The sequence below is a fragment of the Setaria viridis genome, chromosome 2 (genome assembly GCF_005286985.2).
Source record: "Setaria viridis chromosome 2, Setaria_viridis_v4.0, whole genome shotgun sequence".
Lineage (NCBI taxonomy): Eukaryota > Viridiplantae > Streptophyta > Magnoliopsida > Poales > Poaceae > Setaria > Setaria viridis.
In genome coordinates, this window is record NC_048264.2 from 37,543,816 (window position 1) to 37,683,401 (window position 139,586).

At 48.4% G+C, this 139,586-nt stretch overlaps 14 protein-coding genes across 20 annotated transcripts; 7 read left to right on the top strand and 7 right to left on the bottom strand.

Annotated features, from left to right (window-relative positions):
- Nucleotides 1–9,186: 9,186 nt before the first annotated feature.
- Nucleotides 9,187–12,783, bottom strand: LOC117845129 (uncharacterized). Its single transcript, XM_034726053.2, has 4 exons — nt 12,421–12,783; nt 10,345–10,447; nt 9,747–9,905; nt 9,187–9,627 (listed from the first exon to the last, which is right to left on the bottom strand). Exons 1-4 carry the CDS (start codon nt 12,711–12,713, stop codon nt 9,466–9,468), a joined length of 717 nt encoding a protein of 238 aa, XP_034581944.1. The 5' UTR covers nt 12,714–12,783; the 3' UTR covers nt 9,187–9,465.
- Nucleotides 12,784–17,871: 5,088 nt separating this feature from the next.
- On the top strand, nt 17,872–22,890 carry LOC117846139 (protein ALTERED PHOSPHATE STARVATION RESPONSE 1). The gene is made up of 4 exons (XM_034727256.2): nt 17,872–18,993; nt 19,679–19,908; nt 21,530–21,753; nt 21,839–22,890. Exons 1-4 carry the CDS (start codon nt 18,132–18,134, stop codon nt 22,692–22,694), a joined length of 2,172 nt encoding a protein of 723 aa, XP_034583147.1. The 5' UTR covers nt 17,872–18,131; the 3' UTR covers nt 22,695–22,890.
- Nucleotides 22,891–22,955: 65 nt separating this feature from the next.
- LOC117846140 (NEP1-interacting protein-like 1) lies at nt 22,956–24,572 on the bottom strand. Its single transcript, XM_034727257.2, has 5 exons — nt 24,198–24,572; nt 23,927–24,105; nt 23,694–23,777; nt 23,446–23,619; nt 22,956–23,350 (listed from the first exon to the last, which is right to left on the bottom strand). The coding sequence occupies exons 1-5, from the start codon at nt 24,361–24,363 to the stop codon at nt 23,228–23,230; spliced, it is 726 nt and encodes a 241-aa protein (XP_034583148.1). The 5' UTR covers nt 24,364–24,572; the 3' UTR covers nt 22,956–23,227.
- Nucleotides 24,573–27,888: 3,316 nt separating this feature from the next.
- Nucleotides 27,889–32,859, bottom strand: LOC117842524 (serine/threonine protein phosphatase 2A 57 kDa regulatory subunit B' alpha isoform). Its single transcript, XM_034722998.2, has 2 exons — nt 31,390–32,859; nt 27,889–30,530 (listed from the first exon to the last, which is right to left on the bottom strand). The coding sequence occupies exons 1-2, from the start codon at nt 32,473–32,475 to the stop codon at nt 30,219–30,221; spliced, it is 1,398 nt and encodes a 465-aa protein (XP_034578889.1). The 5' UTR covers nt 32,476–32,859; the 3' UTR covers nt 27,889–30,218.
- A 2,548-nt stretch (nt 32,860–35,407) lies between these two features.
- Nucleotides 35,408–37,278, bottom strand: LOC117842364 (uncharacterized). Its single transcript, XM_034722783.2, has one exon. It carries the CDS (start codon nt 37,165–37,167, stop codon nt 35,566–35,568), a length of 1,602 nt encoding a protein of 533 aa, XP_034578674.1. The 5' UTR covers nt 37,168–37,278; the 3' UTR covers nt 35,408–35,565.
- A 1,904-nt stretch (nt 37,279–39,182) lies between these two features.
- Nucleotides 39,183–40,395, top strand: LOC117842672 (uncharacterized protein At1g76070). Its single transcript, XM_034723172.2, has one exon. The coding sequence runs from the start codon at nt 39,427–39,429 to the stop codon at nt 40,198–40,200; it is 774 nt and encodes a 257-aa protein (XP_034579063.1). The 5' UTR covers nt 39,183–39,426; the 3' UTR covers nt 40,201–40,395.
- A 6,869-nt stretch (nt 40,396–47,264) lies between these two features.
- Nucleotides 47,265–54,491, top strand: LOC117843879 (phospholipase D delta). The gene is made up of 10 exons (XM_034724629.2): nt 47,265–48,653; nt 49,043–49,159; nt 50,077–50,271; nt 50,566–50,838; nt 50,922–50,990; nt 51,168–51,315; nt 51,579–51,727; nt 52,465–52,635; nt 53,532–53,729; nt 53,915–54,491. The coding sequence occupies exons 1-10, from the start codon at nt 47,682–47,684 to the stop codon at nt 54,206–54,208; spliced, it is 2,586 nt and encodes an 861-aa protein (XP_034580520.1). The 5' UTR covers nt 47,265–47,681; the 3' UTR covers nt 54,209–54,491.
- A 76-nt stretch (nt 54,492–54,567) lies between these two features.
- On the bottom strand, nt 54,568–56,039 carry LOC117844359 (pentatricopeptide repeat-containing protein CRR2, chloroplastic). Its single transcript, XM_034725083.1, has 2 exons — nt 56,007–56,039; nt 54,568–55,920 (listed from the first exon to the last, which is right to left on the bottom strand). The coding sequence occupies exons 1-2, from the start codon at nt 56,037–56,039 to the stop codon at nt 54,568–54,570; spliced, it is 1,386 nt and encodes a 461-aa protein (XP_034580974.1).
- Nucleotides 56,040–56,993: 954 nt separating this feature from the next.
- On the bottom strand, nt 56,994–58,923 carry LOC117843880 (ornithine decarboxylase). Its single transcript, XM_034724630.1, has 2 exons — nt 58,825–58,923; nt 56,994–58,569 (listed from the first exon to the last, which is right to left on the bottom strand). The coding sequence occupies exon 2, from the start codon at nt 58,533–58,535 to the stop codon at nt 57,297–57,299; it is 1,239 nt and encodes a 412-aa protein (XP_034580521.1). The 5' UTR covers nt 58,536–58,569; nt 58,825–58,923; the 3' UTR covers nt 56,994–57,296.
- A 4,663-nt stretch (nt 58,924–63,586) lies between these two features.
- Nucleotides 63,587–65,468, bottom strand: LOC117845657 (ornithine decarboxylase 1B, chloroplastic). The gene is made up of 2 exons (XM_034726721.2): nt 65,315–65,468; nt 63,587–65,060 (listed from the first exon to the last, which is right to left on the bottom strand). The coding sequence occupies exon 2, from the start codon at nt 65,024–65,026 to the stop codon at nt 63,791–63,793; it is 1,236 nt and encodes a 411-aa protein (XP_034582612.1). The 5' UTR covers nt 65,027–65,060; nt 65,315–65,468; the 3' UTR covers nt 63,587–63,790.
- Nucleotides 65,469–75,011: 9,543 nt separating this feature from the next.
- On the top strand, nt 75,012–76,961 carry LOC117842989 (putrescine hydroxycinnamoyltransferase 3). The gene has a single exon (XM_034723528.2). It carries the CDS (start codon nt 75,261–75,263, stop codon nt 76,563–76,565), a length of 1,305 nt encoding a protein of 434 aa, XP_034579419.1. The 5' UTR covers nt 75,012–75,260; the 3' UTR covers nt 76,566–76,961.
- An 11,909-nt stretch (nt 76,962–88,870) lies between these two features.
- On the top strand, nt 88,871–91,036 carry LOC117843223 (putrescine hydroxycinnamoyltransferase). The gene has a single exon (XM_034723786.2). The coding sequence runs from the start codon at nt 89,250–89,252 to the stop codon at nt 90,579–90,581; it is 1,332 nt and encodes a 443-aa protein (XP_034579677.1). The 5' UTR covers nt 88,871–89,249; the 3' UTR covers nt 90,582–91,036.
- Nucleotides 91,037–108,234: 17,198 nt separating this feature from the next.
- LOC117844707 (serine/threonine-protein kinase STY46) lies at nt 108,235–114,723 on the top strand. The gene is made up of 16 exons (XM_034725464.2): nt 108,235–108,701; nt 108,848–108,962; nt 110,127–110,218; nt 110,376–110,495; nt 110,818–110,872; nt 111,060–111,170; nt 111,719–111,772; nt 111,871–112,046; nt 112,129–112,236; nt 112,659–112,732; nt 112,830–113,005; nt 113,246–113,341; nt 113,505–113,585; nt 113,673–113,726; nt 114,111–114,245; nt 114,330–114,723. Exons 1-16 carry the CDS (start codon nt 108,430–108,432, stop codon nt 114,408–114,410), a joined length of 1,800 nt encoding a protein of 599 aa, XP_034581355.1. The 5' UTR covers nt 108,235–108,429; the 3' UTR covers nt 114,411–114,723.
- A 1,729-nt stretch (nt 114,724–116,452) lies between these two features.
- LOC117845158 (uncharacterized) lies at nt 116,453–136,121 on the top strand. 7 transcript variants are annotated; one of them, XM_034726086.2, is made up of 22 exons: nt 116,453–116,927; nt 117,322–117,697; nt 117,992–118,213; nt 118,288–118,494; nt 119,151–119,299; nt 119,407–119,458; nt 120,332–126,970; nt 127,157–127,405; nt 127,621–127,893; nt 128,006–128,503; nt 128,587–128,970; nt 129,336–129,467; nt 129,573–130,133; nt 130,346–130,618; nt 130,731–131,171; nt 131,270–131,683; nt 131,767–132,126; nt 132,269–132,355; nt 132,461–133,033; nt 133,435–133,962; nt 134,182–134,580; nt 134,919–136,121. In XM_034726086.2, the coding sequence occupies exons 4-22, from the start codon at nt 118,443–118,445 to the stop codon at nt 135,824–135,826; spliced, it is 12,972 nt and encodes a 4,323-aa protein (XP_034581977.1). In that variant the 5' UTR covers nt 116,453–116,927; nt 117,322–117,697; nt 117,992–118,213; nt 118,288–118,442; the 3' UTR covers nt 135,827–136,121. The 7 variants fall into 7 exon arrangements, with proteins under 7 accessions (XP_034581977.1, XP_034581978.1, XP_072147614.1 ...); XM_034726087.2 differs by having other exon boundaries at nt 117,322–117,551; XM_072291513.1 differs by having other exon boundaries at nt 117,322–118,213.
- Nucleotides 136,122–139,586: the final 3,465 nt, after the last annotated feature.

A 139,586-nucleotide genomic window follows, 5' to 3' on the forward strand; every position in this document is an offset into this window, starting at 1 on the left:
TTCCACCAGATGGATTAACCCACATGAGTTGGCACATAAGCCATCGTACGAATTAGATTGCCACCAGAATTGATTCCTATTTGGACTCCGCAACGTGGCACTGTTTATAAGGCGGTCCTGCCTAGATCACAATCCGATACGGATATGATCGTGGACCTCAACTAATACTCGAACACGGATAAGGAGACTCCTTTATCAAGTCCACAACAGGGTCTAGCAATCACATCAACTCCCCAAGGTAGATTTGTCTACTGGCCCAACATGAAGCCACCCGCTCTTGCCAAAGAAGACGATTCGTGCCTCATCGCCTACCTCGCAATTCTCCCATACCAGGAGGGAACTCCTTTGTCACCCATCTACAAGGAAGGTGACACCACAGAGGTTATCACCTCAAGCTCAGGAAGCTATTCCTCAGAACGAGAACTCTTTGCTCTCATTACTGGATAAAAGGTGGAGGAGGAGGGTAACGAGATAAAACCCATGGTATGAGCGTCACCCAGATGACGTCTTACAAGATGAGCTCACCGCCAACGTTGTTAGAGAGGAGGATGAAGCTCAAAGAACTTGACGATGAGCAAGGAACGCCGCAAGAGCCAAGCGCTGTTGTCGCCTTGCAGCAGACCTACCAATCCAAAACCTGGATAATGCCTTTGAAGCAGATCAAATGCGTCATCATCGTACTCCCCTGGCTACCGTCACGTCTATTGATCTCATCACCCACGTGATGCCTCAGAACAAGTACACAAGACTGCTGGCTCAACTAGCAGAACTCACATATGAACAACTCGATCAGCAGAATCTGATACAGACCAAGCCAACTCGGAGACCTTTGAACTCACATATGAGGATTCTTCTAGCATCGCGGATATCCCTACGAGCGCTGGAGTCTGTGGAGGGGAGGTGGCCTCAATCTACGAGGAATCTTCTAGCACCAGTGCATTCTTTGAAGGCTCTCTACACTCAAACAATAGCAACCGAAGACAATCCATTGCTACTCAAGAACTTGATTCGGACCGACCTCCAGGAGGATCTATTTATAGCCACGAGCTACAACTACCACCCACCCAGGAGTTACTATGCGCCCGTGATTAATGAGTCTGACGACTTCTGACTCTGCCCACGTGAAGGCCCTTATGCTACAAAGGACAAAAGAGTACAGTACACCAGTGCATCCGCAAAGGACAAGAGTACAGTACACCCGTGCATCCTCAAAAAGCATAGTACTTGATAGCATTACGACTACTCGACTCTCAGAAATATTCCAGCCAAGCATGACCCTTAGGGGCTTGGAGAAGGCCGACCCTTTACCTAAGGGTCGGGCGATACGAACCCTTGCAAGAAGGGGTTGGGCGCATCCGACCCCGGGACCAAGGGTCGGGCAAGGCGGAGTTCCTCCATCAAAGGGTCGGGCTTAGCTGACCTCGGGACCTTGGGTCGGGCGAGACGGAGTGAACTACTCCTCACCCACATCAAGACAACTACTTCAAGCAACTAAAGAAAGAACCAGCATTCATTCATCAAAGTGTCATCCAAAGTACTCGAACAACTACAAGAGTACATAAAAATTCAAGGCTCCTCTGGAGATACAAATTCAGACATTTTTGACGCGATTGGCTCCGCCTCCTTGAGGTACTGCGCTTAAGCTTCTTCTGTGCAGTTGCAAGCCACGCTGTCACCAGCCGCCGACAGATCTGCCCTCGGGTAGTATGACTTTACCACTGCCAGGACTTGTTTGTAAACAGCCTTGCAGAGGCCCGCCACTTTACCCGGGGCAGCCTTCAATCGCTCGACTAGCGATTGAGGTCCCGCGTCCTCTTCCACGGGGGCAATGGCGTTCACCAAATCTTGAGCTGCCTCAGTTAACTCTTGGAGTTTGCCCCGAAGCCTTCCCATGGTCTGAGCGTGATCTCTACACGCCACCATGGCCATAGCAAGCATTACTCCATTCTGCATCTTCCTATCTCGCTGATGCTCGCAAGCAGCCTGTGCTTCTAACAACATGGACTGAAGACGTTCAGCTTCATCCGCCACTCGGTCGTGCGCGTTTATCCAATCAAGGAGTTGGCTAGTAGCAGTTGCCTCTCGCCTCTTGAGCTCTGCAAAAATGGCCAAGTTCAAACACAACCGACTACAGTCGGACATACTCGGAAGATACAAAGTACTCACCTTGATACTTTTTATTCAATGATTTGTAGCAGCTCTCCAGCTTCTATTGCAAGACTTCATGATCCGATTGCTCCACACCAAAAGATTTCACCCCAGCTTCCTAAAGTTTATCTGTTCGACAACGCCACATCAATGCACCTGGAAGCTCCGAAACACATCGACAGCTCTCTGGAACTCTGAGTCAGATGGAAGGCTGAGCACTGGCCTTTGAGTACTCTTTGCAAGATGTGGAGCCACACCAACGGCAGTACCTGAAGATTTTCAATCAGTCACCTGATTGCCACGACTACAATACCAGGATTATTGATACATACCTGGAGCAGTTGATTCTTTAGATTTTTCCACACCCACTACAGCCAGAGCTTCGCCAGTGGATGTCGACAAAGAAACATTGCCTGAACCCAAAGTGGCGGAAGGAACCTCCACTGAACGAATCACTTCTTGAAGCATAGACATGGTAGCTCCAAGGCGACCACCGTCAACTTCGGGTGGTTCCTCCATAATCAAATCTCCAAGGGAGCAGATAAAGTAGTCGGAGGAGATGATTCTACTGCTGCCTCCACAGGGATAGTCTCCCCCGCATCCCTACATCAAAGTAGTCATTATACGACTTCAAGAGAACTCAAAAATATGCACCAGGGATAAACAAACTCACCGAGTTGAGCGTGGCGGCAGTCGCACACGTTTCTTCTCGGCAACAGTTGGCCAAGTACTCAGCGCCGCAGGAACAGCTGTCGGCGCTGTCTTCTCGCCAAGGTCTGGGAAACACAGAGTCAAGACTACAATACGATTCAGACTTACAAAACTAGTCGCAACAGAAAGCTTACCACTAGCAATCACACTGGACAATAAGAAACCAGTAGCAACTACTGGTGACACTTCCTTCTCAAGATGGCAACAGGTAAAATCCGTGCGGATACAAGGTTCAGTTATCCATACCCACGAGCAAAAAACCATACCCGCGCCCGCACCCGCTATCCGCAACGGGTAGAAAACTGTGCCCGTGCCCGCTATCCGCGGATAGCGCATGCCCGCGGGCATGCCCGTGTACCCTGCATAGGGGCGGATCTGGGGGCGGCCAGCGGTGGCAAGGGGCGGCGCTAGCGAACTCCGGATCGGGTCCTCCGGGGGAGGCCGGCGGCGGCACGGGGCGTGGGGAAGTCACAGCGGCAGAGGGCGGCGCTGGGGGCCTGGGGCGGCGGGCAGTCACGGCTGCGGGAAGTCAGGGACTCACGGCGGCAACCGGCGGCGGGAGTCAGGACGGGAGGATATGATCCAAGCCTCCGAGGCTGGCCGGTGGCGGGAAGGAGCGGCGTCGCAGCGGCAAGGGGCGGCCGGCCACTGGCGGCGCTAGCGGCCTGGGTCGAGACAGCTAGTCGGGACTCGGGTCGGGAGGGGGGAGTTGGGGGACGGGGTCACGAGGGAGTGCGGCTGCGGGCAGAGGGACTGGGAGAAATGAAACCCTAAGAATCTGAGTTTATATACATTAGTATGGTGTTGGCAGCACATGTCAGACATTGGAGCAGATCTGGCGGGTTTGCGGGTACGGATATCATTTTTTCACGCCCTCGAGCAAATATCCGTTGGGTCTAGGGTCACACCCGCGCCCGTGCCCGCGGGCACATACTTAGACCCATATCCGTGCCCATCGGGTTTCATATCCTCGGGCACGCGGATATTTTGTACCCGTTGCCATCTTGACTTCCTTCGCAACACCCGCTACTCCGGTGGGCAACCCCAGGACTGCCAAACCGACAGCGCGGCAGCCGACGGAGCCTGTGCGGTCAGCTCGGGGGCTACTCCAGCATCCGTTGATGGCACCTTCTCTAGCACCTTAACAGAGGCTATACCGACGCCCGGGTCGGTCACAACTACTTCTTCGGAAGCAGCCTCATCATCACCAAGTGTTGTATCGACAGCTTTCTGAACAAAGACAAAGTAATCACGAGATTGCAAGTACAAGTACATCAGCCACAAGTGAGTATACAACTACATACCTTGGCACCGCGAGACTTCTCAGGAGTTGAAGCAGACTTAGCCGCAGACATTTTGCGGACTACTCTGCGTTTCTTCACAAGAGGAGAGGGTTCGTCTTCTGACTCCTCAACTACAATTTCTTCTTCTTCCGACTGCGCCAAGTAGCCGGCAAGAACTTGAGACTACAAAAACAAGTCGATATTCAAAAAAATATCACACAAGTCAAAAGAGTACAAGTCAAGTACAACGACATACCACTTCTGGCTCATACCAGGCATCATACTGCCGAACAGCTGCTGGGATCACTGGTACTCCCTGGTAGTTCCTGAAGAACTTGGCCAGCAGCGCCTCCACATCATCATCAGATATATCCTCATCGTACATACGTGATGGATCCTTAAAACCTATGTACTCACTCCCCGAGTGAGTCCGTTTCTGAAGCGGCTGAACCCTTCTCTTGAGAAAACTCGCCACCACATTGATCCCAGTAAGATCGAGTGCCTTCAACTCGGTAATCTGCTGCATCAAGTGGTCAAGCTCTGGGGTGTCTTCGGGTTCGCTCACCCAGTTCTCTACATGCTTCGGCGCATGGCCAGTAACCACTTGCAAGCGAGGATCATGGTTCCCGATATAGAACCACCTTTTCTTCCACTCCCCATGAGAGTCAGTCAGATTGTACTCAATATACGCGCCCAAGTTCCTGAGTTGGAACCCGGTGCCTCCAAAGGCTTCTGTCCTAAGCGCACTAGGCTGAGGTTTACAGCGGAACAACTTCCTAAACAGTTCAAGGCTCGGAGGAACTCCCAAGTAAACTTCGTAGAGCTGTACAAAAATTGACATATGCAGTACACCATTGGGGTTCAAATGAACAAGTTTAAGCTTATAGTACTCGAGGATACCTCTGAAGAAGTCAGAGGTGGGCACGACCAACCCTCTCTCTACGAAGTGTGCAAGCATCACCGTCTCGCCAGGGTGTTCCTCAAATTGCCACGCATTCGCAAAAGCGGGGCGCCACTCGAGTACCTCCTTCATCTGCAGAAGCTTGGCATCAACTAGCGCCTGCACGGCCTCCTCCTTCATCACCGAATGCTGCCACGTCGCTCCAGGTGGCGGCGGCATAGTCTGATTCGTCAGCCCCACCTTCGGTGCCGGCAGCACCAGTTCCTTCCCCTTCTTGGACTTCACCTTGCTCGTCGCTGGAGCCTTGCCCTGGATCTTCTCGGGTTTCTTGCCCATCTTCTTGGTGCGCATCCGCCGGCTTCAACCTCAGCAAAATGCACTTACCCTCGGATCTCTCTCAAGGAGCAGCAATGGCGGCGGGCAATTGCGACGGCGCAAATGTGGAGCAGATGCGCAGGGGAGGAAGAAAAACATATCTGATTACAGTAGGGCGTAAACCTAACCGAAAGAGGGCCCCTCCAATTTTATCTCCGCCACCTCCGGATTCCAAGCGTCAGTTACGCAACGGACGAATTTTAAGCAGATTAATTGCCTTAAACACCCAACGGCTACTCTTTTCAACGGATTGCTGACCACTTCAACAATAAAGATCGCCAAAGTGCTCGGCGGCTGCGGGTACCGTACCCGATGGTCAGATTTTTCTTTTTCAGATTTCCAAGGGTAAAACAGTCAAAAAGCAAGATTGACCCTAAGCCTGACTCTTCGACTCAACCTAAGGCTCGGGGGCTACTCCATATAGAGTGCGATTGACATCGCACTACCATATAAAAACTCTCGGAACAGGCAGCAGCTTAAAAGACCAAGAAGAGTACTTTCCAGCCACGCGACAGTACTCGAGCACCTTGGACACTGCAACCTCTACGACAAACTACTCGGATAGTGCCCACAGTACTCGAGACTATGGCACACAACTACAAAGTACTCGGGGCTTGTCGGGCATGCACCCCAGGCCCACGAGTAGACCTTGGACGGCCCACTAAGGGGCGTACTCAGATATGATCAGGATAAGGGATAGGTGTATCCCGCTCGAACTAGTCAAGTATGAGTATGGAAAACTACTCGGGCCATACCGAGTAGAACTCTGTAAAAGTACTCGACTAGGACTCGGACTTGTAACCCTACCCTCCCGTGTATATAAGGGCGGGCAGGGACCCTCCCCCTCAAACACAACAACTCGGGCTCATCCAAGATCAATACAAACCAACACACAGGACGTAGGGTATTACGCGATCTAGCGGCCCGAACCTGTCTAAATCGTGTTCCTTGCGTCACCATTGATTCCTTGATTCTTGACGATCCTTACCGCACAAAAGACCACCTAGGGTACCCCCTAGGCGGGTTGCCGGTCTAAAACACCGACACCGACCAAGGAAGGTCGGGCAGTGGGCCACAGCCTCGTTTGGGCTGTTTCCAGTATGCTTCCAGTTGTTGGGCCTTTGGCCTTTCTGCGTCTTGGCTGCCTTGAATCCCTTCCCCGACTACCCTTAGTACAGGAACCCGTCACACGGGCTCGGCCGAAATTTGCCCAAAAGTGGCGAGACATGGCGGCAAGCAGACCTTCGTAGGGTGATGGCGCTCTGGTAGGAAATCGACGACGAGGACGTGCAGGATAGACGCGACTCGGCAAGACGAAGCTGCTGACGGTGTTGGCTTGCCCCGGTGGTCGACGGAGATGGCGAATCAGCAAGGGAAACCGGCAGCTACGAAGGGCAGAGTCTACGACCGGCTTGAGGATGGTGCGTTGGAGGTCCTCCGGTCGCCGGACATGGAGAGCGAGTTGAGGTAGGCGAGCTCCTCGATTTCAAGGAACTCCAACGACAGAGGGCTATGGCGGCGCAAGAGGGCTACAGCGTCGACGGTGCTGCTCCTGCTGCCACCTGCAGCCGTGCGTCGGGGAGGGAGGGAGGTAGAAGGGGCCACGGGGGGTGGCCATGGGTGGATGAGCTCGGCTGAAGGTTGTGGCGCCATGTGCTCGCTACCGGCGTGGATGGAGAGAGAAGAGAGGGAAGAGAGAGGAGAGAAGAAAGAGAGGAAGGTGCTAACAGGCGAGCCCCACCACCACATGTCGTCCACGTCAGCAAAACCACCCTCCAAAACCGCTTGATGGCCAAATATGCACGGTATTGATAGTTCGATGGCCAAAGATTCCTAATTTTGGAGTTGGATGGCCAAAACCAAACCGAGGTGATAGTTCGATTGCCAAATAGACTTTTTCCTCTTTTTTTATGTTTTGGACTTGAAGAATTGTTTATTGGAGGCAGCAACATGTATAGTACTCCTTCTGTCCCAAATTGTAGATCGTTTTGGCACTTTTATATATATGGTATTTACTATGTATTCAGACATATCGTACATTGATGTGCATAAAAAATATATAAATTTAGAAAAGTCAAAATCACTTATAATAATTATTAAAAAATAATTTATATTTGAAATGGAGGGAGTAGGATTCAGATCGGGTGAGTTTAGTGAGCTACTGCCCGAGAAGAACCTGCTTGCATCCGGAAAAGGTCACGACTCGCGCGCGAAGTATGGCGCTAATCTGACTTCTGAGAGGCAATTAATCGTCGGCATGGCAATCACACGCACAGACGACGATGGACTGCAGGTGGTGCACAACGCACGCACGACACGTAACCCACATCAACAGCGATGGCTGGCAATTCTTTTCCGGAGGAAAACAAACTTGTATTGTAAAGAGAGAGCTCGCTCATCGTCATGGCAAGCTGACAATGCAAGGGGAATCTGTATCATCGATCCATCATCCATGCCGTCAGGCAGGGTCCTACCACACCACCATAGTTCGATACGGTCGCGCTTTTTCACTGCGGCCCGTGGCGACTCCGTGGGTGATACCCGTAGCGTCAGAGGGGTGCCGCGCACAAAATCGGCAGGCGGACGCAGCCGCCGCCGACGGCGACGTTTCTTCCCATCGGCCATCCCGCAGGTCCAGGAGACGCGACTATGGGGTGAATGGTGAATGCGATGGATGGATTCATCAATTTTCCATGCGTGAGCATGGCAAGGCGGCTCTGAACAGTTGGAGTTTGGCTAGCCCAAGGACACGTCTCGACTGGGAGTCAAGTCATGGCACCTGACGTGCTGCGGGTAGGCACCGCGGCGACCGTCGAGTGCGTGTTGTGCTTGTACAGTGGCGTGTGGCTTTGACGTTGCCTGCTAAGCTTCGCCTGGATAGAGACAGGACGAACGGGCAGGTCGGCCAGGACCCAGGAGATGGCTGGATCGATCGTTCCCCTGACACGTGCAGTCCCAGGACAAAAGGCACGCACCAAACACATTGCAGGCGTAATACACACAGCCAACCCGGAGATACAGCAGGTCATCCTTGCCGGAGACGGTCAGGGCCGTGATTGGATGCTGCAGCCCCTCCATCCATGCTTTCGGGATGCAAGGTGTGCATGTTTGGTTGCCTGGGTTAAAGGTTGGGTCAGATCCCCGGTGCAAAAGCAGTCTTCCAAATAGGCTCTTGCCGTGCGGGGAGATTGGACGTTTCTCCGGAGCCTGGCTCACGCGATGTGTATAGAAGCACATGACCTGCATATCATAAAGGTGGGAGCTGCAGATATTCAGACAACCAATCAATTACTCTTTGTAACTTGCACGTATGGATTCATACAACAAAGAGCTCTTTATGCGCTCAGCCAGCCCACCGAGAGCTGGTTCGGGCCTGGCTAGGAGCTGCAGGCATCAATCACACCCTAGGTTGGTGGGTTCCGGTCAGGTCCAGTCACGCGATCCCAGCACGATCTGCTGATCAAATAGAGCCAGGGCGAGGCAGCGCCCGTGTTTGAGAAGGGATAGACGGGAAGCGACGTCCGGGGCAAATCCGATCGACCTGCTCACGTGGCAGGTTAGGGGCAGGGGCCCTGCACCTGATCTGATCCAGTCGTGACCAAAGCTGATTGTGATCGCGTACCAACCCAAGGCCCAAAGCCCCCAGTGACTGACCTTGACACTTGTCTGCAGCCATGGAACCCAGAAGGCATGTAGCAGCGTGGCCCGCCCAATATCGGCTTCACCAGCCATTATCTAATGCAAACACAACAAGGGAGAAGAAAGAGCAGACAAGAAATTGCCAGATTGGCTGTTCATCCATCGAACAAAGCTCCTCCAATTACACGGGGGGCGATTTCACATACTTGTCCCACGTTTCAGGCGTTTTACACACAACCGCTAGCTACAGTAACCAGAATAGCGACCTTTTAAAACAAGTACAACAGGCAAGCGGGATGCTATCTATGAAGCATGCACACAACTGACAGAAGAGCTGCTGCGTTATTGCCTATCAGCACTAGCCAAGCATCTGTACGACCGTATCCGTCGTAGGGCCACTTCAATCACTTACATAGAAGTAAACATCTCGATTCTCTCACCCTGCTGGGAAACGAGGGGATCCAGGATGCCAATCCATGTGCTGTAGTCGATAGGCGATCCGCCCCCAGGCTGAAGGAAGCCATTCACGAAGAAGAACGGCGCACCAAAAACTCCCCTAGTGCACCCATACTACATCAGAACATCAAAGCATCATTCAGGACAATCTCGTGAATGATACAGACAGCGAGTAAACTGAGACTAGATATTTAGAACTTATAATTCACTTGGCGCAACAAAGGGAAGCTAACCTTAAAAGAAACTCTGGCTGCCGAGTCTGTCCTCCTATCGCTGAAGCCTGAGAGAAACTCAGATACTGAATTGCCAACAGCATGCGCTGCCATCTTCGACATCTCTACAGCTACAGCAGGGCTCGAGAGAGAAGATGTGGCAGAGTTGTAGAACTTTTCCTGTTTGCGTTTATCAAAAAGGCAATTAAAGTATTTCAGTAAAACTTTAATGTGGTAAGCAGTAAGAAAGAGAACTGCAGTGGATGAATTGCATGGCAAAGAAAGCTATGTAAGTACAAATTGCTTGAGCAGCAACATTTTTTGCGGTCATGACTTTACTGAAAGCGTGAACATGCTGTGTTTGCTCCCAAAAGGGCCTATTTGAGGAACGGAGAATTGGGATCCAAATCCTTAGCATCAGTCTGAACCTAACGCTAAAATTGCCTGTAGCGAATCCATCTCCCAAAAAGAGCTAGAGACTTTAGTAACATATTTCACCGAACATATAACTGAGTATTTAGTCATTGATAATAAAAGGGAGCTCAATTGGCATATGAAAATAATAAATTGTACAGCAATGTCAAAATGGTAAACCATTGTAACGGGGAATGTAATGGACCTGGTTCTTGAAGAACAACTCCAACAATGGATATGTTGATGATGAATTCAACTTGTTAGCTATGTAAAGTGCACGGCAAGCATGGAATGCATATGTGTGATACCTGTGGTTTAACATCTCAGTAAGAAAATGCAAGAATGAGCAGTTAGGAACTATAGTATACTAATATAAAACCAAGAGCAAACATTTTTGTAGCCGAAAAGTCCATAATATGAAGCACTCTAGTACACAAAGAAAAGGTCTGCAACCTAGCATAGAGAATCAACTATAACACCTGGCACCTGGAACTATGCACTGGACCATGTATTACCCGAATTGGGGAAGGAAAACAACTGACATGAGAGAGCATGAGATGCAATCATTGGCTTTAAAAGGCATCATCTCGAAAGTGGACGTAGCCACTTGATTCTGCGGCAAGGTTTTGTGGGAACTGGGAACCCCCTCAGGTAAATCAGAAATTTCATGGTTTTGGGGGATTGAGTCCAGAGTTAACTGAATGCAGAATGGCTGTACCACAACCCTTTGTTATGCATAACTAGTTACGAAGTACCTACTAAAATACTTTACTTTGTTGGCAGGCAATGAAATAGTACAGCTCCAAATACAGTATACCACTAACAGTACAAATCACACAAAATCAAACAGGAAAACATTGAGGAAAACAAGAATGAGAAACAAATTTGCTTTCCCTCCACTGTAAAGTGGCAACATAGTGACACAAGCTCAGCCTAAATCAGAGGATTATCCACGAACATGCCATTTTCCAAAATTGCTAAGTCAATTAGTCTGATTTCTTAGTGATAATGCTCAGGTCCACCATTTCAACATGTGATACTACTCAGGCATGCCAAAATGACACTCTTATACTCAGACTCGACCTGCGGGGGGTAAGACAGCCCCGAGGCATTTTGCTAAGAAGAAGAAGACCTTCTCACGCAGGTCGAGAAAACCCCCAAACCCCTACCCCACCCTTACATAGCGGCACGTAGCCCGTGTGAGACAACCAACGACCTGGGACGGGCCTTAGACCTATGCTTTGGCATGGGACAGACAAGGGGATTTTTTTAACCCCAGCCTGAAATTCGCTCCCACGAGGAGTCGAACCTAAGACCTGAGGAGTGCTACTAAGTAGAGCCACCTAACCAACTCAGCTAGAGGCCCGTTCGCCTCTTATACTCAGATTTGCCATGTGAAACCAAGGGCTAACATTTTTGTAGTAGAACAGTCCATAATATGAAGCACTTTAGTACACAAATTGTAATGCCAACAAAGAAAAGGTCTGCAACCTAGCATAGAGAAGCAAGCTATAACACCTGGCACCTGGAACTATGCACTGGACCATGTATTACCCGAATTGGGAAAGGAAAACAACTGACATGAGAGAGCATGAGATGCAATCATTGGCTTTAAAAAGCATCATCTCGGTAAAAAAGTGGAAGCACCCACTTGATTCTGCAATGGCAAATATTGTTTTAGCCTATAGCAAGTCTAGTTATAGATCTTGTTCTGTACTATTTAATTAACTTGTTAGTGGGAACCCCCCTCAGATACACAAGAAATTTTGTGGTTTTCAGAAATGGATTCCAGAGTTAACCAATTGGAGAACGGCCCTATCACAATCCTTTGTTACACTTAGCTAATTACAAAGGTGCCTACTGAAATACTTACTGTGTTTCCAGCCAATGAAATAGTACATCTCCAAATGCAGTATACCACGAACAGCACAATTCACACACAATCAAACAGGGATATATTGAAGAAAACAAATGAATGAGAAACGAATTGGCTTTTTCCCTGTAATTTCCCGCCATAAAGTGGCAACATAGTGACACAAGCTCAGCCTAAATCAGAGGATCGTCCGCGAACTTGCCTTTTTCCAAAATTGGTAAGTTAATTAGTTCGATTTCTCAATGAGAATGCTCAGATTCGCCAATTTAACAACTGATACTACTCAGGCATGCCAAGAGGACGCTCTTACTCAGACTTTCGATGTAAATTAGTGAGACTACTCATACAGTCATACTTGCACAAAAAAAAATCACACTCCAGCACAGAAGATCAGTGTAAGGTGCTTACGGCAGCGGGAAGGGGTGGACGATGAGGGAGACCCTGGGCGCGTATCGCTCGACGGCGAGCTTGAGCGGGTGCCAGGCGTCGCGGCTGTCGGGGCAGAGCGGGTCGAGGAAGGCCTCGACGAGGACGGCGTCCTTCCACGCCGCCGCGGCGCCCCCGCCGTAGGCGAACCCGTCGTAGCGCGGCGGCGCGGAGGCCTGCGCCTGGAGCACGAGCAGGTAGTAGGAGCAGCACGCCGCGAGGGCCGCCAGCAGCAGCAGCCGCCGGAGCAGCGGGGCGCGCGCGGGCCTCGCCATGAGTAGCTCCCCGATCCTGGTGGTGGAAGCAGAGTCTCCGCTGGGTCCCGGATATGGGGACCGTACCGGCGATCGCGAGATCTTTTCCTCCTCCCTCCTGGCTCCCTCTCTGCTGCTTGCGTTTTCATTAGGGCCCATGTTCCAGACTAAGGGGGTATTTAGGCCCAATCCGAACAAGAAACGGAGCTTATTGGGCTTTCTTATTGGGCCAGTCTCAATTTGGGCCAGTCTCATTGCATTAAATTTAGGGCGTATCTAGGACGTGTTTAGATACTTGGCTAAGGTTTAGCCTATCGCATCGAATATTCGGATGATAATTAGTAGAACTAAACACGAACTAATTATAAAATTAATTGCAGAAGCCCTGAGCTAATTCGCGAGACGAATCTATTAAGCCTAATTAATCCATCATTAGCAAATGGTTACTGTAGCACCACATTATCAAATCATGAATTAATTAGGCTTAATAGATTCATCTCGCGAATTAACCTCCATCTGTGCAATTAATTTTGTAATTAGTATATATTTAATACTCGTAATTAGTATCAAACATCCGATGTGATAGGGGTTACAGTTTAGCCCCTGGGAAACAAACATCCCTTTAATGACACATCAGCAAAATTGCTGACTTGGTGAGGTAATTAATAGAGAAAGTTTCACAGATGAGTAGGGAGTTTCATTCCCATAATATTTATCTATTACAGTTACCTAATTCTCAATTGTACAATGAAACTTTGCACCGACAACTGTCCACCCGCATCGTCAGTATACCGTCTGCAGCCCGGACACAACCGTCCAGCCTCCTAAAAATTTGTAAACCTAGGAGATTTGACGTGAGAGAAACAGCGAGAAACAAACGGATTCGTACGCGGTGCGGCCTAGCAGGAGCAGCAGCCAGCGGCAGCAGCACGGGCCGTGCACGACGGGACGGATCGAGCATGGGGGTGGGTCTGTGCCGGCGTCCACCGCCGCGGCGGGCGTCGGGGTGCGCGCAGCGAGAGCTGACCTACTCACCTGCGTCCCCTTTCACGAATCAGCACCAGGCAGGGAGGCAGCTTCGGGCTGCGGCGGGGGCACGCACGCACGGTGCCGTGCGGCAGGCAGGTAGACCGCGGTGGCCGGGAACCGCGCGCGGGGGCCACGGGCCACGGCCACCGGCAGAGTGGCAGGCAGGCGGCGACAGACAGCGGTCACGGCCTCTCACGGCTCACGCACGCACCGGACGGAGGAGGGAGGACTACCGGAGGAGAGGACACGGGCAGTCTTTCGCGGGCTGTAGCGTAGGCATCCACCATCCCTTCCCTCGCATGCGGCGCGGCTACAGTGATAAACAATTACTGCAACGAGATGAGTAGGCATACGTACTACTAGCAGGCCCCTACGAGGTAGACTGCGACGACGGGTTGGGCGTAGTAAACAAGTGAAAGAAAAATGGCGAGGAGCTGGCGCAGGCGCGCAGCAGCAGTGCCGTGTGGCTCGAAGCCTTGGTTTGCTCGCGGAGTCCCAGCCTTTGCGGGAACGCATCCCTTCCCTCCCGTGCCCTTCCCCCGTTCCGTCGTTCTGCCCATCCCGGCTCCCCCTCATTTCTCCATGATCCCGTTCGGCCATCCGGGCATGAGAGAGGTCGGAGCCTCAGAGGGAGCCAGGGAGGGGCCGGGGAGCCCAGTCGGCAGTCGCCCAGTACTCTGCTGGGTTAAAGAAGGGTGGTCCGTGGTACTTGCTCCGCAGTAAACACCGAATCAGCGGGTCAGAGATTTGCTCGCGAACCAAACGGAAAGGAGCGCAGATCAGCAGATGGGCGTACCCCGGTACACACAGCCCAAAACATTACAACGATTCAGTACAGGAGGTATAGTTTTGCAATTTGCATGACTTTCACACGTACTACCACTACCACCACCAGTCCACCGTCAGTCCGTCACCACCTGGGGTCGAAGATTCACGCTAAAGTGTAGCACTTGCCACTTGTCAGTGCAGATACAAAAAAAAACGTGGCTCCGGTCGTGCACCTGGCGCCTGGCGGTCGAGTAAACTTTCGTCGTACTCGTACTCGGTCCTCCCTAAGTTTTCGCAGAAGGCCCTGTGACGCACCCAGGACGCGATCGATCCATGAACTCAGCCCATGAAAGCAGAGGTGGCCAAGCCAAAGTCAAAAGGTTTCGCTTTACGGCTTTAGCACGTCGCGTGCCACTCGTCACCACGGCACGGAAGCGAGAGTGAGCTGACGCGGACCTTCGCCGCAGGATCCTCGCTGACGCACCACCACGGATATCGCGTACGTTGCAGCACAGCCAGTACGGAGTACTAGCATACTGGCTGTGCTGCAACGTACGCGACATCCCTGTGCAGCTAGCAAAATCGATGACCAGCGATGCGATCTCCTTGGAGGATTAGCAGGAGAGTGTGAACGACGGGCGGTAACCGGTGAGACAAGGAGACGATCTTCAGGGCCTCAGGCTCCACAGAACCCGGGCCTAATCCAGTTCTCGTGTCGCCCACCACACGCTGCCCCTGCCGCCGCGCCGCTCGCCGCGGATAAAAACAAGCCAAAACCCCCTTGTAACTCGGGCTCGACGGACTAAACAACTCCGCCACCACCAGCCGCATGTCCGGTTGTTAACCCCTGCTGCGTGACTTCGTCACACCTCACAAGGCGATCGCTACAAAAGACCCCCACCACGAGCCGGCGCAGGACCCCGGGAACAACACGATATAATTGGCCAGCAGAAATGGCCTGCCCCCGTCCGCTCGCTCGGCTCGAGTCGATATATCTGCGGCCTCCTCCCCGTCCCCGCCCGTGACGCGCACTGCTGCGCCCGCCCGCCTGCCGAACTGCGCCCGCCCGCCTGCCGAAGCGTATGTGTATCAAAAGGATCGAAACGAGCCGCAGGCCGCAGCAGCAACCGCACCGCAATGATGGGTTGCGGCAGGGCAGGCAGCCCGGCGAGCCGGGGCATGCAGGAGCTCCATGTCCACACGCGGATGCAATGATCCGCGGCCACTGTGCTGCCTGAAACGATGAAACACCCGCGAGCTTTTCCGGCGCCAATCGATGAGGGATCTCAAGGGGGAAGAGCAGTGGGCACCGGCGCCGGCCTCTGTACTTCGGCGCCGTGCGGGGATGGGGATCCGGCGGTTGGGTTGGTGGCCTGGATGGCGTCCAAAAACCATCAAAGATTGAGATTGTTTCTTGTCGGATGGGGGTGGTCGCAGGGGAGGGCGGAATAATAGCATGTGCCTTGGTTCAATTCAACCTGCGCCATCGGCTTGTGCTTGGGGATACTTGTACGACTGCATGCAGATATGTTAGTGAACTGCTTTGCTTCATCAATCATCATGGCATGCACGAATCAGGAAGGGTCACGGCTCTGAGTGTACTCAGGTTAGTATTAAGAAAAGACAGGTGAAGCTCTTACTATCATTTTTTTTTCATGTCACGTGAGTGGTTTCTAAGCCGAAAAGTTCTCCAAGATAAACCGAAGCTACTTCTCTTAAATTGTTTGTTGCAATGTAGCAATGTCAGTCTATACTCAAATTATTTCGATTATTACACCAACTATTGAATCACATTCCCTTGACATCACGATTGGCTTCAGGAAGAGATGAATGATAGGAAAGTAGTTTCTTTTTCTTTTCATAATGATCCCTTGGTTGTGAGTAATCGCTTTAAGGATTTCATTTTATTATGTAATCCTTGTCGAGTAAGAGTTTGGATTGTGTTGTGCCACTACGCGGATTTCTACTTCCATCTGATAAATATAAGTCAATATAATAAGTATGTAAACTACTATAGAAACTGGAGTCACCATGTAATATTTTGTGCTGAGTTGGGAGGAAAGACGAGGGAAAGAGAAGATAAGCAAGTTACATATTCTTAACCGTCTATATTACGGATTTAAAAAATAATAAGAGAGTTGATGGAAATAGGACGGATCTTAGGGGTGTTTGGAAAGTTAGCACATCACTTTTAGCACACTTTTAGCACTTGAACTCCCAAACAAGAGTGCTAAAAGGTGAGTGCTAAAGTTTAGCACCCTTGTTTTTCTTTAGCACACCCAAGGGGTGCTAAAAGGTGCTAATGGGGGCTAAAAATGGTCCCCAAGCCCACTTTTTCCCTAGTTGCCCCCTCTCTCTCATCTCCACTGTTCCCCAAGCCAGTCATAAATGAGGGCAATGTAGTTATTTCTCACCCAAGGTGCTAAACTTTAGCACTGTATCCAAACAACATCAAGTGCTAAACTTTAGCACCCTCAAATGGAGTGCTAAAGTTTAGTATTGTGTATCCAAACGGGACCTTAGAGCAACTCCAAGAGGCTGCTAATCTTACCCCAATACCTGTTTTAGGAAAAAAGAGAGAAAAAATGAACTCCAACAATCCTCCTAAACCTTCCCCAAATTTTTAGCGACGCTAAAAAACAGCCTGCCACCGCGTATATTTTAGCGTTGGCATTCCTCCCCCAATTCTGATTCCCGCACGCCCACGCGTCCCTTCCGATGGGCCCAATACGATGACGTGGCATGTGTTTGAAATATTGGGGGTTATTTATTAGCGATCTGCTATGGACTGATATGTTTTGGGGGAATTTTTTTTTGGGAGAACCCCAATACATAGTTTTGGAGGAAAATTTTTTTAGGATACTCTTGGAGTTGCTCTTAATGGTACGGAACTGTTCCGTACTTCCACATATGTAGGCCTTGTTTAGTTGCCAAAATTGGGAGTGACAAAATTACTGTGCTGGCACTGTAGCACACTGTAGCGTTTCGTTTGTATTTGTGAATTATTGTCCAAACATTGACTAATTAGGCTTAAAAGATTCGTCTCGCAAAATACAACAAAACTATGCAATTAGTTTTTAATTTCATCTACATTTAGTACTTCATGCATGTACCGTAAGTTTGATGTGATGAGGAATCTTCTTTTTGCATAGTGCCAAAGTTAGGAGTTGGGGGTGAAGTAAACAAGGGCGTAGTCTTTTTCTGGAGCAGCATTCCACCTCGTGTGACCCTAGCAATTTTTAGCTACCATAATAGTCATCACTCCTCCCAACCCCACAAACCCAAAATCTTCAGCCCCACATAAACAAATCACTCAAAGATTCCCCTGCCATCATCACCAGAATTTAGGGCCTCTTCTTCCTCCCCCTCTCCGGCTCTCCCCCACCTTTTCCCCACTAGCCCACACCCCACAACGAACAAAATTCCACTCCTCTCCACCACCACCACCTGACACTAGCCAACACCCCCAAGCTCCTCCTCCCGACCTCCCCCCCCTTTACTCCTGCCTCACGGTCACAGTCTCACGCACCCCACTGCTTTGACTTTGACTACCCTCTCTTCCCCCTCCTCTCACTCCCCTACTCACACTAAACCCCGCGCTAAACCTTGGCAAGGGTAGGGGGTAGGGTACGGCAGCCTTCGATGGGGAACTGCGCCGCCTCCCGCCTCGCCGGCGGCGGCGGCGGCGGCGGCGGAGGGGACCCCGTGGCGGTGTGCCGCGACCGGAAGCGCCTTATCAAGGCGGCGGCCGAGCGCCGGTTCGCGCTGGCCGGCGCGCACGCCAACTACGCGGCGGCGCTCCGCTCCGTAGCCGACGCGCTCGACGTCTTCGTCGCGCGCCACACCGCGCCGGCGCCGATCCTCATCACGCTCCCCACCCCCAGCAACTCGCCCCCGGGTTCCCCCAAGCCGTCGCAGGTTCAGGTGCAGGAGCTTCCCTCTCCTGCCACGCCCTCGCCACCGCCGCCGCCGCTGGAGGAGGAGGCGGCTCCGGCATCACCGCCCCCCGCGGAAGATGGGGGCGGCGGCGCGCAGACTCCGGAGATGGGAATACCGTACTATTACCCGCCCTCGGCGACGCCGCCGCCGCCGCCTCCTGCGGCGTCGGTGGTCGGCGGGTGGGACTTCTTTAACCCATTCTACGGGACGGAGGAGGTGGCTGCGGCCATCAGCGACGAGGAGATGCGCGCGGTGAGGGAGCGGGAGGGCATCCCCGAACTGGAGGAGGCGGAGGAGGAGGAGGAGGAGGAGGGATCGAAGGCGGCGGAAGCCAAGGCCCCAAAGACAGAGGCGTCGCTTGGAGTCTCAACGCCCCAAGAAGAGGCTAAAGATGTGTGCGAGATGGAGGGGAACAGCACCGGGCTGGAGGTGGCCGTGGCGCCTCAGGGGCGCGAGCTGCTCGCGGCCCTCAAGGAGGTGGAGGAGCTCTTCGCGCGCGCCGCCGAGGCCGGAAAGGAGGTGTCCGGCATGCTCGAAGCCGCCACGCGCGTCCCCGAGCTCAAAGGTCCGGCCTTTACTGCGCTCCATTGCTTTTCTTCCAGCGATTTCGCTCTCCTCGTTGCAACTTGTTCGATCTGTGCTACAAATGTGGTGCCGGCATGGTCAAATCCCTTTTGCTGTTTCTGGAAATCGTAAGATTTGGGGTGTAAAGCTGCGAGTTTTGAGTGGCTTGGACAAATCTTTTATACAAGAAAGCCCTTTTGTTATTCCGAGTTGTTGGGTGATAGCTTTTTATACTCATCAGGAGTTGAGGATGGTATGGAATGAGATTACTGTTCTTATTTTAGGACTCCCTGTGCCTCTGGAGATTAGGCAGAGCATATGTCTTTAAAAAGTGCCTTTAAATATTCCTGGCGGATGTAATAGCCGCCCACTGCCAATTTGTTATCATCTTTTTTGCTTTGCAGTCATTTCATGGGCCATTTTGCGTAGCTCCTTTGATGCTAGTACTTGCTGTCCTCGATTGCTAAAGTGATCCTTTTGGGATGCAAAAGGCTAAAGCTGCTCTGCTTGATGACGTGCATCATGAATCTGCACTGCTGTGTCAAGTTAGAACAATAGGAGTATATAAAGCTCGGTTTTGTTTGTACCAGCAATCCATTGATTAGCATTAGGTATTGTCAGTTGATAGTATATTTCGTATGCCTTTGAAACATCATATTAACTCTACAATTTATATCCTGCCGCAGAAAATTCATCAAAAATAATTCATGCCATCACATGGCATCGGTCTCCATCATCCGTATCCTCGTCCTACAGGAGTGAGCTGGGAGCAAGCTCAAATAGCTTGTCATGGACAGAGAAGAGTGAAACTAAGAGTGATATATTCGAAGACTATGGTGGGATGAAGTCAGGAAGTCACTCCCAGACTTTAGGGAGACTGTATGCTTGGGAGAAGAAACTTTATGAGGAAGTTAAGGTACGTTTTGCTCTTGAATCTTCACGTGTTTTTGAGAATTGCTTATGTTGGAGTCATTTGATAGTTGATTTGGGAGCATAAGTATTAGGGTGTGTTTGGTTGAGCTATGGCTTTTGAAAAAGTAGCTGTGAGCTGTGGGCTGTGGAAAAGCTGTTGTAGGTTGTAGGCAGTGAGAAAACTAAAAGCCGTTTGGTGAAACAGCTGTGACTTTTTGGAAACACTTATGAGCAGACCCCACATGTCATTCACAGTCCACCCCGCTCAACTCTCCCCCTCTCTCACTGACGAGCAGACCCCACTCGTCAGCATCTTCTTCCTCTCTCTTCCCTCTCGCATCTCGCAACGGTGTGGTGGGCGGCAACGCGGCAGGCCAGCCCGCGTGGAGGGGCTGCGACGTGGCAGCCGAAGTGGCGGCCAATGCGGTGGGTGGCATTGCCGGCCCCGAGGGGCGCCGTCGCCGAGAGAGGAGGGGACCGGAGAGGAGGCGTTGCCGGTCAGGAGAGAAGGGGATCAAAGAAGGGCGCCGCCGGGAGGAGAGCAAGGGCCGCCGCCTTAGCCTCGCCCGCGATGTAGATCCCTCCTGGAGGAGATCAAGGGGCGTCACTGCCGAGCAACGGAGTGAGGCGGCGCAGAGAAGCACCAGCAGGTGAGGCGGATGGGGGACCTCCTGGCGCCGGCAATGGAGCTCCGGCAGCCCACTAGTTGTGGTGCCGACGAGAGTGGAGAGGATCGGGCCTCCGTGCTGAAGCTTGCGCTAGAGGAGAAGAGGGGCCCGACGGCCTGCCGGTGAGGAGCCACGGGGAGGGGCGGCTGGCCAGGAGCCGTCGGGGATTTGGGGCGGTGCCGAACCCTAGCGCCCCGTTTCCTCCACCCTAGCTTTTCCATCAGCACCGCCCCAGCCTGCTCCCACACCCTCGTCGTCGTCGTGGTGGCGTAGGGTGGGGCGGTCGCGGTCATGCTCATCTGTTGTCGTGGGTGGGTAGGAGGCGGGCGCCGACGGAGTTGCGGAGGGGAAGGGTGCCGCCGGCAGAGGTGAGGACGGGCGTTGCCAGTAGAGGTGGGATGGGCGTCGGTGGAGCTGCAAAGGAGCGGTGGAGGAGAGGGAGGAGTCAATGACGAGAGGAAAAAGAAACGAACCGGTACAACATAACCGATGGTAGGTGGGTAAATTTCGTGAAAAGTCCAATTCACAACCAGCCACAGCACCTCCTTTCCTGCTGTGAAAAATGAACTACACAAAAGCAGCTTTTTTGGAAGCACCTGAGAGGAACCTAGTCCCTTTGGTTGGCTTTTAGCTTTTTTGGGAAGCCAAAGCAGCTTAAAAGCTCAACCAAAGGGACCCTTAGAATAGTGCTATTTTCTGATTGATGAACAAAAGAAAAGGAGTGTATATCTTTAGAGGTGGGTTGCCACACCTCTTGTGACATGTCCAACTACGGATAGTTTGAGCAAGGGGCACCATCTTGTATGCAAATTAGTTGTGTGATGTGTCCTTATTTATAATTGTATTTCTTGCCTTACTGCTGAGTAGCATCCTACATGGTGTTACAAGCTTATCCGATGCCAGGTATTGATATTTTGTACATCTGTGTTGATATGATCTGAATTCAATCCTTTGCAGGCTATAGATCAAATCCGACAAACCTATGAGAAGAAATGTGTTCAGCTGAGGAACCAAGATGCCAAAGGTTCAGAGCTGCGCAGTGCTGAAAAAACTAGGACAACAGTTAGAGACTTGTATACAAGAATTTGGGTTTCACTACGAGCAGCAGAATCTATATCTGATAGGATACAAAAGTTAAGGGATGAGGAACTGCAGCCACAACTTGTTGAGCTGTTGCAGGGGTAAGCTGACCTTCCGTTCATGTATAGGATTGGTTCTGTAGGTTTTATTTCAATCGGTACTGATGCATTGGCTGCTCCTTTGCAGCTTTACAAAATCTTGGAAATTAATGGTAGACTCACATGAAACCCAGAGACAGATAATGTTTGAGGTGAATTCATTCACATGTCCAGCATACGGCAAATTCTGTAATGATGCGCAGCGTCATGCAACTCTGAAGTTGGAGGTTCAACTGAGGAATTGGAGATCCTGCTTTGTAAGCTATGTCAATGCTCAGAAAGCATATATTGAAGCTCTTGATGGCTGGTTATCGAAGTTTATTCTGACTGATACCATCCGGTACTCCCGAGGGATCTCATCAATTGCTCCTGATAGAGCTGGTGCCCCAATTTTAGTTGTGATTTGCCATGACTGGTACACCACGCTGTCCAAGATTCCAAACAAGCGGGTCTCCTTCACCATGCGAAATTTTCTCAGAAGTGTGAGAGTGCTATGGCTGAAGCAAGGAGAAGAGCAACAGCAGAAAAGAAAGGTGGACAGCCTGTCAAAAGAGCTGGACAAGAAGCTAACCGCCTACAAAAGAGCAGAGAACAGGATTATTGGCACCAAGATTCTGGAGCATAAACCCGAGGTAGACGCGAAGCAGCGCATGGAGCAGCTGTCGGAGAAGAAAGAGATGCTCAACGTCCTGAGGAAGAGGATCGAGATGGAGAAAGCGAAGCATCAAGCTTGCATGCGGGACACGCACGACGTCACGCTCAATGGGTTCAAGATTGGCCTCGCCAGTATCTTCGAATCGCTGACGGAATTCTCGAAGGACTCGGTCAAGCTTTACGAAGACCTTCTAGCTCAAGCCGATGCCAAAGGTTCGGAGAAGATTACTGCCGAGAAACGGCCCTGCGTTGAAGGTCCATATTCACACATAGCAGTGGATGCGACATGAACGACAGCGAGCACCATTTTTAGGACCCTAGCTAGTTGCATGGCCCCAGTTTTTGGGGCCCTAGAATCAGTGTCTGATTTTAGCTTGTAGAGTACCGTGTTGGTGTTGGTTGGTTGTGGGAGGTAGGGTCATTCTTGTGGGCAACTTCTGCTTGTAATTATCCTTTTAGCTTTGATATCAGTGGGGATTCGATCTATTGCTGGTGTTCTTTCCTTGTGCCGTTTGCTCTGTCAGGAATCTGGCCATGGCAATGTCCCGATGTGCATGAGAATAGGGAGCACTGGACCGGTAGTCAGGTACTCCAGCATAAGTTAACCAATGAAAAAGAATTCAAGGTTACAATTACATACAAGACGCCGCCAGTCTGATCATCTGACGAGCTACAGAGTATTCACGCTGCTGTGTTTCACAAAAATGGTGGTGATTGTGTGAAGTTCAGTGCTGTTCATGAACGGGTGTCAGCTCCTATGGACGCATCTCACGAGCTACACAAGGTTCAGTACAGTTACAGAGACTCGGAGAGTATCGGCTGCCTAGACTGCGCGCCGGCACAAGGGGCAGGAGGCGTGCCGGAGCAGCCAGCCGTCGATGCACGGCAGGTGGAACGTGTGGCGGCACACCGGCAGGCTCCTCGCGCTCTCGCCGGCCTCAAACTCCTGCACGCGGAGGAGATATATCGTCAAGAGTAGCGGATACCTGGAGGCAAACGGAGTATTCTAGTAGTATTAGCAAGCAAAGCAGTAGCGCATACCTGGAGGCAAACGGAGCACACGGTGAGCTCGCCGCCGGCGTCGACGTTGCCGCTCACGGCGAACCTCACCACCGGGAGCGCGTCGATGGCGGCCCTCGGCATGCCGCTGCTGCCACCCGTCTCGAAGATGTCGGCGCCGTCACCATGTCCGACCGGTGCCTCCACTGCACTCATCTGCAAGCCGACCGATACGCGAGTGAGACTGGGGCTCCAAGTGGTGAGGTCACGTGACGCGCGCTGACGCGCACCTGGCTCTCGACGGCGCTGAGCACGGCGGGGTCCACCTTCTCGCGCACGAGGCGGCCGGTCAGCAGGCTCCAGATCACGTCCAGCTGAGAACAAAAAGGACCAAAAACGTGCGTCAGTACGGCACGGCACGCGAAAGCAGGCGCCGCCTGCCCGGCGAATTTTCGCCTTTGAACGGACACCGATCGATGCACCGTGGCGACGAGGCCAAGCAAGCAAGAGAGCGGGCACCGACCACGTAGACGGCGCTCCAGATGGCCGGCTCGTCGGAGCGCCACATGGCGAGGTAGGAGTCGACGACCTCCATGGACACGAGCGCGCCCGTGAGGCCGCCGACGCCCGTGCCGCGCACCACGCCCGTCTCCGTCGCCAGCCCGATCAGCCCGCCCGTGATCGCGCCGAGGACCGTGCCCACTGCCAGCACCGACGAAACGATCAGAGCAGAGCACGCACGGTTGCAGCGTTGCAGCTGCGCGCCATGCCACGGAGAAAGCTGGCTGACTGACCTGTCGCGAAGACGCAGGTGACGAGGCCGCGGGCGAGGCTCTTGGCGACCCGGGCGGCCAATGAGCCGAGGCCGCGGCCTCCCGCCGGCGAGCGGCGACGTGCCGCGGAGTCGGTAGCAGCAGGACGGAGCCGGGAGTGGGTGACGGTGAGCGTCGTCGTATCCATACCCGCGCCGCGTGCGTGCTCTTCGGGAGGCTGAGCCAGGAGCTCGTGGGGAAGTGGAATTGGTGTGATGAGAATCCGGATGACGCGGAGGCGGTGGCGTGCAATCCCTCGGCGACGACTATAACGGAGGAGGCGGCGCAGGAGGTCGTGAGGTTAGGTTGGAAAATCTCCCGGCTTTTGTCCGTTGACGCGGACGTGTGCGTGCGGGTGTTCGACTGCGGCCGGGTGGGTAGGCGCGCTCCACCGGGGCGAGCCGTGCACCGGCACCAGCAATTCGGGCGACCGGCACGCGGCAGCGACGGAATGGGATCTCCAGCCTCCACGTCCTTGGATGCCCAATCCGGAGACGCTACGCGCCGTACGGGAATTGCCTCCGGTGCGGCGAGAAAAAAGAGGGAGATCAGGTATCGCCATTGGCGAGGACCATGCGTGCCATAACCGTTAGCACTTAGCATTTCTCCCTTCACTTTCTCCCCGTCTTCTCCGCAGTAGCAGCCCATGAGACGACGACAGGGCATGTCGAACGGCCGAAACGGTCGATGGAGAAGAGCCGGCAGGCAGGTGGTTGGGTCGCGAAACGGAGCGATGGTTGCTTGTCTCAAACTCTCAGGTTGCCTTTCATTCGGCGACTAAGGTTCAGCTTTCACTGCACCTGAAAGGGAATCAGCAAGTCCTCTGTAGTCTGTACCAGCATGGGGTTAATTGGTTGGTTATTCTGCTGATGCCGGCCGCGGAAACTTGTGTGCCGCGATGTTCAATCTCTGTGGGCTACAGGTGAACCGTAACGGAACGAAATCGTCGTCTAGAAGACGCCGGTACGTGGCCGGAGAAATGGACCGTCTTGTCCATGTGATCGGCCGGCCAACGACGCGCACAGAGCCACAGAGGATAGAGGTTGGTCCGAGGCTCCGGGTTTGGAGTTTGGGAGTGCAGGAGGAATACTCGGCGCTAAACATCTCTACCGGCGGTGGGCTAATTTTTTCGTACTTCAGGAGTTCAAGCGGACGGTGACAGTGACACCTCCGTACAGGAACATGTCAGGTACCAGTTGCTAGCAACAGCAGGGTAGCGGGGGGGGGGGGGGGGGGGGGGGGGGGGGGGGGGGGGGGGGGGGGGGGGGGGGTAGAAATTGGAGAATGGAACCGAGGAAAGGCAGCAAGCAAAGGATCGAAGAGGAACAGAAGAATTCGAGGCAGAGGAATGATTAACTTGAGCCTTATTACATACAAGTTCATCGATAGCCTTGTTACATGGGCCAGGCCCCTTCTGTGCACGTCGGCCCAGTCCAGCTTCATTAGAGTGTGGCTTTGATTAACAGCCTGACCCCACCTGGTGGCCTATCCACAAGACCACAATCCATTCACACATACCTGACATTTTCTCGGGACGGAAGGCATGCAGGAAGCTCGTCGGCAAGTGATATCGGTGAGGTGAGAATTCGGAGGACGCGGAACCAATATTTTTCCTTTTCAAGGTTACATACAACTATACAAGATGCCAATCTGATCATCTGACGAGCTACAGAAGGTTCACGCTGCTGTGTTTCACAAAAATGGTGTCAGGTTCAGTCCAGCCAATTGAAGAAGTATTATGACGCCGTCGAGCAAGCAGTTTAGAGTTTGGACTGTTGAAAGCCTTTAATCTGGTCATTCAGATACAATACTTCCAGAACAAGATCACAATCAAACTGGACATACTTATCAGTTATCACTGGAAATCGTAACAGCTCAATGCAAAGAGCAACAGAAGTGATCAAAATAGCAAATCGTCGCAATAAACATTCTAAGAACTTGTGCAGAAACAAATACTAGTTTCCATGACGAGTTACCGGACCAATGATGCCCGTACTGCGGCCGTACCAATACCACTACTTTCAGCATGTTTCATAGGAGACCTGCAAAACTATGATTTATTTACCTTTTTTCCGCCCGGGATACCTAGTTCGAGTAGGATACGATACGAAAGCCGCCGCAGCTCACTGACGTCGACTCGGATCTGCTCCCCCCTCTCAACCTCTACATATACCGGAGAGATCTATATATGCAATCCAAGCAGACAAAATTCAGAAGAAGACCAATTAACATGTCGACCGACCGCCGCCTGTACCCGTCCACCCTCCATCCGCCCGACCTCTCCGCCGACGACGATGCTGGTGCCGAGGAAAACCTCCCCTGGTTTCTCCTCGAGCTGAAAGCCTACGTCGCCAAGCGCGACAACGCCACCACCGCCTTCTCCAGGACATGGGACGGCAAGCGGATCCAAGTTACCCTGTGCCCTCGCCGCCCACCGCGTGTCTCCTACGTGTGCGTCCACAGCCCTGATGCCCGCCGAGATCCATGTCGAGCCCAGGATCCTCGCCGCGGAGGACGACCTCGCCGTCCTTGCCATCACAGTCGGTCCCCAGAAGGACGTAGACAAGAATCTCGACTGCTACGTCTACCAGGTAGACGACGACGGGTCGGGGCGGCCGTCGCTGACGCACATTCCGCGGCCGCCAAGGCCCTATTTCTTCGGTGCCAACGACACTGGCGTCCTACGCTACCGCACCGACGACGAGCACACAGCAGGTCGTAGGGAATACATTGTCGCCGCACTCTATCGTGCACCCTGGGGCCTGCCGGCAGGGCAATTCGACCTCTGTCTCAGTGACTCAAAGCGGGGATATTGGAAGGTCCACAACGTGTAGCTGAGCAAGCGGCGGCGGCATGGTGGCAGGAACTTTTACCATAAAAACTGCAAGGTGGTGGCGATAGGAGGAGATGCCGGCACCATGGCCTTCGTGGACCTCTGGTGGGGCATCATCTTCTGCGATGTCCTCCGAGTGGAAGGCCCCCTGCTCCGTTATGTTGCGGTGCCAGAGCCTATGCAGAATAACAAGACGCTCGACGACGACGCACGCCTGTACCGGGACATCGCCGTCGTCGGAGATCGCCTCAAGTACGTCGAGCTGCAGCTTCACTGGAAGGCCTGTGCGCACTTCAGCAAGAGCTATTTCTCGGATGGTTGGATGGCTTCAGTAGGCCGGCCACTAGTTCCTCCTCGGATGACGACGACCGTTGGCGCCAGGACACAGAGATCATGGACTCCACGGATGTGAAGGTCCACGGCAAGCTCGTCCCCAAGGTGTGGAGAGATCAAGGCATGGCGTTGTCACCCTTTAGGGACCTCGACGCATGCCAACCCGTGCTCGGCCTGCAAGAAGATGCTGATATCGTCTACTTCACAACCAAACTTAACCGCTGGGATGCCGATGCGTGGGTGGTTGCTGTGGACATGAGGAAGAGGGAGCTACTTGGAGTGGATGCCTTTGCCGCACAAAGATATGTGGGCATCAACTTCTACGTGCACGCTAGGATATCCAAGCATCTGATGAATCCTGAAACGGCCAGGGATGTGATGCTATCACGATTCGCTAACAACAAGCAGGTTTCAATGCGAAGACCATGCAGCTCATACTATTTATATTCTCTTACTTTTTTTGAAAATATTTTTTTATTTATTCATATGTCCGATGTTCAGTACAATCACGAACTGATAAAAACTTTACAAAATCCGGGAGGAGATCAAGCCAAACACATGACTGATCCGGGTCCCAACTCAAACTAGAACAAGCTAATTCATGTGCACACAGATTACAAGACCGTGGGGTAAAAGAAACTTCAACAAGCACAAAATCTAGTTAAATAAGTGACGTGCCTCCATAAGCAACATACCAGCTGGTGATTGATCAAAAACCCTGGACTTCAAAGCGGTGACTAGATTCAAAGAATCGCTTTCTAGCTGAATTCTTGTCATACCTTGAGCTGAGATGGCTGTTAAAGCCGCAAGGCAAGCTTGAGCCTCTGCAAAAAAAAATCATGAACTGATTCTATCTCCCTGCTCCTGCCATTACTGCATTCCCATCAGCATCTCTAACAATGAAACCCCATCAACCTGATTTCTGTTCCATGAGGAAAGTTCCATCAATGTTACCTTTGAGAACTTCATCCGACATTTTTATGATGCTTCTTCATTTCATTGTTTTCTTTAGCACAGTACAAACCTCCCATGTCATATTTCTTGCTTGGTGCACTGCTTCTTTCACTGTTCTTCTCTGTTCACTGGCATTAACTTTGTTTCTTGCATCCTACCATGAACACATTAGGATCATGGTCTCATATTTGCTTTCCTCCTCCATAGATAGGATACAGTTTGTTACCTCCTTGGTATCTTTTAGGTCTACTAATTTCAACCTCACACCTTCAAGGATGAATATTAAAAGAAGAGATGAAAGGATGAATATTGAAATTGATATTCTCTTATTGACTTGCAACTCTTCTGCATGTTAGAAAAAAGTACCTAAGATTTCATTTGTGAAGGCCTGCACCAAATGCTGACAGCAGGCTTCAAAGTGCCACATGACCACTCGATGAAAGGTCTAGATAGCTCCTCCAACATATCTAGAGGTCATCACAATAAATGGCATGCAAATCATTTCAGTGTGCTGTAATTGTTCAGTAATCAGACCCGAATAATGGTAAACCCTCACGCCCCAAATTGTTCCCGAAAAGATCTGTAGCTCCTTCTGGCAGTCTTTTGCTGCGTTGTTGACTTGTCATGCCACACGATCGCAAGATACGGCACCAGCGAGTTACACGTAAGATCATCTAGTAGAATCGCACGAGCATACGACATAACAGGCTAACGGCAGCATTCATAGGAAGATCCAAGTTATGCGAGCCTTTTTTTTTAATAAAGTATTGCGAGCCTAATCTGCACAAACTGAATACGCCATCTAAAATTCCATATATAAACGCGATGGAGGTGCATTAAGTCCGCTCCTCCTCTTCGTTTCCCTCTTGTCGCACTCATCAAAGCATGATTCAGAGCTTTGTGACCCAGATTATGTAGGCTTCTGCTGCTACCAGTGGACAGATAAAATAATTGGAAAAACACCAAACGCCCGCCCATAGCATATATGGACGGCCAACCCTTTTTTGGCAACTGGAATCGTTAATTTCCTGTTCTGGCCAAAAGATTCGATGGGAGAGGCTGTCGTCGCCATCGCCGCCGCTGCCTCATGTTGGACGCGAAGCCGGAGCCGTGGAGGGCAGAGGCAGCCGGGCTTAGGCTTGGGGCACCGGAGGGAGGTTGCCGTGGCGAATCCGCTCGAACACCCTCGTTATTTCTAACGAGTTAATTAAAATGTTAGCTCTAGCAAAAGACTAGAACGAGCCGTGCCGGACCAGGTACCACGAGTATTTTGTCTAGCTAGCCCTGCGCGCAGCACCATTTCATTTTCAGGTCGCAGGCATGCAGCGATTCAGTGACAGTCAACGTCTTCTTGGTAAAGACTCGTCACCCTGAGCATGTCAGAGGCAGCAGAGGACAAGCGACTCACTGAGAGCCTGCCAAGGTGCTGCTGGATTCGCATCGCCGTGGAGGGACGCGCCGAGAAACATCCAGCGCGCGGCCCGGCCGCTGCCGCGCCGGACGCCCGAACGGCCAAAACCGGTGGTCAAAACTGTGTCACCCGCGCCGCCCGACACGGGCCGCTCACGGTCGCTTCCAAAACCTGACAGGCTAATGGTTCACGCGCGCGTCCTGTCCTGCGTCACATGCCACAAGCCGCTAGCGGGTAACCGCGCGCGGCCGCGGTTTTGCGAAGGCTGGCACTTGGCAGGACAGGGTCATTGCATTGCATTGCACCAAGCCATTTTCTCACGGAAGCACAAACTTCGCTTGCACAACACGGTCTCGATCGATCTTACAGCCGCGGCGCCGTTGCCAACCAAAATGGCACGCTGCGCCGCCATCAATCGCGGCATACCGCGCACGCATGTACACTGACCCGACGTCGCGCCGCCGCGGGCTAGCTATTTGGCGGCGGCGGCGGCAGCGTCGAGCTTCCGCCAACGGGCGGCGCGCACGGCGGCGGCGGCCTCGGCCTCGGAGCGCCGCGCGGCGAGGTCGGCGGCGCACCGGGCGTAGAGGTCGGGCGCCACCTCCTCCAGCAGGGCCTTGACGCTGGCCGTCACCTGCTGCACGCACTTGCTCCAGTGCCGCTCCAGGTTGCCCTCCACGCTCGCCACGAACGCCGGCAGGATCTTCTCCATCACGCCCGGCGACGACGTCGCCAGGTCCAGGAACCGCACGTTGTTCCACACGTACAGCGCCCTCTCGGCCACCTGATTGATAATCAGCGGGATTTATTTGTCAGCAGAATTCGCCTGATGCAGTCGTGCAGATGACGTAGCAGCAGAATATTTTTCATCAAGGACCGTGTTATTATCACGACGACAAAAGGACGAGAAAAAGAGAACTTTCCAAGACTGGATTACACGACACGAAACGTGCTACGATGGATAGAGTGAGATCATCAACAACCACTTTATAAAAGCGGCTTTACTGAATTCGTATCGGTTACTTTGGTATATTCATCAGACGCAGGACAGAGCACTTCTCCTATTCCCAAAATTCACCAAGATTTTCAGCGCATTTTCACAAAAGATGCACGACGATGGGAAAACAATTGACATCACAATTAGAGGTTTTAGAACAGAAAATAATTCCTTGGACCTGGGACATGAAGTGAAATGAAATGTAGAAAAGTGCCTTTTTTAAAAAAAAATTGAGTTACCAGAACGGCGTACGTGAAGTCGACAAACTAAAGTGAGGCCACTTTATAAAGTTACTTTATCGATCAACCACTGTTCAGTGAAAGGACACCTTTCCTCCCACATGTACCCAACTATGGTTATGGGGCAGAGGTGGATCACTGAATCTGAATCTCCTCCATAATGTAGGAAAGTGGACTGTCTAACGGTATGTTCAGTGACCACATTTCTACTTAGAACTGAATGAGAAGAAAGATTAAGCGGTTGCAGAAAACTACTAGAACTCCGTGCAGGTGTTTGTATTCCACGCATTGCCACCCAATTATGAAAACGGAAATAGTTCGCGCCAAAAAAAGTTGAAGCATAATAGGGGGTAAAATAACGTAAACAAGTCGGGGTAAAATAACGTAAACAAGCAGGCGACTCGAACCTGAGAGCTGCAGCTACTGACACAGCGGGCGATCCGCGAGCAGACGGGCACGGCCAGCTTCTGGAACTGCTCTGGCTCGAGCACCTGGAGAATATCCTCGAGCTCCTCGATGAGCAGCACCTCCTTCTGGCAGTTGGTGACGGGCCAGTGGCGCAGGATCCCCGTGACGACGGCGCCGGCGAGCCCGGGCTCCTTGTGCACGAACTGGAGCACGCAGTAGGCGAGCTGGCGGTGGTACGTGTGCGCCCACCGCGTCCGGTGCAGCGGCATCAGCACGCGCGTCAGGAACTCCCGGTGCTCCTCCTTGAGCGGCACGGCGAAGCCGTTGATGATGCTGCCGCAGATCTCCAGCAGCTCGGCGGCGCCGCAGGGGCGCTCGCCCGGGGGAGCCTCGTAGGCGAGCCGCAGGAGCGCGGTGGCCATGGAGCGCCGCATGAAGGCGCGCTCGCAGGTGAGCTTGGAGTAGAGCTGGTGGTACGCGGTCTTGAGCCGGTCCCGCTCCCGGGGGTCCTCGGAGGCGAACAGCGCGAGGAGGGACGAGAGGAAGGCGCGGTCCACGTGGTGGCGCAGCGCCCTGGCGTCCGCGGCGGCGACCACGGAGAGGAGGATGTCGTAGACCACCTGGAGGTGCGGCCACGCCGGGGCCAGCACCGCCGCCGGCGCGTCCTCGTCGAGGCCGTCGGGCGGCAGCGGCGGGTACGCTGACGGCGGCATTGAACGGAAGATGTTGGCGGCGACCATCCTCAGCAGCGCCGCCATCACGCGGTGGTCCAGCGGAAGCCCCTTGTTGCTCCCGGCCGTCCCGGCCGACCGCACGGCACCGAGCACTTCCACCAGGCGCTCCCGCTTCGCGTCCCGCTCGGCCTCGCACTCGCCCGCGCCGGCGAACGTGAACGAGCGGTGGCACGAGGCGATCTTGTCAATCAGGCTGTCGGCCTCGGGCTCCGGCGACGGCGGTGGGAGCTTGGCCGTGCCGGGCAGCAGGCCGTCCGGCTTCTCGAGCTCGAAGAGGAACCTCAGCGTGGTCGACCTCCTCTTGCCCGACGGTGGCCTCGGCGCCACCACCTCCGCCGCGGCAGCACCCATAGCTAGCCTCGCCTGTGTCGCCCGCCCCACACAGCCTCGGGCCTTGGCGGAGAGGTCACGGGAGAACAGACAGCCCGCTCGCTCGCTCGTATAGTCAAGTCAAGTGGGCGAGGCCGCGAGGGCGCGGGCGCTCGGGGTGGTGAAGCTTAAGAGGAGGGCGGGGCACGGAAGACGCCAAACGGGGGCGATGCCTTCGCTGCAGCGGCCGCGCTTGGAAACGCCGCGCGTTGGAGGGGACGCCTTGCAGCGCTGAGGCTGATGGCTTTGGTTCCGGCGGCCGCGCAAGAGAGGCCGGGCAGGGAGGGTCGCATGTGCCGATGTGCCTGGCGCGGCTCGGCCGGCAGCTCCGGTCAGGAGGGGTCTTATAGGCGGGAGACGAGAACAATGCCCCGTGGCTGGAGCCTAGCGCCTGGACGCGTCCGGATTTAGGGTCGTCGGGGCGCTGGAAAGCCGCGCAGGCAGGGTCGAGATTTCGCAGGCCCAGTCGGCCGGCGTGTGAGGGCCAGCGATTACAGATTCACAGAGGCTCAGAATTCGGAAAAGCAATCCGTTGCACTGGATTTGGTTGGACCGTACTGCATGCCGCTGCGCGAGCTGTGTGGTGGTCCTTCACTCCATCTCCTGGCTAAAACAAACGGAACGAGCTACCAAATTTTGAACTCTACTGCTACCCAATATTGAACGCAATGGGTCAATGAACTAACCCAAATTTGAAGATTAGTTGGAGGAGGAGGAGAAGCAACCGGTCGATGAGGAAGGGAAGCACGAGCTTAAGGTATTGCTGATGCGCTGGTTGCAATCAAACAAAGGTGGCGAGTAAACAAACGGCGAGAGGGCCGGCATGGTGGCCAACATAAAAGATGATTGCGGCAACCGACTCCAGGATTATAATTACAATCTAACGAGGGCACCGGACCGAACCAATCAGGCAATGGGATCTGAGAAGAAGCTGGACTGGGCGAGAGAAAAAGGAGAGGTTCACATGAAGCCGATACAAGATTCCGTCAGACTCTCGTTTCGAGCAAACACCTCCGGGTGTCCGGTTGCGGCTCATGCCTCACAGTCGCCCCCGGAAGCTTACAAGCCGAAGATGCCCTCCCGCCATGTGCCGCTCGAAAGCTTGGGCAGGAATGGATAGCTGCACCGAATCGCACGGTGTACCGGTGCATTGCACCGGCCGGCCGGGCAGGGGCAGAGTGCGCCGACCATTTGGTGCTGTAGGCAACGGCCAACAGAAAAAGGCACATTAGATTGCAAACCGAACATGGTAGATGAAGCGAAGCATGGCGGTTCTGAAAAAGGCGAGGTTGCGACATAGACGACACGTCTTAGGCCTTGTTTAGTTGGCCAATTTGGGAGATGCAAAATTCCTGTTCCAGAACTGTAGCACACTGTAGCGTTTCGTTTGTATTTGTGAATTATTGTCCAAATATTGACTAATTAGGCTCAAAAGATTCATCTCGCAAAGTACAACAAAACTGTGCAATTAGTTTTTAATTTCATCTACATTTAGTACTACATGCATGTACCGCAAGTTTGATGTGATGGGGAATCTTCTTTTTGCATAGTGTCAAAATTGGGAGTTGGGGAGTAACTAAACATGGCCTTAAGCCCGCAACAAGTGCCGGCGCGGCGCCTACTGGTTTTGTCCTTCGTGCAGATCACATGATTATTCGTGTTGCACTACACAGCTTAAACAAATAAACACAACCTCTTGACAAAAGCGATGCTGGAACAATGGAGTATGCAAAGAGAGGATATAAAGCCCGGTTATTCCTATGTCGGAGCAATGAATGCACACCAAGTAAGTATTGAGCCATCATAAAAACTGGGCGGATGAGAAGTTCAAAATCGATCCTTTGGACACTGAAGTAGTAGAATGTTAAAAAAAAATTCAAGTACGATGCAGATGTGGGAGGTCTATGGACTATGGTAACTTTATCTGAAGTGATGAAGGGAACAACAAGCAGAAATGTACTGTACTACATGATAAGCTCATGACTGACGGTGCCATGACAACGATTGATTCACACATCGGCATGTACCCCAGATGCAGATGCCTACTGAGAAAAAGAACACAATACAAGTTGCACACTTGCATGTTAAACCTAGTTAAATTTGCAAGCTAGACAAGCAAATGAAGAATTCATCAGTTGACAAAGTGATTATGCAGGCAAACACACACTGCTGATAGTTCAGTAAAATACACGAGTCCAGAAACATGCCAACTTTTCAAGCTGAAGACTGGTCGTATAAGGAATGCAGTCGCTGCAAGAATTTAATTTGTGCGGTTACTCAGTCATATGACATATATGTGACGTTTCCATGCTATTAAATCAGGCATTCATTTTGAAGCAGTTCAAATCATGTGAAGCAAGGACTACTGGTCCTGCATGGTACATCTCAGCACCTCCATTTAAATGAATGCCAACTATGCGTCCTCAAAATGTTAACTACTATAAGAGTGCAACATCCTAACCTAAAATGTCACTTAAAGCTCAAACAATATGGGCAGTACACTTCTACCTAAATAGTGCAGTACAGTACAGCTTTGCCAAACCAAATTCCAGAAAAAAAAAAGGGAGTAGAGCCAAACAGGCAGGAACAGCAAATCATTTCTGGAGTTTTTGGTATCAGAACTGCAAACCTAATGTAGTCCCTGGAAAAGAAAGGAGGTATGATGTGGTTCTCAGATCAACCTTCTCTTGTCCAAACTCTGTACCACTGATGGGTAATCACAAAGGCGAACATCCTACCATGCTACTTATATTTCCAAAAGGTCTTTAGTTGTTGGAAGCAAATGGCAATAGGCCATCCTTTGCTTGTAAGTTTCCTAGCCTAAACCCAAGGTTCAGATTCGCTAGTTTTGGCTAGGAATGGTTACCTCTCATATCAACCAACTTAGCTGAACAACAAAGCACAACAAAGCTAGTGCCCAAAAAAGTGCGTTTACTCACTATAATTTTTTTACTCTGATGCCTCTCACCCAATCAATTTTACTCAGGAAGCTTTATCAGGGTACAACACATTAGAAACGTTACCTTTTTATATTGAACACACTTAAATAACAATCTAACACAAAAACAAAAATCAGCAAGCCGACAGTGTGGTCCACAGTGCATCACTTGCCGGGCGGCTAATGAAACCCTGGTCAGCCATCAATTCAACAAGCTCTTCATGCTTCTTGAGCTGTCCAGCCTTCCTCAAAAGGGTCAATACCGTATCACGCACCTTCTTTGAGGGTTTAAAGGACTTCTCCTCGATCATTTCCTTTAGTGTTGCGTGTGCACGTTTCCAGTTCCCTCTCCCACAAAATGCCTCAATCAGAATTGCATATGTGTGCATGTTTGGCTCGATTCCTTCCACATCCATGTTCTTTTTCATCCTTAGAACCATATCCATTGACTTCTCCTGATTGAACAATCTTAGAAGGCAATTATATGTCACGACATTTGGCTTGCATTGTAGGTCCCTCATCTTTTCATACAACTTCCGCGCAGCATCAATGTTGCCGAGCACAAGCACCAGCTTGAACATGGGATTGAACGTGTGGCAGTCAGGAACACACCCTTTTGCTGTCATTTTTGCAAGAACCTTCAGTGCTGCATCAAGGTTGCCCTGCCCCTTCCCACAATGTGTCTCTATCAAGAAATTGTATGTGATAATATCAGGCTCACACCCAAACTGCCGCATCTGGTTATGCACCTGCAGCACCTGCTCAGAACGGCCAGCCTTGAGATGCGCCCGCATGATGGCATTGAACGTTGCTGTGTTTGGCGGGCACCCAGAATCGATCATCTGGCACAGGAGCTCCTGTGCACGGGGAACCTGCCCTGCACGATACATTGCATCAATCACAGCAGTGTAGGTATATACATTCGGCATGATCCCTGATTGCTGCATCTCTGCAAACACTCGTTCCGCCTCATCGAGCCGCCCGGCGCGGCACCACGCGTGCACCACTGCCGTGTAGAGCACAACATCCGGTGGGAAGACAGACTTGCAACTGTCGAACAGTGACTGTGCCTCACTGCCAAGGCGTTTCTTGGAGAGAGCGGCGAGGAGGGACGCCAGTGTGGCAGAATCAGGAGCCCCAGCTCCGTACTCGTCCATGCGGCGGAACAGGTCGGCTGCCTCCGACGGCATCTCTGCCCGGACATACCGGCGGATCAAGGCGCGGATGAGCTGCGATGAGATGGGGACGGCTCGCTGGCGCATTTCGTCGAGCAGGTGGCGCGCGAGAGGGAAATGGTGGTGCTTGGCGAGCAGGTCGATCATGGTGGCGTAGAGATCGGGGAGGGAATGTTCGGGTTGGGAGGGGACGACGTGGTGGAAGAAGGCGACGGCCTCGGGGAGCGGGACGCCACGGCGGAGCGCAAGGAGGCGGCGTAGGAGGTGGAGCGGGAGGTCAGGGGAAGGCGGGGAAGGGAGCAGACCGGAGACGGCCTCGGAGAGGGGCGGGAGGGTGTCGAACGGCGGGGATACCGGGAGCTCGGATGCCGGGTTGGCGCGGCGGTGGTCGAGGAGCGCCGCGTGCAGGGCGTCCAGGAGCTTGGTCTCAGCGCGGGTCAGGGGCGGGGGTGCGGGGTCCGTTGGGGTCGGCGGGGTCGGTGAGCCGTCGCAGAGGCGGCGGATGAGGAGGATGCGTCCGGCCTTGGAGAGGTGGTGCTTGGGCTTGAGGAGGAGAGCCATGGCGTCAGTGGGGGGCGGGAGCTGGGAGGTGGTGCCGCGGCGGGGCAGGGAGGAGCTCGCGGGGGCGGCCGCCGACGACCTAGGGGAGGGTTTTGGGTTTGGGAGTTGGGTGGGTTGGTTCGCGTGTGTCGTGTATTACAGCAGTCTAAGCCCATCCATCAAGACCACGAAGAACTATTGGGCTATATCCCATTTCAGCCCATGGATCATTGTACTCTGTCTCAACCTCCCTAACAGAAAAGTTGGGTTGGGCTGTTTCTACAGATGATGATGGTGCGTGCGATGAACGCAGTAATGCCGTGGCCCGGTACGGAGACAGCTGACGTGGCCGATCTTATGCAACGAACCGTGTGAAACAGGAAACGTCGATCTCGATACCGGGGGGGTGGGGGGGGGGGGGGGGGGGGGGGGGGGGGTGTGCTGGTTTGGATTTGCGCGTCCATCGCCTTCGACCCTTCGTCATGGATGCTGCGTCTCTTTGCTCATTCTCCTTTTGATCTTCATCAGTTCACGGTCAATCCCATTAAAAAAAATTGACAAATAACTCCGTACGACTAGTAGAACAAGATGATGACGGACTGTTCAGGGGGTACGGCGTATGTATATACGTACGTTCTCAAAGGTTAAATCGGACCGGGGAATATTGACGTGGGAGTTGGGACTGCGTCGTTACGCATGCAGCGTCAGCAAAATGTGTTCCGCTGATGGCAAGGTGCCATGTTTGGTGAACGGATCATGAGATGATGCGGTCAATTCAAATGTGGCATTATTACTTAAAGAAATCGGTAAAAAGTTAGTAGTGGTAACAAACCTCCTCACATTCACATCGTCGCGGATAGCTTTTCCTTGTCATTTTTTAACGACTCGCCTGTGTGCCCTGTTACACACTGCTAACCACGTCCAACCTCGTAGCTAGCTGATGTAAACACATGGAAAAATAGGCACCTGACGATCACACCATGTAGTCATACACTGTGCCACCTTCCACGCCAGCAAGGCGTCGGCACGCCAGCCACGAGCCACCAGCCCACACACACCACACCACACTCCCACGCCCGCACCGGCGCCCGTCACGCGGCGTTGCGGAGGAAACCGCCGCGCGCGCCGCAGCGCACCAACCGCGGCCGCGCCACCTAACCGGCGATCTCGACACGGTAGCCCGGACAGGGTCCGGCACTCCTGGGCCCAGGCCCTCCTCCCTGCCGCTCGCGGAATTTCGATCGCGGCAACCAGGTCCGCCGCAGGGGTCATAGCCACTCTTGCAACCGTGCTCGTTGAATCGCTTCTCTATATAAATATTGAAATAGTGTTTATTTAAAAAGTGGATTTGAACCAGCTTCTACGTTTTAGATCCCGTTTGGATACACAATGCTAAACTTTAGCACCCTTAAATCGAGTGCTAAAGTTTAGCACTTGGGATTGTTTGGATACAGTGCTAAAGTTTAGCACCTTGGGTGAGAAATGACTACATTGACCTCATTTATGACTGGCTTGGGGAAAAGTGGAGAGGAGAGAGAGGGGCAACTAGGGAAAAAGTGGGCTTGGGGACCACTTTTAGCACCCATTAGCACCTTTTAGCACCCCTTGAGTATGCTAAAGAAACAAGGGTGCTAAACTTTAGCACTCACCTTTTAGCACCCCTGTTTGGGAGTTCAAGTGCTAAAAGTGTGTTAAAAGTGAGGTGCTAAACTTTAGCAAGAGTAACCAAACAGGGACTTATATAAATTGAGGTAGTGGGAAGAAACACGGCTAAAAAAGTTGCAAAAAAGCACATCATTTAGCTTCTAGTTTCAGCTTATTTTGATCATAAGCTGAATTTAAACCGTTCCAAATAGGGTCACGGAAAAACCGCTTCAACGCTCACGAGTCACGAGCGCCGCTGATTGGCCAGGCGAGCGCCCACCGTGTGCCTGGCCGTTTCACCGCGAAATTTATTTGCCCACCCCGCCACCGTCAGCTCGCGCGCGCGATCCAACGCCAACCTACCCCGTCTCCCCTTTGAGGCTTTGACCGCGCCACACGCGATTAGCAGCAGCTCTCCGATCCCCGTCAGGATTTATTTAGTCACCGAACCTTGCGAGGTCCCGAGCCGTATGTGTATATATATATATATATACAGCTCCTCTCGAGATCGACAAGGAGAAGCAACCAGCCACAGCCAGCTGAGACTGATCCAGACGCAAAAGGCATCGATCCAAGTCCAGGGGCAAAGAATCTAGCAAGAGCGCGACGCGAGCAAGGGAAGCGAGGAGCGTTTCCATGGAGAAGAAGCAGAGGAAGCACGCGAGGTCCAGGAGCTTCACAGGCGCCGGGCTGGCCTCCTTCTTCCGTTCGACCGTCGCGTCCTTCTCCTCCACCTTCCCGTCCCGCGGCAGGTCCTCCTTCAACCACCGCAACGCCTTCTCGGGGCCCATCGTCTCCATCGTCCCGCCGGAGGCCCGCGGCGGGAGCAGGAGGAAGCCGCGGTCGGGGTACCGGACGCCCGAGCCGTCCTCGCCCAAGGTGTCCTGCATCGGCCAGATCAAGCGGAGCGGCTCCAGGCGCCAGAAGAAGGTCAACCCGTGCGGCAAGAACGGCGGCGCCTGCCCGCTGCCGCCGCGGCATCCGGCGGCGGAGGGGACGACGACGAAGCCCTGCGGCAGGCCCAGGGGCTCGCTCGTGAAGCGCATGTCCTTCTTCCGTCGCAGCAGGTCGCGGTCGCGGTCCAGGTCGTCTTCGTCGTCGAAGGATGGGTTCTGTAACGGGACCAGCTGCGCCTTCCCGGCGGCGGCCGCCCCGGCGCCGGCGCCGGCGGGGCTCGGGCAGATGAAGCGGTTCACGAGCGGTCGCGCGGCGTTCCAGGACTTCGACTGGCGGGAGGAGGAGGAGAGGAGGAGCCGTGACAGTGACGAAGAGGAAGAGGACGAGGGGTTCGTGGCGTACTCAGCGCCGCTGACGCTCGGCGGTGGGGTGGTGGCGTCCGAGCCGAGGAAGGAGGTGAACCTGTGGAGGCGGCGCCCCATGGCTCCTCCCACTCCGCTCCAGCTTCATTAGGCTAGCGACCCACCAGCGTGCGTGCTCCATGTTCCTAGCATGCATGTTCATCTCTGTGCGCCATTGCCTCTGTTCTTTAGTTTGTACAGCTATACACGCTTATATGATGATCATACAAGTTTAGTTGATTTTGTAAATGTGGTGCTCGTACGTCCTTGGAAAGGATGTAAAGTTGTAAACAAAACGTTTGTCTCAGCGATTTTTCTCCTTTCTCTTCTACACATGATGATCAGTCAGCTTGGAGCTTTGTGAATCCTGAATACTCCAAGTGATGAACATGAAAGTTTTGAGTCCAAGAATTTTATGCGAATCTGAAGCGAATTTATTGGGGACAATCGTCCAAGCTGGAAACCAGGATTAGTTTGGGGCATCATAATTTTCACATAGTTTTTTTTTAAAAAAAAACAAAACCAGTTCAGCTTTCGATAGATGTCGCTTGCCAATAACTGTACTATGCATTATGGTCACGGTTTCATACAAGGATGGTTGTGCATAAATAGTCTAGACAGACGAATAAAGTTCAGCCACATAATCCTGCATATATCCGCCTGTTGTTACCACTCGTTGCGTTGAAGACGAGAATAATCGGCCTTGTGAACGCCGAAACAGTCAAAATGGTGGCGGTTAGTTGTTCTAAAATGACATGCGCGCGCCCATGCGGTTCTGACAAGTTTAATTGTCCCTGCACATTTTCTCTAGAATCATTCAGGGTGGAGTTTTGAGAAGCTCGGTCAGCACAAGGTAGCGCTGAAAAAGCTACGGGGAGCCGGGGAGGTCAGCCAAGACTGGTCGTACGTACAATAACTGATATGCACTACTGGTTCAACTCATGCGATCTGAAAAACGCAGAAGAAAAATCCAGGTTGCACTCATGCTGAATCTCAGATCGAGGTTTCAATGCTATTGCTGGTAACATTAACATACTACCATGACTCGTCAAGATTTTAAGCACGAGACACGCACAAGAATTCAGCAGCACAGTTTTTTTCCTTACTCCACGTAGAATGAATTTTAATCGAACTGTAGCACTGATGGCCCATGCCTCTCCACATAGATTGTGGCTGTGAACGCATGCTCATGAAAATCGGGGAGATGTTGAAAAAGACGGGGACAGAAAAGCAGAATACAGATCACTTGTGTCTGGTGACTCCGCAGAAGACAAACAAAGAGAGGGGGAAAAGGGGGCTCTTGTCTTTGCCTAGTCGTCACATGCATTTAACACGTTCTACGCATGCTCAAAGTAACAGGAAAAAATAATAAAATGTGACGCGGACAGTGGGCCAGCACCGCTAAAGGGAAGCAAGAAACCGTGGGCCGGAAGCCTGAGCCCATCTAGAAACCTAATCCTACTAAGTCCACAACCACCACGCTCTTTTTGCTTGAGAAAAACGCACAAGGCCCTGGATGTTCACCAGCAAGTTCAATTGCAATATGACTATGGGTGTTTGGATCCTGGAGCTAAAGTTTAGTCCGTGTCACATCGGATATTCGGATGCTAATTAGGAGGACTAAACATGAGCTAATTACAAAACTAATTGCAGAACCCCTAGGCTAAATCGCGAGACGAATCTATTAAGCATAATTAATCCATCATTAGTGAATGTTTACTGTAGCACCATAGTGTCAAATCATGGACTAATTAGTCTTAATACATTCGTCTCGTGATTTAGCCTAGGGGTTGTGAAATTGGTTTTGTAATTAGCCTATGTTTAATACTCCTAATTAGTGTCCAAACATTCGATGTGACAGGGACTAAAATTTAGTCCGGGGATCCAAACACCCCCTGCTAGCATATGGCTAGGTGAAGGCTACCGCTAAATAAGTTCTTTGGTTCTATATGTTTTCTTTGTGCTAGCTTAATTAGCTGTTTTTTCCTCGAAATAAAGCTTTTCACGTGCTTCTTTCCCGCACAAATCAAACCGTCTTTGTAACTGGAAGTCCTGCAGACGATCGAGAGCGGACACCGGAGGCATTTCGCAACACAAACTCTGTCCTGCACCCACAGTTTCGCCGGTCGCCATCAATGATCCCATCTTTCCACAGCCGTTTCTATAAGCTTTGACCAGTTCTAGAGTGAGCAACAGTGAGTGTTCTAGATGACTTGGACCTTTCACTCAATCACAAACAGGAGCTAGGCGAGCCTACTCGTGAGTCGTGAGCGCTGCGACGTGATACCCACAGTTTCTCCAGTTGCCACCAATGATCCCATCTTTCCATGACCGTTTCTATAGGCTTTGACTGGTTCTAGAGTGAGCAATAGTGAGTGTTTATGGATGACTTGGACCTTTCACTCTCATCACAATAGGAGCTAGGCGGGCCTAATCGTGAGTCGTGAGCACTGTGACGTAATACCCACAGTTTCGCCAGTCGCCACCAATGATCCCATCTTTTTCACAGCCGTTTCTATAGCCTTTGGGCGGTTCTAGAGTGAGCAGCAGTGAGTGTTTTGGATGACTTGGGCCTTTCACTCTCATCGCAACAGGAGCTAGGCGGGCCTACTTGTGAGTTGTGAGCGCTATGACGTGATTACCACAATTTCACCAGTCGCCACCAATGATCCCATCTTTCCATGGCCGTTTCTATAGGTTTTGACCGGTTCTAGAGCGAGCAGTAGTGAGTGTTTTGGATGACTTGGGACTTTCACTCTCATCACAACATGAGCTAGGCGGGCCTACTTGTGAGTCGTGAGCGCTGCGACGTGATACCCACCGTTTCGCCAGTTGCCACCAATGATCCCATCTTTCCACAACCGTTTCTATAGGCTTTGGTCGGTTCTAGAGTGAGCAACAGTGAGTGTTATGGATGATTTGTGCCTTTCACTCTCATCACAAATAGGAGCTAGGCGGACCTACTCGTGAGTTGTAAGTGCTACAACGTGATATCCACAGTTTCGCCAGTCGCCACCAATGATCCTAGCTTTCCACGGCCGTTTCTATAGGCTTTCGTCGATTCTAGAGTGAGCAGCAGTGAGTGTTCTGGATGACTCGGACCTTTCCCTCTTATCACAACGAGCTGGCTTACTCATGAGTCGTGAGCGCTGCGACGTGATGGGGCGTCCGACGTTGCAGGCCAATCCCTGAAACCGGTCGCTATTCGGGTGTTTGGGAGGCATGTGCTAAATTTTAGCACATGTCACATTGGATGTTTAGACACTAATTAGGAGTATTAAATATAGCCTAATTACAAAACTAATTGCACAACCCCTAGGCTAAATCGCGAGACGAATCTATTAAGCCTAATTAGTCCATGATTTGACAATGTGGTGCTACAGTAACCATTCGCTAATGATGGATTAATTAGGCTTAATAGATTCGTCTCGCGATTTAGCCTAGGGGTTCTGCAATTAGTTTTGTAATTAGCTTATGTTTAGTCCTCCTAATTAGTATCCGAACATTTGATGTGATAGGGCTAAAGTTTAGCCCCCTCCTCCCAAACACCCCCTAAATTAGCTTAACAGAACACCTCGAATCTCGCGTAATGAGGGAGGAGAAATCAGGAGGTGTGCGAGATTAGCTTTTTCATCGGAGCTAGCCGGGATGGTTTTACTCTATCCATTGATTAAAATATTGATTTCGCTCGGTCAATGCCTCTGTTTGGAGCGCGCCATCAAGCAACGGGCGGAAATAACTATGCCCTGACATCCGATTTTGGACAACAGAAATCACTGCGCTAGCACTGTAGCATACTGTAGCATTTTGTTTGTATTTGTGAATTATTATCCAAATATTGACTAATTAGGCTCAAAAGATTCGTCTCGCAAAGTACAACCAAACTGTGCAATTAGTTTTTAATTTTGTCTACATTCAGTACTCCATATCTGTACTGTAAGTTTGATGTGATGGGAATCTTATTTCTACATAGTGGGATTTTAGGGTAACGGCGTATGAGACAAAGGACGCTGATTCCGAGTGCAAACGAAACGAAACCCCTCGAGGTTCACGAGCTGGACTGGCGTCTAGTAGCAGGAGCAATGGATGGATGGAAAGGAAATATCTGAATGTCTGAGACAGATTAGCCAAGAACACACGTACAGAATCCCCTGGATGCCCAGCACTAGAGAACAGAGAAGCGTGAAGATCGTGGCGAGGGCGACAGGGAGATGCTAGCGCAATGATTACTGATTCCAGCGAGAAGTCAGAGAAATGCACATCTACTACTCTGAGCTCTCATTGCTCCACCAGCATGCCGGCCTGCTCCGGGATCTCAAATCTCACAAGCCTGGGTCCGGGGCCAGCCCATTGTTTGGTGTCGCGACGATGATAAGAAAAGAAAAGAACGCCGCCGCGCTGAGCGCCGTTTGGAGATAGTTATATCACATTCTTGTATACTAATTAAAAGTATTAAATATAAGTTAATTAGAAAACCAATTTTATAAATGAAGATTAATTCGTGAGACGAATCTATTAAGTCTAATTGGTCCATGATTTAATCATGTGATGCTACAGTAAATATGTGCTAATCTTGGATTAATTAGATTTAATAGATTCATCTCGCGAATTAGCCACGATTTATACAATTAGTTTTATAATTAATTTACATTTAATTCTTCTAATTAGTATTAAACCTAACATGTGATATGAACTAAGAATTAGTCCACGCTCACCGGTCAGCGATGGCGAAAAGGATCCTTGCTTTTGACAACACCACAGCTGGGTTCGCCATCGATCGCAGCTTTCTTTGAGAGCTACAGTAGCACATAGCACCTAACCTGACCAGATCACGCTGCAGCAAGCATCAACTTTCAGCAAACTGTAACACATCAGGTCAAGCGTCCCAGAATTGTGTAACACGGCACTCCTACATTATCACAAGTGGTTCAGAAAGCTGGGCGGCGATTATGGATCACGGCAATTAGGCCAGGTGCCGTCTTAGTTTATGCAATGCCATCAAATTCCGTCAGTGTTGTAGTGCCAGAAGGATATATGCCACTCTTAGTCTAAGCAAGGCAGAGGAATTTCAGAATGATGACATTTTTCCCCTGCTGGGCCAAGAGAAAGGATGCTGCTGGCCTAATCGTTTCTTCCCAGGGGTGTTTGGATACCCCATGCTAAACTTTAGCACCTGTCACATCGGATGTTTGGATACTAATTAGGAGTATTAAACATAGTCTAATTATAAAACTAATTGCACAGATGGAGTCTAATTCGCGAGACGAATCTATTAAGCCTAATTAGTCCATGATTTGACAATGTGGTGCTACAGTAACCATTGCTAATGATGGATTAATTAGGCTTAATAGATTCGTCTCGCGAATTAGACTCCATCTATGCAATTAGTTTTGTAATTAGCTCATGTTTAGTCTTCCTAATTAGCATTGAGCATCCGATGTGATTCTGCTAAAGTTTAACACCTCGCATCAAACATCCCCTTAATTCAAGCAAGCGCAGAGGAATATCAGAATGATGATTTTTCCCCTGGCCCATGAAAAAGGATGCTGCTGGCCTAATTGTTCTTCTTAATTCAAGCAAGCACTGATTATCCAACGAGCTGAGTGGCAATTTCGTTGGCCATGAAAAAGATGCTTCAGCGCAGCACCTTGAACAAAAAGGAAACGCACAAAAGTATTAGTCCAGTCCAGGGCCCCAGGCCACATCAAAGTCGCTGGTCAATTGCAGTGACCAAACGTTGCTGTTTAGTTGTGTCATTATGGTACGTGGCGCGTAGAAGGAAAGCCACGAGATTGAAGTACCAGTAAACTTTTTCATATTGAGTTCCTTGCAGCCGCAGCCGGTCGCGTCATCACAAAATAGTTGGGAAAAAAAGAAAAAGAGCGTCGTGTCTTGCTGATGGCCAAGCGTTACGAGAACTCGAGAAGTACGCGGGATCGATCGTACGGTACACCTGCTCAGTCACACGCGTACAGGGAGTTCGAGGCCATGTGCCAGATCTGCAGGGGGGGAAGCCATGTGGATGCAAGTGGTTCTCCGTTCTCGGAGAGACGAGGTTGTGATATGATCTGATTGCTTATGTCAATGTGGCGTCACTGCATTCAGTCTCCGTGCCCGCTGGTGCTGTCGTGTTGATGCCTCATTGCCGTTAGGCTTGACATCACTTTCATGGATCTCGTGATCACCTTTCTACTCAATTTGCAAGAGGATAGAGGAAGACCCCACTTACTTTTTACAGCACCTATGAGGTTGTGCCTGTGGCAATTCAAAGCAATCCATGGGGATCAATTCGCAAAAGTAACACTTTGCTCCTTTCACCAAAAAGGCTGCATTTGGAGCGAGCACCGGAACGGAAGAACGGGAAACCTCTCCCCTCAGCTCACAGCCTCACACTACCTGACTGATGGCGCACTGCAGGAGCCAGTTTGGGGCCAAAAGTTGCCAGTTGGGCGCACTGCAGGAGCCAGTTTGGGGCCAAAAGTTGCCAGTTGGGGGAAGATACTCCATGAGCTCCAAACATCCTCGTCGGATATAAAGGGAGCGACAGCAGCCAGATGGTTTTCCATGCTCTCGTTCTGAAAGCGGTTGTTGGTTGGATCGAAAGGACACCAGAGCTACACCCGAAATGGCAAATCGGCGGCTGCCGTGAGTGAAACTGAAACCTTTCTTTACCGTCTTCTGTACGAACTGGCCAAGTTGGCTTTGTGATCCGGGGGAACGGACAGCGCGGGACACTCCCGAAGCCGAGGCCGAAGGCCAAATCCAAGCGGAGCGCGGACATGGGACATGCATGCCACGCCGCGCGGCCACCTCCAGCTCAAGCCACCTCACCTGACGCGCGCGCACGCACGCACCGTTTGACCTCCCACACCTCCCCCGCTGAGTTCCGCTGCCCGCGGGAACACGCCACCGCGCCCCCACGACGTGGCCCAGTGCCCGCCGCCCACCGCGCCGACCGCGGCGGACGCGACGGCGTGGGCTGGCTTCTCGTCCTCGTCCGCTTCGAGATCACAGGGGGTGCCACTGCCACGTGATCCTGGCCTCACGCGCTGCATATCCCCGACCCCCTCCCGGCCTCCAGGTTCCCGCGAATAAAGCAAGCCACATCCGCACGCCTATGGCAGTAGGCCCCGGCACGCGATCCCGCGTCGTGTGCCCCACCTGCCAGGAGGGGCTAGCTAGCTACCCATTCGGCCATTCAGGCGACCGTTGCGTTGCGCTGCGCCCACGCACCCTCACCCTCCCGTGTCTTTGCAGTTCACTACTCGGAGTCTGAAGAAATTAGAGAGATGACACTGGGAGTAACGGAAACTGGAGTTCATCTGATAATAAAGTGATGAGGGAAAACTTAAAGCCGCATACTATTTCAGGCTAAGTTGCCAAATCCTGAGATCCACCCCAAGCCCCCGCCCCGCGTCGCCGCCGCGGCGCCTCCTCCCGCAAACTCCGCCGTTTTGCGGGCCGCCCCGCCGGAATCCCCGCCACGGGGGGCCTGCGGTATAAGACGGCCCTCTGGGATTGGAGGGCTCCGGTTGGTCGGTTAGACGCTCGCCGCCGCCGCCTCCCCTCGACCGCGAGGCTCCGTCGCCGGCGATGGCGTCGTCAGCCGGCGGCGAGTCTCCGGCGAAGCCCAAGACCGTGCTCCTGCACGGCGACCTCGACCTCTGGATCAAAGAGGCGCGCCTGCTGCCCAACATGGACCTCTTCTCCGAGCAGGTCCGCCGGTGCTTCGCCGCCTGCCGACCGCCCACCTCCTGCGGGCCCAAGCACCCACCCGCCGCCGCCGTCCCCCGCGGCGGCTCCGGCGGCCGCCACCACCACCACCGGAAGATCATCACCAGCGACCCCTACGTCACGCTCTCCGTCTCCGGCGCCGTGGTGGCGCGCACCGCCGTCATTCCCAACAACCAGGACCCCGTCTGGGAGGAGCGCTTCGCCGTGCCGCTCGCGCACCGCGCCACAGCGCTCGAGTTCCAGGTCAAGGACAACGACACCTTCGGCGCGCAGCTCATCGGCACCGTCACCGTCCCAGCCGACATCGTCGCCAGCGGCGAGGAGGTCGAGGACTGGTACCCCATCATCGGCACCAACGGTAAGCCGTACAAGCCCGACACCGCGCTGTGCCTCCGCTTCCGGTTCCAGCCCATCGCCGAGAACCCGGCTTACCGGCGCGGCATCCCCGGCGACCCCGAGCGCAAGGGCATCAAGGACTCCTACTTCCCGCTCCGCCACGGCGGTCAGGTGACGCTGTACCAGGACGCGCACGTCAGGGAAGGGGACCTGCCGGAGATTGAGCTCGAGGACGGCAAGATGTTCGAGCACAACGCGTGCTGGGAGGACATCTGCCACGCCATCCTAGAGGCACACCACATGATATACATCGTCGGCTGGTCGGTGTATGACAAGGTGCGGCTTGTGCGTGAGCGGTCGCCGTCGCGGCCATTGCCTGAGGGTGGCGACCTTACACTTGGAGAGCTGCTCAAGTTCAAGTCGCAGGAGGGCGTCAGAGTGTGCCTGCTCGTGTGGGATGACAAAACTTCGCATGACAAGTTTTTATTCAAGACGGTGAGGTTCCATAATCTGGCTTTCGACATATTTTTACTTCCAGTTTATGTGATGTTGACTCATTGGCATGGAAGTCGTGTATGTGATGTTGACTCATTGGCTAGTAATTGGTGCGCTCCAGTGAATCCATACATGGGGCCAAGTTGAACATGTTTATCACAAATAATTGCCTGCTCAGAATGTGAAAACACTCTGTTCAATACGTGGACATTTAGCTTTCATCCATTCTCTGCTTTCAATTTGCCATAAACTTCGATCATGCATTTTAGACAAATGCAAATCTAAGCTGCGTGTTCTGAATCTATTGAAACATGCTATTCCTTCCTATTACAAATCGTTCTCTGTGGTAGTATGGAGTATCTATGAAAAACCTTCCTATGCTTGTGCAGGGTGGAGTTATGGCAACTCATGATGAGGATACTCGAAAGTTTTTCAAGCATTCCTCAGTCATCTGTGTTCTTTCTCCTCGATATGCTAGCAATAAGCTGAGCATTTTCAAACAGCAGGCAAGTTTTGGGCAAGAATTTATGGTTCGTGTTTTTATATTAAAAGAAAAACTCGGGAGGGGCCCGGCGCGCGCCGGGAGGGGGGTGGGGTTGCCCCCTTGGCATTACCTCAAGAAAGGTACCAAACGAATCAAATAGTAAAAATGCAAATGACATTGCTGATCTTTTAGCCTGCCTTTCTGAGAGACGGCATTTAAGCAACTGTAGCTACTTGATGGGGGAGATTATTCGGTTGACACTACCGTACTCGGATATACTTTGCACAGTAATCAGTGAGTATGTACTGGCTCTTGATGGATCAAAGTGAGTTAAGAGGGTTATGGAATGATTCTTGCTAAAAGAGTCTTCTTTTTTTTTCCCTCTGGTTCCTACTTCATCATAGGCTCAATACGAGAGATATGCTGAATAGGAAAATTAACATTTACCCATATAGTAATGTGTCTGTTGCTCACAAGGTACTGAAGAAACATTGCCTGATCTCTTCTTTGACTGAAACTTGGCATAGCATAGCAGTGCTGGGGCAGATGTCTCAAAGGAATGTAAATGTTTTTTAAAAGGATGCTATGTTGATACAAAAGTTACAATTTAGTGTGTTGCGTTGTGGGAAAGGATAAAAAAAAATAATTTGCCACATAGCCCATAAGTCATCCATTTCTTCTTCAATTCACTCTTCTTGTGGAGACCATAATTCAATTTCGTACAAATGGATCCTCAAACCGTAACTGACTGGCAGTACCTGTTGGCAGGCAGTCCATAACAGCATAGGTACCTTTTATTATGGGGATGGGTCAACTAAGGAGAACAGGACTGCAACAATTGGGGGGAAAAAACTTTCTTGAATAATTGTTTTATTATATTCTGTGCTAAATAATATAATATTTGGATGCACTTGATAATATTGAATTTGTAGCTGGCAGGTTGTTGGGACTTTGTTTACACACCATCAAAAATGCGTGCTGGTTGATACACAAGCATGGGGAAACAAGCGGAAGGTTACAGCTTTCATCGGGGGCCTAGATCTTTGTGATGGCCGCTATGACACACCCGAACACAGGCTTTTCAAAGATCTTGACACAGTATTTCATAATGATTATCATAACCCTACATTTTCGGTGAGTTCTTTTGTGCTAGCATGTTCTAACTTTCTATGCCTCTCAAATAATGGAGCCTGCGAATGAAGCTCCTCAGCACAGGCTCGGATCTAGTAGGGTGACAAGGGGGGGCATAACCCCCCTCATGCGCCATGTACACTCTTGTGTACACATTTATTTGCTATGTTCAATTGGTTGGGAGGTTACTTTTTGTCCATGCATTGCAAAAATGTTACTAGTTGGCCCCTCGTGGCTCATTCCTGCTGCGTCAAGCTTTCGATGCTTCTTATAATCATATGTATTCACCTGATGCAGGCAGGTGCAAAAGGACCTAGACAACCATGGCATGATTTACATTGCAGGATTGATGGTCCCGCTGCATACGATGTCTTGACAAATTTTGAACAGCGGTGGCGAAAGGCAACAAAATGGCGTGACCGTTTTAGAAGAGTATCTCATTGGAAAGATGATGCTTTAATTAAGCTGGAGCGTATCTCATGGATACTAAGCCCTTCACGTAATGTTCCAAATGATCATCCTAGTTTGTGGGTTTCAAAAGAAGAAGATCGTGAAAATTGGCATGTTCAGGTTGTCGTGGTGCCTTTTTAAGTTCTACTGTCAAAATAATCTTGAACTTTTATGGAGTGGTTAATGTATTTTTAACTCTTCAGGTATTCCGGTCAATCGATTCTGGTTCTTTAAAAGGATTTCCTAGTGATTGCAAAGAGGCATCAAAGCTGGTTAGTCAACATCTCTATAGTCTGTCTTCTGTAGTGATGATGGAGAATATACTCATTGCCTCATTGGGAATGTTCAATAAAGTTTTAGCTCTTTTAATGTTGGTGTTGCTTTTGCCCCTTTCACTTGTGTACTGTTTTAAAACTGTTACTGGTACTAACTACTCAATGCCTCTGCAGAATCTTGTGTGCCGTAAGAACCTGGTAATTGATAAGAGCATCCACACTGCATATGTCCGGGCAATCAGATCTGCACAGCATTTTATTTATATCGAGAACCAATACTTTCTTGGTTCTTCATATGCTTGGCCATCCTATGTGAATTCAGGTTTGACGTTTTTCTTTGTTTTCATTCTGTCAGCTTTCCATTGACGTGTAGTGACACTGTAGTTATATGCTTATACGTATATTTTCTACTGTGAAAAGTGGGAGGAAAACAGACAGAATGTAGGTTAATCTTATTATTTTTTTTAAATTCTGTTTTAGGTAGGTCGCATTCTCTTTGTTCCTTATTTACCGTTGTTCTTTATGCTACAGTTGCTTTATTTAACTGTTAATGTTTAATGATGCTACATGATATTTATGTGGCAGGTGCTGATAATCTGATACCAATAGAATTGGCCCTCAAAATTGCAAGTAAGATTAGAGCAGGAGAACGCTTTGCAGTGTATGTAGTGATACCAATGTGGCCTGAAGGAGTCCCTACTGCAGCATCTGTGCAAGAAATCCTTTTCTTTCAGGTAAATTCCTATTGATGGTACCAATTTGGCTAAACGACTTAAAAGGTTGTGAGGTCTTCTGAGCTCTTTCTTGCCTCATTACAAACTTTCCATGTTCCGTGTTGTGTAAGGCAAGTATTAGTTTAGTGAAATTTTGAGGATTATATTTGTAACTGTACCATCATAGCTTTCTAACCTTGAGGATAAAGTTTATTTAATTTCACACTGGTCGATATAAAAATTGAGACTCGGTTGTATTACACTAGGAAAAAAAAATCTTTGCTCTTGATTCATTAAAATCTATTCATACTTATGCAAACATTGTACATTTACAGAATAGCGAGTAGGTCTACAGTCACATTTGCTAAGTATCTGCAATATGTGGTTATCAAGAGCAACTTGTTGTGTATGGCAAGGGCCTCTGCGTTGCATGAGCTCCTTGTCAGGTCGCTGGCCTTGGCCCTTTAGTGGTCTTAGGTTTTTTTGGTCGCTGTTGTTGGTTGTAGATTGGTGCAGGTGTGAACCTAAACTCCTCGGGTGTGCGTGGGATGTGTTTGGGAAAGGTTTTTGTAGCCTCACCCTTTGGACTTCTTTTTTCTTAATGAAATGGCATGCAGCTTTACATTTGCGAAGTATGGCAGCTTCCTTAAGAATTAAAACAAGTCCTTTGCCTTTTTTTAAAAAGAGCGTATGACACAGCATTATAGAAATTGGGATTTAGCAACTAACTATGTTCATGATTTTTCTTCATCTTACAGGCCCAGACAATGGAGATGATGTATAAAATAATTGCAGATGAACTCAAGGCCATGGACATTAAGGATATGCACCCTCAAGATTACTTGAACTTCTTTTGTCTTGGAAACCGGGAAGAACCATCATCAAACGGCAGCCCGGAATCAGAGAAGTCTACAGATAAAAGTGCAGCGGTAATCTATTATTGCATTTTTTCTCATTCTTCTAATGAAAAAATGTCAAAGTGACTCGCTACAAAAATTTATCCAATTGCTTTTCATGTTTCCATCATATACTCAATGTAGGATTAGTTTTTACTCCTTAAATGGTGTAAGTTCATATGGAGAAGTTTCCCCAAATAGGATATTACTCGCTACAAAAATTTATTCAATTGCTTTTCATGTTTCCACCATATACTCATGTACATATTAATAGGATTAGTTTTTACTCCTTAAAATGGCGTAAGTTCATATGGAGAAGTTTCCCCAAATAGGATGGATAAATGCTGTCTTTTGGCGAGAATGGGTGCATCAGTACTTTGTTGGCTTGGAAAGTTGATTTACTTACTGATGTTATAGTAGGCTCTACTTCGTTGAGCATGCTCGTTGTTCTGTATGTCAGATGTCTGAGAGTATTGTTTTTGTGTGCTGTATTGGTTTACCATTTGCGTTGATTTACTTACTGATGTTATAGTAGGCTCTACTTCGTTGAGCATGCTTGTTGTTCTGTATGTCAGATGTCTGAGAGTATTGTTTTTGTGTGCTGTATTGGTTTACCATTTGCGTTGATTCTGGCCTTGATTGCTGTACTTTATGATGCCAGGAATGACTTGATGTTAATGCAAATGAAATCTCCTCAGTTTTATACATTTTCACTGTTTACTTTATTTTAAAATGTGATACTGGGCTCTTGTCATTCGAAAGCCCTCTTGTTGTCTGCTCATGTATGGCTGTAAAGAATTGGCAAACATACTCGATGTGTCAGATTGTTCTGAGCGGCTGAGCCTGCTTCTATTCATTTTTCTTCTTAATCATTTAATAATCAGTCACATTTTTATTTTTAATATTTCTTCTGCTTTTGAAATCTACAGGCCTTAGCTACAAAATATCGACGGTTCATGATCTACGTTCATGCCAAAGGGATGATTGTGGATGATGAGTACGTCATTCTGGGTTCAGCAAACATCAACCAGAGATCCCTGGCCGGTTCTAGAGATACTGAAATTGCAATGGGGGCATACCAGCCTTATCACGCATGGTCTACAAAGAATAGACATCCTCACGGCCAGGTTTGTGGCTTGGCTCTCAAGATCACATCTTCTTTCAACCAAATTGCTTTCTGCAATATTGCTGAGTGGCTAGTAACTTATTTTGTCACGAGATTCTGTAACCCCACACTTGAAAATAATGCTGTTGTACAACTACTACATACCATTTTCCTTTACCCACACCCACGTATCATTTTTCCCTTCAGGTATATGGATACAGAACATCTCTCTGGGCAGAGCACCTTGGAATGGTTGATGATCGCTTCAAGGATCCTTCAAGTTTGGATTGTGTAAGGTTTGTGAATCAAATAGCTGTAGAGAACTGGCAAAGGTTTACAGCCGAAGAAATTAGAACATTACAAGGGCACCTCCTCAAGTACCCAGTCAATGTGGAGGATGATGGTAAGATCGGCCCGCTTCCAGACCAAGAAAACTTTCCTGATGTTGGCGGCAAGATTCTCGGAGCTCCAACTTCACTTCCTGATTCGCTGACCATGTAGATTTACATTAAAAAGTTGACCTTTTTCAGAGTTGAAGCTTGATCATATCCACTTGTGAACTTTGTAATTGTCTAAATTTGGCGGGATTGTCGCAGAATTTGTACCATATCTGCAATCGTCTATAGTTGGCGCAGGGAAAGCTCAGGTGTTAATGGTGTTGGTGTTTGTAGAGTTGTGTTTCTGTAAGTTCTCCCAGCGTCTGTAAATGAATCATATGATAGGATCCTTGACAGAGCTTCCATTTTCATTGGATAATACCACGCTTTTTGAACATTTTGTCCAAGCCTAGTGTTTACCCTGTTTCTGTTCGATCGTCTACTCTGCACTCTGCATGGTCACCATGACGGAAGTAGCCTCCGTTAGAATACTGCGTCCATGTGTCCCTCAACAATACTGCTTGCAAGTGGCTTGTTTGCCCCTCGATCCCGCATCAATCTCCTCACCCTCGACGCGTCGTCCCACCTCCCGGCGTCGTCGTACATCTGAGCCAACGCAGCGTACCGGCCAGCGTTCCCTGGGTCGAGGACGAGCAGGCGCTCCGCCGCACGCTCCGCAAGCTCCATGTCGTCGTGCAGCCGGCAAGCGCCGAGCAGCGCGCCCCAGACGTCTTTCCCCGGCTGAAACGGCATGGACTCGACGACCCCGAGCGCCTGGGTCAGCTGCCCGGCGCGGCCGAGCAGGTCGACCACGCAGGCGTAGTGCACCTGCCGCTTCTCCACGCCGTGGTCTCCCATCGTGTCGAAGACCCTGAGCCCGTCGTCGACCAGCCCGCCGTGCGCGCAAGCCGAGAGCACGGACACGAAGCAGACGCCGTCGGGGGCGACGCCGTTCGCCAGCATAAGGTGGAACAGGTCCAGTGCCTCGACGCCGTGGCCGTGGCTCCCGTAAGCCTGGATCATTGAGCTGTACACGGCTTGGCTCCGGCACGGCGCGCGGTCGAAGACGGCCCGGGCGGTGTCAAGCCGGCCGCACGCGGCGTACATGGCAATGAGCCCGCTTGCCAACGCACCGTCGCCCACGCGAAAGGCATTCTTTACGGCGTACGAATGCGCCCACAGGCCTTCGCGGACGGCCGCCGACGCCGCGCAGGCCGGGAGCACGGCGACTAAGGTGACGAGGTCTGGCCGGCACGTCGCGCCGCGCCGCGCCATGGAACGGAGCAGCGCGACCGCCTCGTCCGAGCGCCCGTTCTGGGCGTACCCGGCGATCATCGAGTTCCAGCTCACGACGTCCTTCGCGGCGGCCACGTCGAACACCTTCCTCGCTGCCGCCACGTCGCCGAGCCTGGCGTAGAACGCGACGAGCGCGTTGGCCACGAAGGCGTCGAGGTCGAACCCGGCTCCGACCGCGAGCGCGTGCACGGCCCGGCCGGCGCGCCCGGCGTCGTCGTCGTCGTCCCCAGCGGCGGCGCACGCCTTGACGACGAACGTGTACGTGTAGTGGTTCGCGGCCGCGGGCGCCCCGGTGCTCGCGCGCATGCGCGCGACCAGCGCGACGGCCTGTCGCGCGTGTGGCGGTCCGGCCCGCGCGTAGCCCTGGAGCATGACGTTCCAGAGGAAGGCGTCCCTGTGGGGCGCGCGGTCGAACACCTGGCGCGCGACCGCCACGCCAGCGCCGCCCAGCGCGGCGTAGCGCGCGACGAGGCCGGCGGCCACGAAGCGGCGCGCTCCAGGCCGGAGGTGACGACGTGGGAGTGGATTTGCGCGAGGCGTCTGGCGTCTGGGTGAGACTGCAGGAGTGACACGTGGTCGTACGAATCTCTGGGACGCGGGCGTGGCCGTCGCTTGCAGGCGACTACCATGGTGGTGGAGTAGCGTCTCTGCATCTGCATGACTGCAGCCTCGCGGCAGCCTTTGGCAAGCACCGTGAACCACGGCAAGCACACTCCGAGTTTAGTTGCCTGGGTTACCTGAGCTGCTTCTAACTCACTGACACTTTGCCTGGTTCAGGCAGCTCAAGATTATTCCATAGCACCGTTTGGTTGAAACACTGAGGTCGTGCATGCTTGTGTAGTTGGAACTTGGAAGGAGCAGACTGTGTTTGCTGTTGAGTTGCCTGTGTTTACCGTTACCACTGAGACAAGAGGTTTGGTAAATAAAATTACTTTAAAAGAAATTAAGGTACCAAAAAAACATCGATTGATGTTTCACCAATAATCTCACAAGTCCTGCATCAAAAGAGAAATAAGGGGGGGGGGGGGGGGGGGGGGGGGGGAACGGAGGCAATGCATCTCCCCTCTTGCAAGTAAAATGGAATTTACAACATCCATCAAAAGAGAAAGAAAATTAATACAATTCAGGCCTGAAGAAAAACCATCCAGACTTTGAGATATTGCAACCTTGCTTGTGGCTTCATCAGGACTAGCGGTTGCTTTCGCTTGTGCTGCTCCCTGCTAGAGATGTCGTGAGTGTGCAACCTGGCCACGAACTTCTTGTGCAGCTTTTAGAAAGTTGGAAGCTTAGAAAAACTGAATCTATATGAAAAGCTGGAAAGCTCAGTTTTATGAGCTTTTTTAGCTTTTTGAACTCAGAAAGCTAAATACATCTTTTAGAAGCTAGTGTTGACTTTTTCAACACATCTTCTAGAAGCTAGTGTTGGCAACAATTTTTTATAAAAACTCAAAAGCTGCAGCTCAAACAAACAGACCCTAGTTACTGCCGCAAGCCCCGCAACAAGGCTGTGCAATATGTGCCTTCGGACCTCTAATCCTAGGCATCCGTAATAGAGAGCATACACAATTATATAATTATAGATGACGAAACTTGTAACCAATCAATCAGTGAAATGTGATAAGTGACCGTATATTTTTTTTTTGATAAAAAGAGAGCTTTTTAAAACTAGATAGAATTACAATCATTGGTGATAAGGTCGGCAAGGCGCGCAGGTGCCCGTCCTAACCAAATCGCAATATGCACGCTTTTTCTAGCTAAATAACCTTGGCATCGGTCGCCGAATGAAATGGCGGCAGGATCGGATACAATATGTGTGCAGTATATAATAAACCTAACTACAGCAACCTGTTCTTAACGTTTATCTACTATCAAGTTGCTGAACGCGTTGATATTTATCCAGACGTCTTCGTTCTCGATCAGCTCGAGTACGCCACGTAGACCTTTATGTCCGACGTGTCGAAGCCGTTGAACTTGGAACCGGCCGCTGTGGTATAGGCGCCCATGTCGTCGAAGACGAGCCAGTCGCCCACGCGCATCTCCGGAAGCTGGTACCCGGTCACCACCGTGTCGAGGGAGTCGCACGTCGGCCCGAACACCGTAGACGTGTGCGTCTTCTCGCCGGGGCGCGGGGTGGCCAGCGGCCTCGGCCGCGGCACGTAGTAGTCCATGAGGATGCAGTTGAGCGAGCCGTAGACGCCGTCATCGATCCAGTACTCGCGCACCTCGCCGCGGGTGCGCTTCCCGATGACGCGCGCGGCGAGCGTGAACGCCGTCTCGGCGAAGTACCTCCCGGGCTCTCCAATCACCTCCACGCATGGCAGGTCGCCGAAGTGCTGCGCGAGCGCGTTGTTGATCACCGCCGCCGCGTCGTCGAATGTAGAGCCGGCCATGAAGCCACCTCCGATGTCGAGGATGCGCATGGGCGGCATGCCGAGGGCATTCGCCGCGTCGAACGCGGCGCGCGATAACTCGATGGCACCGCGGTACACGTCTATACAGGACGCGCCGGTCCCGACGTGGAAGGAGACGCCGGCGACGTTGAGCCCTGCGCACTGGGCGGCGCGCAGGAGCGGCACGACCTCGTCGGCGAGCGCCCCGTACTTGATCCCCAGGTCAACCTTGGCCTTGCCACCGTCGGGGCCCTTGAGGCGAAGGAGGAGCTCGCAGCTGGGGTGGCAGCGCTTGACCTTGGCCACCTCCTCCACGGAGTCGTAGGTGGTGAGGTTGACGCCGACCTCCGCGGCGTACTCGAGGTGTGGCTCGGGCTTGCAGGGGTTGGCGTAGACGATGTTGCGTGGCTGGACGCCGAGCGCGAGCACGGCCTCGATCTCGGAGCGGCTGGCGCAGTCGAAGCCCGTGCCGAGCGCGGCAAGCGCGCCGACGAGCGCCGGCTCGGGATTGCACTTGACGGCGTAGTAGGGCCGCACGTCGCAGAAGGCGGCGTTCCAAGCCATGAAGAGGTCGACGACCTTGGTGAGGTCAAAGACGTGGAAGGCGCTCCGCTGGGCGGGGCTTGACGTGGCGAGGATGGAGCGGATGAAGCCGGCGACGGCGTCCTTGTCCTTGAGCGCATCGCCCTTGAAACCGACGAGCATCTTCCTGTCCTTGACGCCGGGGGCCACCAGCACCGCCTGCATTGGGCTGCTCCCAACCATGGTGATGACGACGAGGTAAGAAATCTCGGTTTGCCTAAAAAATTACCAAGACAAAAGATGAAAAAAGAGCAGGTTAACAAACAATGACATAAACGTTGCACCTTGTTTTTAAACAATGACATAAACAATGGCATAAACGCAGTTTCTTCAGAACCGGGAAAGGAAATAAACTTCGATGCACGAACTCATGCAAGCATCGAGTACTGAATCGAGTTAGGAGACATGCTGTTAGACTGTTTTTTTTTTGTTTGCCAATTTGCATCACGTCTGGGGTCACTGATCAACTCACCGAGACGAACAGGCGATCCAAGGGTGCGGGATCAGATCAGACAAGCGATAGATGCCAAGGAAATGAGGCGAGGAGGTCGCTTGGTGAGACGCCTCTCTCTTGGTGTGCGCGCGGCTTGCTCGGCCTGGTCTGGGCGCCCTATATAGCTCGGCCGGGCGTGGAGGAAGGCAGGATCGGAGTGGGTTAGGTGGGCTGGTTTGGTGGCGTTTAGTTCCCTTTGCTTATTTTTAGCACGTGTCACATCGAATATTAAGATATTAAACGTAGACTATTTACAAAACTCATTACATAAGTGGAGGCTAAACGGCGAGACGAATCTATTAAGCTTAATTAATCCATCATTAGCAAATGTTTACTGTAGCAACACATTGTCAAATCATGGACTAATAGGCTTAATAGATTCGTCTCGCCGTTTAGCCTCCACTTATGTAATCGGTTTTGTAAATAGTCTACGTTTAATACTCCGAATTAGTATCTAAACATTTGATGTGACGGGTGCTTAAAAATAAGTCAGTGAACCAAACCAGGCCAAAGCCAGAGAGGAGGTCGGGCGATGTGGTTTGGTGTGGCTGCGCGGTCAGAATCGATCGGCCACACAACGCAACACACGTCGCACACGCCTGCCGCGACGCCGCAAAAGCCAAAACGACCTAGAAAGGAGGTTTATTTTCAAGGATAGAGGGAGTAATACTGATTGAGAGCAAATAAAAAGCTAGACTTTCTTTAAGTCTAGAATTCTAAGATATGGCTGGATATTTCACACTGTGTTGTAGAGGTTGGAATATTGAATCATTCCTTTATTAAAAAATACTCACAAAGACGCACGCCCCTAGGCCTAGACAATTTAATTGGAAACATACTATTCCTTCATTAACATGGTCACAGATACACTACTTTACTACTAATTACTAATAAAATAAAATACAATCAAATTGTACTATCTTGAAACTACATTTCAAGACAAATTTTTGTAGTAACTTTTTGTAATAGTTCACTTGAACATCTAATACGATGTTGAAGATGAAACTATTGAATATTCAATACGAAATATTAAATATGCATGCAACCCAAGACCACACTATCTTGTGATAAAAAGTAACTACATCACTGGTCGATCAACTCGCCACACGTTGATAATCCGACCTGAAGACAAGTGATGTCAAGCAAGAATGTGGCGAGAAGATCGCTTGGTGAACGCCCTTATCTCTTGGTACGTGTGTCGCGGCTGCTTGCTTGGTGTGATTTTCATTTGAGCGTTTTATATAGGGAGCTCGCTCATGCGTCAACGGACACGGACGTATACGGGATAGGCCGGCAGGGCGGGCAGGCGGTTAGGGGCTGAGTCGCCGAGAGCTACGGCGTATTTTGGATATTGTGTGGTGCGTGCAGTTTGCTCGAGACGATTTTGCCTCAACCGATGAATGTTTCGTCCTTATTAATTCTTCTGTTCATTTCAAACTTTACAATGTGTTGTTGCTTGATCTCGGCACGTTTTTGTCCTACCAGCTTGCTGTTATTAACTAGAGTATAATTTGTTTTTGTTTTACCTATCTACAATCACTGTGTACGGAAACTTTCAAATAGATATATTGGTGGCTTGTCTGTTATGGGGTTTTTGTAATGGCAACACTTAAACATTGGTACCTCAAGTCACACGAGATAATTTATTTGCTACAGATGGTTACAGAAAATCTCTATGGAAAAAAGAAAGGATCTTTTGTCACTAAAATGCTCTGAAACCGTGCAAGGCACCCAAATGGATGGACCAACAACAGAGTATTTTGGAAGCAAACTTTCAAATAATCCGACAAGCTACGTTTGAACACATTATTATGCATGGCTCCAAGCACAACCTGTCAGTGATTAATTGCTTTGTTCTTCTCGCCTAGCTTTCTACTCCCTCGAATTATTTTTTACTTTTACAGGTACATAGCTTTTGATATATATGCACCTACATATATATTGTTCACATACATAGCAAAAAGGTATGTATCTAAAAAAGCCAAAATGAATAGTATTTTGGGACGGAGGGATTAGTTGTTTGCATTTTTGTAGTGGATCATGAATAAATTTAAAAATTATTTTTTTCAAGTTACAATGATGAAAGTTTCTATATGAAAATTGTACTTCTTGACGAAATATGTAACTTTGTAGTTGATAACATTTTCTCTAAAGTCATACATCTTAGTGTGGGTGCTCTCTAGGAGTGGGTGTGGGGTTGGTGCGGGGTAGCACATAATGCAAAAAAAAAATCAGCTTTCTTACGAGCTTAAACATATGATTGAACCTAACATTTTATCCATATACTTAACATAAGGGATTTATTTGATTATCTTATAGAACAATATGGTATGTTCCTTCCTAAGAAGGATATTCCAATCGGGACTAAATAGATGGCTTTTAGTCCCGGTTAAACAGTTAGTGTTTTCAACCGAGACTAAACGCTCCACCAGATTCTCTTGTCCTCACTAGCCGTTACAATCGGGACTAAGCTCCCGTCGTTGGTGGCTTTAGGTGGTAGCCGTTTGACCTGGGACTAAAGCTCCTTAGTCCTGGATAAAAAACGATCAAGACAAATTATGTTGAATGGAAGATCTATGCTTTGCCCGTGGATCCGCTGCAGCGCTACCTCCAGAGGTATACCGCGCCACCTCTAGAAGAACGTGTGGTTATTGATTATGTACGTGAACGTGGAGAGTAATAAGAAAACGAGCTCCTTCACCTTGGATTGTTAGCTTGCATTATTTAGCCCCGATAACGGCCAATCTTAATGGGTTTAATTTGGCAATGGAAGTCATCATTTCAATATAATAAATAACGGCCGAGCGGCATGTCTTTCTCTTTGCAGGCGATTTTTTTCTGCATAGCGCTATATTTTTGTAATAGTTATACAAATCTCCCTCCTCGTCCTCGGTCCCTCCATCTAACAAATTGGGTGGTAGGAAGTACAGACAGAGATAAGTGAATTATTATTCATCTTTCCCCAACACTAATAGATAGTCCCTCTATCCTAAATTGTAGGTCGTTTTGGTACCTTTAAGTTCATTATTTTTGCTATGCACATAGATATACATTATGTCTAGATATATACTAAAAGTTATGAATTTAGAAATCCTAAAATGACCTACAATTTGAAACGGACGGAGTACTAACTAAAAAGTGTCTGGATTAGCTCTTTAGCTCATCATGCTGCATGTGTGGCACGCCAAAGCTGTGGCGAAATTTGTTCGCCTAAGATTTAGCACAAAATGCTACAGAAAAGGTGATGGACGATCCCTAATCTTCTTCGGCAAATAGGCGCGAAATGCTGCAGCAAAGCCAAAGGTGCGTGAGTTCTGGCTCGGACCCAAACATGGGGGCTAAAATTCTAAGACAAGTTAAGGATAAAGAGGCCCGAAGTATGAAGATGTCCCTCTTGTTGATCAAATACATGGTGACATTTATGTGGTATTCCACTGCTGGGGAAAGCGCCTACAGGATCGGTTTCTAACTCTCTTTAGTACCGGTTGTGCAACCGGTATTGCTACTTCGGTACTAAAGGGATCTTTAGTACCAGGTCAAATACCCACTGGCCCAAGCTCGAGCCCTAAGCCGCACCCTGCCGGCCCACCACCCTTGCCTCCCGCCGCCGCCCTTGCCCCCACCACCCTTGCCCCTAGATCAGAGAGAGAGAGAGAGAGAGAGTGAGAGAGAGAGAGAGAGTGAGGGGGGCTCACCGTTGCCACCGCATCCACCCGCCGCCGCCGCCGCCACCAGCGCCGCCGCCGTGGGAGAGGGAGGTCCGGCAGGAGAGGGAGAGATGGAGGGGGCCAGGGAGAGAGGGAGCTTCGGTGGGGAGGGAGACGCAGGAGGAGAGAGGAAGGCGGAGGGGAGTGGTGGCGGCTCCGGCCTATGTCTCGAGGCTGGCCGGAGGCGGCGGGCGTGGTGGCTGCCGGGGCGCGCTATGGACGGAGACGCAGTCGAGGTGGCCTGTGGATGGGTGGCCGAGGTGGTGGTGGACTGGTCCTCCAGCTCCAGACGCCGCCAAGCTTTGTTTCTTGAATTTGTGGGGAATTTGTTGGAATCAATTCATGGATTGTTCTTCCTTCCATGTAATCTCTGTATGCAAATGAATTTAGTTTGATTTTTCTGATTCGTTCGCCTTGAGGAATTTTTTTTTCTTTGTTGTGCAATGGTCGGGCAATTCAGGAGTACCGAACTCGAACCTGAATTGTTGGGTACCCGAAATGTCGGGATCTTGTTTTCTGGGGCAAATCTCGGGTATTGATTTTGAAAACCCGAATTTCAAAAAATCCGAATAAATCGACCCGAACTTTTCAGGTAACCCGAATGTCCACCCCTACTCATGGCCATAGGAGCTCCACGTAGGAGACCAACGGTGCCCCCTTTGCCCGAGCTCGACCACCGCCGTGCCCCAGCTTATTATGACCCGAGTAGATTTGGGCAAAAGGGAAAAGGTAGGAGAGGATAGAAAAAAAAAGATTGGTAGAGAGGCCCACATGTCAGGATATTTGGAAGGTGTATTGGAGAATTGCAAATGTAACTCCCCTAATAAACCTGAAATTGGTTATTGGGATATCTCGTTATTGAAAAATATTTATTGAGTGACCATCGGAGATCAAAACATCCTTTTGAGGTTTGTCTCGTAGTGGACGGCTTCCGGCTTCCGTACTTGTTTTTTAACTTAGTTGGCAGCGATTTAACGGAAAAGTTTAGTAGACTTCTCTGTTCCATTAACAAAGTGTTTCTCTGTAAGTGTGAATTTGCAGAAAAAAAATCTATTTATGACGATCGATACATGTCAAATCAAATAGAACAAAGTACATTGAAAGAACAACTTATATTTCCTAAAAAATAAAAGAAACAACAGTTTAGTGAAAGACCATATTATATATGTTTTTCTGGTCTAGAAAGATTAAAGAAAAAATATATTAATCCAAGTTCCCAACGTCGTCGATGTTCACTCTCAGCTGGAGTATGCAACATAGATCTTTATGTCCGACGTGGCGAAGCCGTTGAAGTTGGAACCGGCCCCGGTGGTGTAGGCGCCCATGTCGTCGAAGACGAGCCAGTCGCCGACGCTCATCTCCGGCAGCTGGTACCCGGTCACCACCGTGTCGAGGGAGTCGCACGTTGGCCCGAACACCGTCGAAGTGTATGTCTTCTCGCCAGGGCGCGGGCTGGCGAGCGGCCTCGGGGTCGGCACGTAGTGGTCCATGATGATGCAGTTGAGCGAGCCGTAGAGCCCGTCGTCGATCCAGTACTCGCGCACCTCGCCGCGGGTGCGCTTCCCGATGACACGCGCGGCGAGCGTCAACGCCGTCTCGGCGAAGTAGCGGCCGGGCTCGCCGATGACCTCGACGCACGGCAGGTCCCCGAAGTGCTGCGCGAGCGCGTCGTTGATGACCGCCGCCGCGTCGTCGAAGGTGGGGCCGGACACGAACCCGCCGCCGATGTCGAGGATGCGCATGGGCGGCATGCCGAGGGCGGCGGCGGCGTCGAACGCCGCGCGCGCGGCCTGGATGGCCCCGCGGTAGACGCCGAGGTTGGTGGCGCCGCTCCCGACGTGGAAGGAGACGCCAGCCACGCTTATCCCCGCGCGCTGGGCGGCGCGCAGGAGCGGCACGACCTCGTCGGCGTGCGCGCCGTACTTGGTGCCCAGGTCGACCCTGACGTCGCCGCCGTCGGGGCCCTTGAGGCGGAGCAGGAGCTCGCAGCCGGGGTGGCAGCGCTTGACCTTTGCCACCTCCTCCTCGGAGTCGTAGGTGGCGAGGCTGACGCCGACCTCCGCGGCGTACTCGAGGTGCCCCTCGGGCTTGCAGGGGTTGGCGTAGACGATGTCGCGGGGGTGGACACCGAGCGCGAGCACGGCCTCGATCTCGGCGCGGCTGGCGCAGTCAAATCCCGCGCCGAGGGCCGCGAGCGCGCCGAGGAGCGCCGGGTCCGGGTTGCACTTGACGGCGTAGCACGGGCGCACGCCCGCGAGCGCGCGGCGCCAGGCCCTGAAGAGGTCGATGACCTTGGCGAGGTCGAAGACGTAGAAGGCGCTCCGCTGGGCCGGGTTGGCGGCGAGTATGGCGCGGACGAGACCGGTGGCGGCGTCCTTGTCCTTGAGCGCGCCGCTGCGCTCGAACGCGAGCACCTTCCTGTCCTTGACGCCGGGGGCCACCAGCACCGCCTGCATTGGGTTGCTCCCAACCATGGTGATGACGACGCGGTAACAAATCTCGGTTTGCCTAAAAAATTACCAAGACAAAAGATGAAAAAAGAGCAGGTTAACAAACAATGACATAAACGTTGCACCTTGTTTTTAAACAATGACATAAACAATGGCATAAACGCAGTTTCTTCAGAACCGGGAAAGGAAATAAACTTCGATGCACGAACTCATGCAAGCATCGAGTACTGAATCGAGTTAGGAGACATGCTGTTAGACTGTTTTTTTTTGTTTGCCAATTTGCATCACGTCTGGGGTCACTGATCAACTCACCGAGACGAACAGGCGATCCAAGGGTGGGGGATCAGATCAGACAAGCGATAGATGCCAAGGAAATGAGGCGAGGAGGTCGCTTGGTGAGACGCCTCTCTCTTGGTGTGCGCGCGGCTTGCTCGGCCTGGTCTGGGCGCCCTATATAGCTCGGCCGGGCGCGCGCGGGGGAGGAGGAGCTCACGCAGTCACGCTTGAGTGGAGGAAGGCAGGATCGGCGTGGGTTAGGTGGGCTGGAACGAGAAAGCCAGAGAGGAGGCCGGGCGATGTGGTTTGGTGTGGCTGCGCGGTCAGAATCGATCGGCCACACACCGCAACACACGTCGCACGCGCCCGACGCTCTGGCCCCTGGCCTGCCGCGACGCCGCAAGGCCACGCGGCTGCGCGCACGTACGCGCGGTGCCGCATCCCACCGCGCCGGGGGGCAGGATCGGGGGTAGGTGTGGGGAGACTTGCAGGGGCGCGCGCGGTCGATTCGTCAGCGACTCTCACCCTTTTTGCAGTTTGCTCGACGTCTGTCTCGCCAGAGAGATCATCAGATGAATGTTCCTGGACTCTTCCTTCTTCCAGCGCAGGCGAGCTAGAACGACAGGGGTGGGGGTACGGTGTAGTCAAAGGGAAAACGCGAACACGTACCTCATGCTCTTGAGTTCTTCTATCGGGTTACATTCAAAAAGCTCCTCCAGCTATATACTTCAAATAATATTATCGGCACGTTTTTTTAAGTACTAGTTTGCCACGAAATAAACGGTGTGTCCTGCAGTCTGCAGATACGAGGAATGGAACATTCTTGCTGCTGGGACGTATTGGGTGACGACTGGCGACTTCAATTCCTTGGGCTTTGTTCGGATTCATGTAACTCCGGTCAAGTCTTACATGACGGGTTCGAGTCTAGTACTCCCTGCCACACGCACACACCGTGCATGCTCCTCCATGCGTGCACACGTGAAGTTTTGGGGGGAGTTTCAGCGCGATGCAAAATACTCCCGTGTTTCTACTGATAAATGTGAGCTCGTGTAACGTATGTGGCGCGTGCTGAAGTTGGTGGACACCGTACCGGCACCAAGTATGTGATGGGCCAAAATCTTGCGTACTGAGTATACATGCACCCTTGGCCATCTAGAGAGGACGTACATGGGCAACGACGGTGCTTCGGTTAGTTTTCTTAGCGTCAATTCGGTTATCTTTTTGCGGCAACTAGAGGCCAAACCGTCGGTTAGTTTTCTTGGCGTCAATTCGGTTGTCATCTTTTTGCGGCAACTAGAGGCCATACCGAAAGGACCAGGCGCGACTGGTTGCGCGGTTGGACAATACGCGACCTTGTGTCCCTCAATCAACAATACGACGGTGTATGGCATGCAAATACAACGGTGATGACGTGGGCAAGGAAAATAGTTGTATTTTCTTTAAATGAGCATTACTCTCTCATCAAACATTGGTTTTCAAATCCGTTTACACCTTTGTGTCGCTTGCAACGAGATCTACAAAACAAGATCCATATTTAATATATTTTGGAGTTGTTTTATACTAGTGTCAACTTATGTTGATACATAGTACTAACTTATATATTAACTATGTAGCAACTTATATTGTATTTTTGGATAACATATTCTGCTATCTCTCCCGTAGAAAATCATGCATGAACATGTAGCTACATATTTCATACATTGTAATAACTTGAATTTATACTACTACACCTTTTACTTTCATAGGGTATTCATATCAACTTATTATTATCAAATTACTTTGGAGAATTTGTGATAGCTTCTACATTGTTGAAGTTTATGTAGAAATAATGCAACAACTTGTGTAGTGATAATATACTAATTTATGTAGAGACAATGTAACAACTTACATAGATACTTCAAGTAGGCAACAATGTCATGCAAAATCTTTTTTAAGCAATTTATGTATATAGTTTATAGGTATGTGACTTATAAGTTGCCATACACTTAATATATAACTAGCTACTATACATTCAGTATAAATTGCTAGCGCATAGTTTTTTTTCTCGAAATATATGCATCATGGATCTAGTTTTGTAGAGCTCATCATGAATAATCCAGTGGTATAAACGAAGTTGAAAACGGACAATCTAGAAGAAAGTTATCATATTTTAAAGAGTTCAAATGACTAAAGAACTACATGGGCTAACACAGCTTAATTTCCTCCTTTGGAGGTCGTAGCAGGTCCTGCGTGCCAATCCTAACTACCAGCAACAAGATGATCCATCTAATATTAAAATCTCTTATGTCAGCTCATTATATTAGATGGTTGTGGGCCGCCAGCTGTCGCACGTTCGCAATCCCGCGCGACCTGACACGATTTAGATTTTTCCATACTAAAAATAATACCCGGATCCAATGACACGTTAGTTGTGCTTGTGCTCTATACTACACTTACACGTATCAAACCGTCTTGTTGAAGTTAACTTGACATATAATTAAGATGGCATGCATGAAACAAGGGAGTGATGAACTTGTTAATCGTCATTAGGACCAAAACTCAGGTCATAGTCATTGTTTACAAATAATGATAGAAAATAAGCGATCCATGTGTGTGCTGCAAATTAGGAACAATCACAATATTATTGTCTATGGAACCATATCCATGACCACACTAGCCAGACCGCTATTGCCGAATAGGGGAGCCATCGTAGATATAAATATCAGTGGCGGTTTCAACATGGGTATAAAGTATCAGTGACAGTTTCAGGCTTTCGTGACGGTGTGTGACCACTTGGAGATGTTTAGATCCTGGTAGTGATGCTGTATCAATATTGTTAGGATTTAGGAAGAAGATACTACATCAACTCGTTCAGGGATAATCATAGATTAGTTGTAGAAGAATTGTTTTCCTTAAGTAATAACTACTCATATACCATAAGGAGAGCTTGTGAACAAGGTCCAACACAAGTCCGTTGTCTATTGTTGATGCACCTCGTTGACCTGACCTTAATCGCAAAACCTTTCATTTTACAGACTTGCCAATATCATTATTTGTGGCATATTTGAGTGATTTCCTTCGTGGAACTAGGCGCTTTAATAAAAAAACGCAGATATGTTTGGAACTTTAGGTTATTGATTTCAGAAACAACATCCGGTCTCCCTTTAATCCTGGCCTTTGAAATATGTGCTTTTTTTCATTGTTCCTTGCCCAGCTTTCGGTCCTCCTTACTCCTTTGCTCTGGCTTTTTTTTTACACGTTGTACCTCCCAATGAAGAAAAGTAAGAATATACTACTTCCTCCATTTCAAATTGTAGGTTATTTTATTTTTTTAAATTTATAGATATTATTATACATCTACATCTAGATATAGTGTATGTTTAAGTGCATAATAATATATATGAATCTAGAAAAATTAAAACGACTGTAATTTGAAAAGGGGGAGTAGCCCGTGTGAGAGCGATTTCAGTTGAAACAAAGGAAAGGGGTTGGTGGCGCCGGAGCGCGCGGCTGCTTCTTCCCCGCTGCGTTCCCGCCAAGTCGCAGGCGCAGTTCCACGATCGTGCACGCCAATTAATTCGACGGCGCAGAGCTGATCAGTTCAACATGGTGTGTGCCACTGATGGCCCGGTCTCCAATTCCACAGATACATGTGTCGTTTGTACGTACTGGAACTACTCTGCCTCTGACGATCGAAGGTTCCAGCAAGGCTGCTAGCTACAGTACCAATGCCTACGCGATAGTACGTACTTCTTTCTAAAGAAAAAAGAATGCATGTATGCATCGCCAAAGTACTAAGGCCAAGGACAGACTCTGAGTTTCATTGCTTAATTTTTTAGTTGTGAGATGCATTATTATGCAAGCTCTTCTTGAAAAAAACATGAAAATGCATCTGAGGGCAGGGCCGGTCAGGGATCCCCTGAGGAAAATAACTAATAAAAATCACTAGATTTGCTTTAAGATTTGTGTAAGAAACTAAAATATGGGTACCAGAGCAATTCTCTTGTTTAATCAGCAAGATGAATTATTAGGCGAATATCTAAGGCTAGAATTGGCAGCGGCGTGATTTGAGCCAAAAATAATGTTCTGGTCAATAACAAAATAATCCAAATTTATGTTTAAAGTGTTTTAGTAGTAGTACTATAGTACACAAATATGACTGAGGCAAAGTAAAAAATCTTAAATGCTAGTTGGCGGTACGCAGATCAACAGTCCAAAATCCATGCTGGATGGGTGATATACAAAGGTGTAAATCGAAACCAGTACATCTTTTTCTTAAAGGAACTACGGCAGGCAAATTGCCAACCTCAACATGTGTTAGCGATAGATACCAATCTTGTGCATACAAGATTTGTGAAGGGAGGCAAAAGGAGAGAAAATAATCAGACTACAAATTTCAACGGAATCGATATGATTATCTCGCTAGATACGCTGTCGACATCTTAGACGACACATCGACTAGCATCAAGTTTCACATGCTTCTCGAGAGCATGGACCAGCTGAGGTAGGTGAATTTTGAGCCTGGATTCCTCGTTTCAAACTGGAAGTCTGGAATCGAATAGGAGACCAAATCAATGGTCTCGCCGACCAATATAACACAGTATTATATGATTACATCTCGGTCGTAATTGCACAAGACCACAGCCACACGAGCAAATTCATCTGTTCTCTGTTTTCCAGGCCACGAAGAATCGAAGAACCCCGCGGGGCAGGAGGAAGCGTTTGAAGAATTCGGAAAAGGGAGAGACGTTTGCATCCGTATCTCGGCGGCGACGACCGAAATTCCGAACGAGTAGTGCGTCGTCGAACACGGAGAGAGTTGCAGAGTCTTTGACGGGGCCGTGAGGAGATTTGCATCGGATGACCAAACCGCTGACGTTTCCGACGGCGACTGACCGCCCGTAGCCGGACAGACTCAATCATGCATGCACCTTGCAGCACGCTGGCTGCTGAACTAAACGTACGGCCGGCGGCCAATGGTGTTCGATCGGGGGAAAAAAAAAGAACTCGGCGGCCAATTGGAAGCCGGTAGCCGGCCAGGCGTAGCAGTTGGTGGCGCGCGGCCGGCGGCGAGACTCGATCGCTCGGAGCGCGTGCATGTGCGTGCATCCAGACACACGGCTCAACAGCTGACAGCGTCCTGCAGCTATTTGTCGGAGTAGTAAAAGCTTCTTTTTGTGTGGACTGACGCTAACCGGTGGAGTAGTTACCGCCCGGCCCTGCTGGATTACTATTGCACGCTGTCACTTACCGTCGGCACTCGGCACGTCCTGATCAGCTGTTTCCGTGTTTTCCTGAAATATTTGACCGTGCTGCTTCAACGATTGATGGAAGCTCCTGCTACAAGCCTTTGACGATGGCTTCCATTCGTTTCTCATGGAAAGCGTTGTTGCAGGTGAAGACCGGTCTTTTTCTTTTTCCAAGAGATCAATACTGACATGGAGCACGTTCTACTGAATACTGACGACCGTGCATGTAAACAGAATTGCTGACGAGGAAAATAACCTCTCCGGCCGGCCGGTTGAATTCCAGGACGGACCAGGTTTGTACCCTCCGTCAGTAAAGCAACGCGGGTTCACGCACATGGACAAACAAGACCCAGGTCCGTCGACCCCAACTGCCCCAGACCACGGTCTCACATCTACCACGTGGCACGTGCCACTGCCGGCTGCGGCTAGCAACGATGCAAGACACTGTGGCATTACTAAAACGCAACGCAGAATATTCGCCGGCTAGCAAGATACCGTGGTGTTGAAAGTTCTACGCAGAATATTCTATTGTCAAAACGAACAGATACTGGAATCTTGACTTGACCTCGGCTTGGGTGAGGATTAACCGATTAAGGTTACTAAACTTTAGTGGCTAAATTTTAGTTGCTAAAGTTTAGTAACTTTTAGCTGCTAAACTGCTAAACACCCTTGCTAAAACTTGCTAAAGTTGAGTTGCTAAAGTTTAGCACTTTAGTAAGTTTTTGGTTGCTAAAACTTGCTAAAAGGTGGGCTAGACAACCTATACCCCTCATTTATTGCATGTCTCCCTCCTCCTACGTACCTTTAATAAGGTTAGATAGGTCTTTTTATAGCTCATTAAATACCTTTTACCAATAGTATCCAAACAGTTTTTGCTAAAGTTTAGTAACTTTTAGCAATTAAAGTTTAGCGAGAGGAACCAAACAACCCTAAACATACTACCAGGGTCCAGGAAACAGGGACACTCTTTACCTGGCAGTGCCAGCAAAGGATAGGGATGTTCTGACTTCTGAGATTAACCTAGAGGAGTGGGATCCCAGCATGTTATGTTTCTTATGGTGTAACCTATCTGTTCGGATTTAAGTTCTTGACTTAGTAGAGGTCTTGTTTTTTTTTTCTGAATTTATTTCAAGAATTTCAGTCATGTCATGGTGCCCATTCTGAATGCATGGAGCGCTAGCTGCAAAGCACTTCCTACTAATGCGTCGTGGATGTTCACATGATCTGAAGGGATGCTTATTCGTATTGAACAAGTCAGCTTATACCCAGACGTACGCCAGATCCCAGGACCGGGCCAGTCTTGAATCTTCAGTGCCTCGATGCATCAACTAACTATGACGCGTATCTTAATCTGAACAAACTATGACGCGAATGCGTATCAAATCTTGTGACGCTGGTCTGGATAATTGTTTGCCGCTCCTCGATTAAAACTAATGCCAGTGATGTTACACTCCAAGTTCATTTTTGGAGTCAACACGTATACTATTGAGTGCTTGGATTCAGTTGGATGTATTCTGACGGGGAGAAAACTATAATCATCTCAGTCGGATTGAGTATATGCCATCAGTGGCTTAATCTCAATGATCTCTTGTGTAAATATACAATCTGCAGCTAATTAAACTAGCGCAAGTCGGAGTCCTATATTCTTTATTTTGAGATTAGTTGATTTACAGCTAGCTGGGTTTGTTCCTTAAATACTGCAGACTTATTAGGGTGGTCATTTTGATTTGTGATGTTTAGGGCACGTGGTTGATGAGATTTAATTTCATTTTAAGATGAGATAGTAGGTAGGAGTACATGATTAGGCATACATAACAGTTTACGATCATCGAACGCGACAACCTCGTCTTTTGTTCTTTTCTTAGCTTTAATTTAATTGTGGTTACATTCAGACCACTGTAATAAAAATTAAACTTTGGAGAAACACGCATGTTAGCCTGATTAAACTGAACATGGGGGGACACCGTACCGGTCAGTCTATTTTGGCACCATGTGATTAATGAAGAAACGGACGTTAATTATAAGCAGTGGGAGCTAGCTTCCGGCCGGGCTTGTTTGGTGGTGGAAAGCTCCTCGTCCTCGAACCTGATACGCTAGTTATGCATGCCAATTTGGCTCTGGTATCTCTAGCGGCAGCCACCAGAACGCTTCCTTTAATTTTGCATGCACGGTAGTACCATCATTTTCCAAGCACTAGTGTTTTTATTTGGAGTAGTCTCCAAAAGAAACATGCTTGATCTCTCTCTCTGTTTTTTTTTCTTCCTCGCACATGGGAAATCGCAGCTAGGTCCAACGTTTCACCAACCCATCTTCACGGACTCCAGCTCTCGCTCCGTTGGCGCTTTTTCGCTTTTTTTTTTTAACGTAGCCAAAGTTTTTTTTTTCTTGAGTGGTTCAACGTACCGAGGTTGATAGCTAGGATGGACGGCTATCAGGAACAAATTAAAGTTCCTTGCCGAAGTCACCAGTCACCACACGACCGGTCTGTCAAAATTATTCTATCGTCCGCACCCTCTTCTCAATAACCCTTTGAACTCTCCCAATGCAACGAGGAAGAAGAAGAGGGATCGATCGACAGGTCCTCGTCAGTCGATCGGAGAACATGATCAAGAGCTCATCGTCTAATAATGGATCGCAGGGTGGCCTGACTCGTACGTGTCCCAACTCCCAACTAGAATCTCGTCCAAACTCTGGACAAAACTGTACTAAAAGACAAAGTACGGTGTGAGTTCAGTTTTTCCAAACGAGAGAGACAGGAGGATCATCAAAAGGAGGGGGGAGGCCGGTTGACATGTGGCAACGATTATTTAGATCGTCGATGTTCATCAAGCTGTACAAAGACAGAAATTCTCTTCAAACTTCAAAGTCGTCCAAACACGGCCGGGATAGCGCTTTTTCGCGTTCAAACATTATCTGTACAAAGAGTTCAAATAGAGCCGTTTTGATTGCTACGTATGGACTTTCTTCGTGAACCTTTATATCTTGACATTTTTTTGTTTCGTAGGCATCTCAACGGTGGGCTAGTAGAAATCCGTGACATGTTTTATATTAACGTACGAGTGCATACCACACGTGTCTTATGTGTGCAAATAGATATCCTACTTCTAGATACTGCACGTGGGCCCGGAGAACGCACTTTTTTTTTTTGCACCATGCATGTCATGCAAATAAAGTCGCTCACCTCCCTCTCCCTGCTATAACCCTTGCTAGTTTAATCGGCAAAAAATAGAGGGAAGTTTATTCTCTTTTTCGCTCGTTTTCGCCGGCGAGAGAACGAGAGGAGAGCCGTCGTCTTCTTCCCGCCTCCCGCGCGCTCGGTGGTCGCGTCGCAGCTTCCATGGGCTATGGCCGTGCTGGTTTTCGGCGCCGTGACTCAGGAAAAGTGTAGCCCTTTTGGCTATTTCTTTTCCTTGCATGCTAGCAAATAGAAGGAGAGCACTTTTGGCTGATCAGTTCTGCTTGATCTTGAGCTCCATGTGGTCAAGTTGGACCCGACCTCGTCGTGTCTTGCTTTTTAGCTGGAAGGGGCAGGTCGTAGAAAGACTGAAAGATTCAGTTAATTACCGCCAACAACCGTGTGTCGTCGTGATATTGTTTGATTTAATTACCTTGCGTGCTGCCTGACAAGTTGGACCAGACGACGGCACATGCCCTTGCTGGCCCTGCAGCTTACACTGAACGCAGTACAAGTACTCATGAGTCATGACTGCTGAGGTCTCACTCTAGCGTTTTGTTTGTATTTATGAATTATTGTCCAAATATTGACTAATTAGGCTCAAAAGATTCGTCTCGCAAAGTACAACAAAACTATGCAATTAGTTTTTGATTTCGTCTACATTCAGTACTCCATGCATGTACTGCAAGTTTGATGTGATGGGGAATCTTCTTTTTGCATAGTGCCAAAGTTGGGATTTTGGAGTGAACTAAACATGGCCTGAAGTAGACTGATGATCAGGGGCAGCCATCTCATGAGGATATCGTACGACTTGCTCGACCTGTATTAGCGACAAAATATAGTATTTCTTCCGTCCCATCAAAAATGCAATTCTAACATTTGAAAAGCAATTCTATAAAAAAATGCAATCCTAAAAATTAGATCTAACTATTTGCCTAATTAAGTGATCAGATTTGATTCGCATGTTAAAACTTACTGCCTGTGACCAATAAATGACCAATAAACTTATTGAAAAAACTAGAATTGCATTTTCATGAGACGGAGGATTCATGCAATAATAAGGAGTACATCATTGCAGGCAGAGAGGAGCAAGGCTCGCGCTTGGTCTCATAATCTAGTTACTAGCAGTCACTCCAGGACTTGATAGCTAAGCTAGTACGTGTTATATTCAGCACGTTCAGCAGTCAAACACAGCAGCTAGCTAATTAACGAGGGGCGGCCAGTTCAAAGCTTTTTCGAAATAAAATACAACTGCAGAGGGAGCCGTCTCTCCCACCAACCCTTTTCCCGGGCTTGGGCCCTCTCCTAGTCTCCTATAAAAACCGCACGGCACGAGTCGAGCAAGTCGTACAGCCCAAAGGCACCAAGCAAGCAACAAGGACTCGAGCGAGCAGCACGAGGTTTCGAGCAAAGGAAAGCCGCGTACGTCGTCGTACAGCAAAGCCCTTGCTCAGTTGCTCTCTCTTGTTGCGAACGAGCATTTGCTTGCGCCAAACGGCCAAAGCTTAATCTGTCCGCGAAAGAACGATCGCACCAGCTAGCCAGAGCTAGCAGGCAAGCAGCTCGATCGTCGGCAGCAATGGAGGTGAAGGTGCTGAGCTCCAAGCTCGTGAGGCCCGCCTACAATGCCGGCGCGGCCCCGCCGGCGGGGGGCGAGTACATCCCACTGTCCGTCTTCGACCGGGTGACGTACAAGATGCAGATGGCCATCATCTACGCCTTCCCGCCGCCGGCGCCGTCGACGGCGGCGATCGAGAAGGGCCTCGCCACGGTGCTGTCCGAGTACCGCGCCTTCGCGGGGCAGCTGGGCTCGGCCCCCGACGGCACCCCCGCGGTGCTCCTCAACGACCGCGGCGCGCGCTTCGTGGAGGCGGCCGTGGACGCCGACCTCGTGGACATGGCGCCCGCCAAGCCCACCCCGGAGCTCCTGCGCCTGCACCCGGACCTGGAGGGCGAGGAGCTCCAGGAGGTGGTGCTCCTCCAGCTCACCCGGTTCCGCTGCGGCTCCCTCGCCGTCGGCTTCACCTCCAACCACGTCGCCGCCGACGGCCACGCCACCAGCAACTTCCTCGTCGCGTGGGGCCGCGCCACCAGGGGGCTCCCCACGGGCCCGTCCCCCGTGTACCACCAGGCGGGGCTCTTCAAGCCCCGCGCCTCGCCGCGCGTCGAGCACGACCACCGCCGCAGGGAGTACCGCCCCGCCGGCGGCGAGCCGGACCACGGCCACGGCGAGGGCGCCGAGAACATCGTCATCCACAAGGCGCACTTCACCAAGGACTTCATCGCGTCGCTCCGGGGCAGGGCGTCGGAGGGCCGCGGCCGCCCGTTCAGCCGGTTCGAGACCATCCTCGCCCACCTGTGGCGCACCATGACGCGCGCCCGCGGCCTGAACCCCGACGAGACCTCGCAGATCCGGCTGTCCGTGGACGGGCGCCACCGGCTGGGCCTCCCCGCCGAGTACTTCGGCAACCTGGTCCTGTGGGCGTTCCCGACGGCGACGGTGGCGGACCTCCTGGGCCGGCCGCTGAAGCACGCGGCGCAGGTGATCCACGACGAGGTGGCCCGCGTGGACGGCGCATACTTCCGGTCGTTCATCGACTTCGCGAGCTCCGGCGCCGTCGAGAGGGAAGGCCTGATGCCGAGCGCCGTGTGCAAGGACGTGCTGTGCCCGGACGTGGAGGTGGACAGCTGGCTGACGTTCCCGTTCTACGAGCTAGACTTCGGGACGGGGAGCCCGACCTACTTCATGCCGTCCTACTTCCCCACGGAGGGGATGCTGTTCCTCGTGCCGTCCTACATCGGCGACGGCAGCGTCGACGCCTTCGTCCCCGTCTTCCAGCACAACCTCGAGGCGTTCAAGGAGTGCTGCTACGCCATGGAGTAGGAGGGGATTGCAGCATGCATGCATGCGACAAATTGGTCAAGAGAAAAAAAAACGTTAGTGGTTAGTAAGTTCCAGCGCTGCATGCGGTTGGTGGAAGTCAAGTCTGCGGGGGTCGACGATTATTTGCATTGGTTTGGTTGCGGCGCACGCTAAGGCGTCGCTGGTTGCACCGTGCGTACGTGAAGAGGATGGAGCTAGTAGTCGTGGTCGAGGTTTTTTTTTTTTTTTTGAGGCGCTTCACTTGCATCTCGATCGGTCGGATCAGGGGGCATCTTGTTTGTTTCATCGAGTTTTGGAGATGTAAATTGGTGGTGATTTAATTAATGATGCTAATGGAAATTAATAATATCGATGGTTCTTAATAAAACATGGCGTTAATCGTCATTTTTTTAATCATCGACCGTGCCAAATTTCTCGAAAAGAAAAATGGCAAACCAATGACTGACGATGTTTCATACAGAAAACCAACGACTACTGACAAATGACGGGAGCTTGCGATGTGCTTAATCTATCGGCATTTGTTTCAGCGCAATCTCAAGTTCTCAAGCCATTTTTTATGCATGCAATGTGTGAAGTGAACCACCTCGACGTTACATTATTAGCAGATTCGCTCCGCCATATACTTTGGCTCCGATTGGGTAGAGATGGCTGTGGTTGTGCTAGCCACTACAGCAGTTGCAGCCAGACACCAGCAGCTCCAACCACCCATGCAATGATGCAGCTAGCTACAGGCCTCCGGCAACTTAAAAAATGACGGAAAATTGAAAAATAACACAAAAAAATGACGCCAATGCTTGAGTGTAGCAAACTACTGAATTGTTGGGATTAAACTACCGAAACAAGTGTGGTTAGTCCTGCAGCTGCTCTCGACCTGCAGACGAACAGCTAGGTTGTATAGCTGCAGCTGCAGCCACCCCACCGAAGAAGCACAACCGAACACACTTCCGTTACCGATTTGCAATGCAAGTTACAGGTTAAATTAGCTAGCAGTCTGGTTAAGGTTCATCCAAACCGTAGGGTATAGTAGGTGGACGCATGCAGGCTCATCACCGGGGCGCAATCGAAGTGGCCACGTCCAAGGGCCATGGTGGGGAACGAATAGCCACCATCCAAGTGGCCACGTCCAACGCCAGGACCCGGCACCAACAGAAGTCATATATAGCTGCCAGCGCGTCTCCTCCAGTCTCCGGGGGGCACCACCAACCATCGTCATCCCAGCAGCGTCGCGGCGCGTTCCCCGGCCCGTTTTCGCGGTGCGGCACGCAACGACACCGGCTGCCGCGCGCGGCCTCCACCCTGCCTCTGGTGCGTTGCGTACGTGTGTGGCAGCGGCACGTCCTCCGCGCCCAAGTCTATTCACTAGGTGAGGGCGCACAGGTTAGCGACACGCAATTATGAGGCGGCTGCCAAGTGCCAGCCGCTTGACCGGCAGATCCTCGCGTCGCCGTACGTCCCCCACCCACCAGCCACCAGTCCCCGTCCCAGGGGACCGCAATTCCGGCCCGTTCCTTGGCCGCGTCGCGCAACGCCGCAGCTGCGATCGGCTGGTATCTATCGCTGGATGCCTCTGACGTCCGTCTTGGTCTCTGGCGTCAGGGACACGGGCGCGTGCCTTGGACGTGTGTTGACCGGGCGTCAGGGCCGGCCTGCGACTCGGTTACTTGTTCTTTCCTCCTGGGGCCTGGGGGGGCTGCGGCTGCGGGTCCTGCGGCTGTCTGCGGTGCATGCAAACCGGCCGCGGCTTAGGCGTGTCGTCGTCATGTACGTGTGTGGTGTTGTGGGTGCAGCAAAACTTCTTGACTTCTTTCGGCCTTTTGGCCCGGGAAATTGTGTCATGTTCGCCAACTCGGCTAAGTTTTTGGGGTAGGCCGGGGCCAGGCCGGGCCTGACGCGGCTCCTTATTTTAATTTTCAAGTAATGAGGCTCGTCGTTATTCCTCAGCAGGCCCAGACACAGATCTAAACACACGACCCGCACAAGGTAGATCACACCAATGGTAGATCACACCAATTCCAAACACTCCCGCTGTCCATTCGATATCTGAAGCGTCACTTATTTGTTCTTTTAGAAAAAATCTAAAGTCACTTATTTGTGAGCGTGACTTAGACTCTGTTTGGTAGGGCTTATCTTAGCTTCAGATTCACCTGCTTTACGCAAAACGAAACATTGTATCGTGAACCAGTTTTGTAAGCCGATGCTAAAATGAACTAGAATCTAGGTGAAGCCACTATTTTTGGCTACATCGGCTTTGGCTTCACCGGTGAAGCCGTTTTGGGAGAAGTCCTCCCAAATGGAGCCTTATTTGTATCATGAAGCCCACTATTTGCTTGTTATTTTATTCCCAACCAACAGCTGGTGAAATGACAAACCAGATTGCATGCACTAAATCCTATGTAGAGGCTAGTCGTGTGTTTGGTTCTGGACCAAGCCGACCCATTTCGACCCATGTTTGGTTGGAAAGGGTGGGGGTTGGGTCCAACCTAGTAGAGGAATATTCCTTATAGATCTGGGTTCATCCGATCCTTAAAAAAAGAAGGAATCACCCCGACCCACTTGAACGGCGTCTGCGTCCGTTTCTTCTCGCGCTCGTCCTCCCCACGTCCGCCTGCCCGCCGCCGCCGCCGCCCCCCTCCACTGGCGCCGCCCTCTGCCCCCCCCCCCCCGATGCCGCCGCCGCCCTCCGCCCGCCCTCTGCCGCGACCCTCCGCCGCCGCCACCCTCCGCCCTTTGCTCGCCCTCCGCCCACCTTCCGCTGGCGCCGCCCTCTGCCCGCCCAATGCCGGCGTCGCCCTCCGCCCGCCCGACGCCAACGCCAACGAGGAGGTGCACCAGGCGAGCTCGAGCCTGCCGCCGCCGGCCGGGCTAACTCGGTGGGGGAGAAGGACCTCGGCGGCGGGGATGAGGTGGCCGGCGCGGGGGCGGGGATGAGGCGGCGCAGGGAGGCGGACTGCCGGCGGCGGGGAGGAGGACCGCCGGTGCAGGGGCTCGATGGGGAAGGAGGCTAGCTTGCGGGGAGGAGAGGAGGAGGAAGATGGAAGGGAGGGGAAAAAAGAGAGAGGCTGGGATCCACATCTAACGGTGTTAAATAGACATCCATTCCAACCCCCTCAACCAGCTTAACCAAACAAAAAACTGGATCCAACCCATCCCTCCAATCAAACAAGAGATGGATCGGCTACAACCCAACCCACATGGTTTCAAAAACAAACACTACCTAGGACTTGTTTCTATCTTCTGGAACTTGTACTTGTACTGGAATTGAAAAAGGAAATGTAGATTATAGTACTAGCTTGGTTTGGTGTCTGTGAACGGAGGCCCGTCATAGAAAGCAACTGCTACCGACTCGGTCGTATGCTGGTCTAGAACTAGACCGAGCTGCAGGATCTGCAATTCGAGACCAGAGGTCACACGATGAATCTTGCCACCATGCCATGCGTATCTCTGCTGTTGACTTCCACAATGAGGACAGCAAGTAAGGGGCCGACCTACCTACGTGCCTACGGCCATTTACTCCTGCTACGGTGCTACGCGTCCCAATATGCATGCATCAACCAACGCATGGCCAAAATATAGTCCTTGTTTCCCCCTGGTTTACTTCACCCCCAACTTCCAACTTTGGCACTATGAAAAAGAAGATTCCCCATCACATCAAACTTGCGGTACATGCATGGAGTACTAAATGTAGATGAAATTAAAAACTAATTGCACAGTTTTGTTGTACTTTGCGAGACGAATCTTTTGAGCCTAATTAGTCAATGTTTGGACAATAATTCACAAATACAAACAAAACGCTACAGTGTGCTACAGTGCCAGCACAGTAATTTGGCACCTCCCAATTTGGCCAGCTAAACAATAGTTCCATCCAAACTCCCAATTTTGACACTATGCAAAAAGAAGATTCCCCGTCACATCAAACTTGCGGTATATGCATGGAATAATAAATGTAGATGAAATTAAAAACTAATTGCACAGTTTTATTGTACTTTGCGAGACGAATCTTTTGAGCCTAATTAGTCAATATTTGGACAATAATTCACAAATACAAACGAAACGATACAATATGCTAGTAATTTTGGACACCTAAATTCAGGGCAACTAAATAAGGCCTAGTCAGTGTCATCAGCTGGTCACTTGATCTGCTCTGCTCAGTCACGGGCAGGATTCGCCGGGAGCTTCCAGCGTCGCCGTCCTGCTGCACTGTTACGCTAGTCGTCGTGGTCACCGCACCGCATGCTTTCGTCGGCGAGGGACTCCGCAAGCTGAATTTCAGTGGGAAAGCGCGCGTGCTCTTACCAGCTAAAGACGAGGCAACTTTAACCGACGATCTGGGCCTGCACAGAAGATAAGATTTACACGCCGCGCCAGCCGCCAGATGAAATGGTAATTAAACGTGTAACCGCGCGTCTTACCAGGTTATTAAACCCCATGGATTCGACCGATTCACCACCGCATTGTTTGAAGGTGTGCGCATGTGAGCAGATCGATGGAGACAGCCGCAGATCAGAGAGAGGAGAACAATTCGCACCCGGAGAGCTCCTGCGGACAGCGACGATCACGTACGCAGGGGATCAGGATGATTCACGAGGATTACATGCGCAATCCATTCATTACGGAGCACGGAGTCGTCGTCCATTGGACGGATCGCTGCTCCTCCTCTCCGCAGTCCCACTGAACAATGCTCAATCAATCGAGACTGGCTTCAGTTTGCAGTCGGTTTCAGGCTTCCGGATAAGCCACCAACCAAAATGAACCTATAAGCTATCATTAACACTCTACTACTGAAATCTACTCTACTACTGAAATCTACATGGATCGAAAAGATGCGTAAGGAATCGGTGCTCGTAGTTTAAAAGGGGAGGGGGTAAATTAGGCAGCTTAAAATCTTAGAATTTAACCTATGACTTTTACTACTTTTACATAAAATATAAACTAAATCATACTATAAAGATGTGTAACTAAGGGTCTGTTTGGGAGCACTCCACTCAAGAAAAACCAGCTCCACTCCACCAGCTCCACACTTTCCTAGCTCCACTCCACCAACTCCAAAAAAATATGGAGCTGCTGCACGTGTGTTTGGCTAATGGCAGTGCTCCAGCTCCAAAAACATTAGCACTTGTTGTGAATGGTCTATTATACCCATGTGAATGGGTCCCACTTGTCAGTCTCCTTTTCTTCTCCTCCTCCTTTCTTCTCCTTTCTTTTCCCGGGGCGCAGGGGCGGCGGGCGGGTGGCGCGGGGAGCGGGGCGCGGCGGGCAGCGCGGGGCGCAGGGACGGGCGGGCGGGCGCGGCGGGTGGCGGGCGGGCGGCGCGGCGCGCAGGGCGGGCGGGCGCGGGGCGGCACGACACGGCGAGCGGGCACGGGCGATGCAGGGCAGGCGGGCGCGGGGCGGCACGGCGAGCGGGCGCAGGGGTGGGCGGGCGGGCGCAGGGCGCAGGGCGCGCAACGGGTGGGCGGCGCGGCGCACGGCGGGATGAGATGAGGGAGGCGACGGGGCTTTTTCTTTTTCCTGAATCAAACCGGTACGTGTGTAACGAGTGGTAATGGTGGGTAAATACCCACCAACTCCACGAGGAGGTCTGTAAAGGGGGTTTTTGGAGCACCCCTTGAGGTACTCCACAAAAAACGTGGATCTACCCCCCTGCTCCACCTTTTTCCTGGAGCCGGAGTTGCTGGAGCTAGACGCGTTTGGCTGCGAAATTTTCGGAGTTGGTGGAGTGGAGCAATTTTTCGTGGAGTGGAGTGCTCCCAAACACCCTGTAAGATTGCTCTAGCGTGAAACCCTCGCCCAAAACAAGTTTTGCAACCTAGAGTCAATCTTATCAAGATACTACACTAAGAAAGTAAAGGCACATAAGTTGCAAGTATGAAATGCGGAAACGTAAGATGTGAGGATGAGGGGTAGTAAACTCTTGCCACGAAAATTTATCCCGTGGTATCGGTAGGCACTAAGCTACCACTAGAAACACGTTGTTGAAATACTCACACAAGAGTTTTGCTTCCCGCTCACAAAGTTTCTTCCGGAACACCTCTTGACTTGCCACAAAAGCTCAGCCACTAAATGTCACGCCAAGTTTCCCGGTCACCTTGATGTCGTCTCCACTAAGGAGATTCTTCACAAAGGAAAGGGGTCTCCACGCCCCCGCACATGGTCGTCAACGCCGCTCCACACCAAGCCGGAAGGTCGAAGACTTGACGACGAGCCACCAAGGCCCCTAAGCGTCGGCACACCTTGTACAACTTGTGGTTCACTCTAGAACCGATCACAAGGTAGGCACACCTTGCACTCTTCCTTTCTCTAGGCCTATCCTAGCACTAATCACTCTCCTAAGCTTGTGTTAAGCCTTTTATAGATTACTTAAGCACTTTTGGTGGTTTGGATGTGTTGTTGATGTGTCTTGCTCTTCGACTTCAACTTCATCCAGCAATTTTGAATGGGCGAGTGGAGGGGGTATAAATAGCCCAAGGTATCAAAGAGTCGTTGCTCCAACGGCTAGTTAAAGTATACCATCGGATATTCCGATGGTCTGTTTCGACATGCATCGGAACATCTGGTGCAACTAGCCGTTGCCTCCTCACGCCCAAGTTCTTCACTGACACATCCAAAATTCATCCGATACTTCATCCGACGCTTCATCCGGTGCACCGTCGGAACATCCGGTGCTAAAGGAGTTTCGCCCGAAACCGCTGTGGAACTTCGCAAAGTAAATATGTTTCATCTGATGCCTCCAACTCCTGACCGTCGGATCATCCGGTGCTATAGGTCTTTTTGTACCTTCTCCAAAAATTGCTCCGACACAACTAAAAAACCACCCGTCGGATCATCCGGTGCTTGCCGCAACTCAAGTTGATTTTCCAGTTGTACCAATTGCTCCGACGATCCATTGGAACTTCCGATGGTACTGAATTTTCTAAGTTGAATACCACCACTTACACATCGAAGATACCATCATTTGGATGCTTGAATACCATAGAATAATCCTACATACTATGATTTATCACTTGAATACCATTGCTTGGATGCTTGAATACCATGATTTGGACCTTGCCATAGGTTGGTTTGCATACTTGGGATCTAGAAAACCTACAAGTCACATGCTTGACAAACTATTAGTCCTAATGATTATATTGTGATTCAATCACAAAATCACAAATTATAGTTCGATAGGGCCATGATCAGATGTACGATCAGCTCGCCTTTCCAGCCCAAAAAGAAAAGCATCAACTTGTGGAAAGATAACATATATGGCGCACTAGCAGAGGCACCTATGCCGGGACCCAACGTGTTAGCAGCTATAATCAACACCGGTCGAGCCTACACTAGGCCATTAGATGTATCATCAGCAGAAACTTCAGGAGACCACGCACACTGCTTAAACCATTCATGAAACCTGGCCAGGCCAAGCTTGCCACGTGTAGACGCTAGTTACCGCGAGATTGGACAGGGAGGAGAAGGAAGCGCACATTTTCTTTTTTATTCAGAGATCCTCTCGTGTTAGTTCAGAGTGACGCAGCCGCGGGAGACGGGCGTGGTTTAACTGAGCCCTTGTTTACTTCCCTCCAAACTTTCAACTTTGACACTATGCAAAAAGAAGATTTCCCATCACATCAAATTTGCGGTACATGCATGGAGTACTAAATGTAGACGAAATCAAAAACTAATTACACAGTTTTGTTGTACTTTGCGAGACGAATCTTTTGAGCCTAATTAGTCAATATTTGGACAATAATTCACAAATACAAACGAAACGCTACAGTGTCGCATTTATGGCAAAATGCCAATTTTGCAACTTCCAACTTGGGAAGTAAACAAGACCTGATAACCATTGGATTGGTGTCTTCGCGCGCATAAACGCAGCTGTCGCGTGAGATGAACGGATAGACTGGCCATGTTCAAGTGAAAACAGATTGACCCAGCAGCTGCCGAGAAAAGTCTCACACCCAGCTCCGGACAATAAAGGAATCAGAATCCAGATCGAGGATCACGTACGCACTCCACTTCAGTCAAGAATTCATACCAGACCGGATTCATCTGTTGACAATTGGATCGCGCTTCTCCACTCTCTGGAGTACTGGAGTGTGTCTCAGGTGCTGCTTTTGAGATCATCAATAACTTTCCAGGCGGCGCCCTGCCTTTTTTTTGTGTGTGTTATATAGACGATAAGAGCCACCCGCTACAAAAGCCAATCCAATAAATGAAAAATTCATTTTTTTTTTTACCAAAAGCATCTGAAAACTTTATATAGATCATTGACAACAAAATATTGACTACATTCCTAATAGAACTACTTTTGTAATACTCCCTCCAACTCATAATATTTGATGTTAGTTTACTTTTAAACTAACCAACGTTTAGTATGCTATTCTTATTTGATGCGGCACACTTTTATAGATATCATCAAAGTTTAAAAAATGATTTGACATGTACATAGATCTGTGATGGGGTCGGGGAAGTACTCCCTTCGTTCCAAATTATAGGTCGTTTTGATCTTTTTAAATTTATGATTTTTGTTATGTATATAGACATATTGTATAACGGCCTACTGGAACGGATGGATTAGGAGTATATATATAAAGAGCAAAGTACGTAAAAGATAGATCAGCTTGTAGTGTCCAGCTAGCGCAATCTCCCCGGGGAAAGAGGGAGAAACATATGACGTTCTGCACTTTCACTTGCCTTTGCAGATGCACTTATGCTCGGACCCAACGTGTTAGCACTTTTCATTATAACGATCAAGCATTAGCGGTGAGTAGGCTGTTATCACCAGAAGGTTCAGCAGATCACACTGCGCGAAGAATTAACTAAATCTGGCCAAACTGGCAATAAGCATTGGTGGAAAACTCACCTTTGATCCCGGTTGGTAAGCCTCATAGTCCCCGAAAAACCAACCGGGACTAACTATTCGGGACTAAAGATCCCCCTCTTTACTCCCGGATCAGACCCCCTTTAGTACCAACTGGGACTAAAAATGTTAAAAAAAATGGGCCACCTCCCGCAGGCCGCATCAGCTTGGTCGCGCCCCCGCCGGAGGCCTGGCTGCCCTCGCCAACCTCGCCTGCCCCACCGCCGAAGGCCTGCCCACGCCGCCACGCCAGCTCGCCTGCCCGCCGCGCTGGCGGATCGCCAGCGCCGCCGCACCCGCTCGCGGAAAAGATAAGGAACCTGCGCCTGGAGATAGGAGAAGAGATAAGGGAGAAAGGGAGAGTAGGAGAGAAGAAGATCAAGTGGAGAGAGAGGGAAGCGCGTGAAAAGGGTTTAGTTCTGGTTGTTAACACCAACCGAGATTAAAGGTCCCGCCAGATTCCCTCGTCCCACTAGCCGTTACAACCGGGACTAAAGGGCTCTTTAGTCCCGGTTGATATTACAAACCGGGACTAAAGCTTCCCTGTTGGTGGCCGTCGGTGGTGGCCTTTTAACCTAGGACTAAAGGCCCTTTAGTTCCGGATCCAAAGACAACCGGGACTAAAAATGTTGGATAGAAGGTCTCTTCTCTACCAGGGAATGCAAGTTGCCATGTGTAAACACCACTAAGGCCATGTTTGTTTGGGCTTTCCAGCAGCTTTCCACCCTAAGAAGCCGAAAGCTCAAACAAACGAGCAGCTTCTGGGCTGAGCTTTCCAAAAGTCGAAAGCCCACAGGAGCTATGATTACATGGAAAGTCCAAAAGCAGTAAAATGTGATCTTTCTGCAGCTTTCTACATCAAGATCGCAAAAATTACCCACCTACCATCATTTATGTTGCGAACCGGTCATTTTTCTTTCCTCCGCCCCACCTCGTCGCCACCTTGGCCCGCCTCGCCACCGACCCGCCCCTTCTCCATCTCGTCCCGCCCGGCCCTGCCTCGTCGCCGACCCACCCCGCCCCGCTACTGCCTCCTGCTATAATGCCTTAGCCTCTCCTCCGAGCTGCCGCAGTAGCAGCCCCCCTCGCCGCGCCGCTCGCCGTCCCCTCCGGCATCTCCCCCGGCCTCGCCTCCACCCGCCGCCAAGGAGCCTAGATCCGGCAGGTTCGGGAAGCCGCCGCAGGGGAGCTCCTCCACTCCAAATCTCCCCTGCCAGCGCAGCACCCCTCCTTCCCGCCAAATCTCGCCCATCGCCAAATCCGACCTGCATCCAAGGTTGAAGAAAAACCTGACATGTGGACACCCTAGAACACACACTCCATCCCACCATTCCAAAAGCTAGGTTGCCAAATGGTGTTAGCTTTCCCAAAACTAGCTTTCGGAAAGCCACCCTTCTAGGAAGCAAAAGTTAAAAGCTAGCTTTCTGGAAAGCTTGAAAAGCTAAAGCTCAAACAAACAGAGCTAAAAGAGAGAGAGAAAGGGAGACGGAAATGCGCATTCACCGATCAGCACCAGTCCAGAGGTCGTAAACCGCTAGGTTGGTTTATCAAAGCTTCAAAAGGCATCAAGGGATTATAGACGAATATCCCTTAATATATCCCTTTCAATTTCCTAAAAAAATGCTACAGATAGCAATGTTTTTCCACTATCTTCTTCCTATCAACTTGCACATATGAGAGTAGTTTGTCTAAATGTGAACGAAATCAGGAAAAAAAAAGTAGCTCGTCGTTGAACGTGCAGAAAGATATGTTTCCTTGTCAAAACCATACATATGATGTTCCAACAACCGTGAGTGATGTATATGCAGAGCTAAAAAAATGTATTGTGAGTTTCTTCTATGCGGGGTGATCAAGATCTAACCACCACATCCTTAAGCTAGCTATAAGAAATGGCTACGCATGCGTGGGGTGGAACCAAAATTTCCTGCCCATAGCCATATGCATACCTGTGTGGGCGCTTTCGTGCATTCCCTGAATACGGTCCTTATGCATCTCACATGCAGTTGATCTATGTTATGTATAATATTCCCTCGTGTTATACAAGTTGCGTCGTACGTTATGTCAATATGTGTGTTAACGTATATGCACACAGCTTGCACTGTTGTTAATGTGTCATTCGATTCCCTATGTGTGCACGATGCATGTATGAACAGATACTGTGGCCTAGATCTAGATCGTGAGGACTTTTGATGAAGTAAAAAATTGAAGAGAGAGTAAAAAACACATGACAATAAGGCATAATTTAAGTTTAAACATTGCTGATGCAGATTCTCACATAAGGAACACTGTGCTCGCGTAAACTTCCTAGCTTGTCCGTCGTCACTTGCTGCTGATGCCAACACAACAACAAGTTAAGCTAGGGCCAGCTCGAAAAGCCTCGATTAGGATTCACCAGAAACGACACTAGCTTATCTGTTGGCCCCCTGCTGGGCCATTTTTGGATAAGTATATTTACACCCGTACCAATCCTCGCATTAGAAGCCACGGGAACCATCTCGGCCACCATTAACTAGCGTGATAAACTAATCACCTAGCAGCTATACTCGAGGTTGCCGATAAAGTACGTCTCAAACTAAAAGCTTAACACACGAGCAAATACTATACACTCGATACACGACGCGGCGTCATGTGGCACTACGTGCCCCACCCGCTCGACCACCAGCAAATGATGCCGACGACGACTTGGGTCGAGCAGTGAGTTGAAGCACAAACCAGCTGGCGGTTCGTTGGGCGACCGATCGGTCGTGTGCCGCTGCGACGTACGCTTTCGCTTTAGCCTCAAGCGTACGTGTCGGGGCCGTCATCATCTCGGCGCAAGTTCTGGCGACAGACAGATATGCTGATCGGTACGTGTGCATGCATGCGGGCAGGCGGGCAGCGGCTGCTCGTCCGCGTGCGCGCCGTGCGCCGCGGCCGCGCGGCACCGCGCCGGCCGCCGGTTAGTCGTCAAAAATGGTGGCGCGTTGGCCGCCGGGGCAGCCGCGCAGGATCTGGTTTTTCTCAACACGTCTCTGTATAGCAAAACGTGGACACGTCGATCTCGCTCATCCTCACAGCCACAGGCTCACAGCTGCGGCTGTACTGTGGACATATGGTCCGGAGTCCGGACTAGGATGGATAATTTTGTGCTGCTCGATCTCTAGACGGCAAAAGGATCAATTTTCAAAATTGTTGTCCCAAAAAAAAAGGAGTTCACTTGTGCCCATCGATGCTGACGCAGCGCGTGACGGAGTGAAGACAGTGTGCTTGTTCTTGGCAGGCGGTCGCGTGTGCAGAAAATGTCAAAGGGAAGTCACGCGCTGCGTGAATAGTTCCTGCCCGTGTGCAGGATGAAAACGCAGAGGGAGACGAATTGGTTGGTGACGTGCACACGAAAATTGCAATTGCCATGTCAAGTAGATTTGCACCCAATGAACGTCGCCGAACGAGTCCCCACCGGTCGATATGATAACATCCATCCGGGGTTAGGGCGACAGTGACACGGAACGGAAGGGTGAAGCTAGCGGTGGTCGTCGACGTCGATCCCTTGCCTGTTCACCGCCGGGAGTCCCCCACCTACTCCCGTGCGCGCGCTGCTTATTTATAGCGCGAGCGCGCCGCCGGGCTGAGCAGGACGGTGTGTGCTGGGCGAGCAGCAGAACAATTCTGCAGTTGCAACTTGCAAGCAGACAACAAAAGCCCTGCACGCTCTAGTTCCTTACTCTACCGTCTAGTCCTAGATATCACGCAAGCCTAGCAGATTTTCACTTCAATCACTCCTCGATTATCGGAGGTGAGTGAGCGAGCACGCGAACAAACAAACGTTACCGGTAGTGGTCGATCGATCGATCTCGCGATACGGCATGGAGGTGAAGGTGCTGAGCTCCAAGCTCGTGCGGCCGTCCTACCCGGCGGGCGCGCCGCGGCCGGACACCACGGAGCACGTGCCGTCGTCGGTGTTCGACAAGGCCACGTACCACATCCAGATGGCCATCATCTACGCCTTCTCGCCGCCGGGGCCCTCCACGGCCGACATCGAGCGCGGCCTAGCCGCGGTGCTGGGCGCGTACCGCCTCTTCGCGGGACAGGTCCGCGCGGGCCCCGACGGCGCCCCCGGCGTGCTGCTCAACGACCACGGCGCGCGGTTCGTGGAGGCGTCCGTGGACGCGCACCTTGCCGACATCGCGCCCACCAAGCCGTCCCCGGCCGTGCTGCGGCTGCACCCGGACCTGGAGGGCGAGATCTCCGAGGTGGTTCAGGTGCAGCTCACCCGGTTCGCGTGCGGCTCCCTCGCCGTGGGCTTCACCGCCAACCACGCCGTCGCGGACGGCCACGCCACCAGCGACTTCCTCGTCGCCTGGGGACGCGCCGCGCGGGGGCTCCCCATCGGCCACCCGCCGCCGGTGCACCACCCGGACCTCTTCCCGCCGCGGGACCCGCCGCGCGTCGAGTTCGAGCACCGCGGCGTCGAGTACTACCGCCCCGCGTCGACGACGGCGCCGGCGTCGGGACACGGCCACGGCCACGGCGAGGCGGCCCAGCAGCACAGCAGCATCGTGATCCACAAGGCGCACTTCACCAAGGACTTCGTGGCGGGGCTCCGCGCCAAGGCGTCGGAGGGCCGGGGCCGGCCCTTCAGTCGGTTCGAGACCATCCTCGCCCACGTGTGGCGCACCATGACGCGGGCGCGGGGGCTCGGTAACCCGCTGCAGACCTCGACCATCCGCATCTCCGTCGACGGGCGGCCGCGCCTCGCCGCGCCGCCGGGGTACTTCGGGAACCTGGTCCTGTGGGCGTTCCCGCGCGCCACGGTGGGGGACCTCCTGAACCGGCCGCTGCGGCACGCGGCGCAGGCGATCCACGACGCGGTCGCGCGGGTGGACGGCGCCTACTTCCGGTCGTTCGTGGACTTCGCGAGCTCGGGAGCCGTGGAGAAGGAAGGGCTGGAGGCGACGGCGGTGCTCAAGGACGTGCTGTGCCCGGACCTGGAGGTGGACAGCTGGCTGACGTTCCCGTTCTACGACCTGGACTTCGGCGGCGGGTGCCCGAGCTACTTCATGCCTTCCTACTTCCCCACGGAGGGGATGCTGTTCCTCGTGCCGTCCTACCTGGGCGACGGCAGCGTCGACGCCTTCGTGCCCGTGTTCGAGCACAACCTCGAGGCCTTCAAGCAGTGCGCCTACTCCATGGAGTAGTAGCTGCTTCCATTCCATCATCTAGTGCATGCCGCCGGCCGAGCACTAGATTGGAGCTGCCTCATTATACTGCTTTTGCATGCGTGCATGCAGGCGTTGCTTATTCTCACCGTACACCGTATTTCCATATGTATGCACTGATGCACCCGTATTTCCATTATTCCCATACTACGTGCCATACTACGTGCATGCATATGCACGTGCAGAGTTATAGTGCTGCTAGCTAGAAGTTAGTAGTTGTGGGTGGCTTTATTTTCCTGGGATTTGTAAAACCTAATTTATCTTCTTTTTTTGGTCTTGTACGAAGTCTGCACTGATCTATACTCTTGAACCTTTTGAGAACAGCTACCAGGAGAGTATATATGATTTTCCTGGTGTTGTTGGTTCTAGGTATGACAGTATATATGATACCAGGGTGCGCGATAAGGTATGACAGATTCCTGTCAGCCTTCTAATTTTGTGCCCATTAATTCCTGTTGTTCTCCTGTGGTAGATATATCTGCTTCGATGCATTATTGTCAGTCGCGTACGTTCCGTTTTGTTTCTGTTACGGTCCAGATGCGACCAGGTAGGAATCTAGAGTAGCCGGAGTAGGTGCCGAGCAGTGCTGACTTTGCATTTGGCGTGGCCATGGACAAGACATCCTGCGGATGTTGGCTTGCGATCTCTTCTACGGGATGGGGCCCGGCCCGAGATCGTCTCTGAACCAGTTCCTACCGGCTCTTGTTTAAAAAGGGAACCCCGCGTATAGGTCCCTTCCTGCATCATCGTAAACAACAGAGAATCTAGTACAGATGTACTACGTTTATTAGCTTATGCTAGTCCGGGCTAAAGTTTTTAAAAATTATTGTATTTGAAAATTATTTAGAAATTAAATTCCTAGCTAATAATCAAAATTGTTTACCTACTACTCTCTCATTTTTTCACTCATTTTTTCAATACTTCAACATAATACTTATATAGATATGTATTTATTTTTGTCCAGTTGTGATTGATTTTTAAGTTAGTAATTACTCTATACACTTTTTCATCTACATTCACACTTTTTTTATCATTTTGTATCACACCTCCATACATTATGTGCATGAAAAAATAATATTTTTCATCAATTTCTCACATACATGTATAAATGGTCTAAATGGTGACACTTGTCATGTGTATATACTTTAACTTAGTATTTCTGTATTAACAATGACATAATAGGTAATTTAGAATCATAAATTAGTTTACTTTTGAACATTTTTGTATGAGGCACACGAAGATAATTATATTAAAATTTAGGTGTTTACTTTAGGTTATTTGGGTAATTTAGATACAAATTTATAATAGCATTTTAAGTTATGCTTTATGTATGAGTAAATTGGACGAAGATTATGGGGTTACTTTAGATTATTTTTATAATGACCAAGCTCGGTAATTTAGATATAGGTTTAGAGTTTATTTTTTAATATTTTCATAATGATAGTGGTAGGTAACTTTTTAGAAAATATGCAGATTAAAGAATATGATTATTAGAGTTTATAGGATTGATGTTTGATATTTTTTATTTTTGTGAGAATTTCTAGGATTTGTCTTTTTTTCTAGCGTGTCTCCTGGGAGCTAATGCGGAGTCTCCAATAAAAAAAATGAGACCATATTGCTATAAAACTATTACCATGAGCTACCATGAACACAATACTTATATAGATATATACTTGTTATCTTCATCCAATTGTGATATACTTTAATGAGCAATTACTCTATAATATTTTCATCCATATTTATAACGTTTAACTTATGCACTTGAATTTATTTAATGGACCCTAAATTTGAGCTACAATTTTAATATAGAAATCTATATACACATCACTTTCTCTATATCTTTATAAATGGTGACAAACATAATGCATATATACCTTAATTTTTATATCATATATCAATAGTGTAAGAAATAGACGATTTAGAATCATATATTGTTGTATATTTTTAATTAAAGTGATTTGGATTCAAATGTAAGGTTACCTCATGTTATTTTTAATAATAGCATATATGGGTAATATAGATGCAAATTAAGGGGTTACTTTAAGTTTTTTAAGTATTAGTGGTGGGCAGTTTAGTTGCAAATTTAGGGGGTTCTTCTAAATATTGTTTATAATGGCATATGTGGGTAATTTTGATGAAGAATAGGGGGTTACTTTAATTAATTTTATATTATGGCAGAGGTGGGTAATTTAGATATAGATTTAGGGGTTACTTTAAGCTATTTTCATAATGGCATAGGTGGGTAATTTTTTAGAAAATACAATAGATCCAATGGCTATGATGATTTGAGTCCACCGATTGATGGCCGGATATTTTGCTTTTTTTGAGAATTTGTAGGATTTCTCTCTTTTTTTTTTAGAGTGTCCATATAGGAGCCTCTAATTAGGAATAATAAGATTGTATACATGGGATGATGGGAATATGTACTTTAGATGATTGTTGTAGTAAAGACAGTTGTAGGTAGAGACGACTATCTAGCTAGGAGTAATAGTGTGGGCATCGAATCAATGCAAAGTAACAAAGATTGCACTGTACTGTCATTCTACCAAACACCACGAGAGACAGTGCTAGAGGACGGAGGAACAAGGACGGTTCTAACCACTAACCAATCTTGCAGGGAACAGAAGAGCGGGAGTGGGGATTTGAACTTAGCCTAGCTAGCTACAGTAGTACTTGCTAGCCTGTTAGGTGTGCCCAGAACATTCCCTGTCAAGAACAAGCCCTAGGCAACCATCGCCGCATCCGCATTATTATTGTTAACCGGCGAACAGAGACGGGCCAAAGTTAAAGGGAATCAGCGACGGTAAACCCGCGAACAGAGACGGGCCACGTGAGAGAGCTATTGCCTCTTGGCGTGGTAGATGACAGGTCGTCGAGAGCGTGCATGTCCTCTGTGATCCGGGCCTGCCGCGACGATGCTGGAAAAGGAAAGGGCAGGCGCGGTGGAAAGGCACGAGCTCGCGCGTCACTTCTTCTTTCTTTCTTTTTTTTTATGTCAGATTTTTAGGTGAAAATCTGTTGAATTTTTTACGTTGCATATGTTGTTCTTCGATGTTGCATATGACTGAAACATCAATACATTGAAATATAGCATCAGTAGAATCTATCACATTTTCTCCCCTAAAATCACAAAATATTTTAAAACATCGAAGAACAATATTTGCAACATTAAATGACGACATTTGCAACATCAAAAAAAAATTCGACAGATTCTCTCCAAAAATCTCTGGACAGATAAATAGTAAAACTCTTTTTTTTCGTTTTCTTCCTAAAGTGGTACAGCACACAAAAGCAGGAGATTCGAGTCGATCCCTTGTCGATCGTGTTAAGCTTCCCTCAGCCTTTTTGCCTTGGTTGGTGTAAAGCGCAAACAACAAAAGGGCAGGAGGGAGCTATCTTGCGGCGGATAGATTGTACTAGTACTGGTACCTGTCAGCTGTGGCCGGACACGCCTGAATAGACAGTTTCCTACCGGCATCGCAGACCCATGGAATGGCATATGTACCGACATGTCATGGCTGCCGCGGCAAGCTATGACTTTGGATGGTGCCGGTTCCCAATCGTCGTCAACGTGCACCGACGGCACATATCCCCTGCATGTGGTGGCGTAATCCGCTGTTCTGCACGTAATCCTGCTCGTACATGCTGTATCTACTACGATGTTACGTTCTTCCTATTGCGTCAATGGTACCGCATCAGCTATTCAGATTGCACAATGTGCGCGCCGTGCCGTGGAACGGACCTATGACATAAAGGAAGGGACGAGGCGGCGATCGGATCAATGGTGTCGGTGATCGCTGGTGAACGGATCAGATAGGGAAATTTAAGTTTCGCCATCGAACGTCAGATGTTTGGCCAGTGGGACGTCAGATGTTTTTCCTTTCATGGAGCGGAAGGAACAGAACACAGCCAGTAGTCCCGGCGGCCTGACTCTTGCGTGCCGGAGGATGTGACTCGTGAGATCCGGCGGGATGTGATCGAGTTGCCCCGTCGCTTCCATATCTGCTCTTGTTAACCGCCTTCGTCTCCGGCACGGCTCCTCTCGCCTCCCTCTGATGCGATCCGGCACGCGCGAGCTGCTCGGCCTCTCGCGCCGTGGAATGGCCACCTTCTTCCACCAGCTATTCAAATGCGAATTTTTTTTATGTTGACCCTTTTAAAACTAACATTTAAAAAATAACCCATGCCAATCTACATTTTAAAAAACTAGACATTTTGATCACGCCAAGTCTTTAGCGTGACTAATACTTCAGTCACGCGCGTGACTAAATTGCAACGATGGCATGCACGGTGACATGGAAAAAATTAATCGCGTCACGTGCAATGAAGACACTAGAGTCACGCCGCATCGTCTAAAGAATTAATCTTTTCCATGTCAGCATGCATGCTATCGTGGCAATTTAGTCACACCAAACCATGTGGCGTGATTAAAGTATTAGTCACACCAAAAGACTTCACGTGATCAAAAGGGCTAGTTTTTGGAAAAGTATAGATTGGTTCGGGTTAGTTTTTAAATATTAGTTTTAAAAGGGTTAAAATAAAAAAATCCATTCAAATGGCAGCGCGCGCTCAGGTCAATTGCTTGCTTAGAAGACGAGCGGGAGTTCTCTCTGGCAGGTCAAACGATATAGTTAATCGGGTTAGGTGCCATGGATCACACGCTGGATGGAACCACCAAGCACACGCGGATTGATCCCATCCAAAGAGGGCAACTTGCTATAGATGAATAGATTGAACAACGAGATATAGTCCGAGTAATAAACAAGTTAGCTGGTGGGATTGGGGTTATTTGTTTGCTTCCCTCACCTATTTACTTTGTCTGCTGAATCCTTTGAATAAAATTTAAACTCACTTTGCTCTCCCGAACTATATCGTTCAATCTATTCCCTAATTAGATTTCTCTTTTTTTCTTCGCGTACAAGTTGATTTTTAATTTTAGATTTTATCAGTTGACTTATAACATAATGCTCTACGTTATAAAAATATATTAGATTTTTTTCATGATTACTTTTCATACAGTTTTATATATCTAAGATTAATTTCATATTAAATATTGCTAACCTATGAAAATAACTGTGAAAAATTCTTAGTATAATTTTATAACATAAAGCATCATGCTTTGTATCCGCTCACAAAATTTGAACTCAAAATTCAACTCATACAGAGAAAAACAAAAAAGAGAAATCTAATTAGGGTAGATTGGACCAAATGAAATAGTTCAGGGAAGTAAAATGAGCTAAAATTTTGTTCAAGAGGTTAAACGGATAAAGTGGATAGGTAAGAAGAGTAAAATAGATGTTTTTCCTTTGCTATCCTATCATCATGCCGGCGGCGGACCTCCCCTGCAAGGATGGTGGACTCACCTTCTTCGTATGCAGCCTCAGAGGCTGCACAAGCGTAAAGGATTTGACACTTATTCGTGTTGATCCCTGGAAGGAGCACAATGCGAGAGTCCTCAGGAACGCTCCGTGTCACTGCAGCAGAATCAAGCAAGAGGGGGGAAGGTGGATAGGCAACATTCAGCATCCTTCTTCAGTTGTAATTCTTGCATAATATAGCATCAGAGGGTTGATTTGTTGCGAGCGATCCCTTGTTTCACGCTGTAAGAAACTACTTTTCTCTTTTTCAGTTTTTCATACAAATATACGCGCAACTCTCGTGCTGCTGCATTGTTCGATAGAAGGGAAAATAAAAGACCGAGTAAATGAGGAGCAGGGGCTCAACATGGCTTTAAAGCCCATTAAACCCAACTAATAGGTCCAACTTATAAATAAATAAATTCAATATTTTGGAAGATTACATTCAACATTTTCTAAGAAATAATTCAACATTTACAAATACTACATTCAATATTTTTGAAAAAATAACTACTTTCAACATTTTTCTTGAACTATTCCAACATTTCAATAGAATGGATTCAACATTTCAAAAACTAGATTCAGCATTTTTTAAACCCAACTCAACATCTCGAAAAAATAATATACAAGTAGTTTCTTCTTCGTCGACAGCGTATCATCGGCAGCGGCGGCGGAAGCAGCAGCAGAGATGGCGCGGCAATGGCCAGGCGCACGGCATTGGCGGCCGGCACGGCAGCAGCAATGTGAGAGAGTTAGGGTTGGAGACATGAAGCACATCCACGGACAAAAGTATTTGTACGAACCTCAAACACTGGAAGCCATATAATATACGGGCTTTCGGAAGCCAGATAGGATTGGCGAGCAGGGAAGGGTCTTTTCTATTGGGCTTGGGCTGTTATCATATAGTAAAGGCCTTCAAAAGCCCATGTGCAGCGGAGATGCGCCATTTTCTATTAGCCCTTGGGCCTTTTAAGCCCATGCAAACAGGTATGCTTCCCTTTTTTTGACAGCCCATGTACATAAGTTTTTTGTTTGTTTTTTAGGGCGCCCATGTGGATCTGCCTGGCGTCATCATGTTTTCGTTCGTAAGATAAAATCGCGGATTAAACTATTCTGGATCATCGTAAAATAATACTCCTAAAATTAAAAGCTATTCTTGACTCCATTGATCTTAGGCAAACAATACAAATCCTCGCCAATCAATGGCATCGGACCTTTCGATTGTCAGGACAGAAAAATCACCAGAAACGGTTCTCCTGTCAAACCTGACCAGCCAGACTGGGATCACGGGAATGTCCACGTTCAATGAACCGCTTGCACCCTAGCTACATGTATATTATTTTGGTACGTGCAACAGGCAGTCTTTATTTGATTCCGACGGCTACCTATGTATAGTACGCCCACAAGCCACGGTGGATAGTTCAGATCAACAGCACTATGTTCAAAGTCTAAAAGTTGTCCTACTGCTATCGAGAAGGCTAGTACACTTTTTAAATTTGCAAATTCCTCGAAAGAAGAGAGGGTTATATATATTATTATTAGTCTTAGAGTAGCATTATCACCTGAATCGTCCATTTACTTTTTTTCCCCTTCCGGAGAGAGAGAGAGAGAGTTTGGCTATAAAAATGTAGCAGCAGCATTTTTTTCAAGATTCATTTATCTTCTTCATTTAAGGGGATATTTGGAAGACACGGGCTAAACTTTAGCTGTCATATCGGATGTTTGGATGCTAATTACGAGGATTAAACATCAGCTAATTATAAAACTAATAGCAGAACCTTTAGGCTAAATCGTGAGATGAATCTATTAAGACTAATTAATTTATCATTAGCGAATGATTACTGTAGCACCATATTGTCAAATCATGGACTAATTAGGCTTAGTAGATTCGTCTCGCGATTTAGCCTAAGGGTTGTGCAATTAATTTTATAATTAATTTATATTTAATACTCCTAATTAGTGTCAAACATCTTATGTGACAGGAGTCCCGCCTCCCAAAACACAGAAGATAGAAGTTGGAGTTTACAACTAGGGCTCAACTTTGGGGTGCTAAAATTACTGTAGCAACACTATAGCGTTTCGTTTGTATTTGTGAATTGTTGTCCAAACATTGACTAATTAGACTTAGAAGATTCGTCTCGTAAAGTACAATAAAATTGTGCCATTATTTTTTAATTTCATCTACATTTAATACTCCATGCATGTACCGCAAATTTGATGTGATGCAAATCTTCTTTTTGCATAGTGACAAAGTTGGGATTTAGAGTGAACTTGTTAACAAGGCCTAGATGGGGACCGCATCGCCTGCCGCCCGGGTCGTCTCTCGAGGCGGCACGGGCGGAAAAAACCCAACCCACGCCGCCGCCGCCGCCGCCTCCTCAGCTCGGCCTCACCGCCGCCGCCCAAGCACGCCGGCTACAAGAACGGCGGCGGCGGGGCGCAGCCTTGCTCCTAGTGCTCTTCCCCCTCTTCTCTTTCTCCCACTCTTCTCTCCTCCAGTCTGCTTCCCGGTGGCTCGTCGGAGGCTCCTCCAGCCGATTTCGCGGCATGGTAGACCGGATCCAGCTTCCTCCGGCGTGGATCTGGTGGAGCCGCCGATCTGTGGCGCAGCGCTCACAGGGGGCGGCGCCTGGCCTGCCCGCATTGCCACCCCACGGCCCCGTCGTTGGGGGCTTGGATCCATGGCCGGCGCGCCTAGGTCCGGGCCACCCACTCAGTGGTGGCCGCAGGCTGGCATGCTGTAGCCAGCTTTCTTCATGGTGCACGTGCAGAGGCGGCGATTCATCCTCGGGTGCTGCTCAGCCGCCGGCATCCCGCTTGCCTGCAGTGGCGGTGGTGGGCGGCTGCTGCGGCCAGCGTTGCCGGCGGCCTTGTCTTGCCTCACGTCAGCCGCTGTCGACCTTGCGGTTGAGGGCCTGCACGCTTCGGCAACATGGGCGGCGGCGCGTGCGGGGCCCGATGCCAACCTTGCAGCCATGGGCGCGCACGTTTGGGCGACATGGGTGGCGGCGTGTGCGGGGCCTTCGGCAGCTCATGACAGGGAGCGACGGTGGTTCAAGACCTGCGACGGCGGCGGTCTCGCGGTCTTGCGTGCCGCTGCGGCTTGTGGGGGTGGTGAATGGCTTGTGGCTGCTTCTACGTATGTTTTTCACCCGCGCGTGCGGCGGGGACGCCCGCAGCATGTGTCATGGCATCGGGTGGCAGCAAGGACGCCCGCGTATGTCACCGGTGTCTGGCAGCAAAGGTTTGCTTCTGTGGCACGATGAGGACAGACGTGACTGTGGTTGGGGCTGCGCGGTATAGGGGTCATGGCGAAAGCTTTGCGCCTTTTTTGGGCTGATGACGGTGACGCATTTGCGTGCCGTTTGCTTCCTTGGAAGTGTCCCAATTTGGCCTTCTCCTCTTGCGTAGTATGTTCTTCCTAGAGGTAAACTCTGACCATCTGGTCAGGCGACGGTGGCACCTACTATGTCGCACCCCTCGTTGGAGGTATCGCTTTGGAGATCGTGCCATGCTCGGCTCTAATGCTGTCGGCAAGGCTTTTTTTCTTTCTTTCTTTAAAAAAAAGGAAAATAAAAAAAACAGGTGATGGTTTGAGTGTGCAGCGGTGGTGGCCATCTAGAGTGGAGCTAGTGAAGCTGTGTAGTTGCTGCGGCCGATGTTGATGTGCCAATCCAATCAGCTAGTGTTGAGTTGAGTCAAGAGGTACCATGAGTATGCGGCGCGTGTTGATGTTCCAGTCCAACCGGTCCATGTTGTTAAGTTTGAGTTGAGTGATGAGATGGTGTTGTGTGGCGTGTATTGATGACCCAATTCAACCGCTCAGTGTCGTTTGTTGTACTGCTCAATCTGAGTTTCCTTCTTCTGCCTGGTTAAAAAAAAAGTTTACAACTAGATAGTAGCAGCATATGTTAGGTTCAAGTAGCAGGCATTTCTATTCGTTCTGTGCAGATGGGCACAGTGCACAGGCACCATTCCTACCGTTTGAGCTGGCACTTGGCAAGTCAACCATCTACGTGGTCCTCTGTACTCCTGTTTCCAGTGCAGGGCCACCAACAAAAGGCCTCACAGCCCACTGCAAGTGCGCACAATGGGCTAGCTATGGGCCCTGCCTAGAACGTGGCCTTTCCGGCTTTAGGAATCGCTCCAAATATTTTGTTTTGAATGACGCCCATCATTCTTCCTATCATACTCTACCAGATTAACAGTTTCAGATGTTGACCTTGTCCCCCGGTGACACTGATTCCACCGGAACACGCCGAAGGCACCAGCGCGACATCGAGGTGGATCGTACCGACCAGCTGATCGAACGTGGCCACGTGGCATTAGCTAGCGTTTTCCTTTCCGCGCGGTCAAAATGAAAAGCATATATAAAACACATGGGCAGTAGTGACGAGCGATGGTCCTTGATTAGTGAAAAGAAATCCCCCCCCCCAATATATGCTTCGTACGAATAACCGAGGGCAGGCCAAAGCACGCGAGACATGCATGTATCGAGTCGCGTCTCCGGCGGAGCAAAGTCGCGCGCGGCCGCGTGGGGCCCGCGAGGATTACGTGCGGGCACTGGCAGCGGCAGGCGAAGTAGGCGACCATCGCCCTCGCCCTTTGGCTAGCCCAAGAGCCACTCGAAGCTCGCTCGGCGCGCCGCCGGCCATGCACTGCACCGCGCTGTGTGCGTCACTGTGCCTGAACGAGTTTATCCTGTTCCAGACTTCCAGTGTTCCACAACACGTGGATGTCCACCTTTACAAAGTTGGTCGAGTTAGCGAAGGTCGAGAAAGTCTTGAAAGCGCCTCGTATTTTCATAAAAGGTATTTGTGAAAAAATCGTTGCACATGACATGAAAGTGGTGTGTGACCCATGCCGCCTTCGCCTCTCCGGGGAGACGGGCGTCACAGTGCGAGGCGACTTTAGAGGTTGCCCATGTTGACATGCACGTCCTCTTCAGCTCCAAATCGGATGAGATACTAAGCCCAGAAAGCGAAGCAGCAGCGTGCTTTACCGGTGAGGAGTCCCGCACGAATCGAATCCCCCTCTCGCTTTTCCCTGCGCCGCGCCGTGGAATCTGACCGCCTGGCGCCTGGCGCCCCCACCCTCTCCGATCCCCTCCCGCCCCTTCCTCCTCCCGCTTTCCGGGCGCGGTGAGTTGTCGCCGCGTCAGAGGCCTCTTTCCCCGTCCCCGGCCGGCCGCCCGCGCGGCTGCGCCTTTCCCCGATGCGAATGCGATCCGCCCCCCTCGCCGCCGGTTGGCGATTGATCCGAAAGCGACCGGTCCCCGGGCGGCAACAGCAGGCAGCAGCGGCCATGAACAGAGCTAGCAGCTCGCAAGTGGCGGCAGCTAGCTACACAGCGCAGCACCGGGTGGTTCTGCCGGGTTGCTCGTCTGGCAAGGCGATACCATTGGAACCGGAGACTGTTGCCTGATCAGGAGAGGACACAGGTACTATCTCACGGCATGCAGCATGACGGAGTCGAGGAATCTTGGCGGCGTATACTTCTTTTCTTATATATGCAGAAGAAATCAACAATAGCAGGGGTCCTAACTCCTAATTGCTGACTGAAGCTAGCTTAGCACGACTCCGCTAATATTCTAATCACGCGTGCTCCCTCCTCCACTGTGTGGAAAATGTGGCTGCAATTTGTTTGCAGTTTGAAAACAACTAGGGTAATGTCGTCGTCCAACCGCAGCACGCTTTTATTATTAAGTACAGTGTCATAGTACAGCACGATGGGTATAGGGAGATAAAGATAAGATTTTTTTATAGAAAAATCCTTTTCCTTTAAACCCAGCAGTTTGTGTCTCCATTCTCCAATCAGGAATTCGTGGTCGTGGCTCCGGACAGTAGTGAACAGGATCGTCCACTGGCCCTGGGCCGATCAGAATATGCTATCGTATCAGATATGCTAGTAAAATTTAACATATTCCATTTGCGACATAGCTGAATTGTCTTTTCTTCTATTTTTTTTCGCTGGACTGTTGCACTTGCACCTTTTCTCACACTAGTTTTGGTTGCATCTTCGTAGCCTTTTTTAAGAGAAAAAAAACTTTCTGTTGCACTCCCTAGAATTGTAGAAACGTCAAAGAGCGTTTGTGTATATATCTTATATGCAGTGGAAATCAAATATATATAGGTATTTTTTTGAACGAACGGTACCTATTTTATTGATAAAGAGGTATAGTTATAGCCGGCTAACCGGTAAGAACAAAATAAAAACTATACAAGGTATGTGGTTAAACTCGTGCTAGTAGGCCCGCAAGACTTTTTGCCCCTGCTGTAATCCACAAACTCGTCGAGTTCTTGATTTTTACCAAAATGACGGAATTGATGATTCCTGGTGCTAGAATATTCTGGAGTTTCTTTCATTCCATACTTCCCACATGATCATTAGTGTTATGCTACGTGTCACCTTTCGTAAAATTCCTGACGTCCATGTAATATTAGTCCACCATTCCAGGCACGTCGTACTCTACGGCCATTCCTCTAGTGCCAACTTGTCCTGTGAGATCCATGAGGGCCCATGCGTCCATATTTGTCTTGTGAATCTGCATTTTACTAGTAGATGGTATGCCATCTCCATCGTGCATCTGCAAAGGGGCAAGTCAGGGAGTGGTCCCATCCTTGTTTTGCTAGCCTGTCTGACGACCAAACCCTGTTCTGCAATATTAGCCACACAAAGAATTTGCACTTAGGAGTGGCCCAGATGTGCCAGATGCTTGCCAGCTTGGGTGTCTTTGTGCAACCAATGAATTTGTGCCTTATATGCTGATGTTGTTGTGTATTGACTGCTTTGTGTGAGTTTCCAAGTAATTTTGTCCTCCTGCATAGGGTGTAACTCGTATGGTTGTATTAGGTTCCATAGTGTGGCAAACTTGCTTAGGTGTGTTGTAGTGAAACCGGAGCGGTGATTGAGGTCTCTAATCCAGTTGTTGTTTTGTAGCACTTCGACCACCGTCCTCTTTTTTTTCTTTATCCTGGCATAAAGTCCAGGGGCGATGTCTTTCGATCATCTTCCCTACACGCATCATGCCAGAAACGTGTCCGCTCACCGTTTCCAAGATGGATTGTCGTACATGTGGTGAAAAGCAATCTGTCGTGATCGTCACACGGTATTTCTGTTCTAACCCACGTCTTGTTCGGGGAAACCCATTCGTGCCAGAGCCATCTAATGTGCAGCACCCTTTCAAATTTGTCGAAGTTCAGAACCCCTAGTTCGCTATGCTTCTTTGGCAAGCTGGTCCTTGTCCAGTTGATCCATCATTTTTCTCCAGAGAGTTCCTTTTCACGTGCTCATATGAAGCGTTTTCGGATTTTATCTCTCCCCTCCAATATACCGTTAGCAGGTACACTGGTTGTGAGGATAAAACCGAATATATACAGGTATTGACACACGTGCCAGCAGCATGCCTCATTTTGTCTCGAAAGAAATGCATGGTCAAATGTTTCATTGAAAAGGATCATCCGATGACTCGAGCAGATCACAATATCCGATACTAAACATTCACACATTTTGAAATGGCCCATGCAATATGGATGAATTGTTTTTTTTTCAGAAATGTACTTTTCCTCGCTTGCTACGTTTGGTTGCATCTTCCTAGTCTTTTAAAAACTTGCAGTTGCATTCCACGCGATTATCATTACATATAGAGAGCGCATATATCCTATGATTCCTATCGTACAAGAGCCTAAGCATTCAAATATTCATATCATATAACATGTATAAAAATATGTTATATGCTTGCAAAAAGGGTTGCATTTCTCCACTCCAATCCTCTCAAGCTAGCTAGGCAGTTAACTAACTTGCTGCCATCACCACATGATGTTCCTACTCACTCCGTTTCAAATTATATGTCGTTTTAATTTTTCTAGGTTCACAGTGTATATCTAGATGCATAACAATATCTATGAATCTAGAAAAGTTAAAAACACCTATAATTTGGAACGGAGGGAGTAATTAACACTGAGAACTTTAGCCATGACCGTTCAACAACCTAACCTAAATGCTAATAAGGGAGTGTCTCCTTATAAGTTGATTGGAAAATAAGTTGGCATCAATCACCAGTTCGGATCATTGGATGTCAATCCAACGGTCAAGGTCCACCCTCCCCCTCTTCTTATCTTTTTTACTCGAGCGCACGGGAGTAAACCGTCTTCCTCCGCAACCTAACCTAAATGCTAATCACCATTCATCAAGTAGCTTCTCCAAAGGCAATATGAAATCGTTCCCTTCTTCAACATGAACTCATATAACAATTAACAAAACATGCAAGATTGAAGGGTGTAATAGTATTATCATCTATCGTGATAACGATCGGCCGCGTTCTTGAAAAAAAAATCAAGGTGTGTTTGGAACGGAGGATTTCCATAGAAAAAACAAAGGAATGCATTCCTCAAGGAAGTTTTATCATTTCGCTGTTTGGAATGGAGGAAAGCTGATTCACATTCCAAAGGAAATGCTCTTGTCCCTCCACGAAACGTAGGAAAAAAAACATCCTCAAGAACCTGTATGAAAATTTCCCGTGAGTGATTCGTTAAGCTGGTGCTACCTGCAACTCGTTAGAATCTGTCATTGCTGCATCCAACGCTTCACAGTTGTGATAATAAAAAATGCTTCACGTACAATTGTTGCCAAAGTCTTTAGCTTAAGGGTAGCATTCTCTTGTCGTTGCTTCTATGGTCAAATGAATAGTGTGTAGGAGCTGTAGAAATAGGGATGGGGGATTAAGAAAGAAATAACAGGAGGAGAGAGAGAAAAGGAAAGAACTAAGATCTAATCTTCATTTATCAACATGGAACCTAGCTTCATTAAAATGGATATGGTGGGATTTTGTTTCATGAGTACTAATAAGATCTCATTATATTTTCCTGCGATCCAAACAGCGCAAAGTTTCCATTCTTGTGTTTTATCATCCCATAGTTTTTCACTTTTCACCACATCTTATTCCTACATTTTCTTCCGTTCCTCTATTTTGCACTCCTACTTTCCAGACCCTCAGTCTGCACTCTGAAGTGCGCTCCGTGGGCGCCGTCTGCCCTGGAGCAATTCCATCTAATGCCGCACTTCTTTGTTTTTTAAACAACAACCAGAACGTGCAGTTTATCAGTACTAGTTTATGTACAGTGTGGTACAGCACCAAGAGTATGCAAGGACTAGGGAGAAAAGAGAACATGCTGTGTCGCCATTGATTCTCCAATAAGAACTCGAGACTGAGGGAGAGCGGAGAACAGGGTCGTCTCCACTGACTCTAGCGAATCGGAATATCCGATCAGATATGCTGAAAATTTCATATTGTGAAAGTGCACATTGCGAAATGGATGAATTGTTTTTGATAGCGTGTGTGCGCGCGCGCCTTTGTTTGCTCCGAACCCGTTACGTTGGTTGCAGCTTCCTGGCCTTTAAAAAGCTTTGGGTTGCATGCCACGAGACTGTGTAGGAGGTTAAACTAACGTAAGAGTCTACTAAAATATTTTCTCTCCCCCTCCCTATCAGTTGTTTTTGCGTTTTTGAGATCGCTGCTACATCAGACTATCAAAAACCAATCTCCCGTACCTCCCAGTAGGTGGGACCCACATGTCAATATTCCATTTATTTATATTTTATCTTTTTTACTTCCATTTCGAGATCGCGAAAGGACGGACAACTGGGGTCATAGTAGTTGAATGAAGTCTACAGTTTACCAGCACAACACAAGGTGGCGGATACAACCGTTAACTTTTGATATCGTACCTGCCGGTCCTAACATGCATGAAAAAAAATGGGCATTTCTCTACTTCACTTATGCTAGCCAGTTAATTTCTCGTCACCGCCAAATCTCCCCTCAGAAGAAACATTAAAAATTTGCATTGCTGCAACCTAAAAGCAAACCATACACTCCATCAGTCTTTAAATGAGACAAACTAGGAAAGAGATGGAGTAGTACATACTAAAAGTTTAATCCCTCTCCGGTACGAATTACTCCCAGGGAAAACGGCAGCCTACCTTTTGTTGATCGCCAGTTCACCACTAAGTTTCCCCCTTCAAAGCCTCAAAGGCATAACATAACATTAATATTGCAGATTCCTTCTCTGTGACGTACCTAGCGGCACGTAGGTTCTGTGCATTGTTAATCTGCTGCTTGGCACTAACTTTTTCTTGATCCGTGCAAAAGCCGGAGAACAAGCAAGGTGGGCCAAACATGAGATCTTCGCGAGGCAAGATCGACGGAGCAGAAGCCACTAAGCCAGCAGCGTTACTTCTTGCACAAGTAGCAGCTAGCAACTAGCAAGAGTCGTTAATGACGCCCTCACTCACATGGTCCGCACTAATTCAGCATTAGCTAACTTTAACTAATTCGAATTAGTGGGCCTGGGGCCTGGGGCGCTGCTGCGGGGTGGTGGGCGCCCGCTGGCCTGGTGCTGACCGGGCCTTCTTATCCGCCCGCGGGACGCAGGGTCCGCACACCCCACACACGGCGTGGGGCCACACGACGATGCGGCTACCAATTGCCGCCCCCCGCCCGGCATATTCCGTCCCGCGTTCCGTTCCAACAGGTCCGCGTCATTCCTCGGTTTCTTTACTCCCGCCCGCTCCGTCGGCTCGTCGCGGTCGCCCGCACCGCGGCGGGCTCCTGGGCCCCGCATGCCTGTGGGGCTAGGCGGGGGAGGCCTGCTCCGGCGTGGCTGGAGGCCTGGAGCGCCGCTGCTCTTTGATCGGCTGCGGCGGCGGGACCGTGTGAGCGGCAGCGGCTGCACGGCACACGTGAGGACTCCGCCTCTCCGCGGTTTCGCATCTGCCTTGCCCACAGCAACGGGAGCGCTAGTGGCCTTTAACCAATGGTTACGAGGCCCAAACAAAGCCAGGCCTTTAGTTTAGCAAAATTAAGCATGTGACCGAGCTGGCGTACCTCGTCCATGCATGCGCGAAATTATTGAAGCTGGATTGGTTGGTCTGTTGAAATCTGCTTGAACCCTCCACCATTTGATCGACTGTTTTCTGTCGGTCTAGGGATCGGAGGTTAATGCTTGGAATATTCAAAGATCACCACTTTTGGATCTGTGCGGCCGAAATGTTAGAGCAAGTTTAATAACGCAGCTAGCAAGCGGGCTGTAAGGTTTCTCTTAGTCTTTTCCTAGCCCACTCGTACAATGGTTAGCTCTTCACCATTAATACATGGTTCACAAGTCATTCTCATAAAGTTTCTTGGTTACTGTGCCCAAGTCGGCTGTAAGCTTATAGCCCGCTTCTCCTCTCTCACCTCTTCTCTCTCCTCCACGTCAGCATTCAGCCAACTTACAGCCCCTTATTATACTTGCTCTTAGAGAAAACTGTGAACATACCACCAGTCAAATCCATGGCTCTAGTTTGCTCTTTTACCAAAGGGTGTCTCAAAGCGCTAAAATGAAAAATTGTTGTTAACATCATGGTATGCTTGCAAAATCTCGTAGAGTTAATGAGATATCTCTTGATAACATGCACTGGACTTTTTAGGCAACCATTGTCACACATTGGCAATAATGGCAATGTTGATTGCATCTTGGAGGGTCATACAGTTCCGGTTTGCTCTTCTACCATAATCATCATAATGCGCGTCACTGAAGGGTGGATCCCCACTAATATTGAATACGTCTTTTGCTGCTGCAATTTTCTCTAATTTTTCATTTGCCATCGCGGTGACATGTATATATCCCTGATATATCGATGATAAATTATCCTACCATATAAACACCAAGCTTTGAATTATGACAATTGAAGGTGGGTATCCTCATCAAACCTTTGCTCTTTTCTTACTATTCCCTTCGTTTCAAATTATAGATTCATATAGATATTATTATGCACCTAGGTATACCCTATATCTAGATGCATAATAATATCTATAAATCTAGAAATATCAAAACAATCTACAATTTGGAGAACGGAGAAAGTAGTACGTGACAATGCTAGCAAATCCTACCACTACTTTACACCTGTTCAAATCATACTGCTAATGGCATTGTTTCCAACAGACGACCATGTTGCCGGATTTGGCGCTGGTTTACTCCGATTTAGCTTCTCCTACCTTATTGTGTCAGAGATCCAAAGTATCCAACCAGCCGAATACATAATCCTACCTTCGAGCCACCGCTCACGTGGCGCTGGCTGCGGCAGGTAATCCACAGCGTCCGGGCCAGGCGGCCAGCCAGCCAAGTTTATCACCAGCCCTGGGCCCTGCTCCGGCCCCGCGAGAGGTAATCTGAAGTCGCGTTCCCAGGTGGCGCTGCCGCACGCAGGCGGCGTATATAAGCAGTGGCCGGCTGCCGGCAGGGCAGTCACCGCTGCAAAACGAAAATCCCCCCTCTCCACAGCCGTTTCCTTCCTTCACTTTCCAATTTCCTTTCTCCTCCTCCTCAAAAAATCAGGCACGGTTATTTATTTCTCTCGCCCCTCTACGCTTTCCTAATCCGCGAGCTGGGGGTGAGATCGAGACCTAGAGCGGCGGGGCGGGGCTAACGCGAATGGCGGTGGAGGAGGCCGCGGAGAGCTGTGGCAGCCACGCCGCGGCCACGGCGGCGGCCGCCGCGTCCGGCGGAGGGGCGGCGGGGCCAGCGACGTCCTCCTCGTCGGCCGCCGTGGCGGCGCAGGCGCGGAAGCAGCAGCAGCAGCAGCGCCACAAGCTCGAGGTGTACACGGAGGTGCTCCGCCGCCTCCACGAGTCTGGCCTGCCCGAGGCCCGGGCGCCCGGGTTCGACGACGAGCTCTGGAACCACTTCAACCGCCTCCCCGCCCGGTGCGTCGTCCCTGCTCGCTCGCGCGCTGGTTCCTTTACTCCGAGCTCACACCGTGACGTGGCGCGCGAATGCAATTCGCCCCCACCAGTGGTTTTTGCTGCCGGCGGCTGTCTGGACTGACCCCGATTCGGTCCACTTCCTGCAGTTACGCCATGGATGTGAACGTGGAGAGGGCGGAGGACGTGCTCACGCACAGGCGGCTGCTGGAGCAGGCGAGGGATCCGGCGCAGCGCCCGGCGTTCGCGGTGCGGGCCGTGCAGGTGATGATTTTCGAATGCAATTCTGAACGCCACTCGTAGTTACAGTAGACGAAGTCAAGCGCATGTTTTCCTCATTTATTTATTCACAATATGATTTCCCTGTCCCTTGATTTTAGTTGTTGGTTGTGACCGATTCCTGCAATGGAGAATTCCTCCTCTGATTGTTCAGGCAACACTGCATGAGCCGATTGAGTATGCCCTTTGCGCCCATTGCCTCAGAAACAGAAACGTGCACTGTTTCACCCGAGTACCTTTTGAATTGGACGATTCGTCCATTGAGATGAACTCAATTCCATTATCTTGCTCCTTTTGCTTGCAAAATCCTGCTGAGCTCTGCATTGCCAAAAGCACGAAGAAATGTCATGGTGTTGCATCGATGCCCTGCTGTATAGCATCTGAGAAGTGGTAGTTTGGTTTTCTGTGTTTGAATTGCAAGATGTTGAGTAGCTGGATGTTTAATATGTTGTAAGTGAAAGCTTGTAAGGATTTTGTTCCACTTCAACACTTCAATTTTTTTTATCTGATAGTTTTCTGATTTCTGTTAGTGGCAGTGGCCAAGCTTCAGTTGGCATCCCCTTCATTTGTTAATGTCCAATCTCCTCATTGATTTTTAGAGGAAAAAAATCTACAAATGTCCTTGTAGTACCACTTATCACTTACAACATGATCTATGGTTCCACCTATTGCCTGACAACAACAACAACAACAACAACAACAACAATAATAATAATAATAATAATAATAATAATAATAATAATAATAATAATAATAATGTGTACTACTTATATCTGTTTTCTTGTGAGTTCGGATCACCGTCCTGCATTTTCTTTTTCTCATGTTGTATTTGTACAAATATTGTAGCTAGACTTTCTCTGGGAATTTCGCTTGATCATGCCTATAACTCAATATCTATGCATTCTTTTGTTTTTGACCAAATAAGCATACCTACAAATTCAGAGTTGAAAGATTTTCCACAAAGCAGCAATGTCAGTGCCCTTTTTTTAATAGATAGTATGTTATTATTCCTGAATTTCAACTTTTCATTTCATGCATAAATAAAGTTTGTCTTCTTATTTTTTTAGTTTTTACTAACTTCTAAATCATATTTAAAGACCTCCAACTATTGTTGGTCATTATCCTTATTGGAGAGTCTTGATTTATTAGGTATCTCCAATTCTTGATGGGAATCAGACTGATGCTGATTCGAACACTGCAGGGGAGGAAGTTGCTTCAAGATTGTTGAACAGGCAGCAAAGGTACTTGTTTTTCCTCATCTGTCTAATATTTTGGATGATTGGCAAACGGTTGTTATCTTGCCTTCTGCCATGCGCAACAAAAGATATACATATACAGATCTATTATTGATTTGTTTTGGTAGGGTTTTTTGTTTTAACATTTATGACTTGTTTCCAGCATACACCCTCCTCCTGCTTTCGGTTCTTCTACAAATCTTGAGGCCCTTGCTCTTGAAGTTAGCAAGTCTCAAGGCCAAGATCATGACAGCACCTCTGATAATGGTCGATCTCTGTACAGGTACTCTTTGCTTTTAAAATTCTACTAGGTACCTTGTATTTTATCTTATAGCACCTGAAACATTTGACCTCTTGTGCGAGCGTACGCGTGAGTGATCTCTTTACAGGAAGCCTACTTTTGCCTTCTATTTTATCCTAGTTAAAACATATTTTCGTTTTGGATTCTCTGTGTAACTTGGGAGTTAGTGTTGTATATGGTGTAAGCATTTGGTAGGAGTCGAGAAAAGGCCAATCGCCGGGTTTGAGCCCTAGCTTGCGGTCATTCTCACCTGAAGTACTTGTTTCTCTGCAACATACAATAATTTTATTGTCTGTCATTTCAGGCCCATGCATGAAATCACCTTTTCTACCATTGATAAGCCAAAGCTTCTCAGTGAGGTAAATATATGCACATTCGAGTATATCATAGGGTTGGTTTATATCTTTAAAAGTTCCGTGCATATCTATCTTTCTCCTTCTGTATGTATTCTACATCCTCACTGATATCTCACTATTGCTGTTTGAGTGAATACTGGTTAATACTTATCTATTTTTTTAGTGATATGAAATTTTCTGATATTCACAGCTGACATCTCTGCTTGGTGAACTTGGTCTAAACATTCAAGAAGCACATGCATTTTCAACAAATGATGGTTACTCACTCGACGTCTTTGTTGTTGTTGGTTGGCACGATGAGGTATTCACTATCTTATGGCTTTCTGGCTATCTTTTGTCCATGACCAAGTCTTGCGTTGCTTTTTCATATATATAGCGATTCTATGATACATCTTTCAAAGATTCAGTCAGAGAGCAAGAATTCTTAGAAGCTGCTTGTAAAATTAATAAATAATTAGCTGGTCCGTAAGATTTGTTCCCAACTAGAATATGCTGTTTCTAATGTTTCAGGGCTTAGTTAGATGAACTTAGTAAAAAAAAAGATATCCACACGATAGTTTATATCATTTCTGCATTTCATCGTTTTTTGTTAATGAGGTCTAAGACAAATAAGAAGTCCTAGAAATCATGAAGGTTACCGCTTTGATAGAATTTTGTTACTAATTTTATGCGGGTGCATGAGAACCTGTGACTTGTATCAAGGATCATGCAACATATATTAACCAAGTAATATTAGTAACCTATATCAATGAACTTCAAAATTAGAGCAAGAGTGTGGCTGTGATCTGCGCATTTTATTTTGTTATTATGTCTGTCTCTTAGTATTTATTTACCTACTTGTTTATTTAGGAAACAGAGGATTTAGTAGAAGCAGTACAGAAGGAAATTGGCAGGATTGAAGAGGTAAAACACAGGCTTATTCATTCTTATCCTTATCCCTTATTGTAACTCTGATTTATTTTGTGTATCCTCATTTTTCTACTTTTGCTTGGGTTTGGCAGACACAAGCATGGTCTTCATCTCATTCATGGTCTACCCCCGTCGAAAATATGCAGATTGCTGAGAATCCAGCAGCTGATCGTGTTGAGATACCAACAGATGGTTCTAGTGAATGGGAAATTGATGTAAAACTGCTCAAATTTGGGAATAAAGTAGCATCAGGATCATATGGTGATCTGTGAGTGTCTGTTGCTAGTTATCATGAAAATCCCTTTTGAGATTTGATTTGTTTTCACTTAACCGTCTGTTTCTCTTTCCAGTTACCGGGGTACATATTGCAGCCAAGATGTTGCTATTAAAGTGCTGAAACCTGAGAGAATAAATGCGGACATGCAGCGGGAATTTGCTCAGGAAGTATATATTATGAGGTGGGTTTTGCTGTACACTCAACTCTGTTTCACTTTATATCACAGGATGGGTTCTTATTGTGATATTTTTATTCTGGCATGCTAATTGAATCTACCTTTAAGGTATCTGAGATTGCACCTGTCATGTTAAACCTTATATGACTTCTTATTTCTTCTATAATGTGTACTATCCTACAGTCACTTATCTGTGAAAGTCATCTTTTAAGTTGAGATCCTTTTGCTGCCATTTTACATACCAACATCTTATGTTATCAGTCCTTTATCTTCATATTGGCTATCTCTTCGTAGAATGAACCTAGATTTAAGCTGCAAATACATTATGTAACTTACATCATCTTTATGATAAAAATCACCCTATAGAGTGCCTCCCTGGCACTCTTTTTTTTTTATGTATTCTTGCTGAGTATGTTTTTGGATTTTAGGAAGGTCCGTCACAAGAATGTTGTGCAATTTATTGGTGCTTGCACTAAACCCCCAAATCTATGTATAGTCACAGGTATGGCTGAAGAAAATGTTCTTTTTAAGCTGTTCATTTTCTTGTTGTGATGGTAATCGTAATAATTAGTGAACCATCATATTTCCCTCTCTTCCAGAATATATGTCCGGTGGTAGTGTGTATGATTACCTCCATAAACATAAAGGTGTTTTCAAACTTCCTGCTTTAGTTGGAGTTGCAATGGATGTGTCAAAAGGCATGAGCTACTTACACCAGAATAATATTATTCATCGTGATTTGAAAACTGCCAATCTTCTGATGGACGAAAATGGGGTAAGTAATCTAAATATCTAATCAAGCTACTGAGGATGTGGAGTAGCTCCTGTTTCATATGGATTTCATTTCAGTCATATTATCTTCTATACATTTGGACATGCATTGTTTGTGACCATTTCCCTTTGCCATAACTGGGCTCCATGCTGGTTCATGGCCAGAATAGGTTTCTACTGTACCAAATTCATGGCTGATGGCTGGATAAATTTGCCTAGCTTACTTTTTTCCCCACTTCTGCAGACTGTTAAAGTTGCTGATTTTGGTGTTGCACGTGTTAAAGCTCAATCTGGAGTTATGACTGCAGAAACTGGTACTTACCGGTGGATGGCCCCAGAGGTAACTCTTTATTATTAGGCTTGCTGGATTTTCATGATAAAAATTCATCTGTATTGTATGATATTCACAGTTTTGAACAGCAATGGACTCAAGAAATAGAGCTTAAAGTTTACTACTTTGTCCATAGGTAATACATTGCCTAACAAATTCTTGCATGTTGCAGGTCATAGAGCACAAACCCTATGACCACAAGGCTGATGTTTTCAGTTTTGGAATTTTGTTGTGGGAACTACTCACGGGCAAGGTACAAGAGTTAATCTTCTGTTACTTTATCCATTCTTTATGCTACCTTAACCTTTTGAAATGAGTTATCAATTGTCATTGCCTGCAGATTCCTTATGAGTACTTGACTCCACTACAAGCAGCTGTTGGGGTGGTGCAGAAGGTAAAAATTGTCGGTTTCATTATTTTTCTTGCTGTCTAATTTGTTCAAATTCTGTTTCTAAGTGGATTCCGTTCAATTTGTCCTTTTAACCACATTTACTATGATACAATTGGTTACATGTTTTGTAATCCACATCTATTCCATGAAATCATGCAGATGTTTGGTGTGTAAACCATTTAAGAAACATATTTTTCATAGAATTTGCTTAAACACTAGCAAATATGTAGAATGAATGAACAGCAGTAGATTCTCTTACACCAGAATTTTCTTTGCCACAGATCTAAAACTTTAAGCCCCCTCTGCACTGTAAAGTGTAAAGAGAAAAAGGAAACATAATTGCAGTTTTGAAACCCTCTCTTCTAATATACTATGTTTCATTCACAGGGTTTACGTCCTACAATTCCAAAACATACACATGCAAAGCTTTGTGAGCTTCTTCAGAAATGCTGGCAGCAGGACCCTGCTCAAAGACCAGACTTCTCTGAAATATTAGAAACTCTCCAGAGAATATCAGAGGAGGTTTGTGCGGTGTGAAGACTTCATTGTATCTTACTTGTATGAACAGGAGCCAGGAGTTTATGCTGTCGTGAATTCGAATTACAGGTCGGAGATGAGCATGAGGGGAAGCACAAGGACAAATTATTGGGAGGTTTCTTTTCAGCTCTGAGGGGGCGGGGCCATTGAGACGCTGTTGAAATGTACATGGTTCCAGTCCATTTTGAAGGATCTGAGCAACAACCAGCACCAGTTCCTCGAGCTCCAGCGCCAGTACACAGAAATATAGACTTGCTGCAGTTGACTAAAGTGGCAATTTTTAGCTGCAGCTATCGTGTACCGTCTTTCTCCTTGTTACTCCTGAGTAGCAGCATTACATGGTGTAACATAGGAGAGGATATTTGTGGACTGTACATTAACAGTCTGATTTCTCTAACAGAGTGTAATCTTGCTGTAGATGAAAATAATAAGCCAGATCCAGGCCGTGGCATGATTCTTTTAAGATCCCATCATTTAGTTTGTTTTATGCGTCGGTCATTCTTTTCTGGACACGATCCATAGTGTGGTATGGTGAGTGACTGAAACAATGCGGCAAGCTCTAGTTGGAACTGGAAGGCAACTGCATGCACTCTGCTCGGACCTGGTGAGGTCAAAAATCTTTGGGTCATTCATCGACAATGTTGGACGGATACTCAGAGCTAGTTTCGCAGGACTCCGGCTTGTCCTAAAACGGTTCCGGCTCTGACTCCTTGGGTGGAGCGGTTTCTTTGGTGTAGATAGAGTTGTTTTGAAAAGTGTTTGGTAAAATAGCTTCTCTTGTATTTTTGGAATAGATGTAAGAGGTCAAATGTCCTGTATGCCATTGGATATATATTTTTTTAATTGATGAATTGAATGTTTAATACTCCCTCCATCCCAAATTATAAGTTGCTTTGACTTTTTTGGTACATCTACTTTGCTATGCATCTAGACATATTGTTATATCTATATACATAGCAACGTGAATGTATCAAAAAAGTCAAAGTGACTTATAATTTGGGATGGAGGGAGTATTAGTTTATAGTTTAAGTCCATTTGAATTAAAAAATAAATGAAGAGGGACTCTCTCTTTTTTTTTCTTTTTTTCTTCACCTTTTCTTTTTTCTTTATTTTCCTTTTCCTATTCTTTTTTTCTCCACGTCCTCCATCTGCCTCATCTCATTTTTCCCATCTCCTCTCTTCCGCCGCCCTTCCGTCGCCACCCGGCCCTCGCGTCCCCCGGCACCGTGCCGCCTCGGCTGCCGCTATCCCCGTCGCCCAGCTCCCCATCGCCGTGCCGCCCAGCTCCCGTCACCGCGCCGCCTCGGGTCGCCGTCGCCGCGCCATGAAACCACCTCCTGGAAGCACACCGCGGCCGACAGCAGGGGGGGGGGGCGTCGGGCCAAGCTCCTCTGCCCGCGAGGCGAGGCGACGTGAGGAAAGAGGGGCGCGATGCGATAGATGGAGGCGGTGGCAATTTTGCTGTAAAATTGGCCAACTGGAGGGGCACTTTGGTAACACCAAGGCTAGGCGTGCGGGATGGAGTTGACGGAGCAAAAAAAAAAACATGTAAAAATGGCTCCGGCTCTTCCCGAGAAGCCCTTTCATTTTTCTCCCTTTAGCTCGGCTCCACCAAAAACAGCTCCAAAAGCCGTTTTTGGAGCTCTACCGAGCTCCTGGGAGTGGCTTCTGAATTCTGATACCATACTTGCACCATCAGCGGTGCTTTTCTTTTCTGGTTCTCTTTTGGAAGGGCGCCAAGAAACGAATAAAGTGCCGGCAAAGCTGATATGAGATCTCTGTGTTTCTTCGTTTAGTCCATTCTGTACATCACGTGCAACTCTGGAAGCAAATGCGGTTCGTTTATACTTCACTTCCGAGATCTGTAGCAGGGTACTGCTTGAATTTCAGATAAAAGCTCGTGGCTGCACTTTTGAGGTTAGAAGATGAATACTGTTTTCTTTACTCGATGCAGCACATCAAATGAAGTGAAGCTCCGAGTTGTTCCGCAGTTTCACTGAGGGGAAATAAAATATTGAAAACCAGAGCTCTCAGTGCATCCACGGCGCAGGGTAACAACTCTGGAGTAAAGCCCATCATATGGCCCAATCAGCTTTCTCTTAAGCCCAGTAGGCCGGACCCACCTGTCGGGCTCCCACTCCCACAACCCATTTTCGATTTTCCGACAACATTCCCTCAAATTAAAGAAAAACAATTTCTCATCCTCCACTCCTCCCTCCATCTCGTCGCCGTCGCCGGCGGTTAAATCAGCCGCGGGCTACTTCACACATTCTCCATTCCCACCGGTTTCCTGTCATCTACTGCTCCGGCATGCCTCGTCTCGTCGCGCCCGTCCATGCGATTCTCCGGTGCCTCTCCTTGCCCGTCTCCGGGCCTCTGCGATACACGATCTGCGTTCCGCCGCTCCGGTTCGCGTGCCCCCTCCTCGGGGCCACGATTCCTCACCTCCAGCGAGCTCTCCAGCCTCCTCTCGCCTACTCACTAGTCACTACCCATTGGCCGCCGCGACGCCGTCCGGGAGGTGCTCGGATCACTCGTCGCCGGCCAACCTCGGGCTCCTCCTTGTTTGATTGCGAGTTCGTGACGCGCTGATCCGCTGCTTGGCTGCCGCGGTCTCGTCCACGGCGCTCGGGTGCGCCCCGGCAACGACTCCTACACGCAAGTGAGGTACACTCTCCTGTTCGGTCTAGACGGTCGCTCTGCTGATAGTTACTGCTACTCCACTCCTTTTCATGGTGCCACCTCGGCAACCGCAATCCGCACTTCGGGAACCTCATTCCAAACTTGTATGTGTGGCAATGTGGTGGCGATGGATTGTGGAAGTTAGTCACCGTTGTGTCTTTTTGGATGGCAATGGCTTTATTCTCACTGGTTCCATGGGAACCGTTTGAAAGGTGCTTTGTGTTCTTCTTTGGGGATTTGGTCGTGGGGCATGGCATGGCTTGTTTCCTTGGTGGGTCAGGAAAAATGGAAGTTTGTGTATGTGTGATTTTGCAATTTCAGGGTACATTGTAGCGCTGTACTGCATTGAGCTTTCTAACACAGTGAGCCTCCTCTGCAGGGACTACGGCCATTGCAAAAGTAAACAATACTCGTCCAAAGCTTGCTGAGTTTCTGAAAATTTTCAGAAAGCAAAAAAGAGTAGAGCTTCTGAATAATTGTTGGCTGCAAGAAATCAATTGGACGGGTCTGAGGTTCTGAGAATGACCAGAACCAGTTTTTTGATATCACAGGCCCCAGCACCAGTAAACTTTGATTTAGACCTGCTGCAGTTGACTAAAGTGGCCATTTGTAAGCTGCAGCCCGTGTCCATCAACTATTGTCATAATTTTCCTTTTGCCATCAAAGTAGGATGCAACGGTGCAATGACTCGGTCAAAGAAGGGGCAATGGTGCAAAGTTGAAAAAAGGAGGGCAAAGTCACGTTGAGTAAATCAAGTTAGGTCAACCATGCAAATGCCCCTATGTGTAATGCAGGAACAAAATTCTTGTAAATTGTCAACTTTTTCTAGCAGTTTGTGATCCCTTGTAGCTGAAATAATAGACCAAATTCTAGGCGTGCTATGATTCTTCCAGAGTCCATTTAGTTTTGATCATCTTTTTTAACTTTTTGGGGAATGTTTTGACCATCTTCCTACATGCTGTCTACAAATTTGATCACCCAGTATTCTTTCTGGGAATTCTACTAGTTATGCTGTATGTAAGTGCTCATGTTATGTTGTTCTTTACTAGGTGTTTGCTTTCTCAGAGGAAAAGATTGCTATACCCTAATGCTGAACAAGGCACCTGCATGCACAACTCTACTCTGAATAAAGATGCGTAAAACTTGCCAGCCCTCTTGTGCCTAGATTTTGTTCCTTTGCTTCCGTGAGATTGGAGATGCTTAATATATTCTCGTATTGACATGAAAAGACAACCGTACATCCTGGTGGATCTGTTGCGGTAGTCCAAGAGGTATGCTCTTGATGCTAAACTTGCATTATTAGTATTACTTTGCTTTACTGTTCCGTAACAGTTCTTGCCCTCAGGATTCAGATGAAAGGTCCAATGAATGAATAAAGTGGTTATTCTGCTGAGAGCTCAGCACCTTTTAGCTCTTCCCATCTGTCCTCCAGTTGCATTGGTTATCATGTATGATTCAAGGAATCAACTACAACTTTTAACACCTTTCTTCTGAGGTGTGATGCTGTGGGAGTTTTCGATAAAACTTCTTGTATATGATAATGCAACACATGGTATTTTGATTGCTCCAATCTTTTGATATATCCAATATTTATGTTTAATACCCTCACTATTCTTTGTCATTTCATGTTTAAGGGGTGACAATGTGCTCTCATTTTATGCTATAAAATTTTAAGAAGAAACTTAGCATCTTCCAAAAAAAAAAAATGGGGCTCAATCTCATTTGTGTGCAATGCAATAAACTCCTTTGGCTTAATAGAGTATTTTTTTTCTCTAAAAAGATATGCAACTTTTCTGTTACTTCACTTATACTTTGTCTAGCTTTGTTAGTAATTTGTTAATTATAGGATATCCTACAATCAAGTTCCTGAAAATATGGGCCATTATAATTTTTAGGGGGTAAAATTTGATGCTACAGAACATATTCAGAAGAGATCATATCATAGCTTGAAAGCTAACTGCTGTCTACTCAGGTTTTGTTTACTTTCGCTTTTGCTTTTCTCTTTGTTTCCTTCTTTCCTCCTTTATCTATCTCATTTTGGTCTATTCTCTTCCTCAATTGGTTTCCTTTCTTGGTTCCCACTTTAAGCATCTTCTCTTTGCTTGATGAGAGAGGCAGGGAACCTAGTATATCTTAGAACGACAGAGTTATATATTTAATTTCACACCATTTCAGCATCGGTAACCTATGTTCATGGCATCATGGTAGGGCTTGGTACTGGAGCACCTAGCATACAGGTGTATCATGAGAAATCTATTATCTTACCTGATGTCTCGAGAGTGCTTGCATGCCTCTATGAGAAGGATATCAAGTTTGAAACTCACACTGCCTCTTACAAGAGCCTACTCAGACTGCAGGTACTTGGAGTCTCCAATTCTAGTATTTTCTTTTGGTCAAGATGAAGTTGTTTTGAGATTTAAGCAGTTAATCATGTTATTGCATTTTCTTCCCCTGCACTCTGCAGGCATCGTCACATGCTCCAGTTCCATTCTATGATGGGCCTACATTTCTAGAAGGTAATACTTCATTACCATTTGATGTCGGACCTTCATTCCTTGAGCCTTATATTTTCAATTGCTGGATAATATTCAAGTTAAGCTTGATTCAAGCAGATAGGTTGTTTATTAGTTATCGCTAGAGCACTGTCAGAAATCTGGGATAAAATTTCAACCAATCTCTTAACTTACTGGCATTTGTTATTCTTGAGCTGTCTTGTTCACCAAAAAGGATAGGATTTTTTCACCATATCATATATCCTTTCATTCGGTATGGTATGCGATGAATCTAGCTAGTATTCCTGCTTGTTCAAAGTGGGTGCCAACCAGTTTTCTGAAATCATGCATGTTAGCAGCAAATTGACCAGCCCACTAAGCACTGGAGTAACTGACATTTGGTGATTTATGTCTATAAAAGCTTTACTAAAATAATTTTGTGGCAAACTGGATCTGTGCAAGCTTTACTAAGTGTTCCTTTGCGGTGAACACTGGCCAGTAAGGAGTCATCAGTATATTTTCACTTAATGTGTAACAGATGGTTGCAAATCCAAGAATGCATCAGAATTCAAATTTGTGTATGATCTTGACAATACATTCATATAAGCTATAGATAATGATACACAGCTCTCCTGCATGTTTGAGAAAAAAAATCATATAAAGTATAGATAACATAGCTGTCATACTTTTCTTTCTCTAAACATTTCAATTGGAATTTAAATTTCAACTGCTCATTATTGAAATCTCTTTTTTTTAAGTCTTCATGGTACACTCTTTGAGTGACACTGTGAGGTTACATTGAAGATTGAACTTTTCTTGTGTTACTGAAGATGAGTCTTTATCAACAGGATGAATGGTGGCTCACTTAAAACTGATTGTTCTGCCTTCTATTTTCAGAATCCAGAGGAATCTGCCGCTACATAGCAGAAAAATATGAACATCAAGGAGATGCATTCCTCCTTGGGAAGGATGCCTTGGAGAGGGCTTCAGTTGAGCAATGGCTCCACAATGAGGAGCATGCTTTCAACCCTCCGAGCCGGGCCTTGTACTGCCATTTGGCCTTTCCCCCGGATGAAGACGACGGCGATGATATTGACATGCATACAAGAAAGATAGAAGAAGTTCTGGAAGTTTACGAGCAAAGGCTCAGTGACAGCAGATTCCTTGCTGGAAACAAGTTCACCCTTGCTGATCTTGTTCACTTGCCAAACTCTCACTACATCACCGCATCTGACAAGTTTGCCTACCTGTATGACTCGAGGAAAAATGTGAGCAGGTGGTGGGAGGAGATTTCTACTCGGAAGTCTTGGCAGCAAGTATTGAGGGATATGAAGAGGGTGGAGGAGTGGAACAAACAAGAGGAACTGAAGAAGCAGCAACAGCAGCAGCAGAAAGAGCATCCTAGAACCTCTGGCCACCCAATTCGGATATACTCTAGAAAGCAGATCGGCACAGAACCTCTTGCAATATTGGTTCCTCCTGCTGATACTGTGTCATCATCTTCCATAGTTCCTCCCCTTCCTATTGATACTTTCCACAATGAAGCACTGGTTTCTTCTAGCCAAAGCACTCCTACCGCTGATAAAACTTCAGCTGTCCTAAGCAAGGAAACTACTGTCTTTAATGCCCCTGATGAAACACTACCAACCTCAGTTCAAAGTACTCCTACCACTTCTATGAAACAACCTATTACTGCCCAAAGCATTAAAGATGATGCCTCCCATACCACTGCCAAGAAGCCTCCAGTAGCTGATGCTGCCAAGTCCAGTACTAAAGACGCCTCAATCCCTGAACCCACTGTAAAAGATCTCCATTCTAGACACAAGCCAAGTTCATATAAGGTTGTTTCTAATGACCTTGATGTGTTTGACTACTACCCAAGCCATACTGATGAAGAAACACCATATATCAAACCTACTCCACGAAGAACTTCAGGAACATCGGATGCATTCTCTGGGTCCAGCATTGGCACTGGTCATACTAAAACCAGTTCAATATCAGCCAAAGAAGAGCCTGACCAACCCAGTGTATCTGATTTCTACAAGAGTGACAGTGGAGCCACTGGTATTGACTCTCAGTACAAAGAATCAATTCCATATTCTGGTCGTACTCCGCCAAAATTTGAACCTGCAGATACTTCTGCTAGCAAGCCCCATACAACTGATGTCCGTCATAGGCTGCAGGCTGAGCAGTGGCATACTGCTACAACTGGATTAAATGACCTAAAGCAAGATGCTGATCATCTAATGTCTACTCAACAAGGAAAACCAAGCAAAGATTTGAAGCAGTACCCATCACAAGATTCAGAACAAGCAACCTCACATCCTGTTCCTGAAGAGCCAATGAGCATCGAACTGGTTCAAAGGCGAGAAAATATAACTCTAAGACCCTACACTGACCAGAGAAGTCGAGGAATTGTTGAGGATAAAGCATCTTCTGATCAGAGAAGTGCATTACTGCTCCCTTCTACACAAGAACATGATGCAACTCCATCAAGGCTAGAAGCAGCTAAAGATGCTCGAGGCAGAATTCCATCCCAAGCTGGGTATCCAGGTGGTCAAGATACCAACAAGCAACCTAGAGGCCCTGCTTCTGTACCAAGGCAAAGGGCAGCTCAAGATGCTAGAGGCACGTTTGGTGAATCGAAGGCTGCAGATTCCACCATATCCAGTGAGAGTTTTCCAAATGCTACTCAATCTTCTCTCCCAAGGCAAGATTTAGATGGTGCTCGCCACACTACTGCACCATTTCAAAAGAGATATTCTGGAATGGAAGATACCTCCAAGCAAGCTAAAGACAAAATTTCTACTCCATGGCAAATGGTTGACAAAGACTCTGAAGATACCACTCAAGACACAAAAATTTCTGACTCTTCATCATCCCAAGTGCAACCTTCATATTTTCAGAGAGCTGATGCTCCTTCATGGAAGCAAGAAATAACTGAAGATCGTCATAGTGCAACTTCAGCAATCCAAGAAAAACATGCTAATGTTGAAGATACCACTGGAATATCTAGGGACGTTGATTTTAAGCTAGATCAAACTATTGGTCAAGATGATCAAGACACCTTCAAAGAAACAAAGTCTGGTGGCCCCTCATTGCTTAGGGATGAACAATCAGACACTTGGCAAGCTGCTTCTACTTTACCAGAGCAAGAATTAAACCAAGATGGTCGCAGTGTGGCTCCACCATCCCAAAGAAGATATCCAAGTTCGACTCGTCCATCAAAAACAAGATATCAAAGTGCTAAGGATGCCAGCAAGCAACCAAGAGGGACTGCTCCAACACCTAGGAAGAAAGCAGCCCAAGATGATAATGGAACCTCTGAAGAATCAAATACTGCTGATGAAGTAGCATCAACCAAGCAGCCGTTAAATGCCTGGAGAGCACCCATTTCTCCACAAATACAAGAGGTCAAAAATTCTTCTAGGACAAATACATCATTACCAAAGAGATATCTTGATGATGATGAAGACCTGCAAGTTGCCGACACTGCTTCTGCATCACGGCAAATTGCACCTGATGGTGATAATGATATATTTGATGAAACAAAACTTGTTGACTCTACAACAACAAGTGCAAAACCTTTGTACACACAGCAAGGTGCTCCTCTTCCAAGGCAAGCAGAAGTTGAAGATGCTCCGGGCAAAGGCAGACAAAGTAGAGTAACCATTCCTGAACCACAGAAAATTGTGGCAAGAGATGCTCGAGACACACATGGAGAAAGGAAGACTGCTACACCTGAGCATAAAACTCGTTTCGACTTTGGTGCAGAAAATCCATACAGAAAAGATACTATCGATGACCAGAAATTAGTGCCACCTCTGTTGAGCAAAGAACCAACCTCCCAGGTCCAACCTACCTCTGAATCGTTACAAGAGGCAGCTTCCCGTGGAGGTTCGTCTACCAAACCATCCATCATTGAACAATGGCAGCGTGCATCTGTGCCCTTAAATGATGTAACTTCTAGTTCTGGTGATGATAAGATTGGCATGGCTACCATTGATCAGAAGCTAACACCAGTGAGTCAACAAGCAACTCCCAGTGTCGAGGGTGTCAATCAGATGGCCAAAGAATCTGGTGAGCAAAGGGTGGAACAACATGTACCAACAGAAGCAGAAACATCTGGTGTTCAAAGTGCTTCAACATCATTCCCAGGAGCTTCCACAGCTCATCATGCCACTACTAATGATAAGTTTGCTAAGCAGTCGATTATTGATGAAAGAGTTGGAGAACCAACAAAAATGCAAGCATCAGCTCCAGATTTTGCTCCACCACATACCAAGAGAGCAACTCCTGATGGTCATGAAATTGGTGATCCAGAGCTTGTCAGCACACCTGATGGACAAATATCAGAAGCTGCAAAAACTAGACATGATCAAGCCATACTCCAGGAAGATGTTCGTGATGCCAATTTGCGAACCCATAATGTGGCTAAAGATACCTTCAAAGAAACAAAGGTTGCTGACTCTACACCATCTAGTGCAAAACCTTTGTACACCCAACGACCTGCTCCTACTCCAAGGCACGCAGAACTGGAAGATACCAGGAACGAAGGGATAAAACGTAGAGAAACTGTTCCTGACCGACAAAAAATGGTGGAAAGAAGGGCAGGTACAGGTGGAAAGCAACTTCCAGATCGTCTGAAAGCAATTCCTCCATCAAGACAGGCAACAACTGAAGATGCTCTTGGTGCAGCTGGTGATTCAATACAGTCTCCAGATATTCTTGACACTTCCCAGAAATCTAGGGGCAACTATGAAGAAGCTAAAGGCCGTGGCTTAACGTTATTGGAAGAAAAATCTTTGGGTGCTCAAGATGCTCAGCGCACCACTGGAGAATCTACAACACCAACTGCTGGCCAAAGGAAGGACGTTTCTATAAAACCTCAACCAGATGTTCAAGATGGTCTCAAAGAATCCAAATTATCAGTTGCTGATTGGAATGGTTTGGGTTCATTATCATCAGAGGGAAAAGATGCAGTAAGAACTGAAACCACCATTACTGGAGAAAAGCCATTCTCAACGGAGCGGCGTAGGGAGACAAGCAAGAAGAGTGAATCCACAACACCCAAGGCACGTCCTGCTGATTCTCAGGGCTCTGTTAAGGAGCAGACATCCTCTATTTACCAGAAGAAGCCTCTGGTGGCACAAGACAGTCAGGAGCAAGCTCAAACCATCCCAGTTGGTGAGAAAGCAGGTGGTTCTACACCGAAGCATCAACAAGCTTCTGATGCTCCAAATACTCTTGATGAGAAATTAAATGCTTCAGAACCAGCAAGAGCAAAAACTCATGATGACTTCAGTGCAGAAGAGCCATATGGAGATGTCAGTACCGATGACCAGAAAGTGGCACCACCTCTTTTGAGCGGAGAACTAACTTCCCAAGTCCAACCTCCCCCCGAACCATCACATGATGCAGCTCTCCATCACATTGATCAATGGCAACATGCATCTGCGCCACTACATGGTCAGAAGCCAACACCAATGAAACAGCAAGAATCTGGTGAGGAAAGAGTGGAACCACCTGTACCAATAGAAGCAGAAAAATCTGGTGTGCAACGTGCTTCACCACCATTTCCAGGAGCATCCGTGGATGATCATGCCACTATTGGTGATAAGTTTGCCAAGCAGTCGATTATTGATGAAAGAGTTGGGAAACCAATACAAATGCAAACATCAAGTCCAGATGCTCATCCTGCTTCGGAACCTACTAAGAGAGCAACTCGTGAAGGTCATGAAATTGGTGATTTAGAGCTTGTAAGCACACCTGATGGCCAAATATCAGAAGCAACAAAAGCAAGAGATGATCCAGCCACAGTCCATGAAGATGTTCATGACGTCAATTTGTCAACTCATGATGTGGGTAAAGATACCTTCAAGGAAACTAAGGTTGCTGAATCTACACCATCTAGTTCCAAACCTATGTATACTCAGCAACCTGCTATTACTCCATCAAGGCAAATACATGTTGGAGAAGCTAGGGACAAAAGCATGCAAAGTAGAGAAACTATTCCTGAACAACAAAAAATGGTGGATAGAAAGACAGGGATATCTGGAGAGCAATCATCAGATCGTCAGAAAGCAATTCGTCCACCAAGACAGGTAGCAGCAGCTGAGGATGCTCCAACCGGTGACACAATACAGTCTCCATACATTCCTGACAGTTCCAATGAATCTAGAGGCACCTTTGAAGAAGCTATAGGTCCTGGCTCTACATTACCCAAAGCACAAGCTTTGGATGCTCAAGATTCTCAGCTCACCAGAGGAGAATCTACAATGCCAACTGCTGACCAAAGGAAGGACTGGAAAGATGCAAACAATGATGAAGAAAAGTCATTCTCAACAGAGCGCCTTAGGGAAATGTTCCAGGAAAGCGAATCCTCAACACCCAAGACACAGCCTACCGATTCTCAGGGCTATAGTATGGTGGACAAAATGTCCCCAGTTTACCAGAAGGGGCCTCTACCTGCACAAGAGAGCCAAGAGGAAGCTCAAATCATCCAAGCTGGTGAGAAAGTAGATAGTTCTACCCCAGAGCATCAAGAATCTTCTGGTGCTCCATACACTTATGATGAGAAATTAAGTGCTTCTGCACCAGCCAGAGCAGATATTCGTGATGATCACAGTGCAGAAGAGCCATATAAAAAACACACCGCCGATGATCAGAAAGTGGCTTCACCTCTATCAAGCAAAGAACCATCATCCCAAGTACAACCTCTCTCTGAACCATTACAAAGAGCAGACCCTGATGGAGATTTGCCTAGCAAATCATTCACCATTGATCAATGGCAACGCACATCTGCTCCATTACATGGTGTAAATACTGATTCTGGCGATGCTGAGGTGGCCATGTCTTCTAACAATGATCAAAAGTCAACTCTCAGTTCACCTGTACCAATCGGAGCAGGACTATCTGATGTTGGACGTACCGCGCCATCACTTCCAGAAGCTGCCAGAGCTGATGATGCCACCGTCGATGATAAGTTTGCCAAGCAGTCCAATATTGATGAAAGAGTGGGATCACCAAAACAAATGCAACAACCAATTAAAGCTGTTCATCCTGCTTCAGCATCTACTAAGAGAACAACTCCTGATGCTGATGAAGCTGGTGATTTAAAGCTTGTCAGGACACCTGAGCGCCGTAGATTAGAGGCTGCAAAAGCTACACAAGATCCAGCCAAAATCCATGAAGATGTTCATGATGCCAGCTTGTCAACTCATGATGTGGCTATTGATGAAAAGACAGCAACATATCATGCTAGTGGTGATGAGCCCATCACAGGATATGTACATGATCGACAGGCACGGCCACCTGCATCAACTCAAGCACAGCCAACTGTTGAGACTTCACATGACCCTGATTCATCCCAATATGTACATACTGGTGACTCGCAAAAAATTGAATCGGGAAAACCAATCATAACTGATCAAGAAGCAACAGCACCTATACCTGGCTCAACATCAATGGATCCCCAACGTGCTGGCACCTTGCCAGCTGAAGTGGCCCATTCTGGACAGAGATCCACTCTGTCAGGTAACTGATTATCTTTAAGTGTTGCAGAAAAAATTAATTTGCAACAACAACAACAACATAGCCTTTCAGTCCCAAGCAAGTTGGGGTAGGCTAGAGTTGAAACCCAACAAGAGCCACAAATCAGAAAGAATTAATTTGCATCATGAAAAATTCCTCAAGACTAACAGTTTGCTTTATGCATTTTAGATAAAGGATCAGCTCGTGCTGCACAACCTTTTTCCCCTGTTGAACCAATAAAGGCAGACAATAATGTTTCTGCAGATGATTATACTAATGCACCGCAAATGATTTTTCGGCAACAAGCCAGACCATCTGAACCGAGTACAATAGGAATTCCAGCCTCAGATACCCAGGGTGTTATACGGAAAATCCAGGTAGTAACTCCTGATGACCGCCCCACAGATGATTCAGATGCTCCACAAGGTACTGAACCAGGTGTGGCAATCCCTTCTGAACAGAAATTCACTCTACCATGTTACTAATTTCTCATTGGTAGGGACTGTGGGTACTCCTTGCGGAATTATTTAGATGATCCATGACTTCCGAAACATTGCATTTATTATTTAGTATGCATTTTTTTTTTGGTTTAGTGTCACATTGTGGACAAATGTATAGTTCTGCTGCTAATAAGTTTATCCATAACATGACAGGTCAAGATTCTGCTCAATCTGTACAACCCCCTTTCTCTACTGAGCCAACAGAAGACAATACTGTTGTTACCCCACCTGATCAAACCAAGGACATGGAGACAATAACTCATCAACAAGCCATAACACCTGCTCCAGAAACAGCTAAAACTACATTCCCAGGAGCAAATCAAGAAGCGATGGCGCCTATAGCTGGCCCAACATCAATGGATCCCCAACTTGCTGGCACCTTACCAGCTGAAGTAGCCCATTCTGACCAGAAACCCACTCCATCAGGTAACTGATTCATATTTAAGTATTTTCTAAAACAATAATTGCTAGCGGACCTAGAGAAGATTTGCATCATGAAACATTCCTCAAAACTAACATTTTGCTTCATGCATTTTAGATAAAGGATCAGCTCGTGCTGCACTACCTTTTTCCCCTGTTGAACCAATAAAGGCAGACAGTAATGTTTCTGCAGCTGATTATACTAATGTACCACAAATGGTTTTTCGGCAACAAGCCAGGCCATCTGAATCGAGTACAATAGGAATTCCAGCCTCAGATACCCAGGGTGTTATACGGAAAATCCAGGAAGTAACTCCTGATGACCGCCCCACAGATGATTCAGGAAAACCATTTGTTCCAAGTGAAGAACAGGTTTCTTATGCATCACAAGCAATCCCTGGTCAAGAAGAAATGGCATCTCTACCAGGCGCTACAGTTTCTCCAACCTCAGATGCCCAAGTTGCCTCGTCAGAAGTTCAGGAAGTCAGTCCTGATGATCAACAGGCTGTCGAGTCAACTACTCCATTGTTTTCAAGTGGAAAGCAAGGTTCTCATGTCGAATCTGCTTTTCGACCAGGTGAAGTAGGTGCTGGTGAAAAGAAATTTGCCCCGTCAGGTAATTAGTTTCTCTTTTAACATGAGAAAAAGTATTGAGAAAATATAATCCTGCTATTGCTGACATTTCTTCCTCTATTTTAGATCAAGAGTTATCTCATTCTGCCGAACAGCCAACCTCCAGTAAACCAAGTAAAGAACAAACGGTTGTTCCCACTGCTGAACAAATCAAGGAACAGCCAACTATCATTGATCAACAAAACACACCATACACAAGAGAGCCTCGGACATCAGAAGATGCGCTTAATACTACACCTACCCATGGCAATGTTCACCCTGCTGGTAGCACTGAACCAGACAGAAGACCTTTATCAGTTCAAGGGGAAGAACCGAAATTTGCAACTCAAGCTCCACCACCTCATGTGGCCAAAGACTCCCTAGACCCTGAAGATATAACTACTGACCAAGCGATGGCACCTATAATGAGCCCATCTGTACCTTCAGTTGCGCCCCTAGGTACCCTACCAGGTGAGGAAATCTCTAATTAGCAAAAATTAAGTCCATGTATGCAATAAGTTTTTCATTGGCATGTACAATTTATTTGCCTTGCCGGCCATTTTAAAAAACTCTGGAGTTTCTATTATATAGTTAAAACAGTTTACTTTAAAATTCTTTCATATATATAGGTATTCTTTAGCATTCAAGTTGTGGGCAAAATCATTTGCGAAATCACGTTAAACTCTATATAGTCAATCGTATAAGAGACTCACTGTCCTGAATCCTAAGTGGTGATACCCTTCTCATGGAACGATTTGGACCCAGATCATCTGAGCAATAGAGCTTAAGTTTTTCAAATTGAAACCAATAGTGAAATCACTGTCTTCAAATTACAGGTACAAATTCAGTCCAACCACCATGGCAAGCTTCTATGCCATCTACAGTGGACTTAGAATCTGTTCCAGAAACCCAGCATGGTATCCCAGAAGGCGAAGCTACCCCAGCTGAACAGAAATTTGCTATATCTGGTAACACTGTCATTGTTTCTCTTTAGAATTAACTAAAGTTCACCTTCTTCCTGGCCAAGAGAAATAGTTCTGACCATATTCTGAGTTCAATTTCCTTTATTTCAGATAAAGAGCCGGCACATACTTCAGAGTCGCCTTCCTCCGCAGAATTAAGGAAAGAAGAGGCAAATGCTGCTGCAGGTGATCAACCAAATGTACCACAAGGTCCAGAAACAACCGGTCGACATCAAGTCAAGTCACCATCACCAGATGCAAGAGAAGCTTTACCGAAAGATCAGCAACCCTCTCATGCTGTGCTTCCTGAACAAACCACTTATGCTGTACTTCCTTCTGACTTATATGACAGACCTACTCCTGAAGTGGACAGTAGTGTTGTTGATAAGGAGACAACACTTTTATCAAGCCAAGCACAAACTTCAGCTGCTGAGCCTGACTTAACACCGATCAGTGGTGATGTTTCGCCCACAAGTTCTCTACAGAATCAAGACGCACAACCTCCTGTAACAACTCAAGCACCTACTACCCAATCTCTACAAGGTTCTGCACCCACTCAGGATGATTCCTTCAGAAAATTTGACCCACCAAGACAGGCCTCAACTGATCAAGTCATGGAACCAGTGACAAGCTCAGCAGCACCTTCAGATGCTCCACAAGGTACTGAACCAGGTGTGGCAATCCCTTATGTACAGAAATTCACTCCATCATGTTACTAATTTCTCATTGGTAGGGACTCTTGGTACTCCTTGCGGAATTATTTAGATGATCCATGACTTCCGAAACATTGCATTTATTATTTAGTATGCATTTTTTTTGGTTAGTGTCACATTGTGGACAAATGCATAGTTCTGCTGCTACTAAGGTTATCCATAACATGACAGGTCAAGATTCTGCTCAATCTGTACAACCCCCTTTCTCTACTGAGCCAACAGAAGACAATACTGTTGTTACCCCACCTGATCAAACCAAGGACATGGAGACAATAACTCATCCACAAGCCATAACACCTGCTCCAGAAACAGCTAAAACTATATTCCCAGGAGCAAATCAAGAAGCGATGGCGCCTATAGCTGGCCCAACATCAATGGATCCCCAACTTGCTGGCACCTTAGCGGCTGAAGTAGCCCATTCTGACCAGAAACCCACTCCATCAGGTAACTGATTCATATTTAAGTATTTTCTAAAACAATAATTGCTAGTGGACCTAGAGAAGATTTGCATCATGAAACATTCCTCAAAACTAATATTTTGCTTCATGCATTTTAGATAAAGGATCAGCTCGTGCTGCACAACCTGTTTCCCCTGTTGAACAAAAAAAGGCAGACAGTAATGTTTCTTCAGCTGATTATTCTAATGCGCCGCAAATGATTTTTCGGCAACAAGCCAGGCCATCTGCACCGAGCACAATAGGAATTCCAGCCTCAGATACCCAGGGTGTTATAGGGAAAATCCAGGAGGTAACTCCTGATAATCGCCGCACCGGTGATTCAGGAAAACCATTCATTCCAAGTAAAGAACAGGTTTCACATGCATCACAAGCAATCCCTGGTCAAGAAGAAATGGCATCTCTACCAGGCGCTATAGTTTCTCCAACCTCAGATGCCCAAGTTGCCTCGTCAGAAGTTCAGGAAGTCAGTCCTGATGATCAACAGGCTGCTTTTGGACCAGGTGAAGTAGGTGCTGCTGAAAAGAAATTTGCCCCATCAGGTAATTAGTTTCTCTTTTAACATGAGAAAAAAATTGTCGAGTGTATTCTGCAGAAAAAATATACCCTGCTACGGCTGACATTTCTTCCTACATTTTAGACCAAGAGTTACCTCATTCTGCGGAACAGCCTACCTCCGGTAAACCAATGAAAGAACAAATGGGTATTCCCACTGCTGAACAAATCAAGGAACAGCCAACTATGATTGATCAACAAAACACACTATACACAAGGGAGCCTCGGACATCAGAAGATGTGCTTGATACTACACCTTCCCATGGTGATGTCCACCCTACTAGCATTGAACCAGACAGAAGACCTTTATCAGTTCAAGGGGAAGAACCAAAATCTGCAACTGAAGCACATCCACCTCGTGTGGCTAAAGACTCCCTAGACACTGAAGCTATATCTACTAATGCCTCTGTTCAGTCCTTGAAACCATCGACAACTCTGGATGCTCGTGGTGCTACTCATGGTGAGTTAGCGGCTGCTGAACAGAAATCTTCCCCGTCAGGTAACTCCGTAACTATATAGCCATATAATGCACTATCCACATGCCTAGACCTACAAAACTGACCATCAAAATCAAATATTCAGGTCAAGATTCTGCATATCCTGCAAAGCCTCCTTCCTCTGCTGAGCCAAGGAGCAAAGAGGTTGGAGATTTAGCTCCTTCCGCACACCTAAATTCCACCACTGAAGCAAGAAATGGAGATGCTATTGTTTCTGCACCTGATCAAGCCAAGGACTCCCAAACAATTCCTGGGCAACAAGTCAGATTACCTGCACCATCCTCTTATACACAACATCCTTCAGGGAAACGTCAGGAAGATGAACCTGCTGACAAGTTGGGTGAGGCGAAGTCTTCCAAACCACCCTCTGTATCAGCGCTGGACACACAGCATGTTGCTGCACCAGATCAAGTAGCAGTTGATGAAGAAAAGGTTTCTCTGTCAGGTAATGAGTTTTTTCAACAGTATGGAGTATTTACTAACGGTGCACATTCTAATAGACTGTAGTTAATTTGCAATAGCCAACAGGAACGCTTTAGTACCAACTATTCATTCTGCCACTAATGAGGTGGTTTCTGGCATTTCAGGCCACTACCCAGCACCAGCTCCAGGTACACAATATGGTACAGAACTACATAATGCAGATGTTGATGGACAAAAGCTTTCTCCATCAGGTAATGAAGTTATTTCCAGTATGGACTGTGAACAAACAGTGCACATTCTAGTAGCCATACCCTTTAAACCGCCTTGCCATTAATAAGGTTTCTCTTACATTTCAGTTCAAGATTCTGTCCATTCTGTACAGCCATCTTTATCTACTGCACCAACAAAAGAAGACAGTGTTGCTGCTGCAACAGATCAAACCAGCACACTGGAAAAAATGATTGATCAAAATGACACGACACCTGCTCCAGACAAAGCAAAGACTCCGTTCTTGGGAACTCCTGATGCTTCAAGGGTAACTCAGAAAAGTACTGATGATGATCACATTGATGAGAAACTTCCTGGCCAGGGGCAAGTTTCTCCTTCTAGACATGTTTCTGAGTCACCTGAAGGGCACAGTGATGATGTTGATAAGGGAACAACACCTGGATCTAGCCGAGTAGAAACTTCAATCACTGGACCTGATTCAACAGAAATTGGCGGTGATGCTCGTCTTAGCAGCGGCGATGTGCCAGCATCAACTTCTTTTCCAGAAACACAGGATCTACAGGGCTCTGCATATGCCAAGAATGTACCCGCTGATTCATTAGGAAAATTCGAGTCATCAGGACACCTCTCAACTGATGAAGCCCTGGAACCTAGAATGAGCCCATCTGCACCTTCAGTTGCTCCCCTAGGTACCGTATCAGGTGAGGAAATCTCTAATAAGCAAAAAATAAGTACATGTATGTAATCAGTTTTTCATTGGCATGGACAATTTATTTGCCTTGCTGAACCATTTTAAATCACTCAGGACTTTCAATTATATAGGTAAAACAGTTTACTTTATAATTCTTCCATATGTATAGGTATTCTTTAGCATTCAAGTTGTGGGTAAAATCATTTGCCAATTCACATTAAACTATAGATAGTTAACGTGTAAGACTCACTGTTCTGACTCCTAAGTGGTGATACCTTTAGCTGAACAGAAATTTGCTATATCCAGTAATACTGTCGTTGTTTTCTCTTTAGAATTAACTAAAGTTCACCTTCTTCCTGGCCAAGAGAAATAGTTCTGACCATATAATGAGGTCAATTTCCTTAATTTCAGATAAAGAGCCAGCACATACTTCGGAGCTGCCTTCCTCTGCTGAACCAAGGAAAGAAGAGGCAAATGTTGCTGCAGGTGATCAACCAAATGTACGACGAGGTCCAGAAACAACTGGTCGACATCAAATCAAGGCACCATCACCAGATGCAAGAGAAGCTTTACGGAAAGATCAGCAAGCCTCCCGTGATGATGATCATACCAGCAATTTAGTGGACCCACTTGTTGTCACTGAAGAAAAAGCCTCTTATGCTGGACGTGCTTCCGAAGGACCTAGTTCTGAAGTGAGCAGTGCTGTAGATAAGATGATGACGCTTCCATCTAACCAAGCACAAACTTCAAGCACTGGGCCTGAATCAACACCAATAAGTGGTGATACCCACCTTAGCAGTGATGTGCCAGCCACAAGTTATTTACAGAATAAAGAGGCAGACAGCCCTGCGGCCACTCAAGTGCCAACTCCTAGGGCTCCACTAGAATCTGCATCTACCCAGAATGTACTTTCAGATGCTCCACAAGGTACTGAACCAGGTAATGAAATCTCTGCCAACTAAAATTCTGCCCATGAATAAGTTGGACATTGATGCACCTTGTTGAATCGTTTTAGATCAGTCAAAGATTCCTATGATAGACCAAAAAAAAGAAAGAAATAACCAAAGAATCACCATCTTGCTGGCCTAGAAATAAAGGCTTACTCAAAAGAAATGTTTCTGCCACATGCCACATCTGAGGTCATTTCTGTCATTTCAGATCAAGTATCTCATGCTTCAGAACCACCTTTCTCCGCTGAACCAAGTAACGAAGCCTCTTATGCTGGTCGCGCTTCTGAATCGCGTGAAGGGAGTCCTGTTGTTGATGCAAAGACAACACTTCCATCTAGGGAAGTACAAACTGCAAGCACTGGATCTGATTCAACACCAATCAGTGGTGATGTGCCAGACAGTAGTCCTCTACAGAACCAAGAGGCACAACCTTCTGCTGCAACTCAAGCACCAACTGTTCAGGCTGAAGGTTCTGCATCCACGAAGAATGAACTTGCTGATTCTTTAGGAGATATTAAGTCACTGAGACAACTGCCAACTGATGAAGTTGTGGCACCTATGACAAGCTTTGCAGCACCTTCAGATTCTCCACAAGGCACTGAACCAGGTAAGGCAATGTTCACTCCACTATGAATATCTCTTTTCTCATTGGTATGAATACAGTTCACCTTGCTGAACCACTTTAGATCAGTCATGACTTTATATGATAGGTAAAACAAGGTAGTTTCGATACCAATTTTTGGTTTGATATTAATCAAAATCGTTGATAAATGATTTTGCGAAATCAAATTAGATAATACATAGTGATAATGTAAAAAATTGTCAGTACAGACCCTACCTTCTCAAGTTAATCCACACCATCTCAGGCACAAAGCATTCATGTATAATTTTAGGCAAGTTTTTGATGTCCTAACAACTTATGATTCCACTGTCTTCAAATTGTAGGTACAAATTCAGTTCAGCCTTCAGAAGAAGCTTCATTTGATTTTTCCAGTGATGAGAAACCCACTATGAGTCAAGGTGATCAAGCTAAAACCCTACCAAATGGCGATCTCCCAACCAGTCAAGTAGTTGGGCAATCTGAGAGTGCAGACTCCAAAGGAATGGACTCCCTAAAGAACGTAGAAGGGGCATCAACCGATGAAAATCCAAAGATGCTACAGCAAATTGAGCAATTCAACGCTCGGTCATATAAAGATAACAACAAAGAAGCTGATGGCACAGTAAGATCTTCAACATTTGAGGAACCCCAAAAACAATCTTCATGGCCTAAGGGAAGCATAGGATCAAGTGATGAACTGGGGAACCTACAACAAACTGACCAAGCTATTGTTCAGTCACTAGAGGGCAATGGCAACCAAGCTGAACAAACTAAAGCACATGACACTGAAACTGGTGGGCCAGAAGACATGAAAGCCCCAGAAAATACCAATCAGAAGAACAACAGAATATCTCAAGTGGAAACTTCAAATCATTCAGGAAAAGAAGCCTCAGGAGTTCAGCGGTTAGGCGAGAGCACAAGAGATGCTCCCAACTCAACCGAGGGTGCACCAGGTGATGTCCAAGCAACTGGTAAATCCAAGGAAAGCTCAAGGTCTTCTGAAGAATCCAAGGTGCAGCTACAGTCTGATGACAAGACCGGTGAAACTGAGGAACCAAGCTCAGAAACCGGGCAACCTAGAGAAGGGGACCGTCCAGCAAATAGCTACCAGAACAACAGTAGTCAATCTCAGGCAGAAGCTTCAGATAAATCTGCCGAACAATCTTATCCTGGTACCCAGAAAAAGGACAGGGACTCCAGCATACTGGATGACTCAGCCGATCCCAGCAGGCCTGGTGACATGGAAGATTAAGTTCCGGTAAACCGCTGTGCTATATATGGCTCCTCTACCAACACATTATGCTGGAATGCACTACTGAATAAAGGCCAAGCTAGAGCAAGTGTTTTGTGAATTTTTCATCTGTTTTAACATTTATCTTATTTTCTTTGCTTATCCTTTATGATCGAATAAGGTCAAATTCTGTGACCATCCTTGGGTTGATGTCAGTGTAACTCTACATGTATGCTCTTTTGTTGTGCCTGTCCAAGCACATTTTTACCCTGATTTTCTGAACAATGGCAATGCGACGATGTATTCTTTTCTGTCAGCATTTCTGTTTTCAACAGTCCAATAATCAGCCAGTGTATTCACAGTGGTTCTCTGCAATTGGTAGAACTTATGTACCTGTCAGCATTTTTTAGTATTATTTTACCATGCAGTGAAGCATAGTTGTCCATTGTAGCTACTAGGTCGTCAACACCTCAGTGAGCCCTTGTTTACTTGCCCAAGTTGGGACCTCCCAACTTGGGAGTTACTGTTTGGCCGAAAATTTGGCCTGCACGCTAAATTCTGGATGTCCCAACTTTGCACTTCACAAAATTTGGAAATCACTATTTGAGCATTTAAAACCAGGAAATCTTTGCATGGCCCATGCATGCCCACATGCAAAAAACGCAAGAACAGCCCGGGGGGACAACACATCATCGCATTTTCAACAAGAAACCTTCAACGAAAATTTCACAAGTACATCAACAAATTATTACAGTCACAACACCGTTCCAAATTATTACAGTCACAACCCGGTACAGTAACAAGACCGAAAACTGTTACATGGAATGACAAAGTACATCAACAATGACATGTCCTCAATCACAAATTATTCAAGACCTAGCAAACAAATGTTCAGCAAGCATGTCTCGGAATGCATTCATGCTTGCCATGTCCGCGCTCTGTGGCGCAGGAACTGTATGTGGCTGATCCTGAGTGCCTTCAACAGGCACATAATTTATGTTGTTGTCTACTATACCAAAGTGACTATCAAAGTCACCATTAATCCTAATAAAGTTGTGCAACGCCATGCATGCACATATTATCAGTGTCTGTGTTTTAGGTGGATAGGCCGGGATGTCCAACAATATGCGCCACTTCATTTTCAACACTCCAAACGCCCTTTCAATCACATTTCTAAGAGATGAATGTGCGAAGTTGAATATCTCCTTCATACCTTGTGGTTCGGGCGCGTTTTGGAAGTCTTGGATGTGATACTTAGCCTGCCGGTACGGAGCCAGGAAGCCGGTTCGGTTTGCATACCCCGAGTCCACCAAGTAGTATTTGTCTATATGAACAGTACATACCTGTAAGTTTACGATAGTGCAATTAGAAAACAGTAATGAGTGGGAAACAGGGCTGTGTACCTCTATGTGGCATTGGGAAGTGGTCTCTGTAAGTTGTCATTGCATCGTCAAACACCCTCATGTCATGAACCGAACCCGGCCACCCAGCAAGGACAAAAGTAAAGACCATATCAAAGTCACAGGAAGCCATGACATTCTGGGTTGTCTTGCCCTTCCTACACATGTGCTGCATAAACTTTCCACTAGGCACAACAACAGGGATGTGAGTGCCATCTATTGCTCCTATGCAACCCTTGAATTCAAGGTAGAACCGATTGTTTTGCAGCCTAGGATGCATTGATCTAAAGTCTGGGTCACGAGGTTTAATTATGTCGGCAGATAAGTCTACTAGACAATTGAGGACTTTGTAAAATAGTCTATGAACAGTGGCTAGTGATCTCTCGAATCTATCCTCTGCTTGCCTAACTGATTGCGGTGCCCCACATATCCAAAGGAACAATCCTAGAGCCTCAATAGTGCTGGTTCTATTAGATGTTCTAAGACCATACTGAGATGTCAACAAATCATGTAGCCTATGAAACATATGTGGGGTCATCCTATACATGTTGTAGCAGGCTGAATCATTGTCAAGCTTGTTCAGTACCCATTGCTCCCCAGTCAAGGTTGGATTCCTATACGGCCGCCTATTGCAATACTTGTCCACATGAATATCATAGGCATACATACCGTCTATAAAAGGTGGTTCATCGTCTTCACACGCCATGGACCACCAGTCGTCCCACCAGGTGTTGAAAAGGTCCAGCACTTCTTCGACTTCATCTTCTGAACATTCATCTTCGAAGGCTTCATCTAGTAAGGCTACATGTAGTAAGGCTTCATCTTCTGCGGCTTCTTCTTCTGCAGCAGCATCTTCTGTAGCATCATCTTCGACGGCTTCATCTTCTGAGGCTTCATCTTCTGCAGCTTCACCTTCTGAGCCATCATCTTCTTCTGTAGCATCAGAAGGTTCAACATCCTGGGTATTGGAAACAAGACAGGCACAGTCAGTTCAATTCAGTTTGTAGCAACATTACTAAAGCCTGCTACCTCCATTCAAACACTCATTCATCTCACATAGAGGCAATCATTTTCAGAAATAATAATCAACATTACTAAAGGGAGAACCATGCTTGTAATTAAACATGTGCTGACATATTTCCTCATAGTTCATCATCACAGCTTAAATAATGACCACAACAACTGAAATGACCTACACGCCATGACCATCACACACAAAAGACAGGCCATCATGCCAACAGTACTAAAGGGACAATAACTAAACAATGCATGGATGTTAGGGTCTGGTATTAGACCGTAGCAGCATATTGCTTGATCATGGATAGCCTTGCTTCAACAGGTGTGCACAGGAAGATGTTGCGTAGATCCTCATGCATGCAGATCTTGACCACACCATTCCATAGATGTCCGTCCATGAGGTGCACTCCAAGCTCTTTTGCTGCATCTGTAACTTGTTTCTGTTCTTCTTTCCTAGCACGCATTTCTTCTTTCTGTTCTTCTTTCTTAGCATCCCTTCCATGAACCTGCTGTGCCATCCTAGCATCCCTTGCTTGTTGCAGCTGGGCCATCATAGCCTCCCTTGATTGTTCCTGCTGTGCCATCCTAGCCTCCCTTTCTTGTTTCCTCTTCTCCAGTACCTCTTCAATGCCCTTATTCTTATCCAATATCGCCCTTTCCAATACAGCTGTCCTTGTATCATAAGACGACTTCAAATTTGTCTGGTTGCGAGGTGTGCTGCCCTTGTTCTTCTTGGTGGGGCTTGTAGCTGTGCTGCGCAAGCTGCTGGTGCTCCTCTTGCTCCCAGTGCTGACTGGGGTCGCACAGCTCAGAGGGGTGCCACCGTCAGCTTCAGCGTCATCTTCCTCACCGCTAGAGATGAAGCTAATCTGCCGGCTGACCCCTGGAACAAAGGAGGTCTCTCCGGTCACTGCAACCCCACTGAACATCCGGTCCATCTGGTCAATGTATTCTGGCCATCCGTCCTTCAACTCATACCAGTCGGCGTGCCCCTGCAATGCAAATACAACCCACACATAAACTTCAGAAGGTAGTAGACATCTGTTGTAATTACACAATGAGGCTTGACAGATTAGTTACCCTTGTCTTGTCCGCCCACCAATTGTCAGAAGCAACAACAGAGCCATCTTCTCTGTGCCCCAAGCCTGCGCACTTGGTGCGAAGATGATCGATGAACTGCCACATCGACTTCAACTGCCTGTACTTGTAACCAAACTGCTCGCTGTTTCTAAACTTCCCAGTAGCCTCTAGGAACTTATCCCGAACATCTATCCAGCCCCACTTGCTCATGTTCCCGTTCTTGCAGTTACCCAAGTCAATCTGCTGGCAGTAAAGCTCACAAAACAACTGAGTGTCCTCTTTGG

Bases quoted from the DNA above. Each gene is read 5' to 3' on its own strand.
- LOC117846140 (XM_034727257.2), bottom strand. From the start codon at position 24,363: ATGGATACGACGACGCTCACCGTCACCCACTCCCGGCTCCGTCCTGCT. The intron at 24,106-24,197 runs GTCAGTCAGCCA...CGGTGCTGGCAG, and splicing joins CACCTGCGTCTTCGCGACAG to TGGGCACGGTCCTCGGCGCG. The intron at 23,778-23,926 runs GTCGGTGCCCGC...TTTTGTTCTCAG, and splicing joins TCTGGAGCGCCGTCTACGTG to CTGGACGTGATCTGGAGCCT.
- LOC117842524 (XM_034722998.2), bottom strand. From the start codon at position 32,475: ATGGGTGCTGCCGCGGCGGAGGTGGTGGCGCCGAGGCCACCGTCGGGC. The intron at 30,531-31,389 runs GTTCGAGTCGCC...ATTATCAATCAG, and splicing joins TCAGTAGCTGCAGCTCTCAG to GTGGCCGAGAGGGCGCTGTA.
- LOC117843223 (XM_034723786.2), top strand. From the start codon at position 89,250: ATGGAGGTGAAGGTGCTGAGCTCCAAGCTCGTGCGGCCGTCCTACCCG.
- LOC117844707 (XM_034725464.2), top strand. From the start codon at position 108,430: ATGGCGGTGGAGGAGGCCGCGGAGAGCTGTGGCAGCCACGCCGCGGCC. The intron at 108,963-110,126 runs GTGATGATTTTC...TTGATTTATTAG, and splicing joins TCGCGGTGCGGGCCGTGCAG to GTATCTCCAATTCTTGATGG. The intron at 113,586-113,672 runs GTACAAGAGTTA...CATTGCCTGCAG, and splicing joins GGGAACTACTCACGGGCAAG to ATTCCTTATGAGTACTTGAC.
- LOC117843879 (XM_034724629.2), top strand. From the start codon at position 47,682: ATGGCGTCGTCAGCCGGCGGCGAGTCTCCGGCGAAGCCCAAGACCGTG. The intron at 49,160-50,076 runs GCAAGTTTTGGG...TGTAGCTGGCAG, and splicing joins TGAGCATTTTCAAACAGCAG to GTTGTTGGGACTTTGTTTAC. The intron at 53,730-53,914 runs GTTTGTGGCTTG...TTTTCCCTTCAG, and splicing joins ATAGACATCCTCACGGCCAG to GTATATGGATACAGAACATC.
- LOC117845657 (XM_034726721.2), bottom strand. From the start codon at position 65,026: ATGGTTGGGAGCAACCCAATGCAGGCGGTGCTGGTGGCCCCCGGCGTC.
- LOC117846139 (XM_034727256.2), top strand. From the start codon at position 18,132: ATGGGGAACTGCGCCGCCTCCCGCCTCGCCGGCGGCGGCGGCGGCGGC. The intron at 19,909-21,529 runs GTACGTTTTGCT...AATCCTTTGCAG, and splicing joins AACTTTATGAGGAAGTTAAG to GCTATAGATCAAATCCGACA. The intron at 21,754-21,838 runs GTAAGCTGACCT...GCTCCTTTGCAG, and splicing joins CTTGTTGAGCTGTTGCAGGG to CTTTACAAAATCTTGGAAAT.
- LOC117842989 (XM_034723528.2), top strand. From the start codon at position 75,261: ATGGAGGTGAAGGTGCTGAGCTCCAAGCTCGTGAGGCCCGCCTACAAT.
- LOC117845158 (XM_072291513.1), top strand. From the start codon at position 118,443: ATGCTGTGGGAGTTTTCGATAAAACTTCTTGTATATGATAATGCAACA. The intron at 128,971-129,335 runs GTGAGGAAATCT...TTCAAATTACAG, and splicing joins GCCCCTAGGTACCCTACCAG to GTACAAATTCAGTCCAACCA. The intron at 131,684-131,766 runs GTAACTCCGTAA...TCAAATATTCAG, and splicing joins ACAGAAATCTTCCCCGTCAG to GTCAAGATTCTGCATATCCT.
- LOC117842672 (XM_034723172.2), top strand. From the start codon at position 39,427: ATGGAGAAGAAGCAGAGGAAGCACGCGAGGTCCAGGAGCTTCACAGGC.
- LOC117843880 (XM_034724630.1), bottom strand. From the start codon at position 58,535: ATGGTTGGGAGCAGCCCAATGCAGGCGGTGCTGGTGGCCCCCGGCGTC.
- LOC117842364 (XM_034722783.2), bottom strand. From the start codon at position 37,167: ATGGCTCTCCTCCTCAAGCCCAAGCACCACCTCTCCAAGGCCGGACGC.
- LOC117845129 (XM_034726053.2), bottom strand. From the start codon at position 12,713: ATGGCGAGGCCCGCGCGCGCCCCGCTGCTCCGGCGGCTGCTGCTGCTG. The intron at 10,448-12,420 runs GTAAGCACCTTA...GTTAAACCACAG, and splicing joins GTCCACCCCTTCCCGCTGCC to GTATCACACATATGCATTCC. The intron at 9,906-10,344 runs GTCCATTACATT...AAACGCAAACAG, and splicing joins AGTTGTTCTTCAAGAACCAG to GAAAAGTTCTACAACTCTGC.
- LOC117844359 (XM_034725083.1), bottom strand. From the start codon at position 56,039: ATGCAGATGCAGAGACGCTACTCCACCACCATG. The intron at 55,921-56,006 runs GTAGTCGCCTGC...CCCAGACGCCAG, and splicing joins GACGCTACTCCACCACCATG to ACGCCTCGCGCAAATCCACT.